General features: G+C 34.2%; 30 protein-coding genes and 1 long non-coding RNA gene across 39 annotated transcripts in view; 18 read left to right on the top strand and 13 right to left on the bottom strand.

Annotated features, from left to right (window-relative positions):
* EMB2799 (NAD(P)-binding Rossmann-fold superfamily protein) overlaps positions 1-1,727 on the top strand; it is a 2,883-nt gene extending 1,156 nt beyond the window's left edge. Inside the window, exons 3-9 of the mRNA XM_088820552.1 lie at positions 4-176; positions 437-530; positions 693-804; positions 899-987; positions 1,118-1,203; positions 1,291-1,355; positions 1,434-1,727. Coding sequence (XP_088676678.1) covers positions 4-176; positions 437-530; positions 693-804; positions 899-987; positions 1,118-1,203; positions 1,291-1,355; positions 1,434-1,540 — 726 coding nt within the window. The 3' untranslated portion in view covers positions 1,541-1,727. The remainder of the gene's footprint in view (positions 1-3; positions 177-436; positions 531-692; positions 805-898; positions 988-1,117; positions 1,204-1,290; positions 1,356-1,433) is intronic.
* A 425-nt stretch (positions 1,728-2,152) lies between these two features.
* LOC105977896 (putative serine/threonine-protein kinase At1g54610) lies at positions 2,153-5,900 on the top strand. The gene is made up of 7 exons (XM_013003292.2): positions 2,153-3,071; positions 3,182-3,466; positions 3,568-3,885; positions 4,143-4,370; positions 4,464-4,564; positions 5,173-5,290; positions 5,425-5,900. Exons 1-7 carry the CDS (start codon positions 2,670-2,672, stop codon positions 5,701-5,703), a joined length of 1,731 nt encoding a protein of 576 aa, XP_012858746.2. The 5' UTR covers positions 2,153-2,669; the 3' UTR covers positions 5,704-5,900.
* Positions 5,901-7,483: 1,583 nt separating this feature from the next.
* Positions 7,484-9,530, bottom strand: LOC105977906 (F-box-like protein). The gene is made up of 4 exons (XM_013003304.2): positions 9,221-9,530; positions 8,987-9,133; positions 8,389-8,637; positions 7,484-8,085 (listed from the first exon to the last, which is right to left on the bottom strand). Exons 1-4 carry the CDS (start codon positions 9,290-9,292, stop codon positions 7,816-7,818), a joined length of 738 nt encoding a protein of 245 aa, XP_012858758.1. The 5' UTR covers positions 9,293-9,530; the 3' UTR covers positions 7,484-7,815.
* Positions 9,531-15,296: 5,766 nt separating this feature from the next.
* PCB2 (NAD(P)-binding Rossmann-fold superfamily protein) lies at positions 15,297-16,883 on the top strand. The gene has a single exon (XM_013003315.2). The coding sequence runs from the start codon at positions 15,440-15,442 to the stop codon at positions 16,688-16,690; it is 1,251 nt and encodes a 416-aa protein (XP_012858769.1). The 5' UTR covers positions 15,297-15,439; the 3' UTR covers positions 16,691-16,883.
* A 77-nt stretch (positions 16,884-16,960) lies between these two features.
* Positions 16,961-18,896, bottom strand: LOC105977924 (CASP-like protein 1). The gene is made up of 3 exons (XM_013003326.2): positions 18,485-18,896; positions 17,480-17,606; positions 16,961-17,382 (listed from the first exon to the last, which is right to left on the bottom strand). Exons 1-3 carry the CDS (start codon positions 18,730-18,732, stop codon positions 17,158-17,160), a joined length of 600 nt encoding a protein of 199 aa, XP_012858780.2. The 5' UTR covers positions 18,733-18,896; the 3' UTR covers positions 16,961-17,157.
* A 6,401-nt stretch (positions 18,897-25,297) lies between these two features.
* LOC105949595 (CASP-like protein 1E2) lies at positions 25,298-27,099 on the top strand. Its single transcript, XM_012972900.2, has 2 exons — positions 25,298-25,734; positions 26,597-27,099. Exons 1-2 carry the CDS (start codon positions 25,490-25,492, stop codon positions 26,931-26,933), a joined length of 582 nt encoding a protein of 193 aa, XP_012828354.1. The 5' UTR covers positions 25,298-25,489; the 3' UTR covers positions 26,934-27,099.
* A 1,710-nt stretch (positions 27,100-28,809) lies between these two features.
* On the top strand, positions 28,810-29,525 carry LOC148768952 (uncharacterized). The gene is made up of 3 exons (XR_016032086.1): positions 28,810-28,942; positions 29,058-29,188; positions 29,275-29,525. It is a non-coding gene; the product is annotated as an uncharacterized LOC148768952 (long non-coding RNA).
* A 331-nt stretch (positions 29,526-29,856) lies between these two features.
* On the top strand, positions 29,857-31,569 carry LOC105977967 (transcription factor ABA-INDUCIBLE bHLH-TYPE-like). The gene is made up of 2 exons (XM_013003373.2): positions 29,857-30,479; positions 30,976-31,569. Exons 1-2 carry the CDS (start codon positions 30,180-30,182, stop codon positions 31,360-31,362), a joined length of 687 nt encoding a protein of 228 aa, XP_012858827.2. The 5' UTR covers positions 29,857-30,179; the 3' UTR covers positions 31,363-31,569.
* LOC105977956 (mogroside IIIx synthase) lies at positions 31,542-32,906 on the bottom strand. Its single transcript, XM_013003361.2, has one exon. It carries the CDS (start codon positions 32,904-32,906, stop codon positions 31,542-31,544), a length of 1,365 nt encoding a protein of 454 aa, XP_012858815.1.
* Positions 32,907-33,273: 367 nt separating this feature from the next.
* Positions 33,274-34,807, bottom strand: LOC105977935 (mogroside IIIx synthase). Its single transcript, XM_013003338.2, has one exon. It carries the CDS (start codon positions 34,805-34,807, stop codon positions 33,404-33,406), a length of 1,404 nt encoding a protein of 467 aa, XP_012858792.1. The 3' UTR covers positions 33,274-33,403.
* A 114-nt stretch (positions 34,808-34,921) lies between these two features.
* On the bottom strand, positions 34,922-36,406 carry LOC105977945 (UDP-glucosyltransferase 29). The gene has a single exon (XM_013003349.2). The coding sequence runs from the start codon at positions 36,404-36,406 to the stop codon at positions 35,012-35,014; it is 1,395 nt and encodes a 464-aa protein (XP_012858803.1). The 3' UTR covers positions 34,922-35,011.
* A 411-nt stretch (positions 36,407-36,817) lies between these two features.
* LOC105977977 (CHY-type/CTCHY-type/RING-type Zinc finger protein) lies at positions 36,818-40,577 on the bottom strand. The gene is made up of 12 exons (XM_013003384.2): positions 40,011-40,577; positions 39,412-39,499; positions 39,252-39,308; positions 39,079-39,111; positions 38,914-38,991; positions 38,708-38,751; positions 38,580-38,620; positions 38,376-38,458; positions 38,174-38,265; positions 38,006-38,075; positions 37,306-37,347; positions 36,818-37,193 (listed from the first exon to the last, which is right to left on the bottom strand). The coding sequence occupies exons 1-12, from the start codon at positions 40,064-40,066 to the stop codon at positions 37,068-37,070; spliced, it is 810 nt and encodes a 269-aa protein (XP_012858838.1). The 5' UTR covers positions 40,067-40,577; the 3' UTR covers positions 36,818-37,067.
* Positions 40,578-42,360: 1,783 nt separating this feature from the next.
* Positions 42,361-43,750, top strand: LOC105978032 (kinase-like protein). The gene is made up of 3 exons (XM_013003449.2): positions 42,361-43,106; positions 43,177-43,400; positions 43,496-43,750. The coding sequence occupies exons 1-3, from the start codon at positions 42,641-42,643 to the stop codon at positions 43,538-43,540; spliced, it is 735 nt and encodes a 244-aa protein (XP_012858903.2). The 5' UTR covers positions 42,361-42,640; the 3' UTR covers positions 43,541-43,750.
* Positions 43,751-43,937: 187 nt separating this feature from the next.
* On the bottom strand, positions 43,938-47,268 carry LOC105978021 (lipase). Of its 3 annotated transcripts, none has more exons than XR_016032087.1 (11): positions 47,132-47,268; positions 46,940-47,009; positions 46,324-46,421; positions 45,997-46,062; positions 45,864-45,911; positions 45,644-45,711; positions 45,445-45,517; positions 45,182-45,343; positions 44,893-45,087; positions 44,578-44,768; positions 43,938-44,500 (listed from the first exon to the last, which is right to left on the bottom strand). XR_016032087.1 is itself a non-coding variant. In XM_013003432.2 (11 exons), exons 2-11 carry the CDS (start codon positions 47,004-47,006, stop codon positions 44,183-44,185), a joined length of 1,080 nt encoding a protein of 359 aa, XP_012858886.2. In that variant the 5' UTR covers positions 47,007-47,009; positions 47,132-47,268; the 3' UTR covers positions 43,938-44,182. The 3 variants fall into 3 exon arrangements, 2 of the variants coding, with proteins under 2 accessions (XP_012858886.2, XP_088676676.1); XM_013003432.2 differs by having other exon boundaries at positions 43,938-44,396; positions 44,680-44,768; XM_088820550.1 differs by lacking the exon at positions 46,940-47,009 and having other exon boundaries at positions 43,938-44,396; positions 44,680-44,768; positions 47,132-47,241.
* Positions 47,269-47,705: 437 nt separating this feature from the next.
* On the top strand, positions 47,706-54,761 carry CHR17 (chromatin remodeling factor17). Of its 2 annotated transcripts, none has more exons than XM_013003395.2 (25): positions 47,706-48,061; positions 48,539-48,667; positions 48,766-48,872; positions 48,968-49,080; positions 49,318-49,415; positions 49,490-49,669; positions 49,755-49,976; positions 50,124-50,258; positions 50,956-51,238; positions 51,347-51,420; positions 51,520-51,740; positions 51,832-51,919; positions 52,004-52,097; positions 52,209-52,397; positions 52,505-52,536; positions 52,623-52,699; positions 52,786-52,875; positions 52,958-53,027; positions 53,100-53,154; positions 53,262-53,320; positions 53,399-53,564; positions 53,648-53,826; positions 53,911-54,129; positions 54,249-54,356; positions 54,448-54,761. In XM_013003395.2, exons 1-25 carry the CDS (start codon positions 47,861-47,863, stop codon positions 54,463-54,465), a joined length of 3,207 nt encoding a protein of 1,068 aa, XP_012858849.1. In that variant the 5' UTR covers positions 47,706-47,860; the 3' UTR covers positions 54,466-54,761. The 2 variants fall into 2 exon arrangements, with proteins under 2 accessions (XP_012858849.1, XP_012858856.1); XM_013003402.2 differs by having other exon boundaries at positions 47,729-48,061; positions 53,109-53,154.
* A 113-nt stretch (positions 54,762-54,874) lies between these two features.
* On the bottom strand, positions 54,875-57,903 carry LOC105978004 (Protein kinase superfamily protein). The gene is made up of 5 exons (XM_013003412.2): positions 57,534-57,903; positions 56,870-57,021; positions 56,493-56,682; positions 55,707-56,098; positions 54,875-55,599 (listed from the first exon to the last, which is right to left on the bottom strand). Exons 1-5 carry the CDS (start codon positions 57,652-57,654, stop codon positions 55,153-55,155), a joined length of 1,302 nt encoding a protein of 433 aa, XP_012858866.1. The 5' UTR covers positions 57,655-57,903; the 3' UTR covers positions 54,875-55,152.
* Positions 57,904-61,246: 3,343 nt separating this feature from the next.
* Positions 61,247-61,678, bottom strand: LOC105949605 (monothiol glutaredoxin-S10). Its single transcript, XM_012972912.2, has one exon. The coding sequence runs from the start codon at positions 61,603-61,605 to the stop codon at positions 61,294-61,296; it is 312 nt and encodes a 103-aa protein (XP_012828366.2). The 5' UTR covers positions 61,606-61,678; the 3' UTR covers positions 61,247-61,293.
* Positions 61,679-66,517: 4,839 nt separating this feature from the next.
* On the top strand, positions 66,518-67,144 carry LOC105949614 (monothiol glutaredoxin-S5). The gene has a single exon (XM_012972924.2). It carries the CDS (start codon positions 66,622-66,624, stop codon positions 66,928-66,930), a length of 309 nt encoding a protein of 102 aa, XP_012828378.1. The 5' UTR covers positions 66,518-66,621; the 3' UTR covers positions 66,931-67,144.
* A 2,799-nt stretch (positions 67,145-69,943) lies between these two features.
* LOC105978075 (monothiol glutaredoxin-S5-like) lies at positions 69,944-70,597 on the top strand. Its single transcript, XM_013003488.2, has one exon. The coding sequence runs from the start codon at positions 70,085-70,087 to the stop codon at positions 70,391-70,393; it is 309 nt and encodes a 102-aa protein (XP_012858942.1). The 5' UTR covers positions 69,944-70,084; the 3' UTR covers positions 70,394-70,597.
* Positions 70,598-74,352: 3,755 nt separating this feature from the next.
* On the top strand, positions 74,353-75,040 carry LOC105978055 (monothiol glutaredoxin-S5). Its single transcript, XM_013003469.2, has one exon. The coding sequence runs from the start codon at positions 74,425-74,427 to the stop codon at positions 74,734-74,736; it is 312 nt and encodes a 103-aa protein (XP_012858923.1). The 5' UTR covers positions 74,353-74,424; the 3' UTR covers positions 74,737-75,040.
* A 2,874-nt stretch (positions 75,041-77,914) lies between these two features.
* On the top strand, positions 77,915-78,542 carry LOC105978064 (monothiol glutaredoxin-S5). The gene has a single exon (XM_013003478.2). The coding sequence runs from the start codon at positions 78,009-78,011 to the stop codon at positions 78,318-78,320; it is 312 nt and encodes a 103-aa protein (XP_012858932.1). The 5' UTR covers positions 77,915-78,008; the 3' UTR covers positions 78,321-78,542.
* A 1,212-nt stretch (positions 78,543-79,754) lies between these two features.
* Positions 79,755-84,786, top strand: LOC105978038 (Galactose oxidase/kelch repeat superfamily protein). The gene is made up of 17 exons (XM_013003451.2): positions 79,755-80,055; positions 80,139-80,194; positions 80,596-80,674; positions 80,751-80,903; positions 81,022-81,099; positions 81,211-81,315; positions 81,569-81,635; positions 81,740-81,801; positions 81,884-82,023; positions 82,102-82,228; positions 82,325-82,439; positions 82,546-82,634; positions 82,841-82,924; positions 83,010-83,354; positions 83,659-84,144; positions 84,244-84,303; positions 84,474-84,786. Exons 2-17 carry the CDS (start codon positions 80,157-80,159, stop codon positions 84,552-84,554), a joined length of 2,109 nt encoding a protein of 702 aa, XP_012858905.2. The 5' UTR covers positions 79,755-80,055; positions 80,139-80,156; the 3' UTR covers positions 84,555-84,786.
* APC7 (tetratricopeptide repeat (TPR)-containing protein) lies at positions 84,733-88,872 on the bottom strand. The gene is made up of 18 exons (XM_013003460.2): positions 88,682-88,872; positions 88,511-88,573; positions 88,353-88,403; positions 88,075-88,221; positions 87,933-87,995; positions 87,729-87,844; positions 87,469-87,553; positions 87,188-87,247; positions 87,055-87,100; positions 86,895-86,968; positions 86,749-86,799; positions 86,453-86,653; positions 86,330-86,374; positions 85,974-86,067; positions 85,740-85,885; positions 85,304-85,533; positions 85,157-85,217; positions 84,733-85,070 (listed from the first exon to the last, which is right to left on the bottom strand). The coding sequence occupies exons 1-18, from the start codon at positions 88,748-88,750 to the stop codon at positions 84,981-84,983; spliced, it is 1,692 nt and encodes a 563-aa protein (XP_012858914.2). The 5' UTR covers positions 88,751-88,872; the 3' UTR covers positions 84,733-84,980.
* A 2,174-nt stretch (positions 88,873-91,046) lies between these two features.
* LOC105974843 (leucine-rich repeat receptor protein kinase HPCA1) lies at positions 91,047-93,166 on the top strand. Of its 2 annotated transcripts, none has more exons than XM_088820549.1 (6): positions 91,047-91,630; positions 91,732-91,858; positions 91,930-92,001; positions 92,100-92,283; positions 92,498-92,630; positions 92,721-93,166. In XM_088820549.1, the coding sequence occupies exons 1-6, from the start codon at positions 91,259-91,261 to the stop codon at positions 92,967-92,969; spliced, it is 1,137 nt and encodes a 378-aa protein (XP_088676675.1). In that variant the 5' UTR covers positions 91,047-91,258; the 3' UTR covers positions 92,970-93,166. The 2 variants fall into 2 exon arrangements, with proteins under 2 accessions (XP_088676675.1, XP_088676674.1); XM_088820548.1 differs by having other exon boundaries at positions 92,097-92,283.
* A 68-nt stretch (positions 93,167-93,234) lies between these two features.
* Positions 93,235-97,267, top strand: EMB269 (GTP1/OBG family protein). The gene is made up of 8 exons (XM_013000004.2): positions 93,235-94,522; positions 95,074-95,347; positions 95,464-95,749; positions 95,867-96,026; positions 96,443-96,551; positions 96,657-96,766; positions 96,855-96,950; positions 97,081-97,267. The coding sequence occupies exons 1-6, from the start codon at positions 93,429-93,431 to the stop codon at positions 96,735-96,737; spliced, it is 2,004 nt and encodes a 667-aa protein (XP_012855458.2). The 5' UTR covers positions 93,235-93,428; the 3' UTR covers positions 96,738-96,766; positions 96,855-96,950; positions 97,081-97,267.
* Positions 97,268-102,416: 5,149 nt separating this feature from the next.
* PUCHI (Integrase-type DNA-binding superfamily protein) lies at positions 102,417-103,587 on the top strand. The gene is made up of 2 exons (XM_088820875.1): positions 102,417-103,286; positions 103,573-103,587. Exons 1-2 carry the CDS (start codon positions 102,465-102,467, stop codon positions 103,585-103,587), a joined length of 837 nt encoding a protein of 278 aa, XP_088677001.1. The 5' UTR covers positions 102,417-102,464.
* A 782-nt stretch (positions 103,588-104,369) lies between these two features.
* On the bottom strand, positions 104,370-108,633 carry LOC105978085 (Zinc finger C-x8-C-x5-C-x3-H type family protein). The gene is made up of 7 exons (XM_013003500.2): positions 108,176-108,633; positions 107,888-108,033; positions 107,305-107,370; positions 106,490-106,609; positions 106,087-106,416; positions 105,645-105,959; positions 104,370-105,408 (listed from the first exon to the last, which is right to left on the bottom strand). Exons 1-7 carry the CDS (start codon positions 108,267-108,269, stop codon positions 105,022-105,024), a joined length of 1,458 nt encoding a protein of 485 aa, XP_012858954.2. The 5' UTR covers positions 108,270-108,633; the 3' UTR covers positions 104,370-105,021.
* A 2,778-nt stretch (positions 108,634-111,411) lies between these two features.
* Positions 111,412-113,261, bottom strand: LOC105949273 (uncharacterized). Its single transcript, XM_012972562.2, has 2 exons — positions 112,154-113,261; positions 111,412-111,832 (listed from the first exon to the last, which is right to left on the bottom strand). The coding sequence occupies exons 1-2, from the start codon at positions 113,236-113,238 to the stop codon at positions 111,823-111,825; spliced, it is 1,095 nt and encodes a 364-aa protein (XP_012828016.2). The 5' UTR covers positions 113,239-113,261; the 3' UTR covers positions 111,412-111,822.
* Positions 113,262-113,458: 197 nt separating this feature from the next.
* Positions 113,459-115,720, top strand: LOC105974847 (protein ALWAYS EARLY 1-like). 2 transcript variants are annotated; one of them, XR_001174346.2, is made up of 7 exons: positions 113,459-113,646; positions 113,871-113,994; positions 114,260-114,358; positions 114,523-114,585; positions 114,700-114,777; positions 114,930-115,014; positions 115,184-115,720. XR_001174346.2 is itself a non-coding variant. In XM_013000007.2 (6 exons), exons 2-6 carry the CDS (start codon positions 113,890-113,892, stop codon positions 114,933-114,935), a joined length of 351 nt encoding a protein of 116 aa, XP_012855461.1. In that variant the 5' UTR covers positions 113,468-113,646; positions 113,871-113,889; the 3' UTR covers positions 114,936-115,155. The 2 variants fall into 2 exon arrangements, 1 of the variants encoding a protein (XP_012855461.1); XM_013000007.2 differs by lacking the exon at positions 115,184-115,720 and having other exon boundaries at positions 113,468-113,646; positions 114,930-115,155.
* Positions 115,721-116,322: 602 nt separating this feature from the next.
* On the top strand, positions 116,323-123,758 carry ALY3 (DNA binding protein). The gene is made up of 21 exons (XM_088820547.1): positions 116,323-116,560; positions 117,673-117,796; positions 118,027-118,125; positions 118,264-118,326; positions 118,537-118,614; positions 118,702-118,888; positions 118,976-119,241; positions 119,324-119,588; positions 119,678-119,752; positions 120,137-120,414; positions 120,510-120,566; positions 120,745-121,056; positions 121,204-121,382; positions 121,459-121,741; positions 121,899-122,123; positions 122,292-122,453; positions 122,572-122,715; positions 122,828-123,049; positions 123,146-123,250; positions 123,348-123,440; positions 123,535-123,758. Exons 2-21 carry the CDS (start codon positions 117,692-117,694, stop codon positions 123,697-123,699), a joined length of 3,363 nt encoding a protein of 1,120 aa, XP_088676673.1. The 5' UTR covers positions 116,323-116,560; positions 117,673-117,691; the 3' UTR covers positions 123,700-123,758.
* Positions 123,759-126,977: 3,219 nt separating this feature from the next.
* LOC105978102 (E3 ubiquitin-protein ligase) lies at positions 126,978-129,706 on the bottom strand. Of its 4 annotated transcripts, none has more exons than XM_088820546.1 (5): positions 129,517-129,706; positions 128,595-128,745; positions 127,421-127,479; positions 127,196-127,288; positions 126,978-127,121 (listed from the first exon to the last, which is right to left on the bottom strand). In XM_088820546.1, the coding sequence occupies exons 1-5, from the start codon at positions 129,547-129,549 to the stop codon at positions 127,062-127,064; spliced, it is 396 nt and encodes a 131-aa protein (XP_088676672.1). In that variant the 5' UTR covers positions 129,550-129,706; the 3' UTR covers positions 126,978-127,061. The 4 variants fall into 4 exon arrangements, with proteins under 4 accessions (XP_088676672.1, XP_012858975.2, XP_088676670.1 ...); XM_013003521.2 differs by having other exon boundaries at positions 128,595-128,749; positions 129,517-129,702; XM_088820544.1 differs by having other exon boundaries at positions 127,074-127,152; positions 128,595-128,749; positions 129,517-129,703.
* Between the last annotated feature and the right edge of the window lie 6,446 nt (positions 129,707-136,152).

The following is a 136,152-nucleotide window of genomic DNA, read 5'->3' as shown; positions in this document are numbered from 1 at the left end:
CAGGAGTATCCAGGGTCTCAAATTTGTGGGCAGACACTGACGAGCGAACATCATGAAGAGTTAATAAAGTTAGGGATCACTCCATCTCTGAAGGGAACACAATTGAGTCATAAGTTCCCATTCGTCATTTTCTGCGCCCCTCCTTCCGGAACTCTCGATTATCCAGGTGAAGTCAGGTGCGAAATATAATACCCCCTATAAACTCTTCGAGGGATCGTTAATATCACAGTTTTCTGTTTGCGTGTCATGCTTTTGTGGGCTCGTTAAGCAATATGCAGACTAACATTCCTGTTTACTACTTTCTTTAAGATGACTTTCGTCATCTTACAATGCAATTTCTCAAAATTTGGTATTAATAAGACCTTTTTACGATTCATTTGTGAACTAACTAATATATCTCAATCTCCAATTTATTTTTGTTTAATGGTATCGATAGGGAAGCAACCTTAAATTGGAACGGTGAAGGTTCCTTTGTATTTACTTCAAGCTCGGCTCCCTATGACTGCTTTGACAATGGATCCTGTGATGAGGTATCTCTCATCAGACTAATTTCAACTTTCTGTTTCTAACGTGTTCCCGTTGCCAAAATAACATCTTAAAATGTGTTGTAGGATAAAATTCTTATATTTTATTCAAATTTGAATGCTTTCGTTGTTACTTTGATTGTTGAGTATTTTTTAATTGATTTATAGAACACGCCAGTTGTACCCATTGGAAGGAGCCCCAGAACAGATAAGCTACTCACATCAGAGAATGTAGTGTTGGAGGCTGGTGGTTGCGTTGTTCGACTAGCTGGACTTTACATATCCTTTTTTTTTTAAATATAATTTTAACTATCGAACTTTCAACTTCAAATAACGAGAATGATTTATCCAAACACCGCCTTAACTGTCACACAAAGTAGATAGAGGTGCCCATACGTATTGGTTGGAGAAAGGGACCGTTGATGTTCGGCCAGATCACATTCTTAATCTAATCCATTACGAGGTAATACTTGACCACAATATTGACTATGCGATTGATTCTCCTTTATTATCACTTTCAGTGATGTTTGTGTATTTTGCTTATTTTATACGGAAATTTGAATTTAATGCAATGCTTCGTGTAACTCATATAGGATGCAGCTTCACTTTCGATTGCCATCTTAAAAAAGAATCTTCGCGGCAAGATCTTTCTCGGCTGTGATAATCATCCTGTGTCCAGGTTTTTGTTTTATTCAACTAAACAAATTTACATGTTAAATGTAGTAGAAAATCAATAGGATTAACTATTTACTTATTATCCTTTCAGACAGGAAGTGATGGAACTAGTTAACAAAAGTGGCAAGTATAGTAAGAAATTCGAGGCTTTCACAGGTAATGCCACTCACATCTTAGGATTTTGTTATATTTGAAACCTCCGTTTCTCAAAATCGTGATGTTTACTTTTTGCAGGAACATCGGATCCTTTAGGTAAGAAATTAAACAACTCGAAATCTCGAGCAGAACTAGGGTGGGAGCCCAAATATCCGAGCTTCGCTCAGTTTCTCGATAGTCTTTGAGAATAAATACCCTTTTGCAATCAACCTCGATAGAATACTCTTTTGAGCAAGTGGTGCATACACATATTACATACTGATCAATTGTAGATGAAGTATATAAACTGTGAATCTTCCTTGCTACATTTGCTTCTTTTCAATTGTTTTTTATTTATTTATCTAAATCTATTTTATACAAAGAGTTCGAAAATCAAAGTTTGTTTTTCAAACACATTACGAAGTTTCTCTATGAAAAGATGGATCATTTGGATGAACTTGGACGGCGATTGGATGAACTTGGATGGGTTTTGGGTTGGGTTCGAGTTTTCAGGTTTCGGGTTAAATTAGACAGAGCCGTTATGTGCCTTATCAACAACGTTGATGATGATATAACAATAAAACTATTGGTCTAATGATCTGTTGCAATCATTGGATTCAATCATACCATATGGGAAATTAATCTCGTATAATAGCTGGTAAATTATACGAGAGACCTAAACCACACTAGATTAACTGACAATCTCGATACACGAACATTTACAATGAGATACGAACTTTCATTAATTTCATAGTTTATTATAGTGGATTATTTAAAAATAATTTCAAATATAGTTGGGTAAAAATCCATTAAATCACATAATAATTAATATGATAATAGACAAATGAAGTAAAATATTTATTTCATATTTATATTTACACAATAAAAAAGAAAGAGTGGAAACTCACCACAGAGAAAAAAAATAAAAAGAGAAGGTATAACAAAAGCCACCAATAATTATCAATTTATCATCTCGCTCTGTATAATTTGCCTTTGATTTTTTGACCGCCATAGCCCATACATCGCGGGATTTCACAAAATCATCATTGCTTTGCTTCTGCTTTCTTGTGCACTGATACGAAATCTAGGGTTCTTTCTCCATTTTTCACACTACAATTATTCTCGCTTTATCTCTTCTTAATTTTAATTTTATTATTTTCGATTGAGTAGAGCTTATCACTCGATTCACTTGTTCTCGAAGTAGCAATAGTAGTAGTTCGATTGGATTTTGAATTTGAATTATCGGCTATAATTTCGGTGGATTTTGAATTTTTTTGAATGAGGGTCATGATTCTACTATGTGGTGAGAAATGAGGCCTGTGTTCGTCGAGAAAAATGGGGTGTGCTTTTGGGAAGGAAGTGTCTTCAACGCCCAGCGGCGATTCTGCAGTTAGGAGAGAGAGAAATAAGTCGGGAGAGAGAGATTCGTCGGTTGCGTCAGGCGGTGGTGGTGATAAATTAGTAGGTAGTTCAGTTAGTAAGGCGGAGGAGGGCGGCGGTGGTGGTGGTGGTCAGAGCGGTGGAGATAACAAAGATGAGGTTAAAGATGTAGTTGCTAAGCAGTCGAAAACCGAGAAGAGAAAATCGAAGCCGAATCCTAGGTTAAGTAATCCCTCCAAGAGTATACATGGTGAGCAAGTGGCTGCTGGATGGCCTTCTTGGCTCGTGGCGGTTGCAGCCGAGGCTCTCAATGGGTGGACCCCACGTAAAGCCGATTCGTTCGAGAAGCTCGATAAGGCAAGCGGGATTTTTCGGATTAATTTGTCGTATTTCCGTATGTTTTGTTAGTGTATGTATAATGTATGTACTTGTGTGTTTCTAATTTTTGTTCTTGATTTTTTTATTAGATTGGGCAAGGCACTTATAGTAATGTGTACAAAGCTAGAGATACTATAACGGGGAACATTGTTGCGTTGAAGAAAGTTAGGTTCGATAATTTAGAGCCCGAGAGTGTGAAATTCATGGCTAGGGAGATTTTGATTCTTCGCAGATTGGATCATCCAAACGTAGTGAAATTGCAAGGTTTAGCGACATCAAGAATGTCGTGTAGTTTGTATTTAGTGTTCGATTATATGCCTCATGATTTGGCTGGTCTTTCTTCTACCCCCGGCATCAAGTTTACAGAGCCTCAGGTGGGATACTCTGCGCCTTCTTCTTCTTTTCTTTTTTTTTTTTTTTTTCTGTGTGCCACTTAGGAAAATTTTGTGTAGTGATGCTATGATTGATAATGTAGGTGAAATGTTATGTACATCAACTATTGTCTGGGCTCGAGCACTGCCATAATCGCCATGTTTTGCACCGTGATATAAAGGGTTCGAATCTTTTGATTGACGACGATGGAGTTCTTAAGATTGCTGATTTTGGATTGGCTGCCACCTTTGACCCTAAGAACAAGCAGCCGATGACTAGCCGTGTGGTTACTCTTTGGTATAGACCGCCTGAGCTGCTTCTTGGTGCCACTGACTATGGTGTAGGTGTCGATTTGTGGAGTGCTGGGTGCATTTTAGCCGAGCTATTTGCTGGCAAGCCCATCATGACTGGCCGAACGGAGGTAACCGAATCCGAGGTTTTTCGTGTTTTGTTGGATAGTGTGTTGTGTCTAATGGCTTTATTATTAGTTTTGTGATTGTAAATATTGACTCCAAAATGGTGCAATGGCGGAGTCTGAAATGTGTAATATAGTAATGTTTTCGGTAAATTTGTGGGCTTCTTATTGTCCTATTTTTAAACTTTACTCTCGAATAAAATATGTGAGTGAGCACTTGATATTGGTACTTGATTTAATTTGCGTAAAATTCTTGTGATTAGGTGGAACAACTGCACAGGATTTTCAAGTTATGTGGTTCTCCATCTGACGAATATTGGAAAAAATCAAAGCTCCCTCATGCAACAATATTCAAGCCACAGCAAGCATACAAAAGGCGTATAACTGAGGCGTTTAAAGATTTCCCAGCATCGTCACTTCCTTTAATCGAGACTCTGCTTTCAATTGATCCATCTCACCGTCAAACGGCTACATCTGCTTTAAGTAGCGAAGTGTGTTATATATATCTATCTCTCTCACGCAGACACACTTTTTATATGTACTGAACTTTGACGTGGCATTGAATTATGTTTTCTCGTTTGCAGTTCTTCACAACAAGGCCTTATGCATGTGATCCTTCAAGCCTTCCAAAGTATCCGCCTAGCAAGGAGATGGATGCTAAGCGTCGGGATGAAGAAGCTAGAAGGTTGGAATTTGTTTATTATTATTTTGACCTCTATTGTTATTTATTAGTGTCTTTCTGGGATGAATGATGTTCGTGTTTATATGTTTGCAAATAACGTCTGCCTGTTTATGAACACGCAAGCATCCTCTATAGGTGTGGAAACTGGAATGGAATTTCCGATTTTTGACAATTCATATCCTATTTCTGATTTTTTCCCGATTGAAACCGGAATATGTATGGGATTTTGATCAGGTTTTAATTTCAGAAAATAATACCAAAAATTCCAAAAAACATTTTCCGAGAATTACACTTATAGTATCAAAATTATTATCCAGTTTACATTTTAGGCTACCAAAAATTGAAAATTTCCAAATTCCGCCGATTCCGATCCGAAAATTTCCGATTTGGGAACAAGTTTCTATTCGAGTTGCCGAAATTTTGGTTTAGGATTTTTTTGGAACTGAATTGGAGATAGTTTTTCACTTTCGAAAAGATCGGATTTTTTCCGAAAGTGCTACTTTCAATCCGATCCGTCTGATTTCCACCCCTAGTCCTTTACATATACATTACACACATATATGTACATTTTCAATTTATCAGTGAATGAACTGTGTAACCTGAGAATGCAGGTTAAGAACTACCGGTAAGACACATACTGACGTTGCGAAGAAAACGCGGACACGTCAACGAACGATTCGGGGAATCCCTGCCCCTGAAGCAAATGCAGAGCTACGAACCAATGTCGACGTAAGTCGTTCGAGATTAATTTGTCATAGACTTCTTTATCTGCTTATGTCTTCCTTTGGTTCCTCAGATAACAGACCCGGAAATTTACTGAGTTTACCAAAAAATAATTTTATTTATTTAATTCAATGATACAGAAGCGGAGGCTAATTAACCACGCAAATGCAAAGAGCAAAAGTGAAAAATTTCCACCTCCACACCAAGACGGAGGACTCGGTTATACAATGGGGTCTACGCACCCCATTGACCAACCGTTTGACCCTCCTGATGTGCCGTTTAGCTCCATGAATTTTTCGTATTCGAAAGATCCGATTCAAACATGGTCGGGCCCATTGGCCGATCCTGCTGCTCCAAGAAGAAAGTCAAAGCCATCGAAGAAAGATTATCAGAAAGATAAGAGTTCAGTTTTAAATTAAGGATTATAATATTATTTGTCCTACATTTCTTGATTTTTAATTTATTTTTTCTTTCTCGGGATGGATTGTGAGAATATTTGTTTTAGGTTTTTTATGTAAATGCTGAAATTTTCTTTCTTTCTACCCTTCTTCCATTGGCACACTGTAATTTTTTTTTTCTACTATTGGAATGTTACAGTATGCTGTATGCACATTTACATGTTCTCTTTATACATTTTTTGGTAAATCACGGCTGCTGAAAGGTCAAATTACGAAGAAAAAAATCCGTCATGTTTGGGTAATTACAACTAACTATCAACTATGAATCTTCTTACACGTTCAGATTCAGTGGAATTTTTTAGATTACGTGGAATATTCTCTAGTCTGTATCCGTTTGATCTCATTTGAGTTCCATATTTTGAAACAAGATGATCATAAGATATGTCTCTTGGCTTGTAAAAATCAGATTGTAGTGCATCAAAAACTGTATTTTTGCACAAAACGAGTACGAACTACAAAACATTCCACGGAATCTAGAAGATTTTGTTGATACCATAAGCATGGACGTGTAAGAAGAAATTCACAGTTGATGGGTGATTCTAATTTTACCCAACACAATAGGAAGTTTTTCGTAATTTGAGCTTACTGCAGGGATGATCGCAATTTACCCTACATTTTTCTTAATTGCTGTTGATTTATTGAGTTTGGCCTTTCCAGAATTTGAACTGTCAAACAAAAAAAAAAAAAAAAGAAAAAGAAAAAAACACCAATGGAAATAGGGAAAAGGAAACTCCCTTTTGCAGGTAGCAACAACTAAAACAAAGAATCTAAACATACATTATTGGAAAAGAAAAACAGAGTTGACTCAGTGTTAGGTATAGGCAGGTGTAACATCTAGGATCTTTGAATATTTTACACACACACACACACACACATGTATGTGTGTGTGATTTTGTGTACATCAAAAGTGAAGAAGCAGTATTTCATTAAAAAATATTTTTCTTGATTATGACTTGTGATTGACCAAAAGACTTCTTCTCTCCTCCTCTATAACAAACACTTCATTTCCATAAAATTCCATTCTTTCATTTTTCCCAATCATCAAACTCTGTCTGAATAATCCTTTTTTATTTTATTTTTATTTTGATTAAGGGAATTTAAATATGGGAAAAATCTGCTGTGAATCAGTAGATGGAGGAATAGATATGACAGGTATTCTATTGGTAATCTTTCTTGTAGTTATGGCGATTTCTCTTTGCAACCCGACACCTCGGCGACGTGTTGCGTACGTGTACCGATGCACCCCTTGTTGCTGAAAATTTAATTCGGTATATATACTTTTTTTATTTAATTATTTTCGTATACTTGTTTCGGTTTTCGGATTCAAGAATTTGATTTTTTCTTCTTCTTGTAATGGAGTTTGTATGAAATAAACTCTCCCATGAGAAAAATGTGGATGAGTTGTTGAAATCTTTCGTTGTTTCGTTGTCTAATGTTTCTTTCTTCATCGGATTCATTGTCGTTCGATGATCATGAATTCGTGTACGAGGTTATAGAAGTTTGAAGATCCATTAATTTGATTATCATGAAAACTTGTAAGAAATATAAAATATGAGAATTCAATACATTTTTTCTTGATTGTGTTATATCTTGAACTTGGAATCTCTATACGATGTCGTTTTAGTGATCAGAAACGAACCCGAATTCGTGATGTTATCGCAGTTTAGGTAGGTTTACGGTGTCGGAAATTGAATGCCGATTACTATTTTTACTTTATTATATAGCTTCTAATTAACATATTAAAAAAAAAAAGATGTGTTATAGTTAAGAAGTCTTGTCATTGACATAAACAATTCTCAACTTACATTAACCAAACAAAAAAAAAACAAAAAAAAGATGCATAAAATAATATGTTCACACAAGGTTGAAAAAGTACAACTTAATATACACACACACACACACACACACACACACACACACACACACACACACACACACACACACAAATTAGAGACATCTTATTTACAAAGCCAATAATTACATAACATATACATTGATGTCTTGAAAGACAACTTTTCGACCCGTATATTTACAAAATCGAAACAGACGAAGCCTTTTTTTTTCTTATTATAATCACACTTGAGCAACTTGATGAGACCACGACGTGTGAGTAGGCTTAGCAGCAGAAATTTGAACACGAATAACTTCGTGTACGGCCCCACGAGAAAGCACTCCAATAATTTGTTCGTCACTAGCCGTTAGATCTTCCAAGGAGATGCTTCTAGAATGAAACTCGTCCCTTAACCGGAACCCGTAAAACCATCTTCCGAGTTTCCACCATTGCACACACACTTGCCTCTTCGAAACACGGTTTCTTTCTAGTGCTTCTATTACATACTCCGCCTACAAAGATATTCGGAATTTACAAAAAATGAAATACATATTGGATTATTTTGCCGACCAAACGGACATTAATAAAACGGCAATAAATATCAAATCTTGAAAAAATCCAATTGCGGCAACCAAACGAGGCCTAAAAACACAGTGCAGTACGATTTTTACCTTTGTACTAATTCTTAAACTAAATGAAGCAATATGGAGAAAACACGAGTAATCAAAATGTTTCATTAACTTTTTTAATTAGTCAATGTAAAGAAAATAAAAATCAAATGAGTCCGTTTCGAGTTATATATATAAGGAAGTTACCGGAACACCGAGCCAAACAATGCAGTAGTGCAATCCGATCAAGTTAAGCAGCACATCGAGATTCGGTTTGAGGAAGAAGAATCGAACATCTTCGAATCCAAGTTGCAGCGATTTCAATAATTCAATGGCTTTCAAATAATTACCAGCCTCGATCGATTCAAAAGCTAAAGCTTTTTCCATAAAAGTTGTCACAGAAGCTGCTTTTACAGCCATATCTATGTGCTTACTTATATACAACCCTTTCCATCCCTACAGTAGTTTAAATTAAAAATCAGGAATTATTCAGATTATGAAATATGTGAAAGTTATTATATAATATAGTTCAAGAAAACAAGATTGCCTATTTTTTGCTAAATCCAGTACCCAATTCCAGGTAACCAAACATGGCATTAGAAATAACTACAAAATTATATTGAAACACAAATTGGAATTTGAACACAAATTGGAAAAATTAACTACAAATTATATTGAAACACAAATTGGAAAAATTAACTACAAAATTATATTGAAACATAAATTGGAATTGGAACACAAAATTGGAACACAAATTGGAATTGGAACACAAAATTCTGGAGCAAAAAACAGAAAAAAAGGGGACCTTTGAATTGGAGTGTGTTTCTTGATGAATATCATCCAGAGAAAGTGAAGACCACCGATTCTTGCATAGACCCTCCCACACACAATCAGAGCCACATAAATCCCTCCAGAACCTAGAACAACTGCCTAAGGAACACACGTCGAAAACCTGCAGTAAAAATCGAATCTTTTTTCAAAAAGAATGGATTTTTAAAGTCAAAATCAAGAAACAAGTGAATTCATAATTAGTTAATACATGAAGGGATGAAGCGATTTTGAGGGCAATATCATCTGGGATTGAATTCTGTATGTTGATTGCCTGCTGCATATTTCCTTTTTTATTTTTAATTTTATTTTTTTGTTTGATGAAGAAAATATGGAAATTGGGTGATGATTTTTTCAAAGGGGAGGTGTTTATTTGTTTGTTTTAATGGTCTTCTGTTGTGCTACGAAGCTCAAAGAGTTGTTCTTACAAGTAACTGTACACGTGCTATGGTGTTCTTGTGCTTTCATTTTTTTTTTACCTTAATCTCTCTCTCTCTCTCTCTCTCTCTCTCTCTCTCTCCTTTTGGGATATGTTTGGTATTTTTAGTCTTCTCCACCAATCGAAGATCAAATTAAGAAAAATTCCTCATGTTTGTATAATTATACTAATCCATCAACTATAAATTTTCTTACACTTATACATCTAATCTTTTGGTGTTAAATTTAGTGGAATCTTGTAGATGTATTCACTAGTTTTTACCTATTTTACCCTATATTCTAGCTCCACATTTTAAAATGAAATGATCATAAAATATATATATTGGCTTGTAAATATCAGATTATGGTGTATTAGAAACTGGATTTTTGAACAAAATGATTACAAATTAGAGAATATTCAACGGAATATTTGACACTATAAGGGTGAAAGTGTAAGAAATTCATAGTTGAGAAGCGTAATTATATTTAGCCAAATAATGAGAATTTTTTCTGTAATTTAACATTATATCGAGGTGGCTGTAATTTACCTTTTCATTCCCATATTAAACTCTTACACTTGTTAATAAAGCAACCAATAACTTTCATCAAAGTCAATTGTTAAGAAATGAAGTTACTAATACAATATGTTAACCTTGAATTCTTGATTGTGACATGTTGTGCTTTTGGCTAGCTTGAATACCAAGCTAGAATTCAACTTTGCTACATTTGCGGGTACCAATCGAGTCGAGGTGAGGCGAACACATATGGTTTTTCAATTTAGTTTTTAACCGAGTTTTCAAAGTTCTATTTTTTTTATGTGATAAACAACCGAATTGAATTTGAACAAGCTTAAATCGAACCAAACTGAACACGAATCGAATTTGAGTAGTTTACTTTACCCAACACTAGTATTTCACCCGTGCGTTGCACGGAGGTGAGTTTCAAAATGAGAAAAATAAACTTATGTAAACACGACTATCTCTTATAACAATACCAATTCAAATAAAACAAAATGGAAGGAAATAAAAAACATAAACTTTATCTCTTAATTTAGAATTGTAACATATGAAATTAAGTTAAAGATTACAAATATGAAAACATGAAGCGCGCAAAACACGATATCAAGATTAAGTGAAATCATTTAAAACATATGGTATAACTCTATTTCTTGGATTGCAATCTACTACACCATGTAAATCTTCTGCAAAATAACTAAGGTAACAACAAACACGGTAGCAAAGAAGTAACACAATAGATATTCAAATAACCGGCAAGTTTATCACTACTGGCTGACAATTAGTGATGCACATTACTCAAACAACAATAAAACTTATAAATATTGCAAAAGAGATATGATGTATACACCACTACCAGTACTGATACCACTGTTGATACCAATTCCAATACCAATACTAATACCAATATTGTTACCAATAGTGATACAAATTCGATTAATACTGATACTCATACTCACGCTAATACTAATACTAATACTAATATTAATACTAATACTAATACTAATACTAATACTAATACTAATACTAATGTAAATACTAATAGTGATACTAATACGAATAGTGGTACTAATACTAATACTAATACTAATACTAATATTGATACTGATAATAATATTGATACTAATACAAATATTAATACTACTACTGATACTGATAATAATACTGATACTAATACTCATACTCGTACCAATACTAATACTAATACTAATAATAAAACTAATACTAATACTAATATTCATATTGATACTAATACTAATACTAAGAATAAGACTAATATTGATACTAATACTAATAATAATATTGATACTTACATTGATAATTATAGTGATATTGATATTAATACTAATACTAATACTAATACTAATACTAATACTAATACTAATACTGATACAATACTAATATTATTGTTAATACTAATAGTGATACTAATACTAATATTGGTACTAATACTGGTATTAATACTAATATTAATACTAATACTAATACTAATAATAATACTAATACGAATACTAATACTAAAACATTACGGATGCTAATATTGATACTAATACAAATGTTAATACTAATATTGATACTAATAATAATACTGATACTAATATTAATACTCATACTCGTACCAATACTAATACTAATACTAATACTAATACCAATATTCATATTGATACTAATACTAATAATAATATTGATACTTACACTGATAATTATAGTTATATTGATACTAATACTAATACTAATACTAATATTAATACTAATACTAATACTAATACTAATACTAATACTAATACTATTACTAATACTAATACTAATATTAATACTAATATTAATACTAATACTAATACTAATACTAATACTAATACTAATACTAATACTAATACGAATACTAATACTAATACTAATACTAATACTAACACTAATATTAATACTGATACTAATACTAATACTAATACTAATCTGATACTACTACTAATATTAATACTAATAGTGATATTAATAATAATAATTATTCTAATACTAATACTCATACTCATACTCATACCAATACTAATACTAATACTAATAATAATACTAAGAGCAACTCCAATGCTAAACATCAAAATTGAATTATCTAATACACATTTGATAATTAAGATAATATTTTAATATCCATTTACAGTTTATCTACTCCAACCATGGTTATCAAAATTAATAGTCAATAGGAAGTTTTTTAGTGGTTTTATTTGTAACTGCCACATGTCATTTTGTGATTGGATGTTTGGTTATTGTTTTGATAACTCAATTTCCAGAATATATTTTTATATGTAAAGAGGTAGAATATCAAAATACTTACCCATATTGATACTCCCATTGGAGTAGAAATTTTTAATTTTTTGATATAAAAAATGTGGTTTATGGGTTTGATAATCCATTTGATACTCTCATTGGAGTTTCTCTAATACTAATATTAATATTCATATTGGTACTAATACTAATACTAATAATATAATATTAATATTGATATTAACACTGATAATAATATTGATACTTACATTGATAATGATAGTTATATTGATACTATAATATTAATACTAATACTAATAATAATACTAATACTGATACTAAGAATAAGCATAAGACTAATACTGATACTAATATTAATAATAATACTGATACTTATAGTGATACTAATAGTGATATTGATACTAATATTATACTAATAGTAATACTAATACTAAGACTAATATTGATACTGATACTAATAACAATAATAATTCTGATACTGATACTAATACTTATACTCATACTAATACTCATAGTAATATTATATTAATATTAATATTAATACTAATACTACTACTAATACTAATATTGATATTGATACTGATACTAATACCGATACTCATACTGATAGTATTCATAGTAATAGTAATAGTAATACTAATACTAATACTGATACTCATACTAATACTCATACTAATATTGATATTGATATGATATTAATACTGATACTGATAGTGATAGTAATATCGATACTGATACTAATAATGATATTGATACTGATACTCATACTCATACTGATACTGATATTGATACAAATGTTGATGCTGATACTGATACTAATACTGATACTGATACGGATACGAATACTGAAACGGATACGAATACTGAAACTGAAACTGATACTGATATTGATAATGATATTGATAATGATATTGATACTGATACCGATATCGATACCGATCCGATGCCGATACCGATATTGATGCCAATACTAATGCTGATATCGATAATGATACCGATACTGATATTGATTCTGATACTGATATTTAGACTAATATTAATATTAATATTAATATTAATACTAATACTAAAACTAATATTAATACTAATACTATTACAAATACTATTACTAATCCTAATATTAATACTAATATTAATATTAATATTAATACTATTTCTAATACTAATATGTTAATATAGTTAATGTTAATGCTAATGTACATATTCTAATGCTAATACTAATTTTAATGTTAATGTTAATATGGATATGCTTATGCTGATTATAATTGTAATACTAATATTATCCAAATCCTTATCCTATTTCTAATCATATTCATAACACTAATCATGAGTCTAATCTTAATCATAATTCTAATCCCAAAACTTATTTCTAACATTAATTATAATCCTAATAATTTTACTACTAATAATACTAATGCTATGCTATGCTAATGTTAATTGTAATTATAATTCTAACGATAATCTTAATCCTAATGCTAATCATAATCATAATACTAATACATGTCACTAATTGTAGTACGAATCAATAATCGTAATCTTAATTATAATTATAATATTAATATTAATCATAAACATAATCCTAATATTAATTATAATACTATATTAATCTGAATCCTAATCCTAGTATTAATACTAATACTAATTCAAAGAATATTAATTATAATCCTAATTCTAATGCTAATACTAATCACAATCCTAATTATGATTTTGCATCAATGTTTTTGCAATTATCTATTAGTTTGTACGAAAAAAACTTTTATTCAATCTCGCAACTTTTATATCAAATTCCTTATGTGTGGTACCTGAAACATCAAGAAACACATATTAAATATATTGGAAATTAATACTTAATTATATTATCAAACTGACGTTAAAATTATTTAAAATAATATAAGGGTATAACCAAACATTAAGACGTGAAAATACCGATAATCGTTGTTAATAGGATAAATTACGAAAATCCTCATGAACTTAGGCTAAATTATGGAAATCACCCCACTTATCGGTTATTACCAAAATCCCCTAGATGTTTGTTTATATGTTACACGACCCCCTTATTGTGTGATTTTTTACAAAATCTTTTTTATTCCATGTAATTCCCAAAAATTGTGGATTCTACCCTTGCAGATATGACATTTCTTTTATCTTACGTTTTAAATACAAAAATTACCCTTAGAAGAGGTAATAGTAATACCAAAAAGTTGTGAAGATGTTATTTAAGAAGAATAAATATTTCGTGTAAAGTTCCCCTCAGGGTAATTTTTGTCTTTAAAAAGTACCATAAACAAATGTCGTGTGCAGGGTAGAATCTGCATTTTTCGGGGAATATTCCACGTAATAAAAAAAATTCGTGAAAAATCATACCGTAAGGGGGGCGATGTAAGACGAAAACAAACATCACGGAAATTTTGGTAATTACGAATATAATATTAAATTAGTAAAAAAGACAAACATATTCCCTGCTCATGTTCATGTAAAATGTATAATATCAAATGATTTATTCTGTAATATTTTTTTATATAAATCCAAGTTTATGAATTAAAATAATAAATTTTCATAACACCATCAATTATACAATTATAATATGTGAAGATTTTAAATTGAATGTAAATAAACTTAAATTAAATTAATTACTATTAAAATTAAATTAAAAAATAAAACTATTTAGGGTTTCCAACAAAATTGATATATTTAGAGCATTTTATAAATGGTATGATATAAATATATTAATAAAATAATTAAATATTTTTTAATTTTGGAAAATGGTGACATGTTTTTTGATGATTTATTTTCACCAATCAATTTGCCACATGGGATGAAATTGAATACATGTCACCAATTGAAATTGACAAATGTCAATCAATTAGGTGTGGAATTCAACTTTTATATATTATATAGATTAGGCCATTCGTTCGTCAATTCAAAACTACTCAAATATGAGAAAAATAATATAACTTGCATCTCTTTCTTTTTGGGCCTTTACCCAACACTAGGCCCATATTCTTAACCGGGTCAAGACCCAACATTACCAAACCCGAATTAATACCCGGTGATGATCTTACCATTTCCCACCAAATATCATCCATTCATTTCGATTCTTCTCCGATAGTATTATTCCGCCATTTTTTTCACCTCAAAATTTTCTGTTTCTTCAATTAAAACTTGGGTCTTTATGAATTTAGTCTGAAAAAAAAAAACAAAAATCCTTCTTCAAGAAAATGTCTGCTTGTACCCCCTTAAACGGCAATGGTTTCACACTCCAGCCATCAAAACGACGTAGTTTCAAAGGGCTTCATGCATCCCATTTGATCAGTCAATTTCAGGTAACTACTGCCCCATACGCTATTCCTCTTCCTTCTCTGCATTTACACCAACCCTCTAAATTCAGACCAAAAAAATTCAATCTTTTCACAGTTTCAGCAAATTCGACCAAAACCCACTTCAGAAACAAAAACCCTAAAGAAATTAATGTTTTGGTAGTGGGTTCAACCGGTTACATAGGAAACTTTGTAGTGAAAGAGCTTGTCCGAAGAGGGTTCAATGTTGTAGCAATTGCTAGGGAGAAAAGTGGGACAAGGGGTAAAAATGGTAAAGATGAGACCTTGAGTATGTTGAGTGGTGCTAAAGTGTGTTTTTCTGATGTCACAAATTTGGAATCTTTAGAAAAGAGCATCGAGAATCTCGGGATCTCGGTCGATGTTGTCGTGTCTTGTCTCGCTAGTCGAAACGGTGGCGTAAAAGATTCGAGATTGATCGACTACGAGGCGACTAAGAACAGTCTTGTTGCGGGCAAGAAATTCGGGGCCGCGCATTTCGTTCTGCTGTCGGCGATCTGCGTGCAGAAGCCCCTTTTGGAATTCCAACGCGCGAAGTTGAAGTTCGAGTCCGAGTTGATTCGAGAATCGGAGAAGGATGAAGGGTTCACTTATAGTATCGTTAGGCCGACTGCGTTTTTCAAGAGCTTGGCGGGTCAGGTTGAGCTGGTTAAAGATGGGAAGCCTTATGTCATGTTCGGTGACGGGAAATTGTGCGCTTGTAAGCCGATAAGCGAGCCCGATTTAGCTTCGTTTATTGCGGATTGTGTGTTGGGTGAGGATTTGGTGAATAGGGTTCTCCCGATCGGTGGGCCGGGGGGGGCGTTGACCCCCTTGGAGCAAGGGGAGATGCTTTTTAGGCTCGTGGGGAAAGAGCCGAAGTTTATTAAAGTGCCTATTCAAATAATGGACTTTGCTATTGGATTTCTTGATTTTCTTGTTAGTGCATTTCCTTCTTTGGAAGATGTGGCGGAGTTTGGGAAAATCGGAAGGTATTACGCTGCGGAGAGTATGTTGATTTTGGATCCGGAAACTAACGAGTACAATGCCGAGAAAACTCCGAGTTACGGGAAAGACACTTTGGAAGATTTCTTTAAGAGGGTTCTAGAAGAAGGCATGGCTGGTCAAGAATTGGGGGAGCAAACTATTTTCTAGTTGCTTCGAAATTTTTTCTTTTTTAATATTGATTTTTTTTTTGTGGTTCGTCGGTTTGTGTACTTAAAAACCCGCGATGAGTTGCGACACTACGATTTTTTCGATCGGGTTGCGAATGAGAATATGTACATGCTGTGGATTTTCCATATCTATTTTTGTTAATTGGTTAGTAACATTACTATGTTTTTCTCTTCTTGTTTTGTAATCGTAAATTTTACGTAATTCTTTCGTTTCTTGTTTCGTTTGGCAATGTAAAGTCGAGATTGAAGCTAACCAAAAAAAATCGAAATTCTTACATCAAAACAATCCCGAATAACCATAAACAAATATACAGAATAAATACATTATACTACAATGAATAACTGCACAAAAACATACAAACACACAACGTAAGAATCTGCGATCACAACAAAACACGAAACATTACAAAACGATTCACATTTAAATTTCGCTTTTCGAGTGCGTATCTATTTCGGAATTCTTTTCGACAGGGAATGAATCGAGAGCAAAACCAGCAAAACGAGAATTACGGATCCAAACAACGAGACTGCAATCGAAGCTCCAACGTGCTTGCAGAAGTCGCCGTACATGTGGCAAATCTTTCCCCAGTTGACGTATTTATTGCCCTTCAAACCAATGTAAGCAACCGCACCTCCCGATCCTGTCGCCGATGCTACAATACCTAGAAGTAGCTGCACAACATATACATACATGATACATACATACATTTGTCAATATATCAATATATATATGATTAATTCTCGATAATTTGGATTTACGAGAGCTTACCACATCGAAAATTACGAAATGAGAGAAAACTTTCGGGCAGCAGCCAGGCTTGATGAGGGCATAAAAGGAAAAGAGGGTGGTTATTAGGCCATAGAAGCCTGCAACTGAGAGTGCTGCTACAAAATATCTGCATCATCAAAAGTTAAATTTCATATAATTAGTGATTATTAAATAAATTATTTTTCTTAATTAAAAAATATAAAAATTATTAGTTTCATCCAAAGGAGAAAATGAAAAAAAGGAGAAATCTTTAAAAGATTATTAATGATGTGTAGACCTATCACAACTTGTAGCCTTTATCCTTTACTTTTGTTATGGTGGAACCAATAATTTAACGAGTTTATTGCAATTAGAACCCCCGTGTTATATCAAATTGCTACAAAACCACCTCATGTTATTTTATTGGCAAAAAACACCTTATGATTTAATTATATTTTTAGCAATTTGCACCCCTAAAAAAATTGAATCATACGTATTTTCGCCAATAAAATAACACGAGGTAGTTTTTTGGCAATTCTATATAACACAGGGGTAAGATTGCAATAAACCCATAATTTAAATATAATGATTATTGAACAATTAAAGTGGCTTTAATTTATAGACCTAATAAAATATTTATTCAGCCGCCATAATAGAACTTCAAGAACTTATTCAAACAAAAAAGCATGCAATAATTACTCCTTAACTATATAACTAATTTCAATTAGAAAAATAAAACTAAATACAGTAGAACCTCAATAAATTAATAACCTCGTAAATAATAGTTTTTTCTGGTCGCGACTTGGTAAAAACTTACTAAATTATTAGTTCGATAATTTAATTATTCGTTAAATTAATAGAACTTTTATAGAGGTTTAACTGTAAGTAGTTTCGACTTTCGACATATGCAGATCAAGAATATCGAAAACCAAGATTCGACATGAAAACAAAGTGCATGCATATGTGTATATGTATCATGTATGTATAGAGGGTACGTATATTTATGTATGTATATATAATACTCACATGAAAGCGGGTGAGTGGTCGAAAACGGCGGATCGAGGAATCTTATATGGAATACCGGGCACCGAAAGGTATTTCGTTTGCTTGCTAGTGACCATAACCAAAACAGCCACAAGGCCTGAAGCAAAAAGGAGAAATCTCAGCACCACCTCAGCCAAGGCAAACGTGTGTGCTTTCTTCGCCGGAGCTCTCGTCTCCGGTGGTGGTGCCGCCGCCACCTTTTCGGTTTCGGAAGTATATGTGGTGGCCATGGAATATTTGTTTATGTGTGTGTTCTAAATTGTAATAGTAAGTTTGGAGTGAATGATGTGAAGATTAGGGGATTTGAATGTGATATATATAGAATGGGATTTTTTATTATTTAATTTAATTTATTTTTTTGGTTGGAATTTCCAACACGGTAAGCAATTTTAATAATTATTTAATAATGGTGTGAATATAAGTATATGTTTGTTCAATTACTTGAGTTATAATTTGTCACACAGCTGGGATGATTGACCAATAGGAATAGAATACTATAATTAGCTTGGAAATGTATCAACATGTATAATTGACTATTGATTTTTATTATGTGAAATGGAAATAATTAATTTTGAATTCTACTCTGTGTTGAATGGTGTGAACGTGACAAGTTGAATAATTTATTCTCTCATGTTTAATGGGTTTCTTTTCATGTTTGACACATGGATATTTTTTAACCTATGCTTATAGCTTTAGTTGTTTTCTTGAATATTATTGTTAGAGGGGTAAATTATAGAAAAAAAACCCTGGATTTAGACTGAATTACGAAGAATATCTTCATCTATTCGTAAATATCAAATCTCCTCCGATGTGTGTTTCCGTTTTACACCGCCTTCCTTATGGTGTGATTTTTCACGGAATTTTTTTGAGTCGAGGGATTATTCCCGAAAGAATGCTGATTATACCCATGCAGACGTGACATTTCTTTATACTAATTTTTTAAAACAAAAAATATTCTTAGAGAGGCATTTACACGGAATCGTTCTTCTTCTTAAATAACGTATTCACAACTCTGTAGTATTAGAGTCTTACCCCCCTAAAGGATAGTTTTTGTCTCAGTAAAGAAATGTCTCGTTTGCAGGGGTAAAATTAACAATTTTCGCGAAATATTCACCGAAATGAAAAATAATCCGTGAAAAGTCACACCGTAAAAGGATAGGTTGGGGCCGCGGGATTTGGTACTACAGATAGGTGGGAGCATTTTTTCCGTAATTTAACCTAAGTTCAAGGACGTTTTCATAATTTACCCCATTGTTAAATGATATAAATCTAAAAATTGTATCGTCTTCAAAATAATATAATAATAAACAATAATTAGATAATACATAAATAAACATAATTTGAAAAAAAATAAAATTGAAAGAAAATGAAACTGTCACAGTCAATTTGGGGCCCAATATTTGCTGTCTCGTCTTGTGACAGCAATTAACTTTAGCCCTAAACAGGTAAGCCCATGTTCATAAATTATTAAAAGGATTTTTTAATTCAATTAGTTCCAATCATTTGCTGGTTCAACACTAAGCTCGTCATATGAAGACCCTAATTATTATTTAATTAATTATTTGGTAAACTAACTTAACTACATACAATGGTTATTATCTTAAACCCCACTTTGCTAATCATCAACTAATCTTGCTTATAGTCATAATTAATTAATATTATAAAACATAAACTTCAGGGTTGTTGAGTACGTTAGCCAATCTCATTGTTTTCATAGTACAGTTCAACGTCGATAAATTAATAATCTAGTTTAAATATTTTTTTTCCTAGTACCGACTCGTAGTAAACGTGTTACATTATTAGTTCGATATTTTGATATTTCGCTAAATTAATAAAATTTTATTTGTTTCAACTGTATTAATTTATAAAGATTTAACGATTTATGACGTTGATGATAAATAAGATTTTATGAATTTCTTAAAATATTTATAAAGTTCAATATATTATGATATTATTTAACTATTTCTCCAAAATAGTTAAAGAACCAAGTATTGCTAAGGTTATCTCATATATATCTGTGATTGGGCAATCTGGAAAATACGTTACATAAATTCAACGTCTAGATAGTGATATTAACCTAATTTAACACGTCATTATACATATATAGCACTTCTTATCCATTAATTTTTTTGCCTCAATACAGAAAAGTCCAACTTGAAATTAGCCAAATTACACTTTGATCCTCTTATTTGTGCTTTTTAGGCCTTTTGTGTGATTAGATGACAATTGAAGGTAAATATTGGCCAATGTTTTGGGAAGGGAAGGAAAGGGAACATTGTAATAATTTAATTTTAATTAAGTAATATAGTAAATCGAGCTCGAGTTTCACTTAGGATTTTGTTAAATTTGTCATGGACTAGCGTTTGAACACATTAATAATTGGAAATCGAAAGGGATCGGCAAATTTTCACTAAAGGCTCAAAAAATGATCTGATAGTAGCAGTTCTTACAAACTTGGAATGAAAAGATACGGCAGTATTGCCTTACATGAATTGACGGAGTACAATACATATAAAACTAGGGTTGTTTCTACGGCTAATCTACACTAACTACAGCTAACTAGTCCAAACTCGTACGACCTTCAGGTTTACATATTTAAAGCAAGGACTTCCTCTTTCGGCGGACTTTCTTTGTCAACAATGCAGAAGGTCCACGCGTGCTGTTCACGGGATAAAAAAACGCTAGAAGCATAACTCGTTATTAGTAGAATAACGTATCTCCCCCTTCGTACACAAAGCGACGTAACTTAATACCTAAATTAAATCAATCTTATAATTTTACAAATTTACTTTTTTTTTTTTCTTTAAATTTAAATATAGCTATACCTTATTACAATTATTGGGCTTTATTGGGCTGGATATTGATGGGTAACGTCATTTCTATTTGGGTCAATCTGAAATATAATCTTTTACCTAAATAAGTCAGTCAACTCCGTCTTGGGCTGGTCTTCAACTCAATACAGAAACAATTCACATCAATTTCTTTCCTTTTTCTTTTAAGAGTAATAATAAAAAAATAAAAAATAAAAATCTCATTAAGTATATTTTTCCTTACAATTTATCTATATTTATTAATTTTGCTAATGTATGTACCGGAATCTATGTAGCACGGACACGAAAATGTGGATACGGAAACTTGGGGAAAATGTGTAAATATTAAAAATATAGGGGTATATTTATAAATATATTAGATAAATATATATAAGTTTTTATTTATATATTTCCATACAATATATTCAAAATAAATCTTATTATCATTAAATTATGTAAATAATTAGAAAATCAAGAAAAATATTTAAAAATTTGTTACTCAAGCATATTTATAACTTTTTAAAAATTACAAAATAGTCCATAAGTTGTTTGTTAGATATTTTCGAGTGTTGCAAAACATATCTGAAGGGCATATATGTTAAGAAGTCGTAGATTTCGTGCTACAGAAATCGAAATCTTAAACAACAAATAATATACCAATAATGAGTACTATAAAAGGTGGCCATTTAAAAATTGGGGAAAAAACGGCTGTTATCTACCTGTCTAAAATCTTGATCAAATCATATAAAAAATAAGGGTAAATTACAAATACCCCCCTGAGGTATGGTCAAATTACAAAAAAAACCCTCTTGTTTGGATAATTACATCTACCCCCCTCAACTATGATTTTTTCTTACACCTCCACCCTTATGGAGCCAAATTCAACATAATCATCTAGATTCCGTGAAATTTGCTCTAGTTTGTACTCGTTTTGTGTAAAAATACAGTTTTCGATGCACCAAAAACTGATATATACAAGCTAAAAATCACATATTATGATCATCTTGCTTCGTAATGTAGAGTTTGAATGAGAAAAAATGGGTACAAAAGTGATAATATTCCATATAATCTCGAAGATTTCACTAAATTTGAGGAGTTGAGGGGGTGGTTGTAATTATCCAAACAAGAGGGGTGTTTTTGTAATTTGACCATACCTCAGGGGGGTGTTTTTAATTTACCCAAAAAATAATTCCCACTTCCATGAAATTTATACAACAAATAATAATATAAAATGTTATCCCTTTAAACTGTAAATTTAATGCCGAAATAAATGCCAACAAAAAAAAAAAAAAGTGTGACAGCTGCTTTGCTTAATTATCCACTTCTTTTGTGTATACATTCAACAGTCAAAATTTTCATCAGATGTGAACAAATTTGGGATCAGAAGATTTGAATTCCTACTTCTATAATTAATCTATTTCACACCTAGCTACTTTTTAATCTTGCTTTAATTTTCATTGGTGATTTCTCGTCCACGTCACCTCCATTCCCTGATACTAATGAGTCGAGCGTGAGTCTATACTTATAAGCTACGTTAATATGTGATCTTGAAATTATAATAATAAAGTCCGATAATATATAAGCTTGAGTCAATCCAAAATCGACTCACATGGACTGATTGTCGACCCAACTAATACTAATATATATACCCTACATACAACCATAAACTTTCACAAATTAATGGTCAAACTACAAAGTCAGGCTATAATAATAATATATCTAATAATATGAACAATTAGTGGTCAACTGCAAACCAAAAATAGATCTAATTGGAAACAATTCAAATAAATACCCCACACCAACCCAAAACTAAATGTGAATTTCTTATGTATATGCAATTACATTACACACCAAATTCACACGTAGCTCGACATCAAACTTTATTGTATTTATTTATTAAAATTGCAGTAAAACAATTATTGTGTGTTCATTTTACAAATATAATTATATATATTTGTAAAATATATAATCAATGCACCATACACATAACAAAGATTATACTACACCGTTAAAACATTTATAGATTTACATTATTACATATATATTTAGTTTAGTCAAGCCCTACCATTTTGAGGTGCGGCATTTACATTAAATTAGGGGTGGCAATTTCTCAACTTGGACCGGATCCGATCCGGATCCATGTGGATCGGATTCAAAAGGATCCGGATCCAATATCAACCTATATGAATAGATTTAATGTGGATCGAATTTAGACCGATCCGGATTTGATCCAAATGGATCCATTTCATTTTTAATTCAACTTATGAGGTTGAATATCTCAACTTTTAGGATTTAATATCTCAATTTATGTAGTTTAATATTTCAACTTTTAGGATTTAATATCTCAATTTATGTGGTTTAATAATTAATATACAAACTTTCAAACTCACACATTATCACACACACTTTTCATACACACTCTCACACACATACACAACTGTTTAACAAACACAGCCGGACACACACACACACACACACACACACACACACACACACTGTTTTGCACACACACACCGTTTTACACACACACACACACTCTGTTTTATATATACACACACACTGTTTCACACACACACACTCACATACACACACTGTTTGACACACACACACACACTCAAATACACACACTGTTTTACACATACACACACACACTCACATGCACACACAGCTTCTACACACACTCACATACACACACTGTTTACACACACACACACACTCTGTTTTACACACACACACACACACTCTGTTTTACACACACACACACACACACACACACACACTGTTTTACACACACACACACACACACACACACTCTGTTTTGCACACACACACACAATGTTTTACACACACACACACTGTTTTACACACACACACACGCATACACACACAATTTCTACACACACACACACTATTTTTACGCACACACACACACACTGTTTTACACACACACACACACACACGCATACACACACAATTTCTACACACACACACACATTATTTTACGCACACACACACACTCATACACACACACACACTATTTTACGCACACACACACACGCGCATACGCACACAATTTCTACACACACACACTGTGTTACACACACACACACACACACACACACACACACACACACACACACACACACACACACACTATTTTATGCACACACACTGTGTTACACACACACACACACTATTTTACGCACACACACACACACTCATATACACTTTTAATTAAAATAATATTTTGACTTTTTTTTGTGAGAAAATTGTTTTGGTATTTAATTGGGTTTTGATTGGATCCAATATGATCCACTTTATTTTGTGGTTAAACTTTTAATGGATTCAAAGTGGATCCACATGGATCCAGTTTTAAAAAAATATCAACTGGATCGGATCCGATTTATTTCAACTAAACTTAATCTAAACCGGATCCTTATGAACCGAACCGGATCTAATCGGATCCATGGAACCGGATCCAAATTGCCACCCCTACATTAAATGGCAACTTCAAGAATTCCTATTCATTTTCAAATTTATTTATTTAGTTGAGAAGAGTTGAATTAATCTAGGGTGGAAGTTCAAACCAATTTATTCAATAATTCATTCATTATTGCTCGTTAAAAGCTTGTTCGATGTTTTCATTCGCTAATCTATTAATACAGTTTGACTCGAGCTCGTTAAAAGAAGAAATGATAAGATATATATGTAAAAAATATAAGCTACTCGATTGAGCTTTAGTCATCTTCAGCTCAATTAAATTTGAAGTTCAGTTCGAATTCGACTCGATTGCTTATTTATCAAAACAAGCTCCACATAATTAAGAAAGTTCGTTAAAAAATTAAATAAACTCGAACAAACACGTGTTTCACTAAGCTCGATTCGTTTACTCTCTCTCTCTCTCTCTCTCTCTCTCTCTCTCTCTCTCTCTCTCATATCCTAACATAGAAAAAGAAATGAAGGTACTCGGTTTCACACCTCTATAAAACTCACTCCAAACTTTCACACATTCTTCCCCACACCTCATTCAACTTTATCTAAATTAAACCCTAGCTAGCTTTAAATTTTCTCTTGCTTGCATATTATATATATAGATACATACATATATATATATAATTAATTAGTTCAGTACATTAATTAAGTACCAGAATTAGGCAGGAAAAAAGAAGAAGAGAAAATGGAATCCCAATATAAGGGCAGTTACAGCAATGGAGGAGTTGAGAGTGGCGGCGTGGCAAACAGGAGGAAAATGAGGGGCTGCGACGTCGTTTTGAGGTTCTTGGCACTAGCACTCACTCTGACGGCGGCGGTGGTTCTTGGCGTCGACAAGCAGAATACCACGGTGGCGGTGACTCTTGTCCCCACCCTCCCGCCGGTCAACGTTCCGGTCACGGCTAAGTGGCACCACTTGTCTGCTTTTGTGTAAGTATATACTCGTTTTAAAATATAATATATAATTTCTTTGATTTGTGCTGTTTAAACCGTGTTACAAACTAATAATAATAATAATTATTATTATTATTATTATTATTATTATTATTATTATTATTATTATTATTATTATTATATACAAACTGGATTAAAACTTATAATTATATATTATTATTAAGTAGATCATGTCACACGTAGTTATAGATAGATCGATGTGGGATGGGTTATTCATACAAATTTTGCTAGCACGTGGTATTATTTGCTTGACAAAACTCGAATATCCACTTATTAGTTACACTAGAATCTCGATAAATTAATAATAATCTCGCTTAAATAATTATTTTTTTCAGTTCTGATTCGGTCAAAATGTACTATATTATTAGCTCGATAATTGATTTTTTGCTAAATTAATAAATTTTTATTTGTCCCGACTCTATTAATTAATAGAGATTTAACTCTAATACAAAGAAAATTATAGATTGAAAAATTGTTTTAATAATAATTTCTTGAGAAATGAAAAATTACAATTGGGCAGCTAAGATTTGAAAATTCTAGTCTAGTTAGTTAATGAGCCCAAAAAAAATCCCAATAATGCCCAAAAGCCCAAAATAAATAGAGGGTGCCACTGTCTAATTGGATCCTGGAAAGATTTTAAAACATAATGATCGAGTCTTACATCTAACGAAATACATACATCAGGTGATTTTTAACCGTTGATCTGTACACAACTGAAATACACACATTAGCTATCATTTAGTTTAAGTACAAGTTGATTAAGCTATAAGTTGACTTTTATAAGGTAATTATTCCTAATTACTTATTTTGTATATAAAAATTATCTTATAATTTTCAGGTTTTTTGTGGTGGCAAATGCAATAGCATGTGCTCATGCAGCAATCTCATTAGCCCTAACACTAGCAAATAGAAGTGGCAAAAAGGGTATAACCATGATTGTAGTCCTCTTTGACCTAGTAATGGTGGCGCTACTATTTTCCGGCGTGGGGGCCGCCGCCTCCATCGGAGTTATGGGGTTCGAAGGGAACTCGCACGTGCAATGGAAGAAAGTTTGCAACGTGTTCGGAAAATTCTGCCACCAGGCGGCAGCTGCCATCGGCCTCTCCGGCGTGGCGGCCTTGGTGTTCTTCTTGTTGGTGGCGCTTGCCACGTGGAACCTCCACAAGAAGCACTAAGACTAGCTTATAAGCCCAATCCAATTAGGTAATCTTAATTGGGTCCAGTGTTTCTTAACTTTTGGACTTTGGTGGAAAACCCAAAATCAAGATTTTATAGTTTTATTTTATTTATTTTAACTTTTTGGTTTTTAATGGAATCAACAACATATTTCACTTTTTTAAATTTTCCATTTATGTTTAGTAATTCTATAATTACTTATTCACTACATATTTTTTCTATTACCAACTACATGGCACGGACATGGCGAAACGGTGAAATGGAAATGGGAAAATCTCATTTTCAAAAAGTTGGATACGGGAAGGAATGTGGGGAAGCGTGTAAATATTAAAATATAGGGTACATCCATAATTCTAAAATATATATATATATTTATAAAACATTTAACGTATATACCTATCCTTAATTACATATTTGTGTTATATAGAATTTACAAGTTTCAATCCGGATTATCATTCGACAAATTACATTTGAGGCATATAATTTATTTAGGTAGCATCTACTAAAAATATTAAAACACCACTAAAAATGAAAACGAGGCACAAGATTTAAGATTTATCTCTATGTAGGCAATTCCTAGCCTTTATTTAAAACAGGTTTCTGATTTTCTTTTAGCCGAAACGCGTTTCTATTTTTTTTTTTTCTACCAAAAATATCCCTGAAACTTTTAAATATTTACATAAATGACCCCAAAACATTTCCGACATGGTGTTTCGGTTTTCGAAACATGGAAACGTATGTGTATAGAAGTTTCCGTGTATATTAATAATTAATATGTTAGCTATCAGCACTTACCGAGCTACTCCCTCTGTCCCATATTATATGTCTTTTTAGAGAGTTTTTCTTGTCCCAAATTATTTGTCATTTTAGATTTTCAATGCATCATTAATTGCATTATTTTCAATTTTACCCTTTTATCATTCCTAATTAGTTAAGTTGTAAAACAATTAATGTCAAGGATATATTAGTAATTTCCTATGTTTTTTACTATAATCTATACACATTTATTGATTTTCTTAATATGTGTGAAACAACCCAAAACGTCATTTAAATTGGGACGGAGGGAGTAGTTCAATTGTTCTGCTTCTCCCCTGCCACTAACACCGCCGCTGGTTGCGGTGGTGCCGCCGCCGCGGCGCCGCCTACCATACAGCCATATATATACATACATCATCGAAGAACCCTTCTTCCGATCGACATATACATACACATTCGATTTATTATCAACTGGAAGAAGGGTCCTTTGATGGTGTATTTCATGGCATATAATTTTGTATGTAAATATATTATATTTTTGTTGCTTTTATCAAAGGGAATAAGGCTAATTTTAGGGTTGTAATTGATGGTTTAATATTATGGCTATCTTTGTGTGCACATAATTGTGAAAATTGTACGAATATATGCTATTTATATGCCTCTATTGATGCACATCATTTAATATATATACATGTATAAATAAATATATAAATATTAATTGGCTGTTTTTTAAGTTAGGTGTTGAAATATTTGATTAATGGGAAAATTATAGTTTTTGTCACTCGAGTTTGGACTGGTTTTACATTTGGTCCCCGTGTATAAATATTTGATATTTTTAGTGCGTAGAAGATAAATTTACGATCCTGCATCGTTATGATATAGCAAATATTATACATGATCCAGGTATTGCCTTGTTTGAGGGAAAAATCGAACGAAAATCCGTTGAGAGAATTCTTGAGAAGATGGAGAAATCACAAAACTATGACAAAGTGGCTCTCGGTATTCTTACTATATACCGAGTAGGAAAACTGCGTTGACTTGTAGAAACCGGCCACTCGATATTCTTTAATCTGGCTCATGATAAATTTCTCCGAAAATTTTAATGTTTCGTTCCGTTCGGTTTTTTTCTTCATTCTGCTGCTGTTTTGTATATAAATCGGTTTTTTTCATTCATGATGGACTTACTTACTCTGCTTTAGGTTTACGTGGAATTCGTAAAAGATCGAGTTCGTGATACTATTACATCATCTCGGTAAGTTCTTGAGTAACTATTCAACCAAGTGCATTACATGTTAAATCTAATACGTATAATAAATCATCGGGTTTTTGTAATATTCGATGATGTACTGATTAAAGAAACCACACAGATTCGTGAGGAACAGATCGATGTGAAAGAAGTCCTCGGATTTTGTGAGGAAATCAACGGTGTAGATGCATCAAAAAAATATGCTAAAGATATCGAAGAAGCAATTACCAATTCTAGGTTTAATTGTTTAAGGTTAGTCCCGAATCATTATTTATTGCGTTTTATCGAGTTTTTCTTAACTAACTGTGGTGAAAATTAAATTGTCTTTGCAACAACAGGCTGTGAGACTTGGATTGTTACATGCATTGTTGCTCAAGGTACATGCAGGAATGCTTCAAGGAAGAGAAGCCCTTTTCATGATGATTAGTGTTCTTATTTGGTTTTGTAGTTAGTAGATAAATAGGATTGATTATTTAAAAGTCAGAAGTAAAATATACCTTAAATCAGAATAAAAATATTTTTTTTTTGTAAAATACAATAATTAATATTCAACTGAAAATAAAACTAAGGGGAATACAATTCATAATAATTTTATTTTAGTCACACAAAATATTTTAATCTGAAATTTAATTGTGTGTTTATATGGAATAAGATTATTGTAGTATTCTTTCTTCTACCCCAAGTTTTTAAGCTCTCATCCGCTACATAATTATAGAAAGTCAAAATCAAATAGGACAACAAAAGGTCAACGAAATTGACGGTTTCTGATCCACAAACGTCACCTGTGATATCAGTCGATGAAGTGATGGAATGGATCTGACGGTCCAGATTAATCTAAGGATCATCTTACTCATGCACCCGCGATGTAGAATATTACTAAATTAAATAAAATCAGGAAAAATCACTTTCATACTCGATGCATTTTGCAGTCCCGCACATGGACCCTCTCTCTCTCTCTCTCTCTCTCTCTTCTCTCTCTCTCTCTCTCACACACACACACACACAGAATATGTCTACGCAAATATTCTAACAGCTTCCGTGCTGAAAAACTACCCCAAACAACAACAAAATCTTCTCACTCACACTCACACGCACACACACACACAATTGTGCGTGGAGTGTATACATACATATATACGTATATATATGTGTATATATAAGAGCATGCATACACAGAGAAAACGATTTCGTCATACACGCTGAGAAGGTGTAAAAGTAATTTAATTCGAGAATTGAAATCGAAATGAGGGATTTAGGTAAGCAGATGTTGTCGAAGCAGCAGGAAATCGAAGAAGAGGAAGAAATAAGGAAGCTGCTTCTAGGAATCATGGAGGATTATTACGACTCTGTAATTCCGCCATTGTCCTTCTTTTCTCCTTCGTCGGGAATTTCCGTCGCTGATAAAAAATCGGGGACAAAAAGGCAGAGGAATGAAGATTCGTGCGACGAAAATTCGCTCAAGGAACGGAAACGAAGAGAGAAGCTTAGCGGCAACTTCTCTGTTCTTACATCCATGGTGCCTAATCTCTCCAACAATTATAAGGTCGATTTGTTGTCACCTTTTTCCCCCATTTTTTTTTTGCTTTATTTCAATTACTGTAATTAATCTTAATTTTCTCTGTATGACTGATTGATCGGATTTTAAATTAATTTTGTTGCATATCACATAATTTGATTGTTGTGATTAATATATGTACGTGGATTTTGATGAGTGTTTGATGCAGATTTTAGCTACTTGTGAAACCTAGCTGTGTGATTAGGCGTGTAATAATTGATGGATAAGTTATGATAGCTTCTCCAGTTTGAATTGGTCTATTCATATGACATCATCTGTGTATTTCTTCGTCGACAATCGAAATATATGTATATGTATCGACGCAAATAGGCACGTAAATCAATATGAGAGCTTATACATTTGTATCTATATGCGGTCGATCTCTTGACTGAATTGTGGTTGTGTGTTCTTTTGTTAAGTGGGAAATTTTGTTTGAAAGGGACTAACTCTGTTTTGTATCTGTAACTGTTTCCAAACAAGGCAGCCCACAAGAGAGACGGTTATAAACGAGGCGGTGAACTACATTAAACACCTCGAAGAAGAGGCGAAGAGGTTGGAGGGCCTAAAGCAATTTCAGCTCGAAGAGCCAATGATGGAAAGTCCTGTTCTCCTAAAATGTACGAATCAGAATTCATCTGTGAAAGTCGCAGTCTCGAGTGAGTCCACATTCCTCTCCGTTCAACTTCCGTCTAGACGTGGTTCGGCGCTCAAGATAGTAAAGGTAATCGAGAAGCATCGGGCTCGGGTTTTGGAGGCAAGAATATGTGTTAATGAGCAGCGGCAACTAACTTTCACAGCCACGATAACACTGGGAAAAGGTGGAGGTAGTAGTACTATTGACAAGATAAGGGAAGAAATATTATCTTTATAGATATTTATAGATATAACATATTGATTATAGATGGGAGTTTTGTTTCATTGCTGTTTGATAAGTGGTGCATTTCATTGTGGAAAGGAGAACATAATATTGAGTTTTTTGATTGACATCGAGTTTTACACGTGAAGATAAGCGTAATTTGCTCGTTTTTGGTAAATAAAAATAGTTTGCAGCTAATGTATGTTCACTTCTTCGATATGATGTTTATGCTCCATACAAATTCTTCTTAGCTGCTCTGCTGTTTCGTTCATTGCGTATGCTTCTTCGCTTTTCATCATCTCACTCATTTGTGCAGCTTTAAGCCTCATTACTTCCCCTGTTTTATCGAAGATTGCAGTATTTATTGCATTGAAAATCTCGTCGCTGCTTAAATGTCCATTCGCATCTCGTACCACCTCCACACCGATACCAGCCTCCACCACTAGCCTAGCATTCAACGGCTGATCGAGTTTCAATGGCACGGCTATTACAGGTACGCCGAAATAAACGCTTTCAATAGTCGAACTCATTCCACAGTGGCTCACAAAAGCACCGATACTAGGATGTCCTAGAATTTTAGCCTGTGGTGCCCATCCCTGCACAATCATTCCCCTCTGTTTCACCCTGTCAAGAAACCCCTTCGGGAGTGCTTCTTCTATGCTAACTCTCTCTCCATGAGGAAATCTTACAACCCATATAAAGTTAACATTGGAAAACTCTAACCCTTTGGCTATCTCTCCCATTTGATCTTTGGACAAGTAGTTTTCACTTCCGAATGAAATGAAAACAGTCGAAAAACGATCCTTCGTACTTAACCATTTCATTATGTCTGAATGATTTTCATCACTCTCATCAGCTTGTGTGACAAGTGGACCAACAGGAACTATTTTTTTCTTGCACAAGACAGATAAGTAGTCTAAGTACTTCCCTTCGAGCCCATTGCAAGTCTTCATCAGAACAATCTCACAAGACATGCTGAAGTGGCCGAATGCGAAATCTTGGTCGTTTTTATCCCTGGAGAGAACCATACTCTGCAGAGCCTTTCTTTCGTAGTCTCGAAGATAAATCCCATCATAAGGAAAGGGGGAGTTCTTGTGTATGAAGTGGTGATGGTAAAACGAGTATGCTGTGGCTCCCGAGGTGGCAAAATGGACGGCTGGGATGCTTAGTGACGTGGCGATCTTGGCCGCCCACGGTTGGAAAACGTCGTATATCAGCATATCGGGCTTTAAGGAGCTTATTATGGAGGAGAAACTTGAGTTTGAGTTCTGAAATGAATCGAAGAGTTTAGGCATGAGATGAGGTGGCAAGTTTTTGGTCGTATGGTAGTTTTGAGGAAGATCGGGCGATGATGGTAAATGGAGTTCGACTAGATTGATTGAAATGCCACATGGGCTATTTCGATCGAGAGTTTCTTTAATTGAACTAAGAATGATGGATGTGGAACAGAAGAAAATGTTGAAGTTTTTGGTGGAGAGATTCTTGGCTAGTTCAAGATAGGGGTATACATGTCCATGAGCCAACCATGGAAACATAAGGATGTTGAAATTAGACTCCATTAATGGATTCCCTTTTGCCTAGTGAGAGATACTATGAAGAAACACTGTCCCCCTTCGTTGTTTTTAAGGTTACGAACGGTAAGGAAAGACGAAGAGGGAATATGTATCGTTCGGCTGGATTTGTTATTATCTTATAGAAGATAATAACTTCTTGGTGGCATCATTAGAAGGGAATAAATAAATATTAGTTTATATGATATACTGATTGATAATTCTTGGAATTATCAACGGAATGGAGGTTTGAATTAGTAGCTAATTTGCTCGTGACAATTCGTTGTTTCCTCGTCTTATTCGGGCGACACGTAATACAAGTCTAGTTTTGTCTTCTTACCAAATGCAAGAAATTTAACCCTAAAAATCACAGATATGGAGAAAGCTAGAGCAAAATACATAGGATTCATGCATCAAATGTTCGATACATCAAAAGTTTAGACGGTTTAAAAGCAAAAGGACGAGAAAGAAGAACCTTTATCGTTGGATTATTGTTGATGGACGGCTTAGATTTTATCTGCATGCTGCTTACTCTTCTTGCAGATCAACAACAACTCCTCTGCTACTTCATTTGCCGCTATTTCCTTTTCCGTTTTCATTTTCTCACCCAAATTTCGAGCATTGTACCTAATAAGCCCTTCTCCACTATCCTCCATAATCACCTTCTTGATTGCTTTAGCCACCTCTTCTGCAGAACAAATTCCGTTTTCGCCCCTTCCAATCTCCACTCCACAGCCAGCCTCCACCACCAATCTACCGTTTATCGGCTGATCAAATTTGATCGGCAAGGCTATAATGGGAACGCCAAAGTACAAGCTTTCCATTATAGAACTCCATCCACAATGACTCACGAAACCACCGATACTAGGATGCGATAAAATCTTAGCTTGCGGTGCCCATTTCTGCACAACTAGGCCTCTTCCCTCCACCCTTTCAAGAAACCCTTCTGGTAATTCATCTTCCAAGCGAAGGGCATTTTCGTCCATAATAAATCGAACGATCCATATGAAGTTTGTGCAGCATTGCTCCAACCCTTTTGCTATCTCCACTATCTGCTCCTTTGGCAATAAATGCTCACTCCCAAAGCAAATGAGCACAGTCGAAAACCGGTCTTTCTCACTTAGCCACTGCATGATTACTTCTGATTCATCATCATCATCATCTTTGATGTTAGATTCTTGAACTAATGGACCTGTGGGCACCACTTTCTTGCGGCAAAGCACCGAAAGATAATCGATGTACTTTTGTTCGAGCCCTTTTGAGCTCTTGATCAAAACAATGTCACAAGATAGTTTGAAGTTTCCAAACGCAAAATCTTGATCTGCATCTTTTATTTCCGGCGCAACCACAGCGTTTAGATCGGCTTTTTCGCGATCCGAAAGGTAAATTTCCTGATAAGGGAAAGTGGAGGCACTCCCATGTGTGTGGAGATGGTGGAAGTATGAAAAAGGTGCTGCCCCTGCAGTAGCAAAGTAAATGGATGGTATAGATAGGGATAAGGCCTGTTTGGCTGCCCATGGTTGGAAGAAATCGTAAATCAGCAAATCGGGTTTTAAATCGATCAAGATTCGGGAGAAACTCGAACTCGATTCTTGAAAGGTTTGCAAGAGGATTGGCACAAGATTTGGTGGCAAATTCTTGGTTGTGTGGAAATGTGGAGGGAGTTGTGGGGAGGGTGGCAGTTGGAGTTCCACTAGATCTATCGACACGTCATCGTCGTCGTTGCATCGAAGTTTGTGATTATTAAGGTTGTTTTCGATTGATCCAAGGTTTGCAGCAGAGGAACAAAAGTATATGTGGAAGGTTCTTCTCTTTGAGAGGCTTTTGGCTAGTTCAAAGAAGGGGAATACATGTGAATATGCCAACCATGGAAACATTAAAATGGTGAATTTAGTTTCATCTTTCTCCATTGATGAAGCTTCTTCTCTTTGAGATAGATCTATTATTGATGATTGTTTTCTCTTTGGTTTGGATATGTTTTTGGTGAAGGGGTCAATTTCAATAAAGCAAAGTAGCCCACTTCATTTGACCTTTCAAATTTGAAATTCTTGATTGTTCTTAAGGTTAAACATTGAAATAGTGGCAAACAAACATTCAACAAATTACAAATCAATTCATTCTTGGTTCTTGTTTTTCTTCATGCAACAAATCCTCAACAACTCCTCTGCCACTACATTCATCTCTTCATCTTCCTTCTCCTTCATCTTCTCACCCATTCTCTTAGCTCTCTCCCTTAACCCATCACCGATATCGCCCTCCGAAATCACTTTATTTACGGCTTTCGCCATTTCTATCCCCACATAATCTCCATTTTCGCCACCACCTTTGTCGACTTCCACCCCAACACCGCCCTCCACCACCAGCTGAGCATTTATCGGCTGCTCCGCTCTCATCGGCATGGCTATAATCGGAACACCGTAATACAAACTCTCCATAACGGAACTCCACCCACAATGGCTCACAAAACCACCGATACTAGGATGCCTTAATATCTTACCCTGCGGCGCCCATTTATTGACCAAAATACCCCTCTCCTTCGCCGTTTCAAGAAACCCCACCGGCCATTCCCCTTCGTCTTCTATGCTCGTTTCTTTCGCTCCAACGGGAGATCTAACCACCCATATAAAACTAACACAACAAAGCTGCAGCCCTTTTGCTATTTCTGCTATTTGCTCCTTTGACAAAAAGATCTCACTCCCAAATGAAATGTATATAGTGGAACCCCTACTTTTTCCACCTAGCCATTTCATAATCTCATCATCATCATCATCATTACATTCACTATTATTACATGCATGAAGTGGACCAGTTGGAACTATCTTCTTCTTGCACAAAAATGAAAGATAATCAATGTACTTCTCCTCAATCTCTCTGCAGCTCTTCACTAATACAATCTCACTAGACATCGAAAAGTTCCCAAATGCAAAATCTTTATTATTATTTGCATCTTTAATGTTCGGAGCAATTTTATTACGCAGTTTGACTATTTCTTCGTCTGGTATACATAGAGCCTTGTAAGGGAAAGTGGAGCCGGTTCCCGTTGAATAGATATGGTGGTAATAAGAACAAGGTGCTGCACCAGAAGTTGAGAAATAAACACAAGGTATACCTTTCGATGAAGCGAGCTTCGGGGCCCACGGTTGGAAGAAATCGTATATAAGAAGGTCCGGTTCCACGGAGTCCATTATATCGGAGAAGCTCGAGCTCGAATCTTGAAATGCATGCATGAGGGTTGGGAGAAGATCCGAGGGCAAATTTTTTGTTGTGTGTAGTTGTGGGGGTAGTTGCGGTGAAGATGGCATGTGGAGTTTTACTAGTGTTATTGATCCATCATCGTTTTCGATGTTCGTTTTGATTGAATCGAGATTTACGGGTGTGGAGCATAAGTTGATGTTGAAGTTTCTTGTTTTTGAGAGCCTTTTGGCTAGTTCAAGAAATGGATTTATGTGTCCATGAGCTAACCATGGAAACATAAGTATTGTAAATTTCTTTTCTTGATTTTTCTCCATAGATATGAATTGATACTCAACCAATCTCTCAAGAAGAAGAAGAAGAAGATATATGTGAAGAATACTTTGGATGGACCAATTTAAATACAAATCTAATGCATTGGAAAATTTTAAAAAATACAAAAAAAAAAAAAAAAAAAAAAAAAAAAAAAAAAAAAATTAATCAATTAATTTAGTTTTGTTAATTGTAGTACTATTTTCAATTTGTTAGGTGGAAAGCAGCATCAGCAGGCCATTTAGTAATGATGCATTCCCAAGTTATTCCACAAGCTACAAGTCAGAGTACCAAGTTAGGACAGCTACTGTAATAAAAAAAATATTTTATTTTTTCTAACTTTTCCTCATGTAATTCTTGGTAGAAACTAAACATAAAATCGTAAATAAAAAAAACAAAAAAAAAAATTGAAGGAATTTTGAAAGTGTCCCACTTATAGCACAAAATAACACAACAAATAAGTTAGGTTCATCAATCATTCAATGTTCTCCCCTAAGAGGAATTTCAAAGCCACAATTTATAACATTTCACTGCTTTTAAATTGTAATAATAATAATCCAATGGATTAAAATAGAGAAGATAAGAAATCGACGATCGTAGTTTCGGGCTTGTGGCACCAGATTTTCTGGTGCACCAAACACTGATAAATTGTGGCCAAAAAAAAAATCATTGAGGAAGAACTGGTGGGGCGATTGTTCGAGTATTATACGATTCACAGTGACTGCATTTCTGACCAATTATGTGGAAGTATACTTCGGTAGTGTCGTTACAGTCGTTGCACAGAATCCACACCTGAAAATGACGAAAGAAAAAAAAAAATCGGGCTTTATTTTATAATGAATAAATGAGAAAATTGCATTAAATTTAAGAATTTAGAACAGAGCAAAGGTTGTAAAGAAAGCACCTTTTTATATCTGTATTCCTCTGGCATGACTGTTGATTCAATCTGTATGTAAGAAAACATTTCCATGTTAATCAAATCATTGATGATGCTAAAATCGGACATGAGAAAACGTAAATTGGAAGGGAATTTCCGGATTCCGATCTGAACTTCGATTTCGGAACAACGTTTTCATTCCGATTCCGATTTTTTCGGTTTCCAATTTTTCCGATCTTTTTTTGGAAACAAATTGGAAATATGTATTAGATTCCGATCTCCGATTCGATTTTAATTTCCACGAATTCCAAATTAATTCAATTGCACTTATAATATCGATTTTATTTTGTCTTTCATATTATAAGTGATTAAAAAAATTGGAAATTCCACCTACTCCTATCGCAAAATTTTCGATTTCCGAATTTCCGTTCATTTTTTGGAGCGTAATCGGAATTAGTTTATCACTAATGAAAAAAAATGGATTTTATTTTCCGAAAGTGCTAATTCCGATCCGATTCGTTCAATTTTCACCCCTAACGTTATCAAATATATGCTTCCATCTAACGATTCAAACACAAGGTATGACATAACATCCACACACACACACACACACACACACACACACACACACACACACACACACACACACACACACACACACACCTACGGAGCAAAAACTTTAAATCAAAATAAGTCGAAATAAGGTGAAAGTAGAAAGAAAACCTACTTCCTCGTCGATTCTTTTCCAGGTTCTGGACATGTCCATGATCGACTTTGAGCATATTGGACAACAGTACCTGCAAAACCTCGCCGAAATCAAACTTCGTTTTTTAGTTGTAATGAAACAATATCATGAAGCAAAAAATAACACTCGAGAAATAACACGATTCATTACTTCTCACGCTTTATCAGCTCGTGATAACATTCACAATGCATGGTGTGTCCACATTTCATAACCGTTGTGTCTTTCAGAGAGTCGAATAGATACTGTAAAAATGCAAAAACTCGACATTATTATTGCACAACAGTAAAATAAAAAATATATATACATTAAAATAAATAGTACGGAAAAAGTACAGAAGAGTTAGGAGGGAAACCTCGTAACAAATAGGACAGTGATGCCGCATGGAATTCTCCACACACAGGTGATTGTTTCTCAAACCAATTGAATAGCAAGAGCCTGTGCTCGATTAGCAGAAACGTGATCGAGAAAATTAGAAGAAATTAAACGAAAATTAAATATATAAGATGCTAAGCAACATATTAACGAAAATGGATCTTAAAAAAGAGTATTTGCATACCGCACTTCTTGCAGTGGAAGAAGTTCTCACGACCTCCAGTCCTAAACGAAAAAAAAAATTAATAAAAAAATGAGAAACATAATTACGGGCGTAATTCGTAAATATGTATATCATAATTCGACGCCAACCTGCAGATGCCACAGTCATCGCAATGAAACTGTCCTTTATCAATCTGCACCAATCAAGAATCCCGATTAGCATTGCGATATAATTAAAGAATAGAGATTTATATGGTTCGAGTTCATTAAAAGATTAGGATAATGGCGAAAAGATATATTGAAGATTTTTTTGCTTTTCCATAAGCTAATTTCTGATAACCAGAAAGATAAATTACATCATCGTCGTAGAATTTGCAGACAGCGCAAAAGTATTCTCCCATATTGACGCCGCAGTTTGTACAAACACGAGCAACCTGAATGAAGAGAGAATATATAGATTAGAAATGAACCACTTAATAATTAATATAAACCATAAGTTAAAAAAAAAAATTGAGACATACGGGTTGCTCGGTGTCGCAAACAGAACAAATGACCTGCAATATAAGTAACATTTCTTTATTTTATTTTTTTCCGATTTAATTCGAAAAAAGAATAATAAGAATGGACTAATAATATATAAAGTAAATAAGTGTGGAAAGAAGGAAAAGTACATTTCTTTAAGAGACATACATACGTTTTTCACATCGCTACGGACTAAATCATGCCGATCGTGAATGTTACGCCAAGTGCTCTGTTTATTTTAAACAAAGTCGAAGATTTGTGTTAGAAAATAGATCCAACGTTTAAAATTAAAAAAAAAAAAAGTACATGATGAAATTAAGTGTTTAAAGTACCACGGATTCATTGTGACAGTGGCGGCAATCGTAGACTTCGTTACAGCATGGGGCTCGAACCTTGCATCTCCTTCTGTAATGCTTGCATCTATATCAATTTTTATCGAATCGAAGATTTCATTATTAGGATCTTCTATTATATGCTGTTAGAATCTGATTTTTAAAAAATGGTAAAAATATTTGAATAGAATCCTTCTTGACATGATCTCAACAGAAAATCGAAGAGAATTATCAGAACAAGATCAAGCCAGATTTTAAAATACTGAAAAATTTGCCGCCAACACATGAACAAAAGTTCAATATAGTTACACTATGAAATTCTTCACTTTTCACAGACAAGGAAACATATAATTACGAATCAGAACATCAATATTGCAAAATAAAACTTTCTCCTATCAGAAAAAATCACATAGGATTCTGCCCAGACACACAAATACATATAAAGTTCTCACAGGCAATTCAACAAACACATAAGCGTCAACCAAAAAAATCACATAGCATTCTGCCCAGATACACAAATACATATAAAGTTCTCACAAGCAATTCAACAAACACATAAGCGGCAACCAAAAAACACAGATTTGAAGAAACAAACATACCCAAAACCCATCTTCCCGAAGGTAAGACGATCATTGGAGAGGGCTTCCATTAGCATTTTCAAGATTTTCGCCCCCAAAATTACGACAGAGAGGAGAAGATTGGGGGTTGGCCCAAAAGCTTAGAGAGAAAATCAAAAATCAAAAATCAAGAATGAAGAGGGGCCAACCTTTGTCAAGTGGGCGCTGACACCCCTACATCTCCCACGCATTTAATGGATTCTATAATTTATAATTTACTATATATGGAAAGAAATAGAGGATTGATTTGTTTATGAATATTTATGGAAAGAGGATAAGGTGGTGGCGTGATGGCCCGACAAAGGTGGGCAGGCACCGCACACTTCCGCCAATCGGAATCCCCATTCAAAAATCATTGTTTTAACTGTCTCGATTTCATGCTTTCTTTTTTTTACAGTTAAAAAGAAGAGTTGGAAGAATTTTGTGAAGCCATGTGATTTTTGTTAATAGGTGTCATAATCAAGAGCTCTCATTGGTTGGAAACTCGTTTCCATACGCGATTGATCCAATTGGGTAATTTGGTGTTCGAGGTATAAACGAGCTGAGCTCGAGCTAAATTTGTTTGACTTTGGCGAGCTATATTTGAATTTCACGAGCTTCAGCTCAAATTCATCAAGCTTTAGTTTTCGTAGCTCGAATCGAGTTTATCAAACTCCAGCTCGAGTTGGAGTCGATTTCTTCAAGCTCGAGCTCAACGATTTTTTTTGTATTAATATTTCTTTTATATTAATACTTTATTATTATAATAAAATTATTTGTATTATAATTATAAAAAAAAGTGGCTCAAGAATGGTCTCGAGCTCAACCTCTTATGAGATTAGAATCACAAGTCGGGATTTCCAAAAAGCTCGAGTTTTGATCGAGCTGGCTCATCTAATTAATTCACGAGTCGACTCAGCTTGTTTGTTACTCGAGAAACTTGTGAGTAACCGATCATACACCATCATTGCTCCATATGGTGTACAAGTTTACTCAAAGAACCTTTGGCAAATTTTCAATTAACATGCAACTTACGTTTTAACTTTTATACTTAATATCCTTCGAATTAAAAAAAAAGTAGTAAATATATATATATATATTATTTTGTTAAAAACACTTGGTTTATTGGGGCATGGCAAAATGTTCCAATATTCCTAGGGAAATAAAATTATTGGCAGAATGTCAACAGTTGTGATGTGTACAGAAATGGGACGACCAACTTGCACAAATTGCTCTGCATTATGTTTCTCTTGGAGTTAGTGATGAACCAATTTTAATTAAATAGTATGAATTTTTGCTTCATAATAAATTGAATTTGTACCATATTCTCTACATAATAAAAATAATAAAATAATATTCTGAAAATTATTATTATTTAATGAAATGTGGCCATTATAAGTAATATTGTTTTGGGTATCCACAACCAAGCCCATGAGCCCAAAAAATTGAACTTTGAAATTCGTAGCTGGGCTGGGCTGGGCTGGGCCTAATCCAATTGATAGTATAACTGTATAAGTACTATAATAATAAATAAATAAATACTACTATAATAATAAATTAAAATTAAAATTAAAATTAAAATTAAAATTAAAAAATATATTTATTAAATTAACCATTAAAAAAGTCCTGTTAATTAGGGAAGCCACAAACTTTGGTATCATCTATCTTTGTATTGTGAAACAGCCTGCAAAAGCACTAATACAAAGTGTAAATTATATCATATTTAATAATTTAATATATAATTAGGCACTTTGTTTTAGTTTGTACTCAAAGCTCAAGACATAAAGAAGACCATATGCGCCTGCACCATTTATTTATTATTTATAAATAAATAAATTTACTGAATTAAATATAAAAACTAAAAATTTCGATAATACAAAATTAAAAAGTAATAATAAAATATATTGAAGTACATAAAAATAAGGGTAAATTACGAGCACACACCTAAAATAAGGTCAAATTACGAAAAAATATCTCATATTATGGTAATTACAATCACCCGCTTCAACTATGAATCTTCTTACATGTCCACCCTAATGATGTCAAATGCAATAGAATCTTCTAAATTTCGGTTGAATGTTCTCTAGTTTGTCCTCGTTTTGTGCAACAATGCAGTTTTTTGATGCACCACAATCTGATATTTACAAGCCAAAAAACGATCATCTTGTTTCAAAATGTGAAGCTCGAATGGATTAAAAATGGTACAAACAGTAGAATATTTCACATAATCTAGAAGATTCCGCTAAATTTGACACCGCAAGGATGGACGTGTAAGAAGATTCATAGTTAAGGTGGGTGGTTGTAATTACCCAAACATTATGAACTTTTTTTATAAATTGACCTTACCTCGGGAGTTGGCCGTAATTTAACTTGAAAATAATATTTTTTTTTTCTTTAAAAATAGTCCAGCCTTCAAAATACCCCCGTAAAACACGGAGCCCTTTTGTCATTTAAAAACCAAACAATTTATTTAAGAAAAGCTGAAAGAGAGAAATAAAACGAACTTTGTCCATTATATTTTCCTCTCATTTCTCATTCATTCATCTTGGTGGTGAATTCAAGAGTTCCTCTCTCTCTCTCTCTTCTCTTCCATTGTTTTAGAGAGAGAAACGAGAAGGGAAGAAAAAAAAACAATGGGTTGCGGAAAATCAAAACACGCTATTGCCACAGAAAACACTCTCGTCAAGAGCACGAGCAAGGGCAAAAGCGTCGAAACAAATAACAACACCACCACCATTGATGGAAATGTCCAAGAAACAGGGGAGAATAAAATTGTGAAGGAAAATGAAATCCATGCTGACGTCATCGACAAGGACGAAGGAAGAGTCGAACCTCTTCCCGAAGAAAAACCGAAGGAAGCCGAGAAAATTGCCGATGGAAATGTGATCAAGAAAATAGATGAAAATGATGAGGAGAAAATAGAGGGTGCTGCTCCTGTTGTTGCTGAGGCTGTGGACGAAAGCAAAAACGAGGTATTAATTAACGGAGAAAAAAAAGATGATGTTGGAGTCGATCACGAGGTAAAAGAAAATACGGTTTCGCATGATTTTCCGGTGAAGGATGAATCGGCTTTGGAGGCTAATTCAGACAAAGAACAAGGTTTGTTTTTTATGATTATGATATATTAATTTCTTTTATTCAATTTATTTATTTTAAAAAAAATATTCAGAGGAGGCCATTGAGGTGGATGAATGCAAAGAGGTGGTGGCTCCTGCATCTGACGAAACGGAATCTTCCGTATACGAGAAGGTTCCTGCATCTGACGAAACGGAATCTTCCGTAGAAGAGAAGGTTCCTGCATCTGACGAAACAGAATCTTCCGTAGAGGAGAAGGTTCCTGCATCTGACAAAACGGAATCTTCAGAAGAAGAGAAGGTTCCTGCTGCTAAGGATGTAAGAATTTTTCGATTTCAAAAGCTTCATTATTCGACATTTCTGTAATTCAATCACAACTTACTAGGGTTCTTATTTGCCTTGTGATTATGCAGGAGAATGTCGATGCTGATTCGACAACTGCAGTGAAAGCAAATTGAAACAGAAGCTAATGTATTAGCTGCTATAATTTAATATATGCTTCGGTCTTTTGTCTGTTTGTCTGAGTCCGTATTATTTCTAGTTCGTGTATTTTTCGATTTGTGAACACGAAAATTTGGTTTATTTTCGATTCTTGGATGGAAATGTCCGAAAATACAATACTTGGATGATTTTATCATCGCTTTTAATAGTACTATATATTTTCTAAAGAAGAATGTTAGTTTCTTTCGAGACCTCAAAGTTGCGTTTGGATTGAACAATTTAGAAAATAAGATACGGAAAAGAAAAATAAAAATCAAACATATCTTTCAATACAAATTTCGAAAATTTTAACTTCAACTAAGATCGACGTTCTTTAAAAAAAAAAAAAAGAAAAAAAAAAAAACAGGCAGGCCATTAAAATGATACTGTTTATTATAAATATTATTCACAAAAAGAAAAAAAGTACTGTTATTCACAAAAGCATGGATTCTATGTACACAGGTAACAATATCTATATGCAATATATACTTTCCAATCCCAGGATATAGTGATAAGCTATATTACAACTTATAACTTAAAGACCTGCAAGTCAACAATTAAGTTGCTTTTGTGCTCGGTCAACCTTCGAGGAAATTGGCACAGTTTACCTGAATTGTTATCTAAACCGAGATTTGATTATTTCCTCGATCTTTATTCAGTTCCAAATTATACTTGGATGGATCCCTTGATAATATGAGATTCCCATCAAAATCTGTTTTGCCGTAGGCAAAAATACGAGGATCCATTACAATTCTGCACGAGCTTGATGCATCGCATCCCATTTCAACACCGTAATATGTCAAGTGATCGCTTATACTGTTTCCACTCACTGACCTGAAAAATGAATCGAGATACAGTTTTCAGAAATACACATCCACACCCGGTTTCATTAGCTAAAGCAACTTGTTGACTAAAATTTGGACCCGTTTTTTATCATGCTCGAAACCTTAATGCCAAACATTTAACAAACCGTGATTATAGTACTGCTTATCAAGTCCTATCCTAATTCCCGAACGAGGTCTGATATGAAAGTGGAGAAAATTAGCTAATCGGAAAACTATTTCGTGTGAAGCATAATAAAATAGAATGATATAAACTCAAGAAGGACGACACTTACCTGCTGCAAGTAGGGTCTTCACCAGAACCATCACAAACCTTCTCGGCTGGGTAAATAAAGCTTCCAAATCCAGCTTTGTAGAGCCATACCTACAATATTCAGATCTTACTACTTAATATAAGAGCAATTCAGGGATCTATTGTGTATTCAAAAGAAAGAAGATAATCGAATAGCCATGTCAGCAAACTCGGATAACACAGCCAAAATCATTACCTCTCTTGGAAAGTGACGGTACGTCTTTTGAGGAAAGTAATGATAGTATGGGGGTAAATGAGGCACAATATCATGTCCATTTGTGACACGAATGGTATCCGGCACAATTTGGTTAAAGTAGGACGCAAAGACAGAATTTCCAATCCTAGGTTGCCCAAATGTCATAACCTGAACATTTTGTTCTTTGAGGCTGAGCTGCAAAGAGAACAAACGTTTCAGTGCAAACACCAAAAACAATTTAAGAATATACTAAGTAGATGTTAATCATTGCAAAGGATAGGATTATTACACGGAGATCAAGTCCACAGAAACCAGCCATAGCCCCTCCCATCGAATGCCCCGTCACCATAATTTTAATGTCGCCATATAACTCCTTTGCCTTTTCTATACCATTTAGAACTCCAGCTCTTAATGATGTGTTGTGGTAAGCAGTATAAAAACCATGATGAACCTGAATGAAGAGGCGACTAAGTTAATACAAAGCGCAATGCACAGACTCGTAAAAAATATTTTGAGAAGAAAATGAAAGAATAAAACTTATTTTGCACAGACCATTGCACCATCAACTCCAGGATAATCAATATCGAGTTGCTTCCAATACAAATCTTCCACCCAGTTCTGAATACTGCGGGTACAAATAATTATACGATAAACGTGAGAGGAACGACATAGACAAAACTTGTCAGGCAAGACATAAGGCAAACTTTCGTTCTTTAGAAAAAAAATAAAAAAATCAAATACTGTTACAAACCTTCGTTCTTGAGTTCCTCTAAATGCAATCACAATGGCGTTGAGATCCGTTGCAACACCAACAAATCCCTGTCAATACATAAATAATTAATCTAATGTTAGAATATGTTGAAAGAAATCAAAAGAACAGAAACCGCTTCACATGAACAATTAAAGTGAAAAAAAAATGAATATTGAAAAAAGCAATTGAAGGAATTTGGCAAATGTAAGATTTTCGTAACCTGCAGACACCGTTTCACATCAACAATCAGCTCGATTATTTCAAAGCCCTGAATCCAATAAAAAAAGTGAAATCGATGTGAATATCAGGTAAAAGTCAACTTATTCCAGGGCATTCTTTAACTACTAATTTACCTCAGTTAGACCATCACATCTTGAGCAAGTCCATGTAAACAACTCAGTTAAGTCTGACATATATACCTGCAAATGCAATAGTTGAAAAATAACCATCAAATCACTAAAATGGTATCATCGTAAATATTGTTTATTATCCTAATAGATTATAACACATCACATGCCAAAATTAACTCGATTTCTTACTTGTTGCTTTGATCTTAATAGTTAACTAAAAAACCAACTTATCTATTTATCAATTATCCTAAACATAAAATACAAGCCTAAACAAACAGTATATCCAAGCAAACATGATAACCACGGAATGTAATTCAAAGTGAATCTTACAGCCGAAGCATATTGCACCAATATTGTTGCAAGTGTATGATTGTAAGTCGCCAACTCATGATGCTGAATTTGATGGTGCTTCACCTTCACCTTCAATTCTGCAACCGAAAATATCAACTTTGACAAATCCATTAACGAGTACATAAAAAAAAATTATATTTTAAATATATATAAGAATTAATTAAAAGACGAGCCTGAATATTCAAGAAAAACTATCAAACTAACAAACCTCACCACACCACACATTAGGGAAACATTGGTTTCAGTCCCCAAATAACTAAACAAATTATACGTTCCCCGAAAAACTAAATTCAAAAAAATCTTCTATTGCCCTAATTTCCCAAATCAAAAGATTCGAAAACAGCCCAACGAATTTATGCTTATAAGGAAAAATCGAAACAGCGGTTTCCCCTAAAAAAATAAACCTGCATATCTAAAGCTAATGAATAAATAAAAAAAGCTTTTCAGTTAAATACTTCAAAGTCAATTCAACAAGTAATTAACATACCGAAGCTTATTCGGTTCCTACATTACCGACAACCTTAATCACCATTATCAACAAACTCCAGATGCTCCAAAAAATGATCATACAGTTAAAGCTAAAGCAGTTTATTACCTCTACATGATGAGAAGGCGAACATACATATGAAAATTACAACAATCAACATTCTCCTTCTTTCCATACTCTGCGGAAATTAATCCAGAAAAAAATCGATAAAAAAAAAAAAATCCAAAAAGATGAGCAGGACTTAACCAATTGAAACAAAATTATCCAAAAATAAAATAAAAATATGAACATTTAAATAACCTAATTAAACGTCCCGGAATTGAATTCGAAGCTCCAAATTTCAAAGAAGAAAAAAAGTTGATCAGTTTTCCTGGGGTTTGTATGAAGCAAAACGACGTCGAATGCGACTTGAAGACCTGTGGTAGGGATATTTCCGTGCGAGAGAGAGAAAGGACGTGTATTTCCAGAATTGCCCCGGTTAAAATGAGTAATACCGAGGGTGCTACGCTGTTGTGCGATGGCATTTTGGAAATTATTGAGGGGTAGGATCGTCAATTGAGGAGGTTACTTAATTGAAGAAGACTTCTAGTTGGTTGCGGATAGGAATATGCGCTGGAACAAATTGCACGTGGACGGCACGTGATCAAATTATTGACCATGAATTGGGCTTAATTACTAAATGGCCCGAAATTATGGACCATGAATTTGGGCTTAATTACTAAAAGGCCCGAAATTATGGACCATGAATTTGGGCTTAATTACTAAAAGGCCCAAAATTATGAACCATAATTGCAATTTAAAAAGCCCAACCCAATGGCGGGAACACCCAATTTCCCCTCAAAATTAATGGCGGGAAATGTATCCAATAAAAATCGAAGACCCGCTAATTTTTGGCCCGGGTATATAAATAAAACCCGCTCGTTCGACTCGGTTGCCACCACTTGATTTTCCACAATTTTTTTTTTAAAATAATATTTTCAATCAAATTCTAATTCTCTTTGAAGAAGGGAAAATCTCGAAACCCTCGACATGGCGAAACCCTCCCGAGCAAGGGAATATTCCGACGATTCCGGGTCGAGCTCCTCGGCGGAGGAAGAGCCGGTCAAGGATCAGGTCGTCGATGAGGAGGATGAGGAGGAGCTGGAGGCTGTAGCTCGGACCGCCGACGAAATTTCCGACGACGAAGAGGAGACATCTAATGCTGCCGCTCAGGAAAATGATGAAAATGAGGTGTGCTTTTGTGGAATTACTACTTTGTTTTTGTGTCGTAGTTCGTTCGTTTAGTGTAGCTTCACAGATCTGAGTTTGGTTTGGTATCCTGCATATTTTTTTGAAAATTGGAATCTGGTGTTTGTTCGTGCAATAAAAGGGTTTGCTGCTGTTTAAGTTGAGCGTTGAATTTGAATGGAACTAAATCGAACTTAATTTGCAGCCCAGTATGTAAGATTGTTAGGTTCTTAATAACGGGCAACGATGGCAGAGTAATTTGGAGTTTTTTTTTCTCAGTGTAGTTGTCGAGATTCAGAATATTCTTTATTAACTGCAAATTATAGTTCTGAGCAGTCCTATTAAAGAACTAATTAACTTGAAGAGTAGTTTGGTTTTTCGAGTTTTGCTATATGGAGACTCGCGGCTACACTATCAGTTACATTACGTGCCTGGAATGATTGAGTAGTTAATAATTATATGTTTTTTAATTGCTTTCAGGAAAATGATGTCGTTTCAAATGAAGTGTCAAAGCGCGAAAAGGCCAGGCTTAAAGAAATGGAGAAGATAAAGAAGCAGAAAATACAAGATATACTAGATGCTCAGAATGCTGCTATTGAAGCGGACATGGTGAGTTGTGATGAAATAAACTTTTATTAGGCGTCAACTATATTTACTGTGTTGTTTGCTGGGATTTAACATTGAATCTGGTTTTGGAAATGTAACAGAACAACAGAGGAAAGGGCCGTTTGAACTATCTATTGCAGCAAACAGAGTTGTTTGCTCATTTTGCCAAGGGTGATCAGTCTGCCCCTCAGAAAAAGGGAAAGGGAAGGTGCGTAATGCTTTTGTTTGTAAGAACTTTTCTGTTATGTCTGCATAGAGTAGGACTTTGAATCATCTTTGGAATCTTCTGATGTTCCTTTGCAGGGGTCGTCATGCATCTAAGATAACTGAAGAGGAAGAAGATGAAGAGTGTCTCAAAGAGGAAGAAGATGCCCTTATTGGCACCGGAAATACAAGACTAGTGGCCCAGCCATCTTGTAAGAAGTTCTTTTGCCGTTGTTATTTTGGATTAATTGTGCTGGAATATTTAAAAGTTTCAAGATATAGAGCAGTTTCTGACATAAAATAGCATATTCTTGGTTTATATTCTCCTGAATATTTTTTAAAATTTTGTTCCAAGTCTTTGCAGGCAAAGATAGTAGTTAATTAGGTTAGCGATTTCCTATTCATATACATGACTTAAGATTAATTACACTTGCTTATTTGTCCTGTAGGTATTAATGGAAAGATGAGGGATTACCAACTTGCTGGTTTAAATTGGCTAATACGGTTGTATGAAAATGGCATCAATGGAATTCTTGCTGATGAAATGGTATAAATGGTTACTTATATTTGCAAGCAGTTTGTGCATAAGTTCTTTTACTGATGATGGTGTTGTCCTTTTAGGGTCTTGGTAAAACATTGCAAACCATCTCTTTGATGGGCTATTTGCACGAGTGCAGAGGGATTACAGGTCCTCACATGGTTGTCGCACCAAAATCAACACTTGGAAATTGGATGAACGAAATCAAAAGATTTTGTCCAGTACTGCGTGCTGTAAAGTTTCTTGGCAATCCAGAAGAAAGAGTAAGCATGCATACCAATTTACATACTGGTTTCTTGGGCTTGTTTTTTCTATTTCTTTTGATTTCACAAATTATTGATTTTCCAGAGATACGTGCGTGAGGAATTACTTGCTGCTGGCAAGTTTGATGTTTGTGTAACAAGTTTTGAAATGGCCATCAAAGAGAAGACTGCCTTGCGCCGATTTAACTGGCGATATATTATCATTGATGAAGCTCATCGCATAAAGAATGAGAATTCTCTTCTCTCAAAAACGATGAGGCTTTATAATACTAATTATCGGCTTCTAATTACTGGAACACCACTTCAGGTATTAGTTTTATATTTTACTGCCTTCTGATTTTTGTCCGGCAGTTTTACCATGTTGATATCAACTTTTTCATTGTACAAATTACTTCAGTTTAAAGCATCTATTAATTTATTTTGTGTGACTTAAATGTGGTGATCATTTTTGCAGAATAATCTTCATGAGCTCTGGGCTCTCCTCAACTTTTTGCTTCCAGAGATATTTAGCTCTGCTGAAACTTTTGATGAATGGTTCCAAATATCCGGTGAAAATGACCAGCAGGAAGTTGTCCAGCAACTTCACAAGGTATATATATATAGAGACACACACACAAACACACATATATATATATATATATATATATATATATATATATATATATATATATATATATATATATATATATATATATATATATATATATATATATATATATATATATATATATATATATTTCATTTTTCAGTATGTGGTTGCTCCTGGTGAAACATTATATTCTCTTGTTTAATAATAAATGAAGATTGTTTCACTTGCAGAACAAATTCATCAAAGCATTTTTAAAATTTGCCACTAAATTCCTTAAAAATAATTACAACTAAATGATGTTCAAGTGTCAGGTTTCATTTAGGTTTGTCAACTAGCTGCTGCTGATATGTTTAGATTGACAGATCATAAAGCAATGCCAGCTTATCTTTTTCATTTTTCTTGACCCAATTGCTTTTTTGATGTCATTGATCTGTCCATGGTGATACAAATGTGAAACCCAAGTAATGATCATTTTCTGCATGAAGCTTGCAGTATTGTGATGCATCATGGGTTGGGCTCATCATTATAAAGGCCAATAGCATGAAATGTTCAGATTAATTATGTTTGCGTTTTTTTTGTGCGACTACAGAAGAATTATAATTCTTCGACATCTATTAAATATCTAGAAGTGCACTACTTTTGTTCAGAGTGATTTCTTTAGCTGATTGAAGTGTTTCCTCTATTGGTAATCGACTAGGTTCTTCGGCCCTTTCTCCTCCGAAGGTTGAAGTCTGATGTTGAGAAAGGTTTGCCTCCCAAGAAGGAGACTATACTTAAGGTTGGAATGTCTCAGATGCAAAAGAATTACTACAAGGCATTGTTGCAGAAAGATCTTGAGGTTGTAAATGCCGGTGGAGAACGCAAACGCCTTCTTAATATAGCCATGCAGCTGCGCAAATGTTGTAATCATCCATATTTGTTTCAAGGTGCTGAGCCTGGTCCACCTTATACCACTGGAACACATCTCGTAGAAAATGCTGGTAGGGTTTCTCTTCAGCATCAATGTGGAGAAATATGAGTATTTTTCTCTATTGATTGCCACTTTTTCATCATGACATCATTTTATTCTATTTTGTTATTAATTGCAGGCAAGATGGTTCTTCTTGATAAGTTGCTTCCAAAGTTAAAGCAGCGTGATTCCAGGGTTCTGATATTTTCGCAGGTTGTTGTTCTTGCCCTCCTTGTCATTCTTCTGCCTGTTGCTTCTTACTTTATTTTGCATATATTGCCTATAACAAATTCCTTTTTATTGCATAAACAGATGACAAGGCTGCTGGACATTCTTGAAGACTATTTGATGTATCGTGGATATTATTATTGTCGAATTGATGGAAATACTGGTGGGGAAGATCGAGATGCTTCCATTGAGGCCTTCAACAAGCCAGGAAGTGAGAAATTTGTCTTTCTACTGTCAACCAGAGCTGGAGGTCTTGGTATCAACCTTGCCACTGCCGATGTTGTCATTCTTTATGACAGTGACTGGTGAGCCTGTTCTGCAATTACTGTTCGGTAATGCATCAAACGACACCTATTTAGATTTGAAAACTGTAACTCTGGTTTCAATGCATTGCAGGAATCCACAGGTTGATTTGCAAGCTCAGGACCGTGCCCATAGGATTGGACAGAAGAAGGAAGTCCAAGTCTTCCGGTTTTGCACTGAGGTATATCTTGCTCTCATATTAATGTCATTAACATGAGTTTTCAAGAGACATAATGTGCTTATGATTTCCCTATGATTTTGCCAGTACACCATTGAGGAAAAAGTGATTGAAAGAGCCTATAAGAAACTTGCTCTTGATGCCTTGGTTATCCAACAAGGGCGACTAGCAGAGGCAAAAAGTGAGTTTTTATTATCTAATACATTTGCTCCTTTCCTTGGATAAAAAGAACATCACAGTTGTGTATTTGCTAGAATTTGATTTTTTTTTTTTTTAATATTTTGTTATGCAGCTGTAAATAAGGATGAGCTGCTGCAAATGGTTAGGTTTGGTGCTGAAATGGTTTTCAGTTCGAAAGATAGCACAATCACAGATGAAGATATAGACAGAATTATTGCCAAGGGAGAAGAGGCAACAGCCGAGCTTTCTGCCAAAATGAAAAGATTTACTGAAGACGCCATCAAATTTAAAATGGATGAAAGTAAGCTTCTTATGCTTGACCTAATTCTATATGGTTTATTGCCCTGTTCATTTATCTACAATACTTCAGTTACTGAGGTTAATTAAAAACTGTTGGAATTTTTGCAGCTGCGGACCTGTATGATTTTGATGATGAAAAGGTATAGTTATTGTTATTGTGCATATTGCTTAATTTTGTGACTTTATTTTATGTTAAACTCATGTTATTATCTCTTGTTTTTTAAAGGATGAAGATAAGTTTGATTTCAAGAAAATTGTCAGTGACAATTGGGTTGAACCGCCAAAAAGAGAAAGGAAGCGCAAGTATGTTTCTCCAATCTATTAAATTAATGTACTCAAGTATCACTTCTAGTCAGTCAGAATGATATTTTCTTTTAACTTCTCGTTAGTTACTCTGAGTCCGAGTATTTCAAGCAAACAATGCGCCAAGCCGGTCCATCAAAACCCAAAGAGCCTCGAATTCCTCGCATGCCACAGTTGTAAGAATCTCCAGTTCATTTATTCTATTTGTTGAGTAATTCAGACTGGTTTCTGCATCTCAATGCATTTTATCTTTTGTAGGCACGATTTTCAGTTCTTCAACACACAACGTCTTAGTGAGCTGTATGAAAAAGAAGTGCGATATCTCATGGTAAGTGTCTTAGCTATTCTTCAGACTCCTTTTTATATCTGCTTGTGTCTTATTTGTTGTTTATGACTTAAGCAAGTGCAGCAAAGAAATCAAGTCAAAGATACAATAGAGGTGGATGAAGCAGAAGGTCTGTTTTTTTTTTTTTTTTTTTTTTTTTTTTTTTTGAGAATGATTACTTTAATTTGTTAATTTTCAATGGGGGATCTTCTTGACACATTTTCATCTACGACCCAGATGTAGGAGATCCATTGACTGCCGAAGAGCAGGAAGAGAAAGATGGACTTCTGGAACAAGTAAGTTCCCAGTTCTCGTAAACTTCTCCATGACTTGAAACTCGTTTATTGACTAAACTCGATTATTGTTGTATGTAGGGATTTTCAACCTGGAGCAGAAAAGACTTCAATGCTTTCATCAGGGCCTGTGAGAAGTATGGTCGAAATGATATTACGAGTATTGCTACTGAAATGGAAGGGAAAACAGAGGAAGAGGTCGGAAGATATGCAAATATTTTCAAGGATAGATATAAAGAATTGAACGGTAAGCTTTCAAGTTGTGTGGCTGACTCCGTTTTATGATGCTAGAAAAAACGTTTTACTGACGATGAATTATGTTATTTCCAGATTATGATAGGATCATTAAAAACATTGAAAGAGGAGAGGCTAGGATCTCACGGAAAGATGAAATCATGAAAGCAATAGGGAAGAAATTGGACCGCTACAAGAACCCTTGGCTGGAATTGAAGATCCAGTATGGCCAGAACAAAGGGAAGCTGTACAATGAAGAATGCGATCGATTTATGGTTAGACTTCAAACAATCACTTTGTCATCTTTTTTGTTTCGTCATCTCAAAATTTATCATGCTGTTTATTGCTCTTCTTTTTAGATGTGCATGATTCACAAGCTTGGGTACGGTAACTGGGACGAGCTGAAGGCTGCCTTTCGTACTTCACCATTGTTTCGGTTCGATTGGTTTGTAAAGTCTCGTACGACTCAAGAACTTGCAAGGAGATGTGATACACTTATCCGATTGGTCGAGAGGGAAAACCAGGAGTACGATGAGAGGGAGAGACAGGCTCGTAAAGAGAAAAAATTAGCAGCTAAGGTATATAATAACTCTCTACTACACACACACACACACACACACACAAACACGCCATCTTAATAAAACCACTAGATCAAATTTAATTTAACATCTTCGCTTACAATTTATTTTATTTCCAGCAAAATACGACGCCATCTAAGCGAGCTGGTTCTAGACAGTCTGTAGATAGCCCTCCCCCTACTTTGAAAAAACGGAAGCAATCGTTGATGGACGACTATGTTAGTTCGGTATGTGTTTGTATGGAAATATATTATTTCTTCAAGGGGCAGTATTTTCATATACGCAACTGAATTAAGTTTTGATCTTTTTCTATGCCAGGGAAAGAAGAGGAAATGATGAGAAATCGTTGGTCTATTTTGCCCCCCATCAAAACAGAACCGCAAATCGATCTGGTTTTTTGTCACTTTTGGTGTATTATTTAGCCTTGGGGTTAATAGTATATCAATATAGTACCAGTTGTACAAATTTATAATATTTTTATATCCCAAAGCTGTTATGCTAACTAATCAAATTCTAAGATGATTAATATGACTGATTAGCTAATGCTATATGCTATGCTATGGTATGCTGTTGTTGCTATTAGGGTAAAAAATCTAGTTAAAATTATTCGATTCGTTCTTGATTGTCGAAAACCAAGTCGAACTATTCGGTTCTCACTTTAGTTGGTTCTGGGCATCAATGTAATTTTGCAATATACACAGGATCAAATCTGTTCAAAGGGAAAAAAAAGACACAAGAACTAGACTTGACTTTAAACGAAAAATCGATTACTACTGTACGGATGCGATAGAACACATTTTACCAAATTCTTTGTACCTTCTATACTCTGTATACAACTAAATCAAACCTAAGGAATCCCTCATGCATTCATCTCATTTTCCTATCTTTTTCTTTTTCTTTTTATCTCGAAATTCGATAATAGATCGACACTGCCCTTCCCTAACTATCATGATCATCCGAAGGACAAAACGGTCATTGCACAACAACTCTCGAGGAAAAAAAAAAAAGAAATAGAAAGAAAACTCATTCAGAACTCTCCGCACCATCACCCCTCTCTTTTGGTGCTGGTGCAGCAACTGCAGGCTCTCTCTCCATGTCCAGATTGCTCGGAGAATATTCTCTCGTGTGAGTCGAGGACGAGCCTTGGTGGCTCCCGCTTCCTTCTCCTACTTCTGCGGCGACCCTCAACAGGTCTTGGAGACGTGGCATGGAGGTGGACCCCCCCGCTTGGTTGTTGTTGTCCTGTGTGGGGGCGGGCGGTGGTGGTGCGTTGGGTTCGTAGGTTAGTGATGTTATAAATGTTGTGGCGGTGACAATTTCCCCGATTTTCGGTCTTTCGATTTCTCGCTCCTGCAAGCACATGGCGGCCACCCCCAGTGCTTGGCGGAGCCCGCGCATTGGGTACCGCCCTTGTAGTAGTGGATCCGCCATATTTGGAAAATTCCTTTCATCCGCGAATAGTGGCCTTGCCTGTAATTTATAAAACCGATGCAGAAAATTTATCATTCAACTAAACCAAGATTCAAAATTACTTAACTAAAAAGATATAACAAAAGAGAGAAAAACGTAACAAATACCCATTCAACAAGAACACGGTCGTTCCCCCTCCTCGTTCTGTCAAAAGCCTTTCGACCCGTAATAATTTCCAACAAGACTACTCCAAAGGTATATATATCGGATTTCGAAGTGAGTTGACCGGTCAGAGCATACTCCGGAGCACAATAGCCATGAGTCCCCATAACCCTAGTCGTGACGTAACTTTTATCTCCAACGGGCCCTAGCTTTGCAAGCCCGAAATCCGATAATTTGGGAACATATCCATCACCGAGAAGTATATTCGAAGGTTTCAAGTCTCTGAATATGACAGCTAGATCTGCCCTGTCGTGCAAGTATTCTAACCCCCTTGCTGTACCATCAGCAATCTTCATTCTCGTGTTCCAATCTAGAGGTTGTTTATCTGGTTGAAGATCTGCATACATATAATCAAAATGTATCACGTGTTTGGTTTTTAGGTTTCGAGCCCGTGATTAAAACGGGCCCGGAATTTTATGACACGATCCTATGAAGGATATTTTACCGAAGACAAGTATATACTTATATATATCACAAACATAAGATAATCACACTTTACATTTATCATTATCATGGACAATTTAATCCTATCCAATCTAATCAATCCTATCAATATTCCCAAATGCTAATGTGCATGAAAAGTTGAACAAATTACATATTTAGAATGTGATTAGAGTCTAAAGTATTACTAATTTCTTCGAGCTCTCTAGTCAATTAATACCATGGAAAATCAAGAACTATGGCATAAAAGTAAAGATTACAAAAAAAAAAAGAAGAAAAAAAAAACCAACCATGTAAATGAGCATCGAGCGATCCCAATGGCATATATTCGTAAACCAAAATACGTTCGTCACCATCGGCACAATACCCTATAAAATTTATGAGATTCGGATCGTTTAAAAGGGTAAGCATCGAAACTTCAACCACGAATTCTTGATTTCCTTGCATCCCACTATGATTAAGTCGTTTAACCGCAACCACCTAAAAATAAAAATAAAAAAAATAAAAAATAATTTATTTTTTTCGGACTAGCAATTTTTTTAAGGAACACAAAATATACACTAAAAATTATTTGGAGGGCTCGACGATATATTTTATACTAGGATTTTGAAAAGTGGTGGAGGGGGCCATGGCCCCCCTCCATGCCCCTATGTTGAAGATGACAAACCTGTCCCGTTCTTGGGAGGCAACCTTTATAAACACAACCGAATCCACCTTCGCCAATTTTGCCCTCTGGTCTGAAATTGTTTGTTGCTTCACAAAGTTCACTAAATGTGAATACTTTTGAATTAGCATTTGCCCCTTGCGGTGTTGCTGCTTCTGGGATAGGAAAAATAAGATTTAAACGCGAAGAAAAAAAAACGAGGATACGTTTTAAAAAACGACAAGCGAATGCGAGCTGTTCAAATCAAGAAATTCAATACAAGGGCAGAAATAATTTTCGATCGTAATTTGAAAATAATTTGAAACTCGAAGATAATACAAGGCGTAAACCGAATACCACTGTTTCTTGAAAATACTTTTTCGGTTAGTTACAAGGCGTAAACCGAATACTGCACAACGAACCGTTTGTTCCACCGTTTATTGAAAATACTTTTTCGGTTAATTATACCGTTTATCGTGTCGAAAAATAATATAGTTAGCTTCATTACAATGTGAACAAAAGCAAATCATCAAACCACTAATAAATAAAGTGGGAAAAAATAAAATAAATTCAAGATTACGAATAAAATTATGACCTAAATTCATGAAGATCATAAAAAAAATTGGAAACCCCACAATTGATCAAATACATAAAAAAAAAAAAAGGAATTCCAAAAATGGTGTTTTACCTAAATTCACTCTGTTACTGCTTGACTGAGCAGCTGATGAACTTTCTCCACGAGAATTATTCGTTGACTCTTCGTTGACTCCACTTCTACGGATGCGTCCAAAGCAAGGCAAACAACCCATAATTGCAATATTTAACTCCCTAAAATAATGAAAACCCACCTCACAATTACTTCTGTATGTATTTTTCTCCCCGTCTGCAACGAAAATTTTCACCGCCAACTGTGTGTATTCTCGATCAATAAACCGAAGAAAATCTTGATTGCTCAATGGAAAGGGTAACGAAGAAGGAGAAAAAAAAGTTGGGAAGAAAGGTGAAAAGGAATGCAACTAATAAAACCCTGAAAAAGAGAATTATGCTGATATATATATATATATATATATATATATATATATATATATATACATTCGTATATCTCTGTGTGTGTGTGTGTGTGTGTGAAGAAATGTGGTAGTTAAACAGAGCGAGAAATGGGTAAAATTTGAAAATTAGAAGAGCGAAATTAGGGGGTGTTGTTTTAGTCTGCGTAATCTTCTTGGAAGTTGGAACTGTTGTAACAGGAAGATGGTTGTATCCGAGTGTAATTAACTACTTTCGGGGAGTGAAAAGCAATTGACTGTATTTCTAGGGGTTAAATTGAAATTTTGGAAATATTGGAAAAATTAAAATTAGAGCAAAGCGAAATTGGGCCGTGAAGCCCACCTTATTCATACTAATTTTGCCACGTGTGTTGTACGTATTTATTGGAAGTGAAGAATTAATTAAGAGAATAATTTTTTTATCAAGAAAAGGTTCTAATTCTTATTTAGAAACTATTTTCAATTTTGGTTACAAAAAAACTCAATTTTTTTATATCGAGCCCCAAATAATTTGGAAAAAAATATATATTTTATTTTACTAACACTGGCCGATATAGCCCAAATGGCTGAACTGGATATACGGAAATATAATGTGCCTTAATCAAAGAAAACCCAAACAAGAAGTTCACGTGCTCCTAGGAGAACTGCAAAAAGGAGTGTCGGGAAAGTTTTTTCACGACGTTAATACTCGGACGAGCGTCTATCAGAATACTAGAGACAGTCTTCCCTTATACTTAAAGAATGTATGTAATAACTTATGCATATCGTAGGGATGTGGTAGTGCCCCCCCTACCATGCATGCATGTATGTGATCAGATCACACATGAGATGATGTGATTACTTCGAGTTGTGCTTATCTGCGGAGGGTGAGACCTTGAGTTGCTTCGTTTGTTGCGAGCTGAGGCTAGTTCGATGTGGAGAGCACGCATGCGTGATCGCTTCTTTTTGAGCGGCAAATAACATTCGGTCGTTTGGAATGTAGTCACATCCAAAATGAGCATAAGTCGAGCTTTATTTGTCGAATTCTTATTACTTATTTTCGGGCAATCGAGCGCATATACTCGAATTTTTAACACTTTAGTATAATGGCCCTATTGTGTCAATTTACATAATATCTTACTATAATAATTAAATGTTTTAATTAATTTACACATTTTTTATATTTTAATTTTCTTAGATTTTCAAAGAGTGGGACTACTTGGAGATAACTAACATTCACATGCTTAACACGTGTTTGATTATTGGATAATTATATATATATTAAAAAAAAAAAAAAAACAATGTGGAATGATTGTGTACTGTTGGGTATATTTGGGGTTCCTGAGACCTACATTTTGGACCGCAAATAAGTGAACGTGATTCAAGGATTGGAATAGACAGAGTTATGTATGCATAGATGCAATTATTTATTTATTTTCCTAATTACTAATTATCAAGGTTCTAAAAGGCGGTTATCGGGTACGTGGCGGTTAGGGACCGCCACACGATAAATCGGCGCGGCGGTGATTTATCGGAGATAAATCGGAAATATATCGGTTTTTAAATTTAGTGTAATATATTTCAAAATATTATTTGTAAATACTCAAAATATATATAAAAGAATATTTAAACATAATTCTATTCTATCATTCATATGTTATTATATAATTCTAATTACTCAATAAATAACAAAAATTTAAAAATAATAAGATCATAATATAATAAAAAATTCTTACGAAATACAAATACTACGCAATTCTTTCGTATCAACAATTAATATAAAAACAACAAAGCATAAATTGCGGGGTAGTACTTGGTTTGGTTTTGGAAGTTAAAAGAATTGGAGAAAAACAAAAAATCAAAACATATTTTCATTTTAATTTAAATTTAAAAAAAACAAAAAAAAAAAACCGATTTGTTGACCGATATATCGGTTTGACCCGCCAAAAAACCGCCGCAAACCGCCTCGCCATAAAAAACCGATATTTCAAACCGCCTCAACAAAATCGTAAAGGTTTATAACCGATACCGATATGGCAGCCGATATATCGACCGCCACGACCGCTATTTAGAACACTGCTAATTATACCCCACAAATTCCTCAATTTGTAAATTGTACCCCCTTTTTTCTTTTCTAATTTTCAAATTGAGCTCTCTATTGTACATTTCATATTAATATTTAGTAGTTTTATTTCATTATTTCAATATTATTGTATTTCTTTTGTGTAATTAAGTACATGCTTTTGTAGCTTCTACACCAATTAAATATACATCGAGCGATCTTGAGCCATTAATTTAAATATAATAAACACACTCATTTGTATGCTTGTCTTTAGGGGATGATTATTTATATAGATTTACGATCCAAAACGAACCAGTGTATTCATCGAGTGTAGCATCTCGTAAACTAGTATATTATAGAATATTGGCCTAAAAGGATTAAGACAAATTTGGAAGAAATAAATTTCCATTATTGCAAGAGTACTATAATTCCTCATAATACACATGCTTGACAAAAGTGATAGAAATTCTGTTTACTATGTGCAAAGAATGTAATATGTTCTTCAACCTTTTTTGCCCTTTATTTATTTATTTATTTTTATTTTTATTAAAAAAAATCACTTTTTGTTGTAAGAATAAGAAAGAACCATATATGTTACATTCATGCATATAACAAATTAACTCACTTATTCCCGTGACCATATTATAATAATCAACCATAAATAACTAACTAACTATAATAATTAGATCTTATTCGATGAAGTTCGGTAAGTTCAATAACTTTTTGGGTCGACCCGTAATTATAAAAAAAAAAACTCTTAACAGCTTGTTTATCATGGGATTATTATGTCCACTAAACCTCCTCTAGTTGACTAATCCAATTAAGTTATCACAAAATTGCAAAATCTTATCTCGGGAAATAAACGAATTTCGATTCTGATTAAATTAATATTAATTGTTAGGCCTCGTTTGGTTGGGTAGATTAATTAGTTATAATTAACTAAATAATTGAACTTTATTTGCTGTTCCGTATTACACCGGGTCGATCCGCAAATATTATGTTATCATATATATACCTTCTTTTACCTTCTGGGCATGCTTTTTATTAGATTATTGAAGGTTCAATAATATAATTGTATTTCATTAAATTATTTAATTGGCAACTAAACAAGGCCTTAATCATTCGATAAGCTATATTTATATATAATCTGTAAGGAAACCATCTTATATGTATATATATATATGTAACTCATCAAATCCAGTACTTAATTTCTACATATATACAAAAGCAAAGAAAAAAAAAAAAAAAAAAAAAACAGCAATTTCTTGCATAATACAAACTGAAGTATATATTTAATTTGCCTTAATTTTTTTTTTTTTATCAGCCACATTTTGAAAATTATATTACTTAATAAATAGCTATCAAAGCCAAAGAGCTCCAGCATCTTTGAGCATCTTCTTCAGTGAACCATCAATATGCAAAGTCAATACATTTTTCGACGACCCCACTAATTTTCCTCCGACAAAGACAGCTGGCAGGGTGGGCCCACTGCACCCGAGCCTGACAAGGGCTCGTTCAATCTCCCTCCCGTTTATAAGCTCGTCGAGCTCATACACCGTAGGGCTAACACCTTGCTCGTAAAACAGCCTCTTTATTGCATGGCACATGCAGCACGTGCTCTTACTGAATATCACTACCGCCCTTTGTGAAGCCAATTTCAATACACAATCCATTCTATTTTTTTTTTTTTTTTTTTTTTGCAAATATTTCGAAGTGGAGAGAAATCGAAAATGTAGTCGAATGTCGAATTTGTGATGGTGTTTTGATTTCTTGTTGTGATAAGCTATATATATATATATGTGTGTGTGTATACATAGTGGCAAAAAGGAAATATTAGGATATATATGAATATCTGCATGCATGCATTAGTTTAATGCATATAATTGAAGTAAAGGTGAGAATTAGATGCTGTCAAGATCTGCATGTGCTAATGCTTCTTGATTTGTATATATTTAGTATTTTTCCAATGGTTTTATATATTGATTCAACTAACTGCAATTCAAGTTCACATTGTTTTAGAGCTAATCTTTCCAAAAATATATTATAAAGAAACGTGCTAAGAGATGAGAATCTAGGGGTAGAAAAATAGGAAACTGCAGGAGATGTCACTTGATGTAAAGAATTAATTTATTAAAAAAAGTTGGTAATAATATATAGTGAACATTTTGATTCTTTAGTGGTTTGAATGGAGACTGGAATTGCCAAGTTCATGCAGCAGGAATCAATGACTAAGGAACCAACTGCATGTGTAGTTAGGCTAGAGTCAATATTAATTATTGTATGTATGATTTAATAAATTTAATATAAATTATTTTTCTTATCAAAAAAATAAAATTATTTTGGAAGTAAAATGACTTGACTACATAATATGACACGGAAACTCGGAAAGTAATCCCGCTTGAAGGATGCAATGAAATCCATTATGTTGTCCATGAAGACTTGCGACCGAATCCAGTTGCCCGATCGAGCGCTTTCCGCAGATGTAAACGTAACCAATACAAAACTACAAATACGGAAAAATTTAAGACCGAAAGTCTATAAATTAGAGAAAGCTTTCATCATTTTGGTAGTGGCTGCAGATTCCACTTTATTAGCCTTCTTTTCTCCTTCTCTTTGGTGGTTTTGACTGTTCATACATGAGTTCTACAACAGCTTTCCCGAAAACTTTGAGAATAATAGAGATTTTGTAGGTTTTGTTTCTTTGAAAAATCGACAGAGAAAGAGAAATCCAAGAGAGAGTGAAATAACCTAATTTTTTTTAGAGATTCTATAAGATAGACGCACACTCAAATTTAACACCGTCAAAAGTTTGACTATTAACCATTAAAAATAGGAAGGTGTTTGATATTTTCTATACATCACGAAATAAATAATACATTTTGCATAGTACATGGATGCAAGATGGAATAGGAAGGTAGATATAAACTAACATATTTCAACCTCAAAGACGATGAGTTCAAGATGCCGAACGACAAGCATGGGATTTTCGAGGTCCAAAGACCTACTTACATGATTGATTTCGGAGGCCGTTTGTGCGTGTATATTTACGAACAAAGAGACAAAGTTGTTCATATTTGGATAAAGGAAAAGGGCGTGGACAATAATTCCTTGAAAGAGTTGATAACCGTTGAGAATGTCGAGAGGTTTGCTTTCTTTTTTTGTACCAATGTGTTTCGTAGAAAATAAGATTTGTCATTCAATTGGACGGGACGACAATTGTGGGTACAACCCTTCTGAGAAGACGTTTGAAGAATTTGAAGACATCAAACATTATTTCGACTTTCTATTTGTTCCATATGTGGAAAGTCTAATATCCCCTAACACAATTTTTATTGGTCTAAGAATTTTCACCGAAAATAGTCGTACTGCACAACTCTGTAGAACATCACACATATGCTATCGAAACACAAGTTCTATATGTTTGAAGTCTCTCTTTTCTAAGGGCAAGATAAATGCAGCCACCTTCACTCTACGGATAAACACATTAAATTGCGAGATGTACGTTGGTCATGTAACGAAGGAGGTGTCGAATACAATCTTTTTGAATTTTCAAACTCAACTTTGAAAGAACAGGGTCGGCTTTAGGATCGTCGCCAACTATGAGAATTTAGTATGGATAATAAGGGATTAACTGTAGTTTTCGTCCCTATACTTTATCACTAAAATGATTTTTCTCCTCGAAAACGACATTAGTTCCCAAATTCACCTCTTTTTGGCACTTTTGGTTCGGCTGTCAAGTTTCAGGTGTAATGTGCGCTGCACGTGATGTCGATTTGGCAGTCAAAGTCTAGCTGGAAGTTGGAACACACCAACAATAATCCACCTCACACTCTTCCCTAATTTCTCTAACCCGACTTCCCAATTTACTATTTCACTCTCTCAATCCTATAAGCGCTTAGCAAACCTAAATCCCCAAATTTTCTTATCCCGTAAGCCGCAACAAACGTAATCCCAAATTTTATGCTACATCAAACAACTTTTGATGAAATCAAAACTGCAAACTTACCAAATTACCAAAACTTAAGTTAATAGATAACAATTTTGGAGAAACTTAACAAAGTTAAGTTAATGGCACTTTTAGTTCTTATACTTTTCATCTTCATTTTCATTTTCAGTTGATACTCTCTTGGGACATTTCATCAAACACCACCAGCTCATTTATCGCAAGACTACCTCGTTGACAACATATATCAACTATCGAGTGTTTAGCATGATTCTGTACCTTGGCTTTTCAACAGCATGATTTAATTTTCTTCTACCCTTTTTTTTGTTTGAAGGATCATATAATAATACTATAAAGAATCAAATATATTACATGCAGACCATACTCTTGTGCTACTAAGGTCGTAAAGCTTTGATCCGATACCGATCGATCTCAACAAAAAAATAATTAATTAATTAAATAAATAAATATAGTACATTTAATTCGTTCTCACACAATCTTGCACAAGATTTGGTACAATGATCAACCAATCTAGAACAAAGCTATAAGAATATACTGTATGGGGCTTAAGAAAAAACCATTTATCTATATATAGTGGCAGAGTCAGAATTTTATGTTCGAGCGGTCGAATATATTACAAAATTACGAAGGAGACTGTTAATACTATTGTAAAAAAAAAATTATATTTATATTTATATATAAATTAACAGAGATTGATTTGAGAAATATCGGGGGCATGCCGCCCTGGCCCATTACTGGCTCCGCCACGTGTGCGTATATATTTTAAAATATAATGTATTTGAATAGTACTCAACATATAATTAATTTGTGTTTGTATATATAGAGAGAGAAAAATAGATACAATGTTATATGGGCCGGGTAAGTAACCCTATAAATAAACCGGCCTTTCGATGTATTTTAGGGGCAGTTATGGGCACTTGTTCTGTGCACTTGTACTCTGTGTAAATAATATATATATTCTGAAATAAAATTTGAAATTTGATCATTCGAGTGAGGGTAATTTGGTCATTTCACATGCCCGGAGAAATTTCAAAAATTTCACACACTAGGATGAGAAACATATACACACTTTATGAAGTGATGAGGCAAGATTCGGAAAATTGGTGACGAAATAAAAGCTTGAAAATGAAGGCAAGCTTTACTACTGTTGAGATTTGTCTAGAGAAAGTTGTGTTAATCTATTCACCATGTGAGAACAAATTTCCTTTTCCGATTCCTATTTTTTTCGATTTTTATTTTATTTTCTTTTGTAAAAGATAAAACACTATCGAAGCCCCGGCGGCCTTTCGAAAAGAAATTATGTCCCTTTCCCGAATGAAATTACGTTCAGAATAATGCTTCTCAAATCGAACTTCAAACGAATTTTAGAAACGTTTGATCTTGATGATTTGATTGTTACAATTAAGAAAATAAAAATAATAATAATTTGTTTGTTATCTTGGATTGGTTTAACTCTTTGATTTGATTGTTACAATAAAAATAATAATAATAATAATAATTTGTTTATTATCTTGGATTGATTTAACTCTTTAGGACAAGTGAAAAACAGACACGTGGCAATATAATTATCAAAAATTCATATTTGACATTAAAATGTGCTACAAAAAACATATCATGATGTCATACAAAAATCGCATAATAATAAATAAAATAAAAATGATAAAGGCAAAGAGGATAACATTGCGGTTGTGGACCATCTTACATATGCATTCTTTCTTTTTATCCACCACATTATACTATATTATATTTCTCATCATATTTTCAGATATATATATATATATATATATATATATATATATATATATATATATATATATATATATATATATATATATATATATATATATATATATATATATATATCCAACTGGATAAATCCAACTTCGTTCTCCAACTCATATGATGCTACACAGAAAGTCACACTAGAAAGTTAAATTTAATGGACCACTCATTAAATCGTGTTATTTTGTATTTATATACCATATATATGCACACAATTTTTTTTCATTAGAGAAATCAAGATAATTATTATCTTCATTTGGGTTTTTTTTTTAATTGTAATTTTATATATATATATATATATATATATATATATATATATATATATATATATATATATATATATATATATATATATATATATATATATCAACTAATTAATCTAATTTTGAAAAAAGAAAGAAAAACGAAATGAAAATATATATATATAAGTGCAACACAGCATTATATATAGGAACAATTTAAAAAAGAATAAAAACAAAAATAGTGGAAAAGAATATAATAGACATAAAATATATTCTATCTAATCCTAATATATATATATATAATAAAATCAAATAAGAAAGCCGTACCAAGGACACGTCTCCTTTCTTCCGTATGCAGAGATTCGTAATTGTTTTTCTTTTATTTATCAAAGTGCTTCCCCACATCAATCACTCTCACACTAATTATTAATTAATTACTCCTTAATCCCTCCAAAAACCTCCAATACAATAAATACTAATACAAGCTTCAAAATCCAACAAGTACAAGTGTACAACACCCCACCCCACCCCACCCCACCCCCCAAAATTTGTATATAAATACACACAATTCACTCTTCATTTTCTCCACATCAGAAAACAACAAAAACCCTACTACTATACCAATCTTTTTCATACCTACATTCATCTTTTTTATTTTATTACAAGCAACGTAACTATTTAATTATATTAATTAAAAAGAAATGGAGAGAGTGAGCAAAATGGTGTCGGAGAAGCCGGTGGTGATATTCAGCATGACGACGTGCTGCATGAGCCACACGATCATATCCCTCTTCAGCGACTTCGGCGTCAATCCTATGGTCTACGAGCTCGACGAGATCTCGAGGGGCCGAGAAATCGAGCAAGCCCTATCTCGACTCGGCTGCAACCCCACCGTGCCGGCGGTGTTCATCGGCGGCGAGTTCGTCGGAGGGGCCAACGAGGTCATGAGCCTCCACCTCAAAAGGGCCCTCAAGCCCATGCTTAAAAGAGCCGGCGCACTTTGGGTATGATTAATCCGGCGCCGACACGAATTAATTAATAATTAATAATTAATAATAATAATTACAGTGCAGTAATTTTTGTTGCACGTGTTATTATATAAATAGGTTTAAAGTTTAATTAAGAGTGGGGATTAGTTGACTAGTCTCTGTTTGTTTTATGAGGCTTTTTGTATGCTCCAGTTTTGCCTAATAATCTACTGAATTAAATATATTTTATTTTTAATGATTTTTTTTTTGGTTAATTAATATGTATTTCCAGTTTTGAACTAATAAAAATTTGATTATTAAATAGATTCTCTTGGATTTGGGTTCGCCATAAATGTAATTAATAAATAATTAGCAGAAGAGTGTGTACGTTGTGCATGGAAATTAATTTAATGGGAAAAATAATTAATAAATAAAGCTGAAATAATAGAATACAATTTTGTGTGGGGATGGTTAATATAATATAATATAATACCACTAATATTGTAGTGACTGATTCCAACAGCAAAGGACAGCACCGCCCACACTTTTGTGTCAAAAAAAGGATATTATTTAAGAAAAAAAAAGAATATAATATATAATTCGGCACAATCTTCGATAAAATTTTGGCATTTCGGGCCAAGCCGAAGCCCGATAGAACCCAAATATAATAATTTAAGTTCGACCAGGGCCGGCTCTAGTGCATAGGCAACTTAGGCCTACGTCTAAGACCCCCAAACTGTATTTAATATTCATAGGGCTTCGTAAATTATGTGTATTATAAATTAGGGCCCTCAAATTTAAAATATATTTTTTTATATTTTCATAAAACTAAATAAAATTATTTATATGAAAGTCAAATTGTAGAAAAAATAACATAAGATCTAATAATTTTAATATTTACACTTCAAATAATAAGAAAATACCAAAAAAAATATTTTAATTTTAAATTAAAAAATTAATATAAGGGTCTGAAAAAAAATTATTTGCCTAGGGTCCCATATGGGCTTGAGCCGGCCCTGTCGACCTGTCACGAGCAGGCCCAACAACACCGTTATTTTATATATGTACGTCATTTATTTCCTATTTATACATATAATTTTTTTTTTTTGCGTGATGAAGGAACTCTCGCGCAGTCAACTGTATAGATGCATTGAGTAAACCTACACTGTCGTATAATTACTGACTCAACCATTGAATATTTTTTTCACTAGAGTTGGTGTGCAGTGACTCTTCGCATTCTCGATTAACTGCTCAACTCGTAAACGTCACCAAAACACTAACTCCCGAATCGTGGAATCGGGTCCTCCGTGTTTAATATATATATATATATATATATATATATATATATATATATATATATATATATATATATATATACTATGTTATGTATGTATCATGTATGTATAACCACATTATATATCAAGAACAATATTTAGATAATACACCGTCCATGTCATAAAGCAGATTTTTACATTATTTTCTCTCTCTCTCTCTCTCTCTCATGAACAAGTAACATGTTGATTTATGACAGATTCTATATATATGCTGAGAACCGCACTCGTTCATATATATTATATTATATTATTATTATTTTTTTCTTTCTCTCTGCGTTACGTACTGAAATTAATTGATCTATATATATATGAAGTTGACATTCACTCTCATCACAAGTGATTATTTCCGTATTGTCATGATCGATCACACTTTCTTTATGAATCGCATCTGCTTTTCCATGCGCGCACACACACACACCCGCACGTGTTACTGTGTGTGTTTACGTACGTACGTAGAAGTTTCCATGCACATCGTTTATGTGCTTGTCGATAAGTGCTGCTGGAACAATACGGTTCCTTCGATCCTACACCCGGTGAAAAACACCGGGTGGGTCTTCTGCTGCCACGTGTTCTTTTTTTTATTTTTCTAAAACCCCTAAAGGTAAACCCTAGCGGGGAATCTATTATAAAATTCAAAAAAGAGATACGTGGCAGCAGAAGACCCACCCGGTGTTTTTCACCGGGTGTAGGGTCGAACAAATCGAACAATACTATGATGTAGATTGAAGATAGATAGAACAAACCCTTTGTAATAACAAATAAAAAAAACTGCCCTTTGGGGTTTTTTAGGGCCATTTTTGTAATTATCAACTAGTACTTATCCCTCGACCTAAATCAAGAATCTTGATTTTTGTCTCTCCTTAGCTTGTACACAAAAAGTTATAGTTTTATATATACATGCCTACTCCATCAATTATTCATTACGTACAATGGGCAAATTTGAAAAATATAAGATGTAATATCCATGCATGATGATATATATATGCATCATATATCTTTCAATTTTTGATTTTTTTCTTTAAATTGGAATTCATTCGTGTACGAGAAAAGCCAAAAACCCCAACGAGGTCACATAAAAATGCACAAACACACAAGAGGCGAACACACGGTAAAGTATGTTGTGGTCGATCGATCGGAACCTTCTTGTTCACACTAGATGTTCTTTTCTTCAATAAAAGTTTTTTTTTTTAATTTGTTTTTATAAAGAGGTCCCAATTGGATAAATCCAACTTCTCCAACTCACAAAGATGCCTATGCAAAAAGATATATATCACATTTCACTACTTAAAGTTAATAATGGACCACCTTAGCTTGTTTTATTAATTATAATTTATAACCCTCTAAATATTATTTTTAATAAATATTTCAATTCCTTATAATTGAAAGAGTTTAGAAATTAATTAGGGAAAATGTTGATTTATCTTTTCTGCAGAGATGATAGATTATTTGACTAGAGAACAAACAAATAGAGTAATTATAGATTAAATTAATTAGTGGGAATATTTAATATATTATATCGGCCATTAATTAGATAATATTCTTATCCTTAAAAAGATATCATGCATGAAATATTTATCAAGCCGTACAAAGGATTTTATTTTTTGGTAGGCCACGTTTCAATCTCTCTCAAATTAATTATTAATTAAACATTCTTAATCCCTCCAAAAATCCTTACAAGTACAATACAACCCCCACCCTCTCCAAAATTTCTATATAAATACACCCAATATAATCCACTCTCCATTTTCTCCACACCAAAAAAACAACAAAAACCCTAGTTCTATATATCAATATTTTCACACACTACTACACACACACACACATCTTTTTTTAATACAAGCAACTATTTAATTTAAAAAGAAATGGAGAGAGTGAGCAAAATGGCGTCGGAGAAGCCGGTGGTGATATTCAGCATGACGACGTGCTGCATGAGCCACACGATCATATCACTCTTCAGCGACTTCGGCGTCAATCCAACGGTGTACGAGCTCGACGAGATCTCGAGGGGCCGAGAAATCGAGCAAGCCCTATCTCGGCTCGGCTGCAACCCTACTGTCCCGGCGGTGTTCATCGGTGGCGAGTTCGTCGGAGGTGCCAACGAGGTCATGAGCCTCCACCTCAAAAGGGCCCTCAAGCCCATGCTCAAAAGAGCCGGCGCACTCTGGTTATGATCGATGACGTACGTCATCATCGTACACTGTACGTCTGGCCGGCCGACTGGCGGAGATAATTAATTAATATATAGGTTTAATTAAGAGTGGGATTAGTTGGTTGGTAGAGATTATATATATAATAGGGGCCTTTTTGTATGCTCCAGTTTTGCCTAACAATTAATGGTTCTAATCTACTGAATAATAATGTTTTTATATTTTATATGAGTTTATTGCAATTACTACCCCTGTGAAAATCGCAACTGCGTGTTTCCCCCCTGTCATAAAAAAATTAGCAAATACCCCCCCTGTATTTATTTTTAGGTAGCATACTCGACCCATTCCCCTTTTTCCTGTTGACCGGTTGTGAAAAGACAGAAATGCCCTGAGGAGATTCCTGAAAAAAACTTGGAGACCAAATTGAATTACTGAAAAATTGTAGAAACTTAATCAAATAATAAGTTAGGGACTGAATTGTAATTTTCAGGAAATACATAATATTTCTAAAATTATGGGGCTGAAAACAATATTTTGGAGCCAAATTAAAATATAAAATTATTTAGGAACTGAAAAATAATTAGAAATTTAAGTTAATATTATAATTATTCGTTTAATAATATTAAGTATAAACATTAAAACATAAACAAAGAAAATTCTTATATAGATAAACATAAATCCAAAAATTTAAATACAATAATCCAAAAATTTGGATCGAATTGCAATTTTTAAAATTTCTTTAACAATCGTAAATAACACGATTTTTTATAGAAAAAAAAAAGAGAAAAAAAAACATCGTCTTCCCCAAATTTCTTAATCCCATTGAAATTGCCACCACTACCACCAAATTGCCACCACCGGCAATCACCTCGTTGTGCCGCCGCCTCCAACCAGAGAGAAGAACATGTCTTCCCCTAATTTCTTCTTATTCCCCATTGAAATCGCCGCCACCACCACCACCACCTCCGGCAGTCACCTCTTCACGCCGCCCCCACCACCGGCCCCACCTCTTTCCTTCCACAACATGTCTCCTCCACTCTTCTTGCCGCAGACACCGGTCCACCGCCAACTTCACCTCGCTGCCGCCTCCCATTCCACCTCCCACTTTCATCAGAATTTTCTCCTCTCTTCCGTCGCCTACGGCGGCGAGGAGCTGCAGAAATTGAGCGGCTGGTGAGCTTTGTCGAAACTCGGAAGTGAGTTTGTGGCGCCCCACAAACCCGATTATACCGTGAGAGAGTGGTGTATATGGCGCACAGAGTGCTGGCTATTTGGTGTCCCCTTCCGTGGACTGTGGTGGGAACTGTGGTGGTTTTGGTTAAGAATATTAAATATTAATTAATTTCTTTTTTAATTTATTACTTTATTAAAAAAAGGAAAAGAAGAAAAGAAAAAAGAAAAAGAAAAAAAGAAGTTGGGGGCAATTTTGTCATTTCCTGCAACATAAGGAAGAAAAATCGCAGAAACCGCGCGTGAGACACACGATTTGCGAAGAGGGGGGTTTTCGCCTTTGACTAATAAATATAGGGGGGCATTTGCTAATTTTTTTATGACAGGGAGGAAACACGCAGTTGCGATTTTCACAGGGGTAGTAAATGCAATAAACTCTATTTTATATATACTTGATATATATATATATGATATATATATCAGCTTTAATTACTTTCATGCTTCTTTTTTGTTTTTTTGGCTAATAATTAATACGATTTTCTAGTGTTTTGAACTCATAATTTGATTATTACGTATTTATTTAATTTATCGAATATTAGATCATCGTCTTCTTCTACTTAATTGAAATATAATGCTCTTCTTAATTAATCAGATTAAAAGCAATGCCCGTGAGATAATCTAAAATGTATTTTGTGAGGTTGTGTTATAATACGCGGATACTTGAAAGTACTGAAATAGATTCTCGACTTGTTATATATATACCAACCAAACGAGGCCTTAACATCGTATATACTTCTAAAATTTTCCCTCTTATCGAAATTACGGCCACACTCTGAGGTATAGGTAAAATTACGAAAAAATATGGAAACTAATTCTTTTTTTCAGAGCTGTTGTCCCCGAACTACCGATATGTTTTAAAGCCCACCCTCACAAAAGTACGTTCTTAGCCTCGCCACCGGCACCAATATTATTGGATTATTTTATTTGATGCTTAATTAATTGGTAAAATGTTAACAATTAGCAGAAGAATCTGTTGTGCATGCATGGACAATATTATATTGATTGTAATTATATATATTTTATCAACCTAATAAATGACACTTATTAAAACTTCAGAAAATGATAGAACGTTTTTTTTTTTAAATTATGGGCAATAAGTGACAATAACAAATAACAAATTACAGCTGATGACAGACTCTAATGCATATATAAATCAGATTTTTATGGGAAATTATGTTCCTAATACTCTCTCTCTCTCTCTCTCTCTCTCTCTCTCTCTCTCTCTCTCTCTCTCTCTCTCTCTCTCTCTCTCTCTCTCTCTCTCTCTCTCTCTCTCTCTCTCTCTCTCTCTCTCTCTCTCTCCTCTCTCTCTCTCTCTCTCTCCATTACGTACATACTCATGAAACTAAAGTTGACATTTTTCATCACACGTTTTTATGAATCGCATCTGCTTCCACGCGCACACAAACACACACACACACCCACATGTGTTACTGCGTGTTTTTTTCGTACGTAGAACGGTAGAAGTTTCCACATGATGTAAGATTGAAGAGATCAGAATTAACAACCCCAGCTGTAATAAAAACTGCCCTTTGGGTTATTTTGGGGCCATTTTGTAATTATCAACAACTACTTGCCCCTTTTCCATAATACTTATCCATCTACCTAAATCAAGAATCTTCATTTTTGTCTCTCCCTTGTGCCCAAAAAGTTATAATTTTAATTTTATATATACTCCATTTTTTATTATTATATTATTACAATTTGAAAAGAAAAAAAACTGAAACCATGCATGCATCTTAATTAGGATTACTAATTAATATATATATATATATATATATATATATATATATATATATATATATATATATATATATATATATACATATATATACACGCATGCATGCATGCATTAATCGTGTACGTACTTCAATAACCTAACTTATTTAACGGCAATCAATCTATCTTTGTAACATAGATAATTAATTAAAGATTCAAGATCATCCGATTTATTTCACCGAGTGTAGCATCTTCAAAACTGTTACGTTGTGCCTTTACAAAATCGAATCTTGTTTTTCACAAGATCGAAGAAATAAAAGGGAAGAGGTCCCAATTGGATAAATCCAAATTTAAATATTCTTCTCCAACTCACAAAATTAGATGCCTTTACATATAAAAGATATATATCACAATTCACAAAAGTTAATTGGACATACTTGTTTAATTTACAACCTCTCTAAATATTATTTCTAAGAAAAAAAAAATCAATTCCTTAATTAATTGAAAGAGTAAAGAGTAGTAATTGACAGTAGATTATTTCACTGCAGAACAACGAAAAGGGTATACGATTAAATTAAAAAATAAATAAATAAAAGTGTGTAATTTTAAATTTAAAAAATACAGCATATATCAAATCAAATTGGGAACAAGTAGGATAAATATAATATCTTATTAGATTGACTAATCATGAAAAAGAAAATCATAAATATTCTTTAAAGGCATCGCACATACATGATAAACTTTCGATCTTAATTGACTTAATTAAATTAGTGGGAATATTTAATTATAATATATATTTAATAATAATATTCTAATCCTAAAAAATATATCATGAAATCATCAAAAGCCGTACAAAGGGACACGTCTCAATATTCTCCGTATGCAGATATTCGTCATCGTTTTTTCCCATTTTTTTTTAATTTAATTTAATTTAATTTTATTGGTAACATATTCCAAAATTCCAATTGTACCCTCACATATACCCCATGATTTTCACCTATATATATACACCTTCCCCACTCGTCATTTTCATCACAACAAAACCAAATTCCACATCCACACTAACAATCTTTTTTCTTCAATTCCAAATTCAATTCCATCTCAAAATGGAGAGATTGAACAAATTAGTGACCAAAAAGCCCTTGGTCATCTTTAGCATGACCACATGTTGCATGAGCCACACAATCAAGTCCCTCTTCTACGATTTCGGTGTCAACCCAACAATTTACGAGCTCGACGAAATCGCAAACGGACGTGAAATCGAGCAAGCCCTATCGCGGCTCGGGTGTAACCCTACAATGATGCCTGCAGTGTTCATCGGCGGCGAATTTGTCGGTGGTGCAAACGAGATTATGAGCCTCCACCTCAAGAGGTCTTTAAAGCCCATGCTAAAAAATGCCGGTGCATTATGGGTTTAATAATATATATATACGTACGAGTGTATGTTTGTGGGCCCGATAGAATCGATAAATATTGCAGTTTTATTGCGTATATGATCGTTTAGATGTCGGATTATATAGTCACTAAGTTTTTCTAAGTATAGTGCTAATTATCACTATATATACACTATACATGCAGTTTTTGTTGCACGTGGTGTTATTATATAAATAGGTTTAAAGTTTTTTATGATGCCTTTTGTATGCTTAAGTTTTGCCTAATGATGCTACTAATCTACTGAATTAAATATATTATTAATGTTAGTAATATATCAGCTTTTTTTAATGCTTTTTTTGGGATTAATTATTAATATGAATTTCCAGTAAATCTGATTAATGTCGTATATTACTCGAAATTATATTATGTTACATCAAGATTAACAAGCAATATAATTGAAAATGAAATAGATTCTTGACAGCAACCAAGACATTGGCATAGCATATATATATGCACCAAAAAAACAAGCTGAAACAATAAAAATCTATGTATTTATTAAAAATTCAGAAAATTATTAGTGAAGTACTAAAAAGTTCACACAAAAATTTGACAAAAACATTAATAGAGAGAGAGAGAGAGAGAGAGAGAGAGAGAGAGAGAGAGAGAGAGAGAGAGAGAGAGAGAGAGAGAGAGAGAGAGAGAGAGAGAGAGAGAGAGAGAGAGAGAGAGAGAGAGAGAGAGAGAAGTTACACGTGATTATAGATTTCTAACTAATCCTAAGACCCAACTAATCTCTATTTACAGTAATATTTTACAAAGTCGCGTTTACATTTTAAATACATAGAAAACGCGTTTCTAATAACGCTAAATACATAGTATCTAATTAATAAAAGGGTAATTGGCCTTTTGCACCCTGCAATTATGTTCATTTTGCACTTTGCCTTCTTAAATTAAAAATATGACATATTGTACCCGCAAATTAAGATTTACTTGGCATAGTGCACCCCATAACCTAAATATAGTAGAATAAAAGGAATTTTGGGGAACTGAAAGGGTAAGTTTGTGAATAAATTCAGTACCAACCTTTTTTATTACATACAATATTCCTCGTTTGCGGATATAATTAACAATAATTGACCATTTTGCCCAGTGAATTATGGTAAAATAAATTCTTCGGACGCAAATTTTAGCAGAAAAAGTGTATTAGAGTGTAATGTGCCAAGCAAATCTTAATTTGACGGTGCTATCTACCATGTTTTTAACTTAAGGGTGCAAAGTGCCAAATGAGCATAATTGAAGGGTGCAAAATGCCAATATATATATATATATATATATATGAGACTTTATTACAATATGTATCGGATGAAATAATTGAACTAATTTTTCCTTTGGTGTATGTGTATATATATATTACCACTAGTTAAATGCATAGACAGATTCACCACCCAATTTGCAGCACCGCTCACACTATTTATGTTTATTAAATTAATTATTAAAAAATTATATATTTTAAAAAAAATCTAAATTAGTATATATATAATGCAAGATACAGCAGTCCACGTCAGATTTTCAAGTTGCATAAAGCCAATTTCTGAGAAATTCTCTCTCTCTCTCTCTCTTTCTCTCTCTACATTACGTACTCACGAAACTAAAATTGACATATTATTATTCACACGTTTAATTAATGAATCGCATCTGCTTCCATGCATGCATTGCACACACACACCCGCATGTGTTACTGTGTGTTTACGTACGTACGTACTCAGAAGTTTCCACGTACATCGTAGAGGTTCGAACACCCCCTGTAATGAACTAAACTGCCCTTTGGGGTTTTTTAGGGCCATTTTGTAATTACCAACAAGTACTACTACTTGGTTTCTTATTCTTTTCCCATAATACTTATCCCTAAGAATCTTCATTTTTGTATCTCATTATATACACAAAGAGTGTATGTATATATATATGTTTGATGATATATTAATAAAAGTTGCATTGGGAATTCATTCGTGTACGAGAAGCGCCAAAATAACGAATGAGGTCACGTAACATTATATGCGCAACAAGAGGCAAAACACGATAAAGTATATATGTTGCGGTCGATCGGAACGTAACCTTCTTGTTCACACTAGATGTTCTTTTCTTCAATAAATTCTTGAATTTTACTTTTTTTCCTTTTCTTTTCGATTTTTTTATTTTTAAAATCGAACTCGAAAGATGACATGATTAATTAATGGAACTATTTTTTATTATTATTATTATTTATTTCGTGAGATAATATGAAGATTATATTATATTAATTATTGCTCTAATTTGCTCCTTTGTTTTTGTTTTAATCAAGGAATTGGTTTTATTAATTATCCAATTAATAAATAAATTAAAATATAATCGAATATAGTAAGAAAAAAGGAATTGAGGTCCCAATAATTGGATAAATCCAATTTGAATTCTTCTCCAACTCACAAAGATGCCTCCCCAAAAAGATATATATCACATTTCACTACTTAAAGTTAATAATGGACCACTTGTTTTATTTTAATTTGATCTCTAAATTTTATTTGTAATAAATATTCAATTCCATATAAATTAATTGAAAGAGCATAGAGATTTATAAATTGGGAAAATGTTATCTAACCTAGCTCAAACAAATAAATAGAGTAGGATTAAGTAAATTAATTTAATAATGTTAAAAGTGTGCAACATGTTTTTCAATATTAAAATCGGCATAAAATCAAATTAAGAACAAAATAGATTGATGTAATATCTTATTAGATTGACTAATCATAAATTAGTGGGAATATTTAATATATATCGGCAATATATATATAAGATAATATTCCAATCCTTAAAAAGTTATCATGAAATCATCAAGCCGTACGAAGGCCACGTATCAATATTCTCCGTATGCAGATATTCGTCATCGTTTTGCTTTTTATTTATTTATTTATTTATTTATTTATTTATTGGTAGGCCACATCAATCTTTCTCAAACTAATTAATTATTAAAAAGAAAATAAAAATAAATAAATAAAGAATACTACAAAACAATATATCAAATGTCTAATGTTAACATTCTTAATCCCTCCAACTCATTGTAACGTTGTCCACTTTTATCTTTAAGGACAAAATAACACACACACACACACAAAGATATTCCAAAATTCCAATAGTACCCTCATGATTTGTACCTATAAATATACCTTCCCCACTTCTCATTTTCATCACAACAAAACCAAACTCCAATTCACTACCAATCACCAAAGCTTTCATATTTCAAGTTCTTTTTCTCTTCAATTCCAAATTCAATTCCAATTATCAAATGGAGAGATTGAACAAATTGGTGTCCAAAAAGCCCTTGGTCATCTTTAGCATGACCACATGTTGCATGAGCCACACAATCAAGTCCCTATTCTACGATTTCGGTGTCAACCCTACAATCTACGAACTCGACGAAATTGCAAACGGACGTGAAATCGAGCAAGCCCTATCTCGCCTCGGCTGTAACCCTACAATGATGCCTGCAGTGTTCATCGGTGGCGAATTTGTCGGTGGAGCAAACGAGATTATGAGCCTCCACCTCAAGAGGTCCTTGAAGCCCATGCTCAAAAATGCCGGTGCATTATGGGTTTAATAATACATATACGAGCGTGTGTCCGACAAAATCGATAAATATCGCAGTTTTATTGCGTATATGATCGTTTAAATGTCGGATTATAAAGTCACTAGAGTTATATAAATATAGGGAGAGAGATAGTGAGCCTATGTGCTCCAAGTTTTCCTAACTATACTACTAATTATCACTAAATAATGTGTACTTCAACCTTTTTTTATTGAAGTGAAGTTGCACTTCTATGTTTTTGAGTTATATATAAAGTTAAGAGTTTAAATAACTTGTGTTCTTTGTCTATATTCTTTTATGCATGCATTATGTGAAATCTTGGATGCATATCAATCACAACATACACGGGTTTGCGAGCTATCGCACGAAAGTGAATATTTACCCAATGCATCTATATTGTTGGATACTGGTTCGTTACAAGAAATTAGTAACTAATGTTACCATAAATACCCTTGAGCAACTCCATTATCAAGATTCATTACTCTTGTTCCCAACAAAAACCTAAAATGGGCTATTAATTATTAATTGGGCTTTCTACCCCAATTAATAGAACAAGGCCCAAATTTTGGATATGAATAACTTTTGACTATAGTTGACGTTGACACGTGTGAGATATAAATGGGCCAAAATCACAATTACCGAGAAGTTAAATGGGCCCCCCCTATACGGCCCATCTTTTTCCCTCGCAATTAATGCTTGTCAGTGCCTCGACTCTCTCCCATTGGTCTTCGCTATCAGCCAACGGTCATCCATCCCTCTCCGGTTTCTCTCCCCTCCAATTCTTTTAAATTCTTTGTAAATAAAATTAGACAAAAGTTAAGATTTAAAAAATTACTCCAAGTTTTACAACTTATAATTTAATATTAAATTGTCTAATTTTTAAAATCATTTTTATTTCATATTATTTGTCACTTTAGATTTTTAATATTGTATTAAATGAATGTTTTCGTGTTTCAACCTTATTAATTTAAATATATGTATTAACTCTCTATTATAAATTGTTAAATGATAAATGTTATTTTAATCTTTTCTATGTGTATAATTGTTTTTTTTTTTTTTGATTTTGAATATTTTTCAATCTTCGAAATAATTAACAAAACTGCAAAATAGTTTCTGAATATTATATGCATAATAAACATAATTAAATATTTTTTTATATTACAGGTGAATAAAAAAAAAATCAAATACCAATGTTCTTTATATGAAAATTTCCAATTTTCAAAAAAAAAATTGAATCACATTTTAATTTTTATTTTTTTTATGAAATTGGAATTAATTTTTCCCCTAATTACATATTATATTGAGACTTCAATAAAATTATAAAAGAAGAGCATGAGCCATGAATGCATAAAACTGTACACAAGGGAACCGCACGTGATCAAGTCCCCATCGTCTCTCTCCACAGTACCCCGCGCATTTTAGCAATTACACCCTACGTGAAAACTCATGTGAAACACGTCACGCAAACAGACAGCAGGCTAACGTGCGCCTACACTCTCGTTTTCTCTCTTTCATTCATAAGTAATTTACTGCAAATCTCAGAATACCTCTACGGCATTATCGATACATACAGTTCTGTATATATATAATAATAATTAATAAATAAATAATATCATAATACGACGACGTACGTGGACATTGTGAACTGTGGTAACAGCAAATAGGATAGAGAAGAAGCCCCAAATTTCGAGCTGTTCGTACATTTTTCACTGTGTTCAGAAGCCCTAATTATTTCTCGATTTCTGAGGTACGCGTTGTATTGTATAGATACATTTTTTTGTGCGTATACATTTCCTGATCATCACTGTTTTTTTTTTTTTGCCTGTGAAGCTTTCGGATTTCGAAAACATGTTTGGTTTTTCGAGGAGAAAGATGAAGATTGGGAGGTAATTTGTTTACATTTTGTCTGTGCAGTGTGTGTGTGTGTGTTTTTAGTTCATATTTTTGGATTTAGTTTTTTTTTTTAAATAATGTAGCTGATGAACTAGTAGATCTCTTCTAATGTTGTCTCAAATCTCCTGGTTATCTGTTGATTTCTCCCAATTTTTATTTATTTATTTTTTAATTTTGGTGGATATGAGCATTGAAAATGAAAATTGAATAGAGTGGAGACAACAAGATAATCGGTTCAATAATCGAACCACCTGTAAATATAATGGAGGGCATGCTTTCTAATGGCAAGTTATTGGAGAAATCGTACTACTGTAGAAAAATATTTTCGTTAATCGTTATCGTTTGCCTAGTTTCTTAAATTACATGTTAATCACAATCTGTTGTGTTTCCGCAGAGTGAAAGTTCAACTCTCGGACTCTTCTCAGGGAACTAGAAGTCCAATACGGCACGCTAAACGGTTTAGCAGTTCCAATGTAAGAGAAATGTAATTTAATTTCATGAGATGTCCAAACGAAAAACACTGCTCGTTAATGTGTTCTATCTTGACAGGGTGAAGGTGTGGCGTTAGCAAGTAGTGAATCGGATGAACTTAATTGCCATTCTTCGTCTAATACGCCGGAGCTTAACAACTGCTCTTCGGGCAGCTCTGAAAATTGGATGGTGCCTTCTATCAGTGGAGAGAAGCCTACACCTCGCTTCAATGTAAAAATATTTTTTTGATCCCTACCTTTTTTAATGTAAATATCGAAATTGGTAAGATGTAAAAAAATGTATTTCTCTTTGGATAAAACATTGAAAAGTTTGAATGTACGATGAATAGCATGCAGCGGCAGTAGTCGGGAATAAGATGGTGGTGGTTGGTGGTGAATCTGCTAGTGGGTTGTTGGAAGATGTCCAGGTATTGTCTCAGTGTGTGTGTGTGTGTTTTGTTTGCCCTTTATTTATTATTAATTTTTTTTGTCCTAATTAATATTTTACTTTAAGAAGAAATTCTTTTGCATTTTTTCAGGTGCTGAGTTTTGATAGATATTCATGGACTAAGTCTTCATCGAAGCTTTACCTTTCACCGACAAGTCTTCCTCTAAAAATTCCAGCATGCAAAGGTCACACTTTGGTATATAATCAACTTCTCTAACAGCATTACCATGCCATGTATCTTTGTTGTATAATTCGAAGTCATAGCTTATTCTTACTTTTTTTACCTAAAAATATTCGCAAACTTTTAGTACAAGCAATTGTGTTTCTCTTTGTTGGTTTAAGTTGAACAAGTATGCACAGATTTCTGGGATTACAAGCTTTCTAAATTCTCTTGATCATTTCAAATTCTTTCTTGTTAGTCCCTCTTGATTAATGTTGTGATTTTCTAGGTCCCTTGGGGGAAGAAAGTACTTCTTATTGGAGGGAAAACCGAGCCTGCAAGTGACAGAGTGTCAGGTTTTCCCTTTTTTTTTTTTCTTTTTTTTCTTTCCCTTCTCTGCAATTGGGACAACTTCTCTTCTGATCTCTCATTTAATACATTTTATCCTCTTCACATGCAGTTTGGGCATTTGATATGGAAGCAGAATGTTGGTCACTTATCGAAGCAAAGGGAGACATCCCGGTAACTTCCCTTCATAATGAAAAGGTATTGATCGAAAAAAAAATGGTACTAAGTTACTAACTGAAGCTAATACAATTCACAGGTTGCGCGTAGTGGTCATACTGTTGTTAGGGCAAATTCTGTCCTAATCTTATTCGGAGGCGAAGACAGTAAACGGAGGAAACTCAATGATCTGCATATGTTTGATCTGAAATCTCTAACATGGCTTCCTCTTCATTGCACGTAAGCCGCTGTATAAATCATGCGCAAATATTTTTTGATGCAGATTTATATATATAGAGAGTTTTTTCTCATGTGCAGAGGACCAAGACCATCGCCAAGATCAAACCATATTGCGGCTCTTTATAATGACAAAATGCTTTTCGTTTTTGGTGGGGCGTCGAAATCTAGGACCCTGAACGACTTGTACTCACTCGACTTTGAGGCAGTACGTAAAACACTCCACACTTGTGTACTCTAACTCTAAGTATATGGAATTCTTGGATTATATAATAAAACTCGTGCATATATGTTTTTTTTTCAGATGGTATGGTCAAGAATTAAAATACGAGGTTTTCATCCTTCGCCTAGATCTGGTTGTTGTGGAGCGCTCTGTGGAACAAAATGGTATATTACAGGCGGTGGTAGTAAGAGAAAACGTAAGTCCTTTGGCTAACAACTCAATGTCTTTTTTTTTTTTTATAAAGAAAATAACTCTATTTTTTTAGCAAGAGTCGAAAATTTTGAAGTCCATTTTTTTTACAGGACCTGCGGAGACCTTGATATTTGATGTAATAAAGTTTGAATGGTCAATTGCCGTTGCATCACATCCATCTTCCATAACTACCAACAAGGTTTTTTACATAACTTGTTCTATTACTTTCTCATAAATGCTTAGTTATTCTTAATCTGACAGTGTATATGTTTGTAATAATTTGTGGATGTTCATTCACATCACTTGTTTAGCACTCTTTCACAGCATGTGAAGGGCATTCCATTGTTAATTCTTCAATTATCCTGAAGATATTTAACGGGGAATCATACTTCGATTGGATTGCAGGGCTTCAGTCTAGTTCTTGTGCAGCATAAAGAAAGGGATATTCTTGTTGCATTTGGTGGTATAAAAAAAGATCCATCAAACCAGGTGCTCAAGTGTATTTTATATCAGTTCTTGAAATTATCTGTTTATAAGTTTTTCGACTATAATAATGTTTTTTTTTTCCGACTAGGTCGAGGTACTTATCATGGAAAAAGTCGAATCATCAATAATTCGAAGATCCACTTTGAGTAAAGTTGCTGGAACATTGCTGTCTGAAAATGGACCTTCTTCCATAGGCTTGTCTCAACCAGGCAATGCTGCTTCTCTTAGCGGCCATTTTGATTCCATCTCGAGACTTAATTTAGCTTCTGCAATCGAACATCATGGATCGGGTAGAAAATCATTGTCTGAATCTTTACTTGTTGACCCGAACCCTGGTCCTGGTAATGTGTCACTCAGGAAACAGTTCTATAATGAAGAGGAGAATGCTGATGCAACCACAACAAAGATCTCGGTGGACAAAAATTCGTTCCAGGTTAAATTTATTTGTATCCTTCTGTACTTGGTTAAATTTTGAGTTAATCGGGATCTCATATATATTACCAATTTCGATCCGAAGCATTTCTGAAAAATCAACATCGAAATTTCGGATTTCGGAATGAAACATATTCTTCCAAAATCGGAAAATTTCGGATCAGACCGGCGAAAATCGGAAATTCCATTCTCATTTCCGCCCTTAATTCCTATCTATGCCATTCAATGATTTTTGTCAAACTTGAACTTCGTAAGAAATGTCACAACAAGAAACTCAAGTCATGTACATGATATATCGTTTTCAGACAATGGAGCCAAACACGAAGTTGTCAGATTCTGGTGGTGTTGGGGTGAGCTACAACGGAGACAGAAGCACAGAAGAAAGATCGTATGCATCCGAATCAGATAAGCAAGAAACCGAAGATCTTATATTGCAAGAAAACGACGGCAAATCAAGAATGACAGCTCCGCCAGGTGTCTACCAGGTAAGCGAAGCCAAGTTAGCTAGCCTTATGAGGAAGAACGGAATCCTGGAAGGACAGCTGGCGGCTGCACTAGCGGCTCGAGAGGCGGCAGAGAAGAATCTGTCAGCTGCTATAAGAAGTCGGCTGGAAATGGAGAAGAAATTGGGAGAGGCAATGAAGGAAATGGAGATGCTCAGAGAAAAGGTAGCAAGTGTTGAGCTGGCACAGGAAGAGGCTAATAGCCTATCAAACATTGTCCACTCGGACAACGTAAGACTCGAGCATGACGTGGCCTTCCTTAAAGCCGTTTTGGATGATACCCAAAAGGTCTCGTCTTTTTGCCCCTCTATTACTGGTCGTATGTATATAATTTTTAAAATACAATTTCCCTTTTAAATTCGTTTCAATTGGATTTGTCTATTTCAGGAACTTCATTCGACTAGAGGAGTTCTTGCTGGAGAGCATGGAAGAGCGTTCCAGTTACAGGTATTAAAAACATTTTACCGAATTAACAATATTTCGTACTATACTTTCAAAAGGTAGGAATACGATAGATAGGTCGATAGTATAAAGATGTGTAATAATGGTTTCGAGTTGCTCGTTTTTCTTCGTTTTCTTAAGCAATAAATGTAAGTTTATCCTTTAATATATTGCAGGTAGAAGTTTTCCATCTGAAACAGAGATTACAGTCATTGGAGCCTCGAGCACCGACACCTAGGAAACCTTACCATGTTTAGTATATGCAAAAAAAAATCCAATTTACCACATTAAGCATGTGTATGTATTCCACGAAGCATGTACGTACGTACCCCCCTCTCGTTTTGTGCCTGTAATATATAAGCTTAACTATCATTACACAGCCTTTACATAGAATTGCTAATATTATGTAATAAGGTTCGTTTCGGTTCGGATATGTACAAAAGTAATCAGCACTTTTATCACATGTTTCTTAAAGTCATCGTTCTAAAATGTGGTCTCTTAGATGGTGATTTGCACACAATTACACACACGTGTGAATGTGTTTATAATACCACCAATTTTGATCGAGATATCAACGATAAAGAAGCAGAAATACCGCAAACAGCAGTTACATTCTTTGACAATAATATTAAATATTTAAATTTTTTTTTTTTACGACAATTTAATTTAATCGAACGCTTCCATCACAATAGCTCGGCCTCTTCCTGATCCCCATCGGCATCATCAACCTCATTATCTTCGTCGTCGTCATCTGGAGCATCAGGATCAACTCCCTAAAAATAAAAAATAAAAAATAAAATCCACTTGCTGCACAAGTACACACACACAAAAAAAAAAAAGCAAATTAAATAATGCAAACCTTCATTTGTTTCTCCAAGCGATCTAGCCCTATTTTCGCAGCTTCGTTTTCGATATTTATTCTGAATAAAGAAAAGGCAAAATAATTAATTATTTTTCAAAATTATTTCGCAAGGAAATGGGAAAAGGGAAGAAAGACTTTTTTAACCTCAGAGCAGCTTGATAATGTGAAAGGGCATCGTGCAACATGTTAGTCGAAGCAAAGACTTGAGCAAGCTTAACATGCAAAGAATCATCGGCCCAATCTTTTAAATATCTTTCCAGTAAAATAACCGCATCCCCGTTTCGACCTTCCATCACATGGAGCTCAGCCAATGCCAATGCAGCTCCAAGAAAACCGGGTTCCAATCTCAACGCCGATTCGTAAAACTTTTTTGCCTACAAAAAAATATATAAATAAATAAATAAATAAAAACAAGAAAATAAGAATATTTGAGTTCTTGATAATTCAACGAAAAAATTAGTATTTGCAGGTAATTTATGCGATTTTAGTGAATTTAATTGATTAAAAACTAGCATTAAAAGCTATTTTATAAAGTAAAAGTTTGAAACAAAATTCTAAATAATACTAAATTATTCGAGACCTTTTCTCTGCCGCTGGTGTTACTAGCATGTACATCTCCGACTAGTTTTAGAGCCTTTGCAGATTGAGGCATTGCCTTCATTGCCTCTCTGGCTGCATATAAAGCTTCTTTGATCTTTGAAAGATCCAAATACGAACGAACTAAACCTGAAATACTTATCGTAAGTGTCATTTAATAATTGCTTTCCTTAAAACTAACTCAAAAAAAAAAAGACATGCAAATGTCTGAACGTACCTTGATAGGAACGAAGATCGGGCCTTAATTCTTGAGCCCCCCTGTAGGCAACCACTGCTGCTTCTGGCCGATTCATTGACAAGAACAGATTACCCTAGATATAATAATAATAATTGAGACATTAGGTAAAAAGTACGGGTGGAAATTTTTTTCTAAAGTGAAAAACTAATTCCAATTTCATTCGAAAAAAAATCGGGAAGTCCGAATTTCAGAAATTGGAATGGAAAAATTGTTCCAAATCGGAAATTTTCGGATCGGAATCGGCGGATATCGGAAATTCCATTTTTTTGGCCACCTGTAATATAAAAATAAATAATAATATTGATATTTAGTGTTATTTGAATAAATTTTTGTACCTTCATTATATAGCCAGCTACATGTCTCTCATCAATGCGAATGCTCTGCGAATAGCAAATCAAATAATGACAATAAAGCAATTGTAGCAATCCGTTAAACTAAAAAAAAACGAGAAATCCAACCTTCTCGGCATAAGATAAAGCTCCTCTCTCGTCTTTCTTTTCCCACAGAACAGACAATGCCACAAAAACTTCGGGTTTTGTGGGATCAATATTCAATAGATCATGAACTAATTTATTTAACTTGGAATAATCGGACTTCAGCTTCAAGAGCATTGCATATTCATCCATGTAAGTAATTACATATGGATCAATTGACCGTACCTGTATCAATTGAATTTTCCCAAGTTTACTTCCAGCGTCAACAACAATTTAACGTATAAAAATAAAAAAAATAAAAATAGCTGTTAAGTACTTACATTTTCAAAATCAAGAATGGCTTCATCGTTTTTTCCTATGACAGCTTTAACCTTCAGAAAAAAGCAACTTACGATTATTTCATGATGAACTAAATACAAATGTCGGAACTTAATTAAAGAACAAGCATAGTGCAGTTATTACAAACCTTGGCCATTTCAAGTAATATGTGAACGTTGTTAGGAAAACGTTGTAGAAGTTCCGAGAATATTTCCAGCCCACCTGCAATAATCTGACATTTGTAATAATCTGTGGATGGAAAAATACGATGAAAAAAAAAAAAAAGAAATCTATTGTAATAATCTGACCTTTGTAATCATTCAAAGCAATGCAACATCGAGCTTCGACATAACGCTGCATCGCAATAAGAGATAACACGACTATTATAAAATATAAATTAGATTTAGCAATAATATAAATTTGTAGCTAAAAGCAACTTACGGGCAACCAGCGACTCGAGTCAAAATGGTCAAAGGGAGGTCTTCCGGTTCTCGTTGGAGTCTGTGATGACCAACAAATAAAAACAGAGAGAATTATATTATAAATTTTCGTGGTTTATAAAGAATTATGTTGAAACACCTGGCGTTACAGTTAATGGAGCAATTAATGGACTTTGAACCATCGCGAAATGCATTTATTGCGATGAATTTATAACGAAAACGACATTGCCTTCTTACACGAAGAGGAATCTGACAAAGAGACGAAAACACTATCAAACAAACCTGAGGAAACAACGAGACGATATCTTTTGCGGAAACACCCAATTCAGCCAGTGCTATAATAGCTTCCATTATGTAAGGGCAATTTCTGTCACGAGAATAAATAAAAACAGGCCGTAATTTGTCAAATATATCTTCAATAATGTCATCGAGGCAGAAATACGCTCTACAGATATATACACGAGCACAAGTTCAAAAGTCCGATGTAAAAGGTACTTATGCATATGGACATAAAACTATCATTAAATACCAAAGAATCGAACCTTAAACACTCCTTAAAACATCCAATTGCAGCTCGAGTATGCCTAGAATTTCGGTAAAGCTTAGCCATCGTAAGATTCATTTCTAGATTCCTCGACTTGCTTGGAATTCCCTCCATCTGTTCAACACGCACAACGATGCCATCACTATCAAGAATTACAATACATATATATAATATAATTATAATTTTACAAGTACAAACAAACCTCAGCGAGGGCAGCTCGGTTCTCACCGAGCGAGCTGTGACACGTAGCAATCTTGAATTTCACCTTTATTTTACGTTGCCAAAAAAGAATCGATAAATAGCCATTTACATTAAGCATTACGCAAAATATGAATTACGTTTACCTCATTTTCATTTATCACCGAAGCATTAATAGAATTTGGAGACGAAGATCGATTTAATGCCGACAGCGCACTCCTAGTTGCCGTGGGAGTCGCTGCAGTTTGTTTCGGTAGAATCTTGTGGTGCTGCAATGCTTGTTTATATATTTGCTGTCCGAATACACAAACAAACAATATAAAATAACCAAAATTATTCACCCATTAACCCTAGCAAAATTTTGGTTCAATCACCCATATAAAATGCATAATAGCAAAGCTCAAATGTAAATTCACAATCTTACAATTGCCCTTCGATATTCCTTCTCTCGAAAAAGTGAGTCGCCATATAGCACCTGTCACCAGCCATACATTACCAAATCAAACGCCGTCGCATTGCACCAAAAAAAATTAAAAATTAAAAAAATCAACAGAACGAAAACCAGTAGAAATCGAATAGTACCAAGCTTTCTGCTTTGATATGAGGGTTAGTCTCAAGGTTTATCGACGAAACAGCAAAACAACCCTGTTTAACACACCCAAAAAAAAAAACCAAAAAAAAAAACGAAGAGTTTAATCGGCGAATTGTTGGCTCAGATTATGGCGGAAACTGAACAATTAACGGAAAGGGTACCAGGATTTGAGCGGAAGAATGGAGGCCATGATCCAGAAGAACGGATAATTGATCTCTGGGAACATCCATCGAACATTTGGTGTGCGCTGCGTCTAAAGTGTTTCTCTCTCTGTGTGAAAGGTTTGAGTGAAGCGCTCGGCAATTTGAAATCGCTGCTCGGCGATAATTTTCACTTGCGTCGAAGGCCCCCAAACTTTTATGAAAATTCATTAATGCCCAAATCTTTTGAATGTTATGATTTCCAGGACTTGATTTCTAAAAAAAAAATCAAATTTTGAATAATTTGTGAAATTATTAATAAATAATTGGCTAATGCCTAAAATGCCCCTTTCACGAAATTTCCAGACTAATTATGCTTCTTTTTTTTATTTTTTTCTTTTTTACTCTAATTATAATATATATAAATAATAATAATACCAGAAATAATAGAAACAAACTTTTAAGTAGACAATAATTTAAGGCCTATTTTCTTTTTGTTGAAGTGTGATGGCAAGAAAATGAAAGATCTTTGTCTGAGCAACTTGTTTGCATGGGGACAAGAGACATATCTTTATAAATATATATATTAATTTTATTGTTTTTCATATATATTAATAAAGCCAAACAATGTGTGTGAAATTTTTCACCTAGGAAAAAAAAAGAAATTACTATTTGCCAGCTCAAGAAGATTCCTTTGTACATATGTCTGCAGCATGAGATGAAATTTCAGACAGTACCAGATTTCTGTACTGTTATTGCAACACAATTATATTATTCGGTAAACTACGGACTATCTCTAAGTTAATGTTAAATTACGAAAAAACCTTTCTTATTTGAATAATTACAATTACCCTCTTCAACTATGAATCTTCTTACACATTCATCTTTGCAGAGTAAAATTTAGTGGAATATTCTCCAGTTTGTATTCGTTTTACCCCATTCGAGCTCTACATTATTTTGAAACAAGATGATCTAAGATGTGTCTCTTAGCTTGTAAAATTCAGATTGTGACGCATCATAAACTGCATTTTTACACGAAACGAGTACAAACTAAAGAACATTCCACGGAATTGAGAAGATTATGTTGAATTTGATAAGGACGTGTAAGAAGATTCATAGTTGAGGAGGCTGATTGTAATTACTCAAACAAGATGGTTTTTCCGTAATTTGACCCTACATCAGAGGAGTGATCGTAATTTACCAAATATTATATATTAGGAACACTATAACAAAAATTTAAACACAATTAACATGTTTCACCTTCTTCCCTTTCTATATTACTTTATATTTTATAAATAATTAGTCAAAAAAAATTAAATGAAACCACAAGTTCTAGTGTGTGTGTGTGTGTGTGTTTCTTGAAGGTTGCATGGGAAGACCGAAGAACACAAAAAAAAGAAGGTTGTACTTACATGGTTTTTTCAGGACCACCTGATTCATCTCTTGTACAGTACATATGACAAGTTTACAAATCAGCACATGCAGAAGGAATATTAATCCTCACAAATACAAGAAATAAATAAATCAAATTATATAAACATATTATATTGCAGCACATAATTCTATTTTTTTTTTTTTTTTTTTGTGTGTGTGTCTGTAGATTCACTAATAAGTAATTAATAACCACCCTCATGCACAAATAAATTAAAATAAAAATAAGAACTGTACTTGGTGGTGGTGGTGGTGGGGGAGGAGACAGCACATAAAATACAAGAAATTAAAAGAAAAAATAAAAATTGATAATTGGAGCAGACAAATTAAATAATATACAAGTTTTCTCACTTGACTTATAATAATAAGTTAGGAAAATACAAGAAAGTAGTGATATATATATATATATATATATATATATATATATATATATATATATATATATATATATATATATATATATATATATTGTGTAATAAAAGCAAACAAAAAAAGAGAAGATGGAAAAACTGTGTGGCCTTTCTCAACTAATATCTTTCTTGCCTCACCTGTCATCATCTCTTCACACCAACTGTCTCATCTTATACACTAATTTAGCAACTTCTCCCTTCCCCTTTTCTTATTACCACCCCCTTTAAATTATTAAAAAATTAAAAAAAATAATTAAAAAAGATTATTAATTAATTAGTTCACATTTTTATTGATTTGTCAAAAAAAAAAAAAATCTAATCTTTTTACCCAAAAATCAAGTCTTTTTATCCAAGAAACTATGTTGATGAAATTAAGAATGTCTTATCACAGTATTGTAGTGATTTTTATCTACAGTTTGATCTTGATAATTTTTTTTTTTTTTTGAGTGGGGTATACCAATAAAAAGGTTTTGCATTGTGTGAGTTGTCCACCAATATAAATATTATTATTAGTTTTCTTGTTTCCTAAGTTGATTTCTTCAGATAAGAAATCCACTTTCCATTTCCTTTCACCCCAAAAACAAAAAAAAAATATAAAATAAAAATCCAATCTTTCTTGATTCATTCTTTCAAGAACTGTTTTTTTTTTATGCTGTCTGCATGTTCTTTCATATTATTACATAGTACTCAATGTAATAATATATATATAATTCAGATCTGTTGAAAGAAGAGAGAGAGAAGTTATATATATATATTAATGGAAACATCATCACTTGCAGCTGTAGTTGGAGGCATAGTAGGTGTTCTAACACTCACACTCCTAATCACATTGTCACTATGTTACTATTTCTTCGTGTTCCGGTTCCGGAATGTTCCGAACAAAGACTCCGAGACGGCGTCCTCAGATCCATCTGCAGCCGAGACTGCGAAAAGAGGCGGCGGAGGCGGGCCCCACGAAGCGAAGCAATTCAGAATTGAGGAGCTTGAGCAGGCCACAAGGCACTTCAATGAGAGCAATCTGATTGGCTGTGGTATTTTCGGCCTCGTTTTCAAAGGATTGCTATCCGATGGAACTGTCGTCGCCATCAAAAGACGAAACGGCCCTCCTAGGCAAGAATTCGTCGAAGAGGTACATATATATATTCAACAAAAAAAAAGAACTAATAAAAATGGTTTCTTGAACTAATTAAATTAATTAGAGTATTTTCATTGGAATAATGTGATGGACAGGTGGCGAATTTGTCGGAAATTCGACACCGGAATTTGGTTGCGCTGCTAGGGTACTGTCAAGAAAGAGGATATCAAATGCTGGTTTTTGAATACTTACCTAATGGCAGCATGTGTAGTCATTTATATGGTATATATATTATAACTTGGCTTATATTATATTTATTATCTATATTTAAATTGAAATTATTTTTTTAATAGAAACCGGAAAAAGTTCGATAACGAAGCTCGAATTTAAGCAAAGGATGTCTATAGCAATTGGAGCAGCTAAAGGTATTATAATCATCATCAAAGATTTAAAATAATCTCAAGAAAAAGAAAGTTCCTAGTATTATAATTAATATAATTAATCAAGAACTTATTAATAGCAGGTTTAAGTCATTTGCACGGCTTACGACCTCCGTTAATACACGGAAATTTTAGGACAGCCAATGTATTAGTCGACGAGAATTTCATTGCGAAAGTTGCGGATGCAGGTGTACTAAAACTACTCGAGAGAATCGAAGATGCAAGCTCAAGTAGTACTAGTTCATTCAATGCTTTCAAAGATCCAGAGTAAAACCACTAAATCCATTTTTTCCCGTTTTACCCTTACTATCGCCTCGTTATATAGTAAAGGCTATTTCAGTCTTTTTTACGAGTCTTTAATAAAATTCAAGACTTTCTTAATACGCGTGTAAAAACCCAAAACGACAGACATTATGGAACAAAGGCAAGTAAAAAAAAAAGATGTCGTTTAATTTATATATATGCCGAATGCTTATATTAGGTTGGGACAACACGGAGTTTTGCACGAAACGAACGATATATACAGCTTCGGAATATTCCTTTTGGAGCTCTTATCCGGAAAGGAGGCTACGTATCAAGAAGCCTTTCGATCAAACGACACCACACTTCAATGGGTAGGCAGGATTCATTATTTCAATTTACCATTTATGCTACATTGTAAGAAACTTATCCGTGTCTATTTTATTTTTTTTAAATCGAAATAGGTGCAAGAAGAGATAAGTTCGAATAATCTAGTGGACCATCGATTATCGGGGAGTTTTACGGAAGAAGGGATGAGGGATTTTATCAAGATTATGTTAAAATGTGTGAGTTTTCCGAGTGGGGATAGGCCGAGAATGGAGTACGTAGTATCGGAGCTCGATCAAATACTCGACTGCGAGATAACACGAACGACAGTCATGGGCGAAGGGACTGCAACCGTAACTCTCGGCAGTCAATTATTTACAAATTAATTAGATCATAAATTTATATAATATATTTATATATAGTGAGGATTGAAGAATGAACAAGATGCTATTGTATTGTTTGTGAGTTTCTTTCTTTTTGCCACAAATTGAGAAACAATTGTAAATGATAGTTTCGATTATTTATACTTTTGCCCCCATAAAAAAGAGTGTTATCAAATTAACTCCCTCATATTCATTTGTATTTTGCATGAAAATTGTTGGTTGATTTGAGCTAAGTTTTACAACAATAGGGATCCATTCATCCACATTTGCTTGGAAATAATGTTTCATGAATCCAAAGCCTGAAATGAATTTTAAGGACCTGAAAAGAGAGAACTCAAAAATAAAGGGGCTCAATTGAAATTTATCAAAAAGTATAAAGATAGAGTTTTTAAGGTTACCTAGCTAGCAGTATTACTCCGATTATCCTCTCCCTCCAAAAAACTTGTTTCTTTTACTGTTTTAATGGCGTTTTCGTCTGTATTTTCTGCAGCGAATGTACAATTCAGACCAATCTCCGCATCTATTCCGAAAACCATTTCAAGCAGACAGCGCATTTCCACAAGAACCCCATCTGCCCGGAAATTAAAATCCCGAAATTACCAGCCGCCGCCGCCGTCCCTCTCCCCCACCGTCGAAGGCGGCGAAGCCACCACCTTCACCCGCCTGCCGCCCAGAGACGACTTCGGCTCCGACGATTTAGCTCTACTGTCACTTTGCGAGGTGGTCAAGCTCTCTGATGTCAAACCGGCAGGTACTAGTACTACTACTAAACCCGATAAATCCGATCAAAATCTCGTGAAACGAAATGGGTTCGTTTCGAAAAATAGTTTTAGCAATGGGAAATTGAGTCTTGATCCTGAGGTTGATGAATTGAGTGGTGATGGTGATGATGATGATGATGAAATTGATACTGAGGGAAGTAAAATGGGGTTTGATTACGGAAGATTCGAGCTTTACGAAGTGGGTTCCGATGATGAGGTGGAGGAATATTCCGACGGAGAAGAAGGCGGCGTAAAGGTGTTTGGTGGTGAAGGAGAAGAAGAAGATAATGAAGGAGAAGATGAGGATGGTGAGGAAATTAAAGAAAAGGAGAAAGGGGTGCCAGCTGTCATGAGATGTTTCGATAGGGCGAAAATATTCGTGAAATCGGGGGACGGTGGGAACGGGGTCGTAGCTTTCCGGCGCGAGAAGTTCGTGCCGTATGGGGGTCCGTCCGGGGGTGATGGTGGGAGGGGGGGCAATGTGTACATGGAGGTGGACGGTACTATGAATTCGCTACTGCCCTTTAGGAAGAGCTTGCATTATCGGGCAGGGAGGGGTTCCCACGGGCAGGGGCAGCAGAAGCACGGGGCGAAGGGGGAGAGTTGTGTGATTAAGGTTCCGCCCGGTACCGTTGTAAGGGAGAGCGATGGAGATGTGCTTCTCGAGCTTTTGTATCCCGGGCAGAAGGCGCTGCTTCTGCCCGGAGGGAGGGGCGGGCGGGGGAATACCTCTTTTAAGACGGGGGTCAATAAGGTGCCCAAGATTGCGGAAAACGGAGAAGAAGGGCCTGAATTGTGAGCAACTTTTTTTTTTTGTCAAGAATCGTGTTCTTGATATATATGTTTATTATTACTTGTGCATAGTATGCTTGTTTATATGGGTTTGCTCTCTATTTGGGTTAGTGAATAGTATGTTTTTAAGCTACTTTCGGGTTCTATTTTTTTTCGGGTTAGAAGAAGGGCTTGAATTGTGAGTACTCCCTTTGAATCAAGTAGTGTGTTATTAACATTCATTACCATTTCCTTGATTTTGCACTCATCACTCTTGATTAGTTTAGGAGAGATTAGTTAATGGGAAGGGTATTTTGGTCAAATTCTATAAATTTGTTTTCTTGAAATCCATGCATATAGATATATATTAGTTTTGTTGATATCCGCGCACTAACCCAAAACGACTCTTATTTTGAAAAAAAGTGAGTAACTTTTTATTTCAAGAACCGTGTTCTTGATATACGTTTATTGTTACTTCTGCGTAGCGTATGCTTCTCCTATTTGTTTGATGTGTTTGCTCCTTACTCGGGTTACTCGGGTTTTGTTAACAACTTGGTGGTACGTACATTGAGCAGATGGCTAGACTTAGAACTGAAATTGGTGGCAGATGTCGGGATCGTTGGAGCTCCAAATGCAGGGAAAAGCACACTTCTGAGTGTAGTTAGTTCTGCTCAGCCAACCATTGCTAATTATCCCTTCACCACTTTACTTCCTAATCTCGGTGTTGTTTCGTTCGACTTTGATGCTACAATGGTTGTTGCCGATTTGCCCGGTCTTCTAGAAGGTGCTCATCGAGGTTTCGGATTAGGGCACGAGTTTCTTCGCCACAGCGAGAGATGTTCCGTTTTGGTACTACCATCTCTACTCATCTTGATTTTCTTTTTCCTTCTGCCTCATATTAAAGAACAATTATATAATTTGAAAAAGAAAAAAAAAACTAATTTTAGAAATTTCGGAAAAATTAGGTGCACATAGTTGACGGGTCATCACAGCAGCCCGAGTACGAGTTTGACGCTATTCGTCTCGAGCTGGAGTTATTTAGCCCCGAACTTTCTGAAAAGCCTTACATAGTTGCATACAACAAAATGGATCTTCCGGAAGCTGCCGAAAAATGGCCCTCTTTTCAAGAAGCCCTACAAGCACGCGGAATCGAGCCTTTCTGCATGAGTGCCATCGCAAGAAACGGCACCAAAGAAGTTATAAACTCTGCTTACGAACTTGTACAGAAAAATCGACCAAATGAAGAACAAGGTAAAAAAAAAAAAAAAAAAAAAAAAAAAAAAAAAAAAAAAAACAGAAAACCCGACTTTTTTATTACAAGAATTCGGAATTTTTGTCTTATTTGTTTTGTGCTTATGTTTATTACAGCTATGCTGACTCCGTTGGACTTGAATTACGTGGCTGAAATGATGAAGAAGCAAAGGGCGGCTCCTATAAACGAGTTTGAGATCACGCTCGATAGTAGCACTAAAACATGGCGCGTTAGTGGAGTCGGGTTGGAACGATTTGTCCAAATGACCAATTGGAGGTATTATTACCATCACTTATAATCTTTTTTTTTTCGTGGATTATAATTGAAGATCAACTATTGGGCTCGCTTGGTTTTCAAGATAGGATTAGTTGTGATAGGATTATTCATTCTCAAATATTATGAATAGGGTCCAAATTATATAGTTATTTGCTTGTCAAGATAGGATTAGTTGCGTTTAGCGCCTCTGCGTTATACTAAATTGCTAAACAAATCCCGTGTTGTAAATATTAGCAATAAACCCCCTAAATTTTGCGTTTTTAGGAGGTAGTTTGCTAATAAATTGAATTGTAGCGATGTTTTTGCTAATATTGATAACACGAGGGTCTTGAGACAATTAGAGTAAACACAAGGGTGCTAAATGCAATAAACCCTTTTTTTTTTTTTACTCTCTTTTGTATTTCTTTTTTCGACAGATATGAAGATTCCGACCGAAGATTTCAACATGTTCTGGACGCATGCGGTGTTAATAAATCACTAATTAAGCTAGGCGTGAAGGAGGGCGATACCGTCATTGTTGGAGAGGTATGTTCCGAATCCGAGGGGTCTAACTGTAATTACACCTAACTTCAGGGGGGCATAGGTGTAATTTACCGTAACTCGTGTACGTCTTGGTTTTTGTTCTACTAGATGGATCTGGTGTGGCACGATGCTGCAGATACTCCGGGCCCCACAAGTAGGCGGAAAAAGTCAACAGAAAAAGTTGACTAACTTTCTATTACGATCGTCTCCCTCTCGAGGTAAAAAAAATTCAAGTTTCGTTATCATATGAAAGTAGTGATTGTTCGTCCGGATTTTTTTGATTTTTTTTTTCATTTCAAATTTCAGCTCAAGGAAGAAATTTGTTTCGGCCTCGTTGCAAATGAATAACACTGAATCAGTGGCAACACTCCAACACGAATCATAAGATTGTCGCATTGTCCTGTAAGAGTTTATTTATTCGAAGAATAATATTATTATTATTTTTATTATTTTTTTTTTTCGCTTTTTCTTATTGTTTCGTCCCCGATATCCGTTTTTATGCGTATTTCGTTTTTACGTGCTTTTATAACAGGTGCATAAAAAGAAAGGCTTGTGGAACCAAATCAGCCTTCACTGTGAATTTGTGAACTCTGCAGATGATAGTTATTAGTTGGTTTATGAAACCCTAATGTATTTTCTCTAATGATTAAAATTATGATGATTATTTCATTTAGCAAACCTTCATTTTTGTGGATTATTTAAATTATTTTTTAGCAAAATTACAACCATTCCCCTGAAGTATGGTCAAATTACAAAAAAAAACCCTCCTGTTTGGATAATTACATCTATCCCCCTCAACTATGAATCTTCTTACACCTCCACCCTTATGGTGTCAAATTCAACATAATCATCTAGATTTCGTGGAATGTTCTCTAGTTTGTACTCGTTTTGTGCAAAAATACAATTTCTGAAGCACAAAAATCTGATATATACAAGCCAAAAAACACATCTTATGATCATCTTGATTCAAAATGTGGAGCTCAAATGGCATAAAACGGGTACAAAATTGAGAATATTCCATATAATATAGAAGATTCCACTAAATTTGAATCCGCAAGGGTGGACGTGTAAAAAAATTTATAGTTGAGGGGGTGGCTGTAATTACCCAACAAGAGGGGGATTTTCGTAATTTAACCATACCTCAGGGGTTGGTCGTAATTTACCCCTTTTTTTATTTTATTAATCTGTATTTATCCACGTGGGAAAATAGAAGAAACTTTTTAAATGGGCCTTTAGGAACTTATGTCTTGGGCTATTATTTCTCATTTTGGGCTGAAAATATATTTTATTGGTTTTGTTAAAGTCCATTTCATGCTATTGGTCAAAGTAGTCAAACAAAATTTATTTAATTTAATTTTGGAAAGATTAAATTAATGTATGTGTTCGAGTAAAATCTATCGAGGAGGAGCAGTTGTATTCGGTGAGGGAGAGAGAGAGAGAGAGAGAGAGAGAGAGAGAGAGAGAGAGAGAGAGTGTTTTTCTTGCCATTGAAAGAACTCTGAAGTTTTATTTGTGCTAAATTGAGCTCGATTATCTACAACTAGTAAATTTATACCCGACGTATATAAATATGAATCTTCGAGCAAATTTACAAATAGTGAAATAGAGATGTAATGTAGAGCAAATATAGGGAGCAAATCTGATAGTTGTACCTTGATGCATTGGGCAGAGTACCACAATCTTTGATTGTGGGCCCCACCCATACCCAATTTTTTAACTTTTTACTGTTTCTGGTAAATCCTTAAAACACCAGCAGAAAAAAAATAATTAATTAAAAAAAATAAAAAAAAAAACCTCGTATTCATTCAGCATCGCCATCATTGCTTCTGATCCCCTGCGCCGCGGCTCACGTCTTAAGTTGGAGACACGTACACTACTTAAAGCGCACAGTACCTACACTGGGAGTGTGCAGTACAAACTCGCCTACGTGGCAGCCGAAACGGTGCTGGGAGATAGACACGTCAAGGGGGGGCGGCCCACCAGATTGTAACGGAACAGTGCTTACGTGTCAGTTCAGACATGTCTTTCTCAGTTACCGGGTGACGTGGCGCTGTAATTACTTTTTTTCTTTTCCTGGGGTTAAAGTGGAATTTGGTCACATAATCCGGGTACGTGTTTTGTTGGAACATGCAGTGTGTGTTGTGCGTGAAATCTTTTCTTGTTCTTTTTATTTTAAATGTCAAATTACGAAAACCTTTATTTTGTTTGGATAATTACAGTCAACCTCTTTAACTATGTACTATGTTACGAAAAGACTTCTTCAAAGGTAAATTTAGGAATGTTAATTTAGTAAAATGGAATCGAAATTTCGGTATGCAAATATTTCATACCGTTTATCGAACTAAATATATAATTTGATTCGATAAATAACAGAATTACATAAATTTTACGTAAAAATATTCAAATGGAGGAGGTAGTTGTAATTACCCAAACAAGAGGGATTTTTTTCGTAATTTAGACATACCACATGGGTGGGCGTAATTTATCCTATTTTAAATAAAATTTCTTCCATTTATTGTTTTCATTACATGAATTAAATATTTATTAATCATCCATACAAGTTTGTATTGTACAAATCATAAATATATATTTTTTTTGAATCAAAATGTATTCTTGATCTCTGAGGTTCAATTATTCAAACCGAGAAGCAAAGAATGATTTGACATAAATAATAAGTGAAATGACAATAGGGCCCTCAGCTCTTAGGATTTCCTATCAAATGACAAATATTACTAAAGGAAAATTCATGTCACACATGATTATTATTAGTTAGCTATAGTCTAGGATATGTAACAAGTTGAGCATTAATTAGTATTACAATAATAAAAAAAAAAAATCCATTAGTTAGCAAAATGATTAAAATTGAGGGTCCTATATTAATAATTAAAAATTAAAAAAATGTGATTTTTATTAATTTTTTCTTTTTTGTCTTAGAATATTGGTCAAAGACAAGAAAGAAAATTGTTGATTCAAAATTGTGGTCAAAGTCACTTACTATCCTTAGAATGTCAAAATCTTTATCCCTAAATTCCGGATGGCCTTAAATATTTGGAAATAAAGTTTGTGCAATTTTTGGAGATTGTGCAAAATTCTAATCTCTACCAAACCATTTTTTTCTATTTTCTTTTATAAATATTTCACAAATATTATGAGCTAGTTAACTAATTTTATATATTTTAATTATTATTATTATTATTATTATTATTATTATTATTATTATTATTATTATTATTATTATTATTATTATTATTATTATTATTATTATTATTATTATTATTATTATTATTATTATTATTATTATTATCATTATTATTAATTAGACCCTAGTGGATCACATCTTTTGAATAAATTAAAATCGTCCATCTCTCAACAATTAGCGCATAAAACTAAAATACATATATAGATTAAAAATACTAAATAAATTATCAAGAAAAATAGCTTTTAAATTAAGTATCAACTACAAAATAAATATATTTTTTTTATACTAGAAATATATAAGGGGAAAAAATAAAGTCTAGAAAAAGTTTAGTGGGGGAGTCAAGGTCACGTCATACTTAAAAGGATAGAAAGTCATTAAAGAAATAAAAAATAACCCTCTTAAATTAATAATCACTAATACAATTAATTTTGGGATAATTACTAATAAATTGAAATTAATTAATTAATTAATTATGAGGGTGAAAGGGTCCAATTTGAATATGCTAAAGACAGAAAGGGGTTGACCCCTTTGATCATAACAAATGGTCTTATGTTGTTCCCAATGCCATTTAGGCATGTGACAGCTGCTTAATCAAATAATTATAAACATAAAAAGTTATAAAGTCACATTTTACTATTGGAACTACTAATAAAAATTGCTTATTTATTTATTTACTTATTTATTTATTAAATGGCCCACTAATTTAATTTCTTTTGGGGTCATTTTTTGTTTTCCTTTTGACTAAATGCCCCTTTTCTCTCAAGTCGTCACTTTTTCCTCTCCATGACTCACAATTTTGCCTATCTTTTTTATTTACTTTATGGCTTAATTAATTATGAGAATTGAAACCACCTCCCTATGGTAAGATGTAATTAAAAACTCATTATTTTTAATAAATTACATCAAGATCCTTGAAATTTGTAAATTTCTTACATTCGCCCCCAATAAAAGGGTGTCAATGTAAGAAATCTACAAACTGCGGGGGTGAATGTAATTATAAAAACATAAAGGGGCTTTTTCGTAAATATCATTGACAATTAAAAGAAGTTATTATATAATCATAAATAAATAAATGTGTGTAGTATAAAATAAATGATATCGTCGATACTACACTTGATGAAATGCATTATGTAATTTTTCATCTTAAATATATTAAGTGCAATATATGTACGAATTTATGCATGTGTATGGGACAATAGATATAGAACCTAGTGAAAATTCAGTGAATGTGCCTACAACATACATAAATAAATTATGTAAGAAATCTAAGTATAATGTAATGTTTCCATTTATTTAGTACAATGAATATTAATTAGTACATTGGATTAATGAATTTGGTTAATTAGTGAAGATCCCTAACAACTCCACTTTGAAAATTAAAGAACATGACAAAAAAATTATTAAGGACAATTAATTAAAGTATGCATCGAACGCGGATTAAACATGTGACTTCTCTCAAACACATTATTCAACAAAGTACAAACAACAATTGTGCCTACATTTTTCAAATTCTTGATACTTTCAAGAAATATATATAGAGACAAAATTGTTGTGTTTGTGATTATCCTTTCCTTATCTTTTCATTATCCTTAATTAATTAACACTAAATTTAATACACATGTATAGCGTAAATTATGGCCACCCCTGATGTAATGTCAAATTACAGAAAAGTCCTACCGTTTGGGTAACTACATGTATGCATCCATCTCCTCAACTATGAATCTTCTTACGTGTCCATTCTTGCGGCGTTAAATTTAGTGGAAATTACTAGATTATGTGAAATATTCTTCAGTTTGTAGCCGTCTCCCGTTTTACCCCATTCAAGTCCCCCATTTTGAAACAATATATATGATCATAAGATGTGTATCTTGACTTGTAGATATCGGATTGTGATGCATCAGAAACTGCATTTTTGCACAAAAACGAGTACAAACTAGAGAAAACTCAACGGAATCTAGACGATTGTGTCGAATTTGACATCATAAGGATGGACGTGTAAGAAGATTCATAATTGAGGAGAATAGTTGTAATTACCCAAATAAGAGAGTTTTTTTTTTCGTAATTTGACTTTATCTCATAGGTGGCCGTAACTTACCCCGTATATATACACACATTGTAAATATAAAGCATTTTGAGTAAAGAAGGAGAAAAGATTAATTAATTTTCAAAAGAGTTGGAATCTTGAAATCCTAGTCAATATAGAAAATCTGATACTCCGGAAAGGCAACAGTTTCTTTTTATCTTTTTCCTAAATTTCATGCTACTACTTCAAATACACAAAATTAAAGTGTTTTGTAAAAGCAGCAGAAAGATAAAATCTTAAATATTATATTTTATTATTATAAAAAAACAAAAGTTTGTCTTTGAATGAATGTAGTACTCTAAACGAACCGAGTCGAGTCGAGTCAGAGTCGAGCTTCAAATTTATATGTGATATTGATCTGATAAGCAATCAAGTCGAGCTCGCACGAGCTTTGATCAAATCGAACATGACCCATGTTCGAATAACTTGATTTTTATTATATAAGAAAAAAACCGAACTCGAGTCGAGCTTCATATTTAGCTTATCAAACACACACACACACACACATATATATATATATATATATATATATATATTCCCCCTCCCTATATCACATAATCACTGCCTATAAATAGAGATACCAAAGTCCCACAAATCTCCCACACTTGTTACATTACATCTCTCAAAAACAGCAATGTCAGCACCACCACCAAAAACCCACAACCACCACCACCACCAAGAGAAGGTGGCGGCGGCGGCGGCCTTCACACTCTTCGAGCCAATCCTAACCGACACGGGCTTCACACTCCTCCAGCGCAACACCGCCCCGGCAGCCCAGCCAGGGGAGCGGCGTGGCCGGAAGAAGCAGGCTGAGCCGGGGCGGTTCCTAGGGGTCCGCCGCCGGCCCTGGGGCCGGTACGCGGCGGAGATAAGGGACCCCACGACGAAGGAGCGGCACTGGCTGGGCACGTTCGACACGGCGCAGGAGGCGGCGCTGGCGTACGACAGGGCGGCGCTGTCGATAAAGGGCACACAAGCAAGAACCAACTTCATATACACCACCGACCACAACACCACTTTCCACTCCCTCATTTGGAACCCTTTCGACCAGTTCCACAACCCTCTCCATCAGCCGCCGCCGCCCCCACCACCACAACAAACCAAGCCGCCGCCGCCCGTTGCCCAACCAGATCACGACACGTGTCATTCACAACATGACAGCACGAATTCTGGGTATTTGCTGGACTGCATTGTCCCGAATAACTGCCTGAACCCTTCTTCTAGCAAGAGGGTTTCTTCGTCGGAGAATAATAATAATGCTAATCCGACGACAATGTACGAGGATTATAATCTTCAAGAACTTGGCGGCGGTGGGGCCCACGCGCAGTGTGGGTTGGTGTGGGGCCACCAGGAGGAGCAGCAGCAGCAGTGCTACACGTGGGAGGAGGAGACGACGATGAGTTCTAACTCATCATGTGAGCTTACAGCCATGATCAATGAGCAATATTCATTCATGGTTGAAAATAATAATAATAATGAAATGTGTGATCAAAATAATAATAATATAATTAGGTTTGATGAAATGATGATGATGATGCAAGATCCAGCAGCCACTAGTTTTTACCCTTGTTTTGGGGATTCATCGCTTGATCACGTCATCGGTCATTCTCTTTTTTGATTGGTATGTATTAGTAATCATTTTTATTTTATTATTAATTAATTTTCAGATATATTTTTATCTTAACGTCTGCTTCTTCTTCTTGAATCTTGATCGTTATTTTTTTTAATTTTCATTTCTTTAGGCATTTTGTATTTAGACTAGGGTTTTCTTCAAGATATAAAAATATATATATAATGAAGATGTTGGAGAAAATGGATGGATATATGTGTATATATATAGACTATAGTACGTACGTACGTAGTTACTCCTGCCATATACACATATATATATATGCATATGCTGCATGTACTTAATTTACTATCACGTGTAATTTACTTGCGAGAAAGAAAAAAATGCAAGTTTTTCGGAAGGTTCAATTTCGATCCGATCTATTCGACTTGCAACCCTAGCTAGTACTAGTCATATGATCTCAAGCAAGATTCAACCTTTTTTGAATTCTCACATATATGTATATGCATAATACATCCGTGAGAGATAACTTATAATTGACTATAAATAGTAATATATAGAATTATTACATGTGACTGTGATAACTGATATATACATCAATGAGATTGCTTCTTGACTAAAAATAGTAAGATTGGATTTAGACAGGAATATCTAAATGCCATCATCATGCATGTATATAATATATATCACATTAATTAGTACGTACCCAAATATATATATATATATATATATATATATATAGAGAGAGAGAGAGAGAGAGAGAGAGAGAGAGAGAGTCACTGTCTTGTCAAATGTTTGTCACAATAAATTAATTTGTTTCAAGATAATTGGAAATAAAAAGAATATGGTGCAATTGTAAGCTTCACTGTATGTGTGAATGTGTGTGTGTGTGTCTATATATATAGTTAAAAGGTTGATGTATTTCCTAATAATTATTTATGAAAGAAGGGAAAGAAAAGAAAAAAAGCATTGTATTCCAAGCAAATTAATATTTAACAAGACAAGTGCATATTCTTAAATAAATACAGAGAGAGAGACAGCAACATAAAATTTGCTTCTATGAGTTTATAACATATAATTAATTGGCTCCACAACAAATCCCCCAGACAAAAATGGGGGAAGATCGAAGAAGAAGAAGAACATAGTCAACTTGTGAAGCTCGACAAAAGACGGACGACTTGTACACAGACAGCAAATTCCACGTCGATCGGTCGGTCGAGAAATGGTACGAGGATATATGTTATAATAACAATCTTTTCCGTTCCGAAAAAGATATATCATAAATAGACACAATAACAACAACAGGAACAAGAACAAGCTCCAAATAAAATTGGAGAGCGCAGTGATACAAAATATAGCCTAGGCGGGAGTTTCGAGTTTCGATTTGGTTTCGGTTTTCTTGTTATTCCAAAAAAAGAGCTAGATTAGGGTTTCGCAAAAGATCTTTCGAGGGATGATGTATGACTTATTCGGAGATGATGATGATGATTGGGCCCATGGGAGTGATGGCATTTATAAACACGGAAAATCGACACAACTACAGCTGTTCTAATTAAGAAGGATCGAGAAATTTGCTGAAAGATTTTCACCAATAATTTAATCCTTCGATTTTAGCTTTTGATTATGCACCGCCTGGAGTTTTGCCACTGCCGCCGCCACTTGAAGAAATCGAGCCCTGTGCAGAGTGATGAATGCTCGACTGAGTAATGGGCCCGCTTTTTGAGAGCATAGAGCCGACTGAAGCGCTCGAACTTTTAATGGAAGAGATTTGTGATGAGAAGGTGTCTCTGCTGAATGTAGAGAGAATCTCGGGCCTTAAATTTGATGACGAGGATGATGGAGCTAGAGTTGCGTTTGTGGACCCCACTGGGTAAGGAGCAACTGGCATGTCGGTGAGGGACGATGCTGAAGGACTGTAGCTCAGAGTTTTCATCGGGTGATCGAATTTGCACGAGGGTCCGAATTTGCACATTCCATTTTGTGCATAGTGAGAACAAAGAGGCGCACCCTGGAAAAAGTAGTTCGTGAAAAAACTTTAGAAACGAAAGGCGCAACGCTCAACAATGAATAGTTTAAATTTCGTCGAAAGTTAAATATATATATATATATATATATATATATATATATATATATATATATGCGAGAGAGAGAGAGAGAGAGAGAGAGAGAGAGAGAGAGAGAGAGAGAGAGAGAGAGAGAGAGAGAGAGAGAGAGAGAGAGAGAGAGAGAAGTGAATGTGCTTACCGGACGCAACGGCAGACCCATTGCACTAAGTACGAAATTGCCCCTCGGCACACTCCACTCCGATGGATGGTGATATTTACACGTAGCACCAAATTTACAGTCGCCGGTCCTCAAATAATATTGACATTCTGGTTGACCGGGTCTTTCCGGAAACGCGTGTTCCTTTTGACTGCTACTTGACTGGCCGGCAGAAGTAATAGGCATGTACGGGCCCGCGTAGGCAGTTGCCGAAGGAGAGAGCTGTGTAATTCCGTAGATTTGGGCCCCACCAACTGGGGGTTGATTGCTCGAGGAGGCCAGAGGACTAGCAGGTGTCTGTACCAAGAAACGTCCACAATTTAGCCAAAATAAAAAATAAAAAAAACTTATCTTGGTAACCAAACGAGGCCTTAACAATGTAAAAAATCTCGAGATCGAACGAAAAAGTTGCAGCTACACATACCTGATAAGGAGTCCAACCGGGAACATGAACGACACCTGGAGGGAGGAGCATTGGACCGTAATTTCCAGGAACATACGAACCGGGAAGCATGGCAGGCCTGGCGATAGGCCAATTGCCTTGAATTACGCTGTACTGTTGAGAAGATTGAATCGAAGGAGATGGTCCCGTTGGATAAACTGGTTGTGTGGGACCCGCAAAAGGGCCGCCTGGACCAGGGGGTTGGGGGGCCTGCGGCATTTGTATCCCTGATGGCTGGGGGTGATGATATTTACAGGTGACGCCGAATTTGCACTGCCCTGTTTTTGCATAATACGAACATTCCTTTTCCCCCTGCAAACGGGATTCTATTAGTATCCATACGAACAAAAAGGAAAAAACATAATTTTTTTCGTAAGAATCGAACCGGTCTTAAAGGGTATCCGTAGAAGTTCAGTCCGGCTGGCGCCGAAGATCCAAGTCCGTGCTTTGGATGGTCGTACTTGCAGGAAGTACCGAATTTGCACATCCCAGTCCGCATGTAGTACTACAAGGAATCGAACGTTGATTAAGAAGTAGACGGCACTTCCATTCCAACGAGTGCAAGTAATTCAATATTGTAAAGATTAAATGCTTGATGCTCGTGACAGCGTAATATGTAACAGAGATATAAATGCTCGACCCTAAACCCCCTCGTTTTTTTATATTCGGGAAATCAGAATCTGGGATAAAATTCTTGAAAGAAGTATCCACAGGAAACAACAGACTGAGACAATAACCAGACGAAGCACCATGGATAATAAAACAGTGCTTAGTCTTCCAAAAATCGAGAGGATAGAAACGAACTAATTAACAAGCACAGCATACTTAAACAGAGAAGGGAGTCGTTTGAAGAGCAAAAAACGGAGCAGACGAATCGGTATATTAGCATTAACAGAGAAAATACACTTTCATTTCCAAGAATTAAGCCTATAGAACTACTGCAGAGTTAACATAAGCATCGTTTAGATAATAAAGAAATCGAGAAAGGTCAAAAACGAAAAGCAGTTGACTAACAGAAGTTCCACCATTTTGAAACCATTTTCACAACATCAAGAAACCAATGAAGACATTAAGTATACTACCACGTCAAGGCGATCACGTTTTTTTTATTACGTTTTTGCGTAGAAATTGCGGTTACATTGCATATACACGCAACTATACACATTGCATATATGCCCAAATTTACATTTAAGTGGATACCTGACAGATAGGCTGGCCGACGCGTTCTGGGTACTCACCTCCACCAGCTCTTAAAGCTCCCATTACCTAAATCATAAAAGCGAAACCCACATCGATTTAATGCGTGTTCAACAAAAATTGAAACGATTACTAATTTTTTTACATTTTTTTCCCAATTTACCCTCTACTTCAATATCATCAAAAAAATTATTTATAACCCTCACTAAAAGAACAAAGACTCCATTTTTACTAGAATTTAACATCAAATCGTGTAGAACCCAACTAATTCTCTTCAATGCATGCGCACCGTATCGATTTGATCGACCGGTCAACTAAAACAAGACACAATTTTGACCCCAAATCCCACTAATTCAACTCAATGCATGCTTAACCAATTCATGTAAAAGCATCGAAAGTTAATAATTTTCCCGATCTATTTCGCTTCTAGACGCCACAGATTCCCCATCGAAACAAGAAAGATTACATTTTTGCCCAAATTAGCAATCAAAGTCGTACGAAACATCTCGAATTTACTCTCTTTAACAAACGATCGCCACAACAACAAAACAATTCGATCTTGCCGAAATAAAAACGGGAGCTTTACCATACTACGGTCACGAGGATGGTTGAACCTGCACCTATTGCCATATCCACAGAAACCAGTCCTCAAATAATAGATACAATCGGGCTCATCGGGCCTCTCGGGGTACGATTCGGGCCCGCCTCCAAGGCCTAATTGCCACATAGGCTCTGCATTCAAGAATTAACAGACATCAAACATTTGATAAATCAACATTTACAGAAGCTCGAGTTCAGCTCAGTTTAAACATAAAAACACCAAAAATCGACTGAAATTCAACCGAAATTCAGATGAAATTCAAATGCAACTTGCCTTCGAGCCCCGTCTCTCCGCCCGGGGCGGCCCATTCCGCCACCGGATCCACCTGCACTGCCTCCATTGCCTGGGTCCCACCGTACCTCTCCATATATATTCCCACTCACAGAAACAAAACGCAGACACACACACACACACACTCTCTTTCTCTCTCTACAAATATATATTTATATCGGACGGTATAAATATTTTATACAAAACAAGTATTTTGAAAAATATGCAGAGGTATATACAGAGGTATAGACACAATCACGCACAGTTCTGTGTGATTGTGCTAGAGAGAGAGAGAGAGAGGGGTTTGATCGAGAGAGGGGTTTGGTGGTTTTAGAGAGAGAGAGAGAGAGATGGAGGAGAGAGAAGTTTTCTACTTTCCAGTGGTCTTTTTTTTCACACACACTGCGGTTTTATATATTTCACACTCACTGTGTGTGTGAGATTTTTTGTGCACTTTTTGTGCGTTTTCTTTATTAAATTTATATTATATTATATTATTGATTTCGTCTTTTTGTTTGCTTTATTTTATTTTATTTTATTCGATTTTCTGAGCTTATTTCTTTTTGTTGTCTGTTTTTTTGACAGTTTTATTACGCGCTTAGTACATTAATCCCCACTCTTTGTTGTGGCTTATGAGGCGGTTATTTGCATGTGGTTTAATGACTAATTTGCCCTTTTAAGTGTGGGACAAATTTCATACTATACACACATAAACAAACATGTGAATATATTTAATATAGTTAAATTAAACATCTATTAATTAATCCAGCCGAGACTAGTAAAATCTTATTAATTTAGCGAAATATTAAATTATCGAACTAGTAATTAAGTACCTTTACACCGAGTAAGAACTGAGATAAATTATTATTTAAGCGATATTATTAATTTATCGAGGTTCTACTGTAGTAATTCATTACCCACAAAACTTAATTCATAAAAATAAAAGAGTATTAGTTTAATTTAATTGTTAAAATAAAAAAATATATAGATAAAAGAATCACTTTTCAATCCCACTTTTGATTTGCCACCAATTGAATTAAAGTAATTGTTATTGGTTTATTACTCAAATGCCATTAAAGTTATATAGATGACCATTTTGTGGTGATCATAAGAAAGAAATTAATCTTTCCTTGTATAGAAAATAGGTTAGCCTTTAATTGTTGATAAAGAGCTATTTCCTTTTATGGTAAAAAAAATATGGATATTTCTTTTATTATAAACTAATAGTATATGCTTTAGTTGTATTTAATCTAAACCTCTTAATAACTCAGCCCACAGTTTATTTTTTCTTTCTATTTGTTGTTTTATGATTTACTATATACAGAAAAATCTCGATAACTTAATAATTTTACTTAAACAGTAATTTTTTCTGGTCCTGACTTAATAAAAACGTACTAAATTAGTAGCTCGATAATTTAATATTTCCACTGAATGAACAAATTTGTTTATAAATAGTTACTAGTAAGTAAATTGTAAAGTATGAATATTTATTATTCTTTGTAACAAAAATTGTGGATCAAAGCTATATTTGAATTGTAGACCGTAGTGGTCACCATGGTGAGGTTTAGTCAAAGGGCATTTTGGACAATTCCTATTAATGAATATAATAATGATCTAAAAGGAAATGGGATGCAGAAGTCAGGGGAGAGTACACATAGTGTCCAATGCAAACGAGACACGTAGCATCGAGCCCCATTACTATGTGACTTCAGCCAGCCCAACGACGTGCTTTTCGCGCGTGCAAGCCACGCTAGTGTTAATTGAACAATTTTCAAATTTTTATTTAGTTTTATATGAGAAATTGAAATTTGTTGTCGATGCTAAATCCGGTCAAATATATCGACTAAATTGTACATCTACACTCAAATACATGTACATATATATACACACACACATATGGTGGTGTACGTGAAAATGTACAATCATATCGAAATGTATTTTATGCAATTTTACTATAAAGTTTATTGAACAATTGATAAAGCTTATTTGCATAGCTTAATCACACAGCTTAGTTACATTGACGATCAACAATTTAGTTAAAATAAACCGAAAATAACTTAATCTTTTGTGCTTACGTCACCACCAACATTACCATCGTCATTACCGAACAATTCTTAATATTTTTTCTTTTTCGTTTCCACGATTATTATGCTACAGCGGAGTGAAGGAGTGTAACCGAAATCGTATGTGTGTGGTTACGTAAGTGTGTTTAAAGGTGTGTTGTGTGTGTGTGTCTGTATGAAAGAGCATCGACGATGGCAACGACAATGAGCAGTAGTGGAGCCGATTTGACGAAGTTCAGCAGAATTGGACGAAATCTGACAAAATGCAGTTAAATCAGATGGGATGAAGGCAAGTCTGAAGGATATAAGATTTTTAGCAATTTGCAAAAGTCCGATTATCCTAATCCAAAAGGCTATTAGTGCACATAACTACATAAGTATTTAGCAAATTGCCCATTAGACTAATGGCTCGGTTGTAGGGCAATTAAAAAAACTCGAGTAATTGAATTTGAGTTTTTTTTTCCTTCTAAATAAGTAAATCATTTGATGTATTTATTGTGAAAATAAAACCAACGGCTGATATTTGATCTTCAAGAAGCTGATGGTCACGATCCATCTAGTGAATTTAATTGTCTTTTATCTCATTACAGTAAAAATAAAAATAAAAATAAAATAATTTTCTTCATTAAAACATGTGAATGTGGGTAGGTGTAATGTCAATAAATGCTATTCTTTAGTCCTTACCGGCAACCTTTTTGATAAAAACAAAATGTAAAATCTAAATTTAGTTTTTGGTTTTTCTTTCTTCCATACAAGAATTAAATTTAAATAAAATAAAATAAAATAAACCGGAAGAGCAAGTGAACCGGTAAAAAAAGAGGAGTTTGACTTTGGCAGCAAAAATAGAATACGTGGCGGACAGATAATGGGTGGGGGGAAACCGTGCTCAAATTAGCATGCGTCGGCGCATCGTATATTTTGTTATTATTATTGCCCCCAGCAACAAATCTTTGGGTCCCACCTTCACACTTTTACACCTTATACTATGTGTATTTATATATTAATACTATATACATACATGTAGGTCCCTCAAAAGTCAAAATTAATTTGGACCACTAAATCGGAACCTGGTAGGATTGTCAAACAAGTTGGAATATGGTCATGTAAGTGATGCAATCTATAAAGTATTCGAAAAATTGCGATTAATGTCAAATTACGAAAAAACCCTTATAGTTTCATTTTCATCCAAAATTTACTTATTAAAAGAGGGGATTTTTCGTTAGACAGTACATAATTGATGGGTGATTGCAATTACTCAAACAAAAGAGGTTTTTTTCGTAATTTCATCTTACTTCAGGGTTGGCTTGGCCGTACTTTGCTACAAAAGGCCTCGGCTTAATTCTCTTCTCCAAGCTGTACGAAACCTTCAAAACAAACGAACGATCGAGCCCCGTTTCATTAACGAAGAAATCCATGGCAGATGTCATCTTATCTAATGATTTTTGTCATGAAGTTAGGGTACTTCCCGAAAGCCTCCATAATCTCGTTTCCGAAAAACCCCGTTTCTTATAAGCTGCCACCCTCTTCTCCCACCCCGATCGATTTACCCATCACCGTTAATACATGAAGTGCGATAATAAATTGCAGTTAAACAACCCTTTTGCAAAAACAATTGAGGGGTAAAATGGTCAGAAAAATAAAACAGTTCTTTCTGGTTAAATTGTCAATGTCAAACTCTGAGCAAACAAGAACCAAGATTTGGACATAATAAAAATGAAGATTTTATGAAGAATGCAATAACAAATTCTGGCATATTCCATTTCAAACATATAGCTGAATTTCGAGATTAACAAACACCAATCAAGATCGAATGTATTACAAGAAGCAAAAAATTTAATTACTCTTCGAAATCGCCAATAATTCTTTCCGATACATATCAACTAGCTCAGGGGCAATTTCGTCATAGTACAGCACATACCTCTTCAAGAAATCCTTCTCCGCGCACTTGCACATGGAAGCCAATCGGGAGCTCTTGCCTTTACTGATCAAACCGCTTTCCAACAACTTTTTATAAACCAAAGATCTCGGTTTAATTCTTTTCTCCAAGCTGTACGAAACTAGCCCCGGTGCACGCAAAACGAAGGAATAATCGAGCCCCATTTCGTTAACGAAGAAATCCATGACACCCGTTATCTTATCTAGTGATCTTGTCATGAAGTTAGGGAACTTCCCAAAAGCTACCGTAATCTCGTTTTCCGAGAAACCCCACTTCTTATAAGCCTCCACCCTCTTCTCCCATCCCGATTTACTCATCACCATTAACACATGAAGTGCTATAACAAACGACACCCTCGACGGATCTAACCCTAGTTTCTTAACATCCTCCACGGTTTTCCTAAATTTTCCCGAATCTTGATTAATTACTCTCGGAAAGTGCTGCAGCAAGTACACGATTCTCGAGGAGGGGGCCCCCGCCCCCTTAAGGGCCTCGACGTTGGGCAGCAATCGGGACTCGAGGTCGCAGCGCAGTGCCTCGGTGGCGAGTTTTAATTGGCTGAGGCATGTTCCGTTTGCGTCGAACAAGCTCTTTATGTAGCTGAAAGTTGGTTTGATGTGCCCATCCAAACTCCTGCAGGTAATACAAGGCGATAACAAGAGAATATTTTTCACCTGAGAATCGGAGAAGCCCAAACATTGGAAAAATTGAATCTTGGGCAAAAGGGAGTTGTTAGGGTTGCGTAGTATAATGGTGGGGAATTTTCTAATTAGACTTCCGATTTGATCTCCGGTGAAACCATGGTTGTTTAAGAAAGCGACGACGGCGTCTGGTTTCTCCGGCGAATCGAATTTCAGGTACTTGGAGGCCGAAAAGGCCTTTTCCGGCGAAAATCCTAACGTGTTTATCAGGTAATTGACGGCGAACGAGTTTCGATTTTCAGTTTTTGAGGTGGATGAAGATGACGAAAATGGGGTAAATCGAAATCGACATGGATTTCTGGTGGGTGAAAAAACCCTACTGTAAAAATTCCTACGAATTGAAGCTATGTACGATGAACTGAACATCAATTCAAATCGAAATCACCTTTTCTTTATGAAATCGAATGCGTCTCTGAATTTGAATCAGATTGTCCTGTCAAAACCCTAAAACCCTTTCTTCATTGTTGGATCTAAAAATCCAAACTCCAAGAGTTTGATACCAATAACACGTGATTTCAAAATTAGAGTGGGGGAAAGTACAAATATCAAATACTTCAGGGACTGAGAATGCAATTAAACAACCCTTAGCAAAAACAAACAAATTTCATAATTCCACCCGCATTTCTCTCTCTAAAACACTCCCTTTTCTCTCTCTAAAATCTCACTTCTATCTCCGAGAATTCGTAATCTCATCTCTTTCGCCAACAATTAATTATTCACCAATTTGGAATCTGAAGCTTTTCCGATACTGTGAATTTTCAATTCATCGACAAGGTAAAAACGAAAAAATGCGTAATTTCACTGATCTCTTGTTTTCAATTATGTTTTTGAGTTTTTCATTTTGAATTCGAGTTTTGTATGGTTAGGGTTTAAAGGTATTGATTCGTGATTTATTTTCTATTGGGTTTAGCTGATTTACTGTTGATCAATGGATCAATGGTTAGGGTTTAATGTGATTGATACCTAATAAGTGTTAATAATTTGCTATTTGTGTTTAGGTTCATAGTTTAGCAGATAATGGTGCTCCCAAGAAAGTGTAGAAGTGTGAATAACCGCTGTTCTTCGATCCCTAAATTATCTCTTACCAAAGCTGGAGATGGTGCTCAAAGAAGCATCAGCAGGGTTAGTTTTCGCCTTTCGGTGAACTGTTATTTTTCGTGTTTCCAGTTCGATTCAGACGTCACTTCTCTCTCTTCTTTTCGTTGAAGCTATTATTTCCGATTTCGTTTTTTATACATGTAATGTTGATAAATAGAAGTGTCTTTCCGAAATTTCCTTGGATAGTTTTTTCACGAGATATCCGAATCGTGATTTTAACGATACTTGTAGCCTTAATTCTTGTTTAAACAAAAAAAAACATTTCGTTTTTTTCTTCTTTAAAACGCAGAGAAGAAATTTGGCTGACAAACTTGGGCCTAAGTGGACCGTGAAAGAGCTAACTCGTTATTACAACTCTTACTACAAGAACGGTAAAGATTGGGAAAAGGTATGTTCGAATTTACACTCGATTCGTTTAACCAAGATTGGCATAGTTGACTGCTTGAATTCGTTTCCTAAATTTACCTTCCTTAGAAATCTGATTCGTAAGGATAAATTTAGTTATTAACAATAAAATCACGAAAAAACATCGGTTTGGATTGCAATCCACAGGTTGCCGATGCTGTAAGAAATCGATCTTTGGAAATGGTGGAAGCCCTTTACACAATGAACAGGGTATATCCGATTACAGTCAATCTTTACCCCACTTTTTCATTTTTAAACGTATAATTGTACATCTTAATACTACTTTAATCTTTTTCACTTGTATTTTCGGGTCTTTGATTTCAGGCGTATTTATCTCTTCCACGCGTAGCTACGTCTGCAGCTGCGTTGATTTCTATGATGGCTGATCACTACAGAAATTCGGTGAGTCTATCCTTAACCAAACAAGCTGCCATCTAACCGAAAAAAGAAATTGAAAAAAATAAAATAAAATCGTCGAAACATAGAAAAATACAGTTTATTTTCGGATTTCGGAATGTTCGTGTAATTATGTAAAGTTACTGTTGATTTTTCAGGCATAAAGCGACAGTGGCTAAGAGGGCAATCTTTAATATGCATAGCTTTAGCTTTTTCCAGATTCTTTTCTGGACCATGGTAGTGGTGCGAACGAACATCTTTGATCATTCGTTTATTAATTTATTTATTTATTTTATTTTCCATTTAATCTACTTTATTTTACTGCTCGGACAATATACTTTGAAAAGCTAGTGAAATTAATTATTTCACTTCATTATCAACTAATTTACGGGGAACGAGTTCTGATTTGCAGTTTTTGAGGTGGATGAAGATTGAAGATGACGAAACTGTGTTTAATCGAACGAAAAATGGATCGTTGGTTGGTAAAAAACCCTACCGTAAAAATTCCCCCGAATTGAAACTATGTACAATGAGCCGTATATCAATGGTAAATTGTTTGAAATGCAAATCAAATCGGTCTCGGAATCTGAATCTGAATCAGATTCTGGTGTTCCTCCTTCTTTGGTCAAAACCCTAAAACCCTTTGTTGATGGAAGTAGGGGAATCATGATAATTCAAAATAAGGGTTATGGTAAATATTTATTATATTATATATTTTGGAATTAGTCGAAGAATTATTAAATGTGGTGGGAACAAAAAGAAATTAAATTTCGATGAACACTTTCTAGTTCGATCTCGTCGCATTCAGTTCACATTTTTCGTACGGTTTGCGAGAGAGTTTCTTTAGTAAATGTACAATAGGGTATATAATGGAGATATGTACAAAAGTAGAAGAATATTTTATTTATATGTACCTAAATCCTTAATAAATGTTTTTGTTTCTTCTCAATCTACTGAACTTTGGTACTTGGAACAAATAATATATTTAGCAAAAGAAAATGTGGAATAACAATTAAATAGTTTTATTATATTTTCTTAGTAACACGAACGATCGTATTCGAGCAAGATTTCAGGTCGAGCATCAAATTGAACAATGCTATCTCAAATACTCGATTTGGTATTTGGAATAATTAAAAGAATTCTTAAAATCACCTTAATCTTTATTTTAATCTTAAAGTTGACAAAGAAATGGAATCGAAAGAAAATACGAAAAATTTATTTTTCTAAAATTAAAAAAATATAAATAATAATTTTCATTAAAATAATTGTAAAAAAGTATAAATTAATTATAATTATGTTTTTATTTTTCAAGATATCAGAATAAAATTATGAAAATATTTTAAATTTATAGGAAATAAAAGTTAAAACGAAAAAAGAAACTTTTGAATTTCTACCATCCAGACTCAGGTTAAGACCAAAAAGGGGTGAATTCAAAATTGGAGTAGGGAAAAGGTAGAAATATGAAATACTTTAGGGACTAGATATGCAATTAAACAACCCTTAGCAAAAAACAAATTTATGAACAAATACAAATACAAAGAGTAGAGTTTCGCGGTTATTACCCCCCCCCACACACACACACACACACACACAGAAAATAAATTAAAATGAAAATAAAATTTCATTCTTCCTCCCACCTTTCTCTCTCTAAAACACTCCCCTTTCTCTCTCTAAAGTCTCACTCTATCTGAGAAAATTCGTAATCTCATCTCCTTCGCCAACAATTATTCGTGAATTTCAAATCTGCTGCTTTTCCTCCAATGCTGTGAATTTGATTGTAATCGACAAGGTAAAGAGGAATTAAACAAAGGCGTTTTTTTACTGATCTTTTCGTTTTCAATTTCGTTTTTGAGTTTCTTTTTGAATTCGAGTTCTGTGTGGTTAGGGTTTAGAGGAATTGATTTTTGATTTATTTTCCAGTGGGTTTAGCTGATTATCGTTGATCAATGGTGTTTCTCTAATTTCCTTTTTCTTTTTTTTTTCTTTTTTTTTTTCTGGCTGCGAATTTGCGTTCTCGTTTTGAAATCTGAGTGAATTCGGTTAGTTACTTGCTGATTTCATTTTTTTCCCTCGTGATTTTTCTGGAAAGTTGTAGAGATCGCCGATTTGAGTTTTGAAGGGTTTTTTTTTTATTTTTGAAATTTGAAGAGTCTTCTAGCTGCTTGGTGTGTTTAATTTTGAATTTTTTTGGAGTCTTTTAGCTGCTTTGTTTTTTTAATGAACTCTACGTGGGTTGGGCGGAGTCGCGAAGATGTCGCATGTGTATAAATGTGGTGGAATTTTTTTCGAACCTAAACCGCCGGTGTTTTTGATTTCGATGTTAATTTAAATCTTGGTTGATCTGTTTTCGCTTTTAATTTCTCTGTGTCAATTGTACAGATTTTTCTCCTTTGATTTAAAGTTTGGTATTTTGGGTGACAGTCTAATGATTTTACCACATATAATAAATATACATAAATATTTAAATTTAAAATATATATGTCAGTCTGTTAATTTTTCTGCTCTTCTTTGGCTGTAAAAAATGTTTACATTTCTGATTATGAGCTTATTTGGCGCCTTTTTACTCGTCCCCTTTTAGTAAACTATTTGAAGGACGTGAGCTCGGATATTGTTTTAGAGGAAAATTAAAAAGATTCTTTTCTGGGGTTATAAGTACCCATGGTTCAATAAATAGCTTTTAAGAAATTTCTCTAATCTGCTCTTATTAACATTTTTTTTTGTTTTCTGATTTTCTTACTCCCTCCTTTGGAAAAACTATCCGAAGGACGTGAGCTGAGATCCTTTTTTTAAGGAAATTTAAAACGATTCTTTTTTTGAGAATATATGTACCTATTGTAAGAAGAAAAATCTCTACCATATGGTTGTAAACATTTTCTGATTTTCTTTGCTATTTGTGTTTAGGTTCTTTGCTTAGCTGATAATGGGGCCACCAAGAAAGTCTAGAAGTGTGAATAAGCGCTATTCTTCAATCCCGGAATTATCTCCTAGCAAAGATGGAGATGGTGCTAAAAGAAGCAATAACAAGGTAAGCTTTTGGTGAACTGTTCTTTTTCCCGTTTCAATTTCATTTCAGAACTCACTCCTTGCTCGAGCTACACTACTATTGACAGTAATGGTAGTGTTGATATGTGATATGGGCTGAGAATATCCAGTCCACTGAAAAGAAAAAAAAAATTTCCATGTATGGTTGTTTCATAAACCTAGTGCATCTGTGCATCAAATGACTATTAATTTATCTTCTTGTTGAAAATGCAGAAAAGAAAGTTGTCTGACAAACTTGGGCCTCGTTGGACCATGGAAGAGCTAACTCGTTTTTACGACACTTACCGCAAGAATGGTAAAGATTGGAAAAAGGTATCTCCAAATTTACACTGGATTCATTGACTAAGATTTGCATAAATGACTGCTTGGATTTGTTTCCTAAATCATCTTCCTTAAAACGATTGCCATACTTTTCTTAATGTGCTGATCTGTTTGGATTGTTGTCGACAGATTGCAACCGCTGTGAAAAATCGAACTATGGATATGGTGGAGGCCCTTTACACAATGAACAGGGTACATTTGAATTTTGCTTTATGTTTTCTCTAGTAATGATTACAGTCAATCTTACCTCACCTATAAAGGCTGTTTTAGACCAAAACTGATGAGAAGTCTAAAATTTGAAGATGATGTCATTTTACAACGTATTTAAATGACTACAGATCCACATTATCAACTACAACTTTATGTTTTTCACTTACATTTTTTCACCTATTCTGATTTCAGGCGTATTTATCTCTTCCACACGGAAGTGCTTCTGTGGCTGGTTTGATTGCTATGATGACTGATCACTACAGCAATCTGGTGAGACTACTCTTAATCAAGTTCCGATATTCCTGATATTTTATTTCAATTTTGTAAGTTCAATCAATTGAATTCTTGCTTTGTCAGGCACGAAGTGACAGTGATCAAGAAAGCAATGATGGAGCAGGATCATCGAGAAAGCCTCAAAAGCGGGCCCGAGGAAAAGTACAGCCTACTACCCCTAAGGCATCAGAGGAGCAATTCATTTCAGAATCACCTTCCATCATGTCAAATTACGGGTGTCTCTCTTTGTTAAAAAAGAAACGATCTGGCGGTATGTCAAAAAACATAGAATCGTCCTCAAAATGGATATATAATTTCTTTTTTTCTTTTTTTATTTGATGTATGGAGTTCTATTCAGGAAGTCGACCTCGTCCTGTTGGAAAAAGGACACCGAGGTTCCCTGTTTCATATTCGTATGAAAAAGACAATAGAGAAAATTACTTTTCTCCAAACAGGCAAGGCCTGAAACTCAAGGCTAATGCCGATGATGATGAAGTTGCTCATGAAATAGCCATAGCTTTGGCAGAGGCATCACAAAGAGGCGGTTCTCCGCAGGTTTCTGGAACCCCAAATAGAAGAGCTGAGAGTGTCATGTCATCACCTTTTAGGCACGGTCAACGAAAGGTAATTACATTAAAAAAACCCGATTTAGTAAAACAGTTGTTCTTTTAACTCGAATTTATAGAAAACTGCTATTGGTTTGCAGCATTCTGTACCAGAAATGCTGAACACAGACGAAGAAGACTTGGAAGGAAGCACAGAAGCTGACCCTTATGCGATGGAATCTGTTAGCACTTGTACAACAAGACAGAAAGGTAAAAAAATCGAAGGGAGAAAAACCGAAGTTGATAACTTGGATGACATTAAGGAAGAATGTAGCGGAACAGAAGAGGATCAAATGTTGGGTTCAGTTAGAGGCAAGTTTAATGACACCAAGAGAAAGAAGAGCAAAAAGGTTCTTTTTGGAAGAGGTATTGCTTAAATTTTCCCTTTTTCTTTGAAAACATTTAGTATTTTTTAGCGAACTTTACCGAGATAAATATATTCTTGATCTTTGTAGATGAAGGTTCAGAATTTGATGCCCTGCAAACTCTGGCTGATTTGTCATTGATGATGCCAACAGAAAATGAAAACGGTATGTTATCAGTACTTTTGGAATTTAAAAAAAAATTATATTGCTGGATAAAAAGATATTTAGATGTTTCCGTTGATGAAATTGTGCATTCAGTATATTACTCCCCCCATCTAATTATTTTGGTACTGTTGGACATGACGTAAAGTTGAGACGAGGGTTGAGAAACTGTAAATATTGCGTATCTTTCCTGTATTTTGTTTTACAATAATAGTTATGGTTTTACATTTTGCTTTATTGAGGACAATTGAGAAAAAAAGAATTTCTATCATTGATTATGGAGTCTAATCATTGGAACAATTTAGATATCGATTTCTCACTCATTACATCTCCATTATGAGTAGTTTTTTGACTATCACATGATTCAATTATTTTTCTCGTTATCAGAGTCGAGGGTGCAGTTTAAAGATGAACCAGATGACCAAGTTGATGAATCTGTGCCTTTAGAATCTCTCCCACCAAACCCTCCAAGAGAAAAACGTAGATCATTTGGAGTGAGAATGAAAGGGCATCTACTTTCTAGTTCCGAAGTTGCTTCCACCAAACAATCAAAAACCGGAAAAGGTTCGATTTTGGATATTGGTTCTGTACCTGAACAAAGCAAGGATTCCCATCAGCCTGTCACTAAAGTAACGAGAAAAAAACAAAAGATTCAAGTATCTAAGGTGAGAAAGGCTTATAATTTCTCTTTCATTGTTTATAATCATTTATGAATTTGCTCGTTTGGTATGGTTGGTTTTACTCTATTATATATTTGCAGATTCAAAAATCTGAAGCTCATCCCGACATTAATCTAAGTGAATCTCCGGGGATTGAGGTATGATACTTTTGGTTCCATATTGTTGTTTTTTAGAACATTTTTGTTAACATTATGACTTTTCTTAATGAAGCTGTTGGATAATCTCTCTTTTAGACTGGTTAAAACTTTTATTTCCTTGTTGATATACTATATAAATTACAAGGTTCACTGTATAACAATGATGCTTTCCTTATAGGCTGGAGATACAGGGAAGAAGCCAATGACTAAGAATAAGAAGTCATCCCATACCAGTTCACCTAAATTGATTAAACTTTCGGAAAATTCTTCAAGTGCCGATCTGAAAAAGGAAGGGAGTGACTCAGCCCAATCAGCCGTACAGGTTCCTGTATCCAACCAGGTTAATTTACCTACTAAAGTACGAAGTAGGCGTAAGATGCACCTAAAAACCCCAGTTGCTCGAAAAGATTTGAAATTTCCCGACAAAATCTCAAACGACGAGAGCAATCTGCCTCTCGGTTCTCTCAACGACGCAGCATTGAAATTCAAGGTTTTGCCCCCCCCCCCCCCCCCCTCTCTCTCTCTCTCTCTCTCTCTCTCTCTCTCTCTCTCTCTCTCTCTCTCTCTTATTCATTCAAGTCAAGAAATTCGATGCTTTCAAAATTTTTACTTTGCACTGTCGTGTTATATCGTACAGGAAAAACTATCCAATTGTTTGTTGAGTCAGCGTCTAAGAAGATGGTGCATTTACGAATGGTTCTACAGTGCAATTGATTATCCATGGTTCGCCAAAAGGGAGTTTGTCGAATATCTGAATCATGTTGGATTGGGCCATGTGCCGAGATTAACTCGTGTGGAGTGGGGTGTTATTAGAAGGTAATATATATTATATATATGCCTTCATCTTTTTAATAATTCAGATTATTTACTTTTTTCTGCTACCTTAAAACAGTTCTCTTGGTAAACCACGGAGATTTTCGGAGCAGTTCTTGAAGGAAGAAAAGGAGAAGCTTAATCAGTATCGAGATTCTGTTAGAAAGCATTACACAGAGCTTCGTGAAGGTGTTAGGGAAGGACTACCAACTGACCTAGCAAGGCCTTTATCTGTGGGCCAGCGTGTAATTGCCATTCATCCAAAAACGAGAGAGATTCATGATGGAAGTGTGCTAACCGTTGATCACTCTAAGTGTCGGGTTCAATTTGACCGGCCTGAGCTAGGTGTTGAATTTGTCATGGTAATTTAAATCCTATCTTGCATTTCTTGAATTTTTCATGTGAAGGTTGATCAACTAAATAATTGGACTTTTTTCGATGTTTGATTAGCCATACGTAACTCGATTTTTTTTCGTATTTGCTGCTTTGCTTTATGCAATAATTTTATTTTTTGGGCAGGACATTGACTGCATGCCATTAAATCCGTTTGAGAATGTGCCTGCATTACTCGGGAGACGTACAGTTGGAGTTGATAAGTTTTACGAGACTTTCAACGAACTAAATATAAACGAGCAAGCAAAAGAATTCATGAAACTCTCGCCAGGTGGCAATCTTGATAGCACCGATGGTCTTTATCAGCTGTCTTCTTTAGGGGGTCCCGCCACTCTGTTGAACCAGAAAAAGGCATTACTTCTCTCCCCTACCTATTTCGTAGTAAATGATAATTTACATTATATGTTCATGGAATTTTTTTTTTACTGATCTTGGAAAGGCAATAAAAATCGGAACACACGATTTATTTTGTTATGGAACTTAATTTTAGAACGGGAGTAACGGAATACTTTCGAACAGGTTGCTTCAGCAAATGCTAATGCTCGAGCAAGGATTGGAGCGGCTGATACTGCTAATTACATGCAGGCATCGTATTCTCAGCCTAGTACACTGGCTCAGGTTCAGGCGAAGGAAGCTGATATTCAAGCTCTTGCTGAGTTGACTCGTGCTCTTGATAAAAAGGTATCCTCGTTTCCAGGGTTGGAAACATTTTCTTTTTTTTCCTTTTTTTCCCAGGGCTTTATTTGTATTTGTATATTGGAGTCTTTTTTTTATTAGTTAATATTTACAATATATGCAGGAAGCTGTTGTTCTTGAGTTGAGGCGAATGAACGATGATGTGTTGGAGAATCAAAAAGACGGTGACTGCCCTTTGAAGGAATCGGAGCCATTTAAAAAACGATACGCTGCAGTTCTCATACAATTGAATGAAGCCAACGAACAGGTACCAGTCTTCGTTCTTTTTTCTTTTCTTTTCTTTTTTTCGTTTTTGAAACGTGCATATTTTTTTGTTCGATTTTCAAATTTAGATCACAACTTCTGATTTTCTTTGGCAGGTTTCTTCAGCTCTTCATTGTTTGAGAGAACGGAACACATATCAAGGAAAATACCCACTCACATTGCATAGGCCGTTGACCAGTCTTGCTGATCCTTCCGGAACTTTGACTTCTTTCAACCGTTCTTCCGCATGTCAAAATCAACAAACGGGATCCAATTTGAACGAAATCATGGATTGCTCAAGAACAAAAGCCCAAACAATGGTGGATGCAGCTATACAGGTATTAACAAATTACACTTTTGACCTTTACTTCGATAATATCCACTTCCGCTCTATACAAATCATTATGCTAAGTTTTTTATCATATTTGTATTAGGCGATATCATCACTCAAGAATCGGGAGGGAAATATCGAGAAAATTGAAGAAGCTATAGATTATGTAAACGACCAACTTCTTTCGGATGATTCCTCCACTCTTGTCGTAAGTTCTTCTACCTTCAACTATTTAATTAGAGCTTATGGTTCTTCATCTTATCCTGATCAATTTATTCATTTAATGTTTTTTTAAATTATTACAGACACCTAAATTATCAACTAACGCAAACGACATTGACGCACAAATTCCTTCGGAGCTGATCACAAAATGCATATCGACTTTGCTTATGATTCAGGTGAATTATAGGAAGAAATCAACTATATTCATTTTTTTTTGTATTTTCCTTACGATGACATCATCGATCTTTTCTTTTTGTGGTATGATTGCAGAAGTGTACAGAAAGGCAGTTCCCACCATCTGACGTGGCACAAATACTCGATTCTGCAGTGACGAGTTTACAGCCACGAAGTTCACAAAACATGCCGGTTTATGCGGAAATACAAAAGTGTGTGGGCATAATCAAGAACCAGATATTGGCACTGATACCTACTTAAACAAGTCTCTCTCTGTAAGGATTTCTTTTAGGTTTATATCTATATATATATGTTGCCTTTTCTGAGTCTGAGATGTAGATAATTAAAGTTGCTCTGTTTAGTTCAGCTCTCATATATATATATATATATATACATATATATATATATGTATGTATTAGATTCTTTTTAACTTGAGCAGATAGTTTTTTCTTTCAACTCTGTAATATTTGTTTTAAACTGTAATTTTTATTGAATGCGTAACAGATTGTATATTGATTTGTGAGAGAGATGAAATAAGTTAATGATAAGTGCTTTTAGCAATTAGAAAGATATATAGTTTTTTTTAACTATTATTTAATTTATGTTATATTTTTAATTAGAAATACCCCTAGGGGTTTTTTAGCAATTAATAAAGTATATTTAATTATAAATATTATTTATTTCTTTATTTTGGATTTTTTTTAAATATATAATTAATTTGATTAATAGCCACGTTTAATAATTAACACATTTATTTTTTTATTTTATTAATGTTATGTATTTCTTTATTTTTCTATATTGGTTTTATAATTTTTTTCATTTACATTTTACAGTTTTTCTATTTTAATTTTTTTTAATAAAATGTAAAAAATATATATTAAATATGTATAAATTAATTAAAAAAAACAAAAAGAGAGATGAGGTAGGAGAGTAATTTGTGGGTAATTTTGTGTTCTCAGAGGGGTATTATTGTCTTTTCCGCAACATTTCCTCCACCAACCGCACAAGCCGCGAGTGCGCAACACGAACTCGAGCTAGGGAGAGAAATGTCCTTAACTAAAACTATAGGGGTGTTAGAGTGATAATTTATGTCACAGGGACTCATTCTGCAGTTAGACATTTTACAGGGGTACTTTCTGCAAATAAACAGAAAATATTTGTATACAGTTAAAGAAAAACGCAGTACACCATAAAAACACACTAGAAAAAAACACGCATTACACCGTAAACACACACTAAAAAAACAAAATACACCATAAACACACACTAAAAAAAACACATTACACTAAAAACACACACTTAAAAAAAAACGCACTACACCATAAACACACACTCAAAATAAAAAATAAAAAACACACTACACCAAAAACAGACACTAAAAAAAACACAAGACACAAAAAACACACTTAAAAAAAACGCACTACACCATAAACACACACTCAAAAAAAAAAACACACTACACCATAATCCACACTCAAAAAAACACACTACACAAAAAACACCCTTAAAAAAAATGCACTACACCATAAACACACACTCAGAATAAAAAAAATAAAAAACACACTACACAAAAAACACACACTAAGAAAAAAATACAATACACCAAAAACACACACTTAAAAAAACACACTACACCATAAGCACACACTCAAAAAAAAACACACTACACCAAAAACACACACTAAAAAAAGCGCACTATACAAAAAACACACATTAAAAAAAACACACCACACCAAAAACACACACTTAAAAAAATGGACTACACCATAAACACACACTAGAAAAAATGCACTACACCAAAAACACACACTAAATAAAAAAAATGCACTACACCGTATACACACACTAAAAAATGCACTACACCGAAAACACACACTCAAAATAAAAAAATAAAAAACGCACTACACCAAAACCCCAAAAACAGACACTCAAAATAAAAACACGCACTCCACCTAAACATACACTGAAAGAAAAAAAAACGCACCACACCTAAACTAGGGGTACAAACGAGCCGAGCTTGACTGTTTTGGCAAGCTCGAGCTCACGCGAGTTGGCTTGTCGAGCTCGAGCTTGAGCCTTTTTGTGTATTTTTTTTATTAATATTATTAGAAATTTATTATTATAAATTATAATAAAAAATAACCATTTAATTATTTATATGAATTATTATTTATTTTATATTAATTATATTTAAAAATATAAATAAATAAACAAATAAAATAAGCTCACGAGCTCACAAACAACTAAAAATGAGCTCGGACTCGACTCTTCAGAAAGCTCGAGCTTGAAAAATTCGAATTCGAGTTCGAGCTTTTATCGAATCGGCTCACCAAAATATATATTATAGAAGATGTTTATTGATAAACAGTCAAAATGGATCATCAAAATATCATTTAACTAATTTTTGAATAGTCAAGCAAAATCACAAATCGTATATTATAGCATACGGTTTTTGCAAAAAATCGCTGAAATTTGTAAATATGTATTTTAATATTTTATAACACTCAAATATATAGTATAGAAGATGTTTATCGATAACTAGTCAAGCAATATATCATCTAAAAATTATTTAACTAATTGTATACTAAAAATTATTTAACTAATTTTTGCCTAAAATCGTTGAAATTTGAAACTCTTTTTTTAATATTTTTAAACACTCAAATATATAATATAGTAGATGTTTATTGAGAAGAAGTCAAGAAATGGATAATCTAAAATTTATTTTATAATATTTTGAATAGTCAAGCAAAATCCCAAAAAATATAGTATAATGTAGGTTTTTGGGAAAAATCGTTGCAGTTTGAAACTTTTCTTTTAATATTTTTTAACACCAACATATAGTATAGAAGATGTTTATTGATAAGTAGGCAAAAATATAAATTATTTAACCAATTTTTGAATAGTCAAGCAAATCACAAAAAATCCTATACTATAGCACACACTTTTTGCTAAAAATTGTTGAAATTTGAAACTCATATTTTAATAGTCAAATATATAATAGAGATCATAAAATTCAAAAATTATTTTACTAATTTTGAATAGTCAAACAAAATCACAAAAAAATCGTATACTAGAGTACACACTTTTTGCTAAAAATCATTGAAACGTTCAAATCTTTTAATATTTTTTTCAAGATTCAAATATGTATAGAAAGAATATTCCAATCACAGCCTTAAATTCATGGCAAATGATACATTTCAAACAAAGTGGTTAATTTTGTTCAAGAATAACTATTCTAGTACTTAAGTAATTCACTGTCCAGGGGCGAGGGGTTTCGCCTTTTGGTGCAAGTAATTGACTGTCAGCATTTATACCTTGAATAATCCGAGTCACATAATCCAACGACTTACTCTAGAATGTAAGATTGTCGAGACTTGGTTTGGACATATATATATATATATATATATATATATATATATATATATATATATATATATATATATATATATATATATATATATATATATATATATATATATATATATATATATATATATATATATATATATATGTCCAAACCAAGTCTCGACAATCTTACATTCTAACATTCCATGGTGAATTACGATTCCAGCCTCAAATGCATGTGATCGATAAATCAGTGGGGTTGACAAAATTCGAATACGTCATAGTTTCAACTTTTTATTCGGTCTTTTCGATTTATCGTAAATATCAGCCTCCAATTTCTGCAAAAGTTATGGAGAGATCTCACTAAGTCTAATATAAAAACTGTTAAATGAATGTTCAGCAAACAGCATACCTTTTGTTTGTTCTTTTTATTCTTTTTCTTTTTCTTCTTCTGCTTATGTTTCTTTAAAACAGAGGTCTCTGTATTCTCTTCTCCATCCTCGACCTGTAAAATTCACAAAACGGGCGTCAATAACAGTTTGTTGTTAAGGTTATATACAGCAGAAAAATTGCACATATATATATATATATACATATGTATATATATATATATAAGATGTGTATAATGAAAATGTACCTCATAATCTCCAAAAGTATTGACATGATGAATAATTCTTCCAGATGTCGAAGTTCCACCTGAATAATTACACAAGGATGAATAAACTTAATGTCGTAATAAGCAATGATCAGAACCGTGTTTATGACAAGATTGTGTGATTGTGTGACATAGTTCACTTTATCAATATTTCAATAGATTTTAAAGAACTCGGAACTCTGACAAAGTCAAACGGAGACACCTCAATTAGGCTATGATAGCAACTACTTCTGAATGCAAACGCTCAACAAGAAACAAAAAGTTACAAAACAAAGAATTGAATACAAACTATAGATGCCCTCCATAAAGTCCCCTCTATAACTGTATAGTTGGCATGCAATAAGGTGAAATGAGTTACAAAAAGAAAACACGAGTAAGGTATCTTTTGAAATATTGATCATGTCTTTGAGAATATGTTACGCCCAAGCCTATCTGCCACCAGTCCGGTGCCAAACCTCGCCGGCGACGTAGCTAGAAACACTACAGACCAACCCGAAAGGTAAGCTCAAGCACAAAACAATATCATTTGAAACGAAGAAAACAAATGAGCAGAAGTATATCTGTATTCTCCATTTCACGTCTATTTATAGGGTTACAAACAGTCATTAACTGTTAAAACGACCAATTAAATGCTAAACGAACTTAACAACTAATCTCAGCTAAAACAACAATCGCCCAAATTATTCAAAGACTACAATGAAACGGTGTCGTTTGCTTGATTTTAAAACGCACCTTCTTCCTTTATCTTGTGCATTCGTAACAAAATATGATCAGACAGAATTCTAGATTTACTAAAGAACCCAATAAGAGAAATTCAGACACCAGCAAGTCTTATGGATGGTTTTGACCAAGATTTTCATCCAATTAATAGAAGTCTACATTGAATAGATAAACTACAATCCTTCTGCATACCCCTAAACAACGAGAAGTTTCTGAAAGCATTACCATTTACCAATATACTCATAGGAAAGACATTTCATCGGCGAAGTTCCAAATAAATTAATCCATTGACAGGTTATAAAACTCATAGTTAAAATACTTGATTTTGCCAAAACCATAAACTTTTGCTAACTGAAACAACAAAACACCCAAAAGAATGACAAACATCGACCATAAAACTCATCTTTCATGTCACATAAGAGAATAGAAATCATACTGCATTGAACAGTTTGTTTGGCATCTTTAACAGCTAACTCAACGAGCTTTGGATCCAGAGAAGCCAACCCATTCGGCTCCTGAAGCTTTCTTTCAAGAAATTTAGCCAAAGCAGCTGCCTTGTTCGTCTTCATTGGCCCTCCAGGGTGTGCCTGCCTACACATAACAAAACCCTAGTTACCACATATTCGTGGTTAAAATCATCCCATCAAGCCTTCCACTAACAAGCTAAATTTACAAGTTTATCAGCTACAGTAAGCTATTTTTTTCCTCAATTTATTCGCGTATGTTTACATCTGCACATTTACACTACATCACATTTGGTACAAAACACCATCCCACGGCATCGTTTGGGGACAAGGATAGAACTTGATAAACAATACAATCGAGGCGTGTCAAATATTCAGGGTTTTGGTTTGAAACTCGGAAAAGGGGTCCGGAAATTATCAACCATATGAACGACACTGGGTCCAACCTCAAACCATGTTATTACGCAATCCTATGAAGGACATCACCCAATACAAGGATTGTTCTATCATAAATCTCAAAACACAAGATAATCACATGTTATACAATCATGGACAGTGTAATCAATCATATCCAATTCAATCAATCCCATCAATCTTCCCAAACGACGCCCATATGTTCTACGAAAAATACAACACAACCGTCTCATTTTGAATATTATATCTACACAAGTGGTGGGAAATCAACTTGTATAGGCTGATAGAGCGCGGCGCAACTGAATTACATCTATGAATAACAAACCCTAATCACAAAATTGGCACCCCATTAATGAATTTCACGAAGAAAACCTAAGAACGGGGTGTACAGCGAAATGAATATTAGGCTGATGAACTCATTTTTCTTTTTAATTTTGAAATGTATGCATACATAGGTAGTGTATGTATAGGTTTACGAACCTTGATAGCGATCGGATTTGATTGGGTGCACATGGAAGAGGCGCGAATTTACTTCCTCTCAGCGCCTTTTTCTCGTCTTCTGTAAGTCCTTCCATCACACTCTCTCTCTCTCTCTCTCTCTCTCTCTCTCTCTCTCTCTCTCTCTCTTCCCCTTTTTTCTCTCTGCGTGTATGTATATGTCTGTATGATGTATCTATGGAGATTTCTCGAGTTATTCAAATATTTCTGATAACTTCCGTTTTGGCCCTTGTACTTAAAATAAATTACACAATAGTCATCATATTTCCATATTATATCACTTTTGCCCCTTTCTTCTCCAAAAACAAATTGCATCACCTGTATTTTTGGTGATTTTGATCGTGAAAAGGTTTTTTGGGACGATCCACCAATTTTATCAAAAATTTGTGTACTATAACATACAATTTTTGGTGAATTTTATCGTAAAATGGTCTTTTGGACGTTCAGCCAATTTTGCCTAAAATCAGTGTACTATATAGTATACAGTTTTTGGTGATTTTGATCGAGAAATAGTTTTTTGGAAGTTACACCAATTTTAACAAAAATCTATGTAATAGTATTCATTTTTTTGTGATTTTGATCGTGAAATAGTTTTTTGGACATTTCAGCAATTTTACTCAAACACTGTGTACTTAGTATACAGTTTTTTGTGATTTTGATCGTGAAATAGTTTTTCGGATGTTCCACTAATTTCACCCAAAAGTTATGTGCTATAGCATAAAGTTTTTGGTGATTTCGATCGTGAATTTTTTTTTGGACGTTCCACCAATTTTACCTAAAATATATGTATTAGAGCATACAGTTTTTGGTGATTTTGATCGTGAAATAGTTTTTTGGACAATCCTCAAATTTTACCCAAAATATGTGTACTATAATATACAGTTTTTGATGATTTGATCGTGAAAAAGTTTTTTTGACGATCAACCAATTTTATTAAAAAATTGTGTACATTCACCAAAAACTGTATGCTATAGTGCAAAAAATTTTGATAAAATTGGTGGATTGTCTCAAACAACTTTTTCACAATCAAAATCACAAAAAACTGTATACTATAGAACACAGATTTTGGATAAAATTGGTGGAACGTCAAAAAAAACTCTTTGACGATCAAAATTAACAAAACTGTATACTATAGTACACAGATTTTGGGTAAAATTGGTGAAACGTCAAAAAAAAATTTCACGATCAAAATCACCAAAAACTGTAACACACATTTTGGGTAATATTGGTGGAACGTCCAAAAAACTCTTTCACGATCAAAATTACCAAAATTGTATGCTATAGTACACAGATTTTTGGTAAAATTGATGGAACGTACAAAAAACTTTTTCACGATCAAAATCACCAAAAACTGTATACTATATATGTTACACAAATTTTGGATAAAATTGGTGGAACGATCAAAAAACTCTTTCACGATCAAAATTACCAAAAACTGTATACTATAGTACACAGATTTTTAATGAAATTGATGGAACGTGCAAAAGAATTTTTCACGATCAAAATCACCAAAAACTGTATACTATAGTACATAGATTTTGGGTAAAATTGGTGGAGCGTCCAAAAAACTCTTTCACGATCAAAATTACCAAAAACTGTATGCTATATAGTACATAGATTTTGGATAAAATTGATGGAACTTCCAAAAAACTTTTTCACGATCAAAATCACTAAAAACTGTATACTATAGTACACATATTTTGGGTAAAATTGGTGGAACGTCCAACAAACTCTTTCACGATCAAAATCACCAAAAACTGTATACTATATTATACAGATTTTGGATAAAATTGGTGGAACGTCCAAAAAACTCTTTCATCATCAAAATTACCAAAAACTGTATACTATATATAGTACACAGATTTTTGATGAAATTGATGGAACGTGCAAAAGACTTTTTCACGATCAAAATCACCAAAAACTGTATACTATAGTACACACATTTTGGGTAAAATTGGTGGAACGTCCAAAAAACTCTTTCACGATCAAAATTAGCAAAAATTGTATGCTATATAGTACACAAATTTTGGATAAAATTGATGGAACGTCAAAAAACTTTTTCACAACCAAAATCACCAAAAACTGTATACTATAGTACACAGATTTTTGGTAAAATTGGTGGAACGTCCAACAAACTCTTTCACGATCAAAACTACCAAAAACTGTATGGTATATAGTACACAGATTTTGGATAAAATTGGTGGAACATCAAAAAAACTTTTTCACGATCAAAATAACCAAAAACTATATACTATAGTACACACATTTTGGGTAAAATTGGTGGAACGTCCAAAAAACTCTTTCACGATCAAAATTACCAAAAACTGTATGCTATAATAATATAAAGATTTTGGATAAAATTGATGGAACGTGCAAAAAACTTTTTCACAATCAAAATCACCAAAAATTGTATACTATAGAACACAGATTTTGGATAAAATTTGTGGAACGTCCAAAAAACTCATTGACGATCAAAATTACCAAAATTGTATACTATAGTACACAGATTTTGGGTAAAATTGGTGGAACGTCAAAAAACTTTTTTACGATCAAAATCATCAAAAACTGTATACTATATATAGTACACATATTTTGGGTAAAATTAGTGGAACGTCAAAAAACTTTTTTACGATCAAAATCACCAAAAAATGTATACTATAGTACACACATTTTGGGTAAAATTGGTGGAACGTCGAAAAAACTCTTTCACGATCAAAATTACCAAAACTGTATGCTATAGTACATAGATTTTTGATAAAATTGATGGAACGTGCAAAAAACTTTTTCACATTCAAAATCACCAAAAACTGTATATATTATGGTACACAGATTTTGGGTGAAATTGGTGGAACGTCCAAAAAACTCTTTGACGATCAAAATTACCAAAAACTGTATGCTATAGTACACAGATTTTGGATAAAAATGATGGAACATCCAAAAAACTTTTCCACGATCAAAATCACCAAAAACTGTACACATATTTTGGGTAAAATTGGTGGAACGTCCAAAAAACTCTTTCACGGTCAAAATTAACAAAACCTGTATGCTATAGTACACAGATTATGTATAAAATTGGTTGAATGTCCAAAAACTCTTTCACGATCAAAATTACAAAAAACTGTATGTTATAGTATACAGATTTTGGATAAAATTGGTGTAACATCCGAAAACCTCTTTCACGATCAAAATTAAAAAAAACTGTATGCTATATAGTACACAAATTTTGGATAAAATTGATGAAACGTCAAAAAAACATTTTCACGATCAAAATCACAAAACCTGCGTACTAATAGTACACAGATTTTTGGTAAAATTGGTGGAACGTCCAAAAAATTCTTTCACGATCAAAATTACAAAGAACTGTATACTATTAGTATTTTTTGATAAAATTGATGGAACGTGCAAAAAACTTTTTCTCGATCAAAATCACCATAAAATGTATGCTATATAGTTCACAGATTTTGGGTAAAATTGGTGGAACGTCCAAAAAAATTTTTCACGATCAAAATTACCAAAAATTATATGCTATATAGTACACATATTTTGGATAAAATTGACGGAACGTCAAAAAACTTTTTCACTATCAAAATCACAAAAAACTGTATGTTATATAGTACACAGATTTAGGATAAAATTGATGGAACGTCAAAAAAAAAATCTCGATCAAAATCACCAAAAACTTTTTCACCATCAAAATCACCAAAAAACAGTATACTAGAGTACATAGATTTTGCATAAAATTGGTGGAATGTCCAAAAAACAATTTCACGATCAAAATCACCAAAAACTGTATGCTATAGTACACATATTTTGGATAAAATTGGTGGAACGTCCAAAAAAAATTTCACGATCAAAATCGCAAAAAACTGTATACTATAGTATACAAATTTTAGTTAAAATTGGTGCAACCTTCAAAAAACTATTTCACGATTAAAATCACTAAAACTGTATGCTATAGTACACATATTTTAGTAAAAAATGGTGGAACAACCAAAAAAATATTTCACGATCCTAAAATCAGTGTACTATAGTATACAGTTTTTGGTGATTTTGATCGAGAAATAGTTTTTTGGACGTTACACTAATTTTAACAAAAATCTATGTAATATTGTATAAATTTTTTGTGATTTTGACCGTGAAATAGTTTTTTGGACATTTCACCAATTTTACACAAAAACTGTTTACTATAGTATACAGTTATTGGTGATTTTGATCGTGAAAAAGTTTCTCGGACGTTCCACCTTATTTTACCCATAATTTATGTGCATAGCATACAGTTTTTTGTGATTTTGATCGTGAATTTTTTTTTGGACGTTCCACCAATTTAACCTAAAATTTGTGTACTAGAGCATACAGTTATTGGTGATTTTGATCGTGAAAAAGTTTCTCGGACGTTCCACCAATTTTACCCATAATTTATGTGCATAGCATACAGTTTTTGTGATTTTGATCGTGAATTTTTTTTTTGGACGTTCCACCAACTTCACCTAAAATTTGTGTACTAGAGCATACAGTTTTTGGTGATTTTGATTGTGAAATAGTTTTTTGGACTTTCCTCCAATTTTACCCAAAATCTGTGTACTATAATCAGTGTTCAAAAAATCGGCCGAGGCGGCTCGGCCGATTAATCGGTCTCTGAGGCGTAGGCGGTCCAAAACCTTTACGATTTTAGTGTAAAGGTTTGAAAAAACGGTTTTTTGCCTGTGAAGTGGTTTGAGGCGGTCCGAGGTGGTAAAACCTTTAAGGCGTGTCAAACTTCGGTGGCAAAAATCGGCAAAAAATCGAGCAAAAGTCGGTTTTTTTTTTTTTTTTTCAGAATAAAATTTGGGATTTTAATAAAAAAAAAAACGAGTTTATGTTTTATTTTGTTTATGTTAACTATTATTGTTAAACTTTAAATAACTAATGATGTATGCTAGGAATGTATGTAATTTCAAAAAACTTACCTTTTTATTTATATTTTATGAGGATATTTATGAATTACGATCTTATTATTATTAAATTTTTATTATGTTATTACGATATATATACATTATGGAGATATTAACATGTTTAAATATCTTTTTATCTATGTTTTGAGTATTTATAAATAATACCTACAAATATATTATATTAAATTTTAAAAAGCGATTTATTTCCGATTTATCAGCGATTAATCACCGCCGCACCGATTAATCATGAGTCGGTCCCTGGCCGCCTCTGACCCGATTACCGCTTTTTACAACCTTGACTATAATATACAGTTTTTTGTGATTTTGATCGTGAAATTTTTTTTTGACGATCAACCAATTTTATCAAAAAATTGTGTACTATATAGCATACAGGTTTTGGTGATTTTGTTGGGTTTCGGGCACGCATACGCAGCGGAAAACAAAAATTTATGCGAATTAAACGAGTTTAAAACGCACATAGTACATGCCCGATAATTTAAATCAATTAATTGCGTACCTTTGCGCTTCCAGCGAAATTAAAAACAACATACATGCTAATAAATTTAACCGAATTTAAATCAATTAACATGCTCGCGTTTAAACCAAATAACATGCTTGCAACGATTTGATCGATTACACATAATCACATAAAATAATACGAAACAAACATGAATACATAGGTTTAAACAAAACTCAAATCGAAACTAGGGTTTCGCGTGTTTACCTCTTGAAGCGTGAGGTAGGAGCGTATAGCACGTCGAGATTGCTACGGAAACCAATCCGTACAATCGGGGCAGCAATGGAGTGCAGCGGCAGCAGCGGCGGATTGACCACGGCGGCGCGTGAGCTTCACGCGCGGACTTCCGGGGCGGCGCGTGGGGCAGCGTGCGGCTTCGGCTCGTGCGTTGCTCCTCGATTCTTCGATCTACAGTCTTCCTCCTCTCGGATTTCACCTCGTATACTTCGATCTACTAAAACGTGGCACTAGACACGAAGTAGTTAGAATTAACGGAAGAAAAGAAAGAAGATAAGAATACCGAAAGAGATCGGCCAAGGGATGGCCGATTCCGGCGACGGGGCGGCGTCAACGGCGGAGGTGGCCGCGCGAGAGAGAGAGCGAGAGAGAGAGGTGGACGGCCGCTTTAGGGTTAGGGTTTTTGTGTGTGTGTGCAAGACCTATAAATCAAGTATTTATATGTCTTGCATAAAACCCTAGCGGGCTTAAGTTGGACCGGGCCCAACAGCTTAAGTTTGTTAGTATCTTTACTTGCTCGTCTCTCTTAATTCAATGACCAGAAAATTGCAACGATTACATTTTCGGATTCATTATAACTTCCTCGTCATTACGAGTGCCATCTCTCATTTTCCAACTTTCCAAAAGTGGAAACCCTAGTTCAGTGCACTTTCTAAATTTGGAAACTTCCCGATTTAGAAAGTTCACTAATACGTTCGCCTATTCTTTTCCTTTTCTTATTCTCATTCATAATTCCAAATTACGAATGTTGGACTCAATCATATTGACTTCCAATCGTGCAAAGATAAACTATTTTATCTCTGACCGTTTATTCAAAGATCTCATGTGCACGAGCAGTGTGACCCTCGATGGTTCAGGTGTAAGCTAGCCGTGGGCCCACAACCCTTTGTGGTCAAAACTCGTCCCCTTAGAGTTACGATTAAGATGAAACTC

The sequence above is a fragment of the Erythranthe guttata genome, chromosome 7 (genome assembly GCF_056151865.1).
Source record: "Erythranthe guttata isolate IM_541 chromosome 7, IM_541, whole genome shotgun sequence".
Lineage (NCBI taxonomy): Eukaryota > Viridiplantae > Streptophyta > Magnoliopsida > Lamiales > Phrymaceae > Erythranthe > Erythranthe guttata.
This window is presented reverse-complemented; position numbering and strand designations above follow the sequence as displayed.

Coding starts and splice junctions, on each gene's coding strand:
- LOC105978021 (XM_013003432.2), bottom strand. CDS start 47,006: ATGGAAAGAAGGAGAATGTTGATTGTTGTAATTTTCATATGTATGTTC. Junction 45,088..45,181: donor TCTGTGGACTTGATCTCCGT/GTAATAATCCTA, acceptor TTCTCTTTGCAG/CTCAGCCTCAAAGAACAAAA. Junction 44,769..44,892: donor ACCGTCACTTTCCAAGAGAG/GTAATGATTTTG, acceptor TGAATATTGTAG/GTATGGCTCTACAAAGCTGG.
- LOC105977906 (XM_013003304.2), bottom strand. CDS start 9,292: ATGCAGCAGGCAATCAACATACAGAATTCAATCCCAGATGATATTGCC. Junction 9,134..9,220: donor AAATCGCTTCATCCCTTCAT/GTATTAACTAAT, acceptor TTTTTACTGCAG/GTTTTCGACGTGTGTTCCTT. Junction 8,638..8,986: donor AAACACACTCCAATTCAAAG/GTCCCCTTTTTT, acceptor AAACTACTGTAG/GGATGGAAAGGGTTGTATAT.
- LOC105978085 (XM_013003500.2), bottom strand. CDS start 108,269: ATGGAGAGGTACGGTGGGACCCAGGCAATGGAGGCAGTGCAGGTGGAT. Junction 108,034..108,175: donor CGGAGAGACGGGGCTCGAAG/GCAAGTTGCATT, acceptor TCTTGAATGCAG/AGCCTATGTGGCAATTAGGC. Junction 105,409..105,644: donor TGGGTCTGCCGTTGCGTCCG/GTAAGCACATTC, acceptor TACTTTTTCCAG/GGTGCGCCTCTTTGTTCTCA.
- LOC105977967 (XM_013003373.2), top strand. CDS start 30,180: ATGAGGGATTTAGGTAAGCAGATGTTGTCGAAGCAGCAGGAAATCGAA. Junction 30,480..30,975: donor ATCTCTCCAACAATTATAAG/GTCGATTTGTTG, acceptor CAAACAAGGCAG/CCCACAAGAGAGACGGTTAT.
- LOC105977896 (XM_013003292.2), top strand. CDS start 2,670: ATGGGGTGTGCTTTTGGGAAGGAAGTGTCTTCAACGCCCAGCGGCGAT. Junction 3,886..4,142: donor TCATGACTGGCCGAACGGAG/GTAACCGAATCC, acceptor TCTTGTGATTAG/GTGGAACAACTGCACAGGAT. Junction 4,371..4,463: donor CATCTGCTTTAAGTAGCGAA/GTGTGTTATATA, acceptor TCTCGTTTGCAG/TTCTTCACAACAAGGCCTTA.
- ALY3 (XM_088820547.1), top strand. CDS start 117,692: ATGGGGCCACCAAGAAAGTCTAGAAGTGTGAATAAGCGCTATTCTTCA. Junction 121,383..121,458: donor GAGTGGGGTGTTATTAGAAG/GTAATATATATT, acceptor ACCTTAAAACAG/TTCTCTTGGTAAACCACGGA. Junction 122,716..122,827: donor TGAATGAAGCCAACGAACAG/GTACCAGTCTTC, acceptor TTTCTTTGGCAG/GTTTCTTCAGCTCTTCATTG.
- LOC105978064 (XM_013003478.2), top strand. CDS start 78,009: ATGGAGAGATTGAACAAATTGGTGTCCAAAAAGCCCTTGGTCATCTTT.
- EMB269 (XM_013000004.2), top strand. CDS start 93,429: ATGGCGTTTTCGTCTGTATTTTCTGCAGCGAATGTACAATTCAGACCA. Junction 94,523..95,073: donor GGAGAAGAAGGGCCTGAATT/GTGAGCAACTTT, acceptor TACATTGAGCAG/ATGGCTAGACTTAGAACTGA. Junction 96,552..96,656: donor ATACCGTCATTGTTGGAGAG/GTATGTTCCGAA, acceptor TTGTTCTACTAG/ATGGATCTGGTGTGGCACGA.
- LOC105978055 (XM_013003469.2), top strand. CDS start 74,425: ATGGAGAGATTGAACAAATTAGTGACCAAAAAGCCCTTGGTCATCTTT.
- PCB2 (XM_013003315.2), top strand. CDS start 15,440: ATGTCTGCTTGTACCCCCTTAAACGGCAATGGTTTCACACTCCAGCCA.
- APC7 (XM_013003460.2), bottom strand. CDS start 88,750: ATGGATGTTCCCAGAGATCAATTATCCGTTCTTCTGGATCATGGCCTC. Junction 88,404..88,510: donor ATATCAAAGCAGAAAGCTTG/GTACTATTCGAT, acceptor GGCTGGTGACAG/GTGCTATATGGCGACTCACT. Junction 85,218..85,303: donor CATTATCAAGCTGCTCTGAG/GTTAAAAAAGTC, acceptor TTCTTTATTCAG/AATAAATATCGAAAACGAAG.
- LOC105977924 (XM_013003326.2), bottom strand. CDS start 18,732: ATGGCCACCACATATACTTCCGAAACCGAAAAGGTGGCGGCGGCACCA. Junction 17,607..18,484: donor GACCACTCACCCGCTTTCAT/GTGAGTATTATA, acceptor TTGATGATGCAG/ATATTTTGTAGCAGCACTCT. Junction 17,383..17,479: donor ATTTCGTAATTTTCGATGTG/GTAAGCTCTCGT, acceptor TATGTTGTGCAG/CTACTTCTAGGTATTGTAGC.
- LOC105977945 (XM_013003349.2), bottom strand. CDS start 36,406: ATGGAGAAAAATCAAGAAAAGAAATTTACAATACTTATGTTTCCATGG.
- LOC105977956 (XM_013003361.2), bottom strand. CDS start 32,906: ATGGAGTCTAATTTCAACATCCTTATGTTTCCATGGTTGGCTCATGGA.
- LOC105949614 (XM_012972924.2), top strand. CDS start 66,622: ATGGAGAGAGTGAGCAAAATGGTGTCGGAGAAGCCGGTGGTGATATTC.
- LOC105978038 (XM_013003451.2), top strand. CDS start 80,157: ATGTTTGGTTTTTCGAGGAGAAAGATGAAGATTGGGAG. Junction 82,440..82,545: donor CGGTGGTAGTAAGAGAAAAC/GTAAGTCCTTTG, acceptor TTTTTTTTACAG/GACCTGCGGAGACCTTGATA. Junction 84,304..84,473: donor GAAGAGCGTTCCAGTTACAG/GTATTAAAAACA, acceptor AATATATTGCAG/GTAGAAGTTTTCCATCTGAA.
- LOC105974843 (XM_088820548.1), top strand. CDS start 91,259: ATGGAAACATCATCACTTGCAGCTGTAGTTGGAGGCATAGTAGGTGTT. Junction 92,284..92,497: donor AATGCTTTCAAAGATCCAGA/GTAAAACCACTA, acceptor TGCTTATATTAG/GTTGGGACAACACGGAGTTT. Junction 92,631..92,720: donor ACGACACCACACTTCAATGG/GTAGGCAGGATT, acceptor AAATCGAAATAG/GTGCAAGAAGAGATAAGTTC.
- CHR17 (XM_013003395.2), top strand. CDS start 47,861: ATGGCGAAACCCTCCCGAGCAAGGGAATATTCCGACGATTCCGGGTCG. Junction 49,081..49,317: donor ACTAGTGGCCCAGCCATCTT/GTAAGAAGTTCT, acceptor TTTGTCCTGTAG/GTATTAATGGAAAGATGAGG. Junction 52,700..52,785: donor AAAAGAGAAAGGAAGCGCAA/GTATGTTTCTCC, acceptor ACTTCTCGTTAG/TTACTCTGAGTCCGAGTATT.
- LOC105978004 (XM_013003412.2), bottom strand. CDS start 57,654: ATGGGTTGTTTGCCTTGCTTTGGACGCATCCGTAGAAGTGGAGTCAAC. Junction 56,683..56,869: donor GCCTCCCAAGAACGGGACAG/GTTTGTCATCTT, acceptor TTTTATTTTTAG/GTGGTTGCGGTTAAACGACT. Junction 55,600..55,706: donor ACCGTGTTCTTGTTGAATGG/GTATTTGTTACG, acceptor TATAAATTACAG/GCAAGGCCACTATTCGCGGA.
- LOC105977977 (XM_013003384.2), bottom strand. CDS start 40,066: ATGCTAATGGAAGCCCTCTCCAATGATCGTCTTACCTTCGGGAAGATG. Junction 39,112..39,251: donor TCCGTAGCGATGTGAAAAAC/GTATGTATGTCT, acceptor CTTATATTGCAG/GTCATTTGTTCTGTTTGCGA. Junction 38,992..39,078: donor TTTGCGACACCGAGCAACCC/GTATGTCTCAAT, acceptor CTCTTCATTCAG/GTTGCTCGTGTTTGTACAAA.
- LOC105978075 (XM_013003488.2), top strand. CDS start 70,085: ATGGAGAGAGTGAGCAAAATGGCGTCGGAGAAGCCGGTGGTGATATTC.
- LOC105949595 (XM_012972900.2), top strand. CDS start 25,490: ATGGAATCCCAATATAAGGGCAGTTACAGCAATGGAGGAGTTGAGAGT. Junction 25,735..26,596: donor CACCACTTGTCTGCTTTTGT/GTAAGTATATAC, acceptor TATAATTTTCAG/GTTTTTTGTGGTGGCAAATG.
- LOC105949273 (XM_012972562.2), bottom strand. CDS start 113,238: ATGTTCAGTTCATCGTACATAGCTTCAATTCGTAGGAATTTTTACAGT.
- LOC105974847 (XM_013000007.2), top strand. CDS start 113,890: ATGGTGCTCCCAAGAAAGTGTAGAAGTGTGAATAACCGCTGTTCTTCG. Junction 113,995..114,259: donor CTCAAAGAAGCATCAGCAGG/GTTAGTTTTCGC, acceptor TTTAAAACGCAG/AGAAGAAATTTGGCTGACAA. Junction 114,586..114,699: donor CCCTTTACACAATGAACAGG/GTATATCCGATT, acceptor CTTTGATTTCAG/GCGTATTTATCTCTTCCACG.
- LOC105977935 (XM_013003338.2), bottom strand. CDS start 34,807: ATGGAGAAAGATGAAACTAAATTCACCATTTTAATGTTTCCATGGTTG.
- PUCHI (XM_088820875.1), top strand. CDS start 102,465: ATGTCAGCACCACCACCAAAAACCCACAACCACCACCACCACCAAGAG.
- LOC105978032 (XM_013003449.2), top strand. CDS start 42,641: ATGGGTTGCGGAAAATCAAAACACGCTATTGCCACAGAAAACACTCTC. Junction 43,107..43,176: donor TAATTCAGACAAAGAACAAG/GTTTGTTTTTTA, acceptor AAAAATATTCAG/AGGAGGCCATTGAGGTGGAT. Junction 43,401..43,495: donor AGGTTCCTGCTGCTAAGGAT/GTAAGAATTTTT, acceptor GTGATTATGCAG/GAGAATGTCGATGCTGATTC.
- LOC105978102 (XM_013003521.2), bottom strand. CDS start 129,611: ATGGAAGGACTTACAGAAGACGAGAAAAAGGCGCTGAGAGGAAGTAAA. Junction 128,750..129,516: donor CAAATCCGATCGCTATCAAG/GTTCGTAAACCT, acceptor TGTTATGTGTAG/GCAGGCACACCCTGGAGGGC. Junction 127,122..127,195: donor ATAAAAAGAACAAACAAAAG/GTATGCTGTTTG, acceptor TAACTTTTGCAG/AAATTGGAGGCTGATATTTA.
- LOC105949605 (XM_012972912.2), bottom strand. CDS start 61,605: ATGGATTGTGTATTGAAATTGGCTTCACAAAGGGCGGTAGTGATATTC.